Source organism: Haliotis cracherodii, unplaced genomic scaffold (assembly GCF_022045235.1).
Source record: "Haliotis cracherodii isolate W230 unplaced genomic scaffold, xgHalCrac1.p SCAF_3, whole genome shotgun sequence".
In the NCBI taxonomy this organism is placed as follows: Eukaryota; Metazoa; Mollusca; class Gastropoda; order Lepetellida; family Haliotidae; genus Haliotis; species Haliotis cracherodii.
Genome location: NW_027266286.1, coordinates 33895129 through 34039307, shown reverse-complemented (window position 1 = coordinate 34039307; position 144179 = coordinate 33895129). Strand labels below are relative to the sequence as shown.

The 144179-nt window shown below is 40.6% G+C and overlaps 4 protein-coding genes across 4 annotated transcripts in view; 3 read left to right on the top strand and 1 right to left on the bottom strand.

The window, feature by feature from the left end:
* The window catches only part of LOC139474053 (radial spoke head protein 3 homolog B-like), a 27896-nt gene extending 7128 nt beyond the window's left edge, over positions 1 to 20768 (top strand). The window contains exons 2-7 of the mRNA XM_071256914.1: positions 6829 to 6916; positions 7878 to 8165; positions 8484 to 8687; positions 10724 to 10886; positions 11156 to 11394; positions 19911 to 20768. Coding sequence (XP_071113015.1) covers positions 6829 to 6916; positions 7878 to 8165; positions 8484 to 8687; positions 10724 to 10886; positions 11156 to 11394; positions 19911 to 20042 — 1114 coding nt within the window. The 3' untranslated portion in view covers positions 20043 to 20768. The remainder of the gene's footprint in view (positions 1 to 6828; positions 6917 to 7877; positions 8166 to 8483; positions 8688 to 10723; positions 10887 to 11155; positions 11395 to 19910) is intronic.
* Positions 20769 to 39000: 18232 nt separating this feature from the next.
* LOC139473646 (PR domain zinc finger protein 13-like) lies at positions 39001 to 45675 on the top strand. Its single transcript, XM_071256326.1, has 3 exons — positions 39001 to 39060; positions 44089 to 44329; positions 44447 to 45675. Exons 1-3 carry the CDS (start codon positions 39001 to 39003, stop codon positions 45673 to 45675), a joined length of 1530 nt encoding a protein of 509 aa, XP_071112427.1.
* Positions 45676 to 72541: 26866 nt separating this feature from the next.
* On the top strand, positions 72542 to 131304 carry LOC139474134 (pyridine nucleotide-disulfide oxidoreductase domain-containing protein 1-like). Its single transcript, XM_071257010.1, has 14 exons — positions 72542 to 72631; positions 94262 to 94342; positions 94519 to 94638; positions 95883 to 95954; positions 96736 to 96792; positions 98188 to 98261; positions 98458 to 98627; positions 103152 to 103240; positions 110741 to 110864; positions 112877 to 112989; positions 115792 to 115914; positions 126669 to 126806; positions 127761 to 127833; positions 129218 to 131304. Exons 1-14 carry the CDS (start codon positions 72569 to 72571, stop codon positions 129391 to 129393), a joined length of 1473 nt encoding a protein of 490 aa, XP_071113111.1. The 5' UTR covers positions 72542 to 72568; the 3' UTR covers positions 129394 to 131304.
* Positions 74571 to 77824, bottom strand: LOC139473992 (uncharacterized). The gene is made up of 3 exons (XM_071256855.1): positions 76614 to 77824; positions 75733 to 76006; positions 74571 to 75386 (listed from the first exon to the last, which is right to left on the bottom strand). Exons 1-3 carry the CDS (start codon positions 77822 to 77824, stop codon positions 74571 to 74573), a joined length of 2301 nt encoding a protein of 766 aa, XP_071112956.1.
* Positions 131305 to 144179: the final 12875 nt, after the last annotated feature.

Genomic DNA, 144179 nt, shown 5'->3' with positions numbered 1-144179 from the left:
AACTGATCAGGATGCTAAGGTCGATCACGACAAGAAATTGATCGCCCTTTTTAATTGTTGTCGAGCGAAGGACATCAAACTGAATGAGTCTAAACTGAAGTTGAAACTGCCAAAAGTGCCCTACCTGGGTCATGTACTCACTGCTGATGGACTCCAAATTGATGAGACCAAGGTTGAGGCTATCAAGAAAATGCCTTCACCTACTGACAAACAAGGTGTGCAACGCATCTTGGGGATGGTCAACTATGTGCAAAAGTTTGTACCCAATCTCTCTGAAATCACCGCTCCACTGAGAGATCTGCTGAAAGGTGAAGTGAACTTTCGATGGGACAACACTGTACATGGACAGTGCTTGGAGAAGATTAAGCACATTCTGTCAGAACCTCCTGTTCTGAAATATTTTGATAATGAAGCTGTCACATATCTCCAATGTGATGCTTCACAAAGTGGCCTCGGAGCATGTCTTATGCAAGATGTACAACCAGTGGCATATGCATCCAGATCAATGACAAGCACAGAGCAACATTACGCTCAGATAGAAAAGGAAATGCTTGCAATAGTCTTTGGACTGGAACGTTTGGACCAGTATGTGTATGGACGCAAGGTGACCATAGAGACAGACCACAAACCTTTAGAGTCCATCATGGCTGACACATTAAGTCGTGCGTACTTACCACATGACAGACAATTGATCACTGACGAAGGCCAAGTGTTGATGATAGACATGAGGAGCCCAACAGCTATTGACATTGAGACAATTCAAATGGTCGAGCATTTATCCATAACTCAACAGAGTCTAGCTGAACTGAAACAAGCCACAAGTAAAGATACTTGTATGAGCAAGCTGATGCAGCTCATACAGCAAGGCTGGCCACCGTCAAAGGAAGATGTACCACACTCAGTACGTGAGTACTTTACCTTTCGGGACGAACTCTCTATGCAGAATGGCGTAGTATTCAAGGGCGAGCGTGTTGTTGTACCTGCAAGTATTCGTGGCAACATCTGATTACTGTGGACTATTATTCCGACTTCTTTGAAGTTGACAGACTCCACAGCAAGAAAGCTCCTGAAATCAACAAGAAGCTCAAGTCACATCTAGCTAGACATGGGATTCCAAATCAGATTATCTCCGATAACGGTCCACCGTTCAACTCTGAAGCTTTTCGTAAGTTCTCAGACAACTATGAATTTGAGCATGTTACGTCGTCACCTCGTTACCCACAATCCAACGGGAAAGTTGAAAGCGCGGTGAAGATAGCTAAGAAGCTGATGACAAAGTCACTACATGCCTAAACTGATCCTTACTTAGCTCTTCTGGACTGGCGAAATGTTCCGACAGAGGGAATAGGATTTTCTCCGGTACAGCGACTCTTTTGCAGGAGAACAAAGACCAAACTCCCAACAGCAAGTACACTTTTACAACCAAAGACCGTTGATGGTGTGTCAGACAAGATAGCTTGTAAAAAATCTAAACAAGCTTACTACTTCAATAGAGGCACCAACAAACTTCCTGCTCTGAAGGAGGGAGATGTGGTAAGAGTCAAGCCTACTAAGTTCGACAAACAGTGGAAGAAAGCTGTTATAGAACAACAGGTGGATGTGAGGTCGTATGAACTGCGTACAGAAGATGGCAGTAACTTGCGCAGAAACAGACGACATTTGAGAGAGTCTCATGAAGCTCCTCCATTGTTTGTGGATACAGATATGGCTGAAAGGAACCGGTTAGAACCAGATCTGTGTGTGGAAAGAACTTCCGCTGAAACTCCTATGAGGAACTGTACTGACAAGCCTGTAGACCAAACATCAAGCAAAACTACAGAGAGAGTTCAGATTCCTACACAGACAACTAGACAGTCAAGTGAGACAACTGAGAAGAGAACTTCTCGTGGTCGTGTGATCAAACAACTGTCTAGATTCAGAGGTTATCTTACAAATTAAGAACTTTAAAGTAAAGCTGTTTTGCAGTAAAATTGTGTTATGGACTGTAAGCCTTTTTGAAAGGACGAAGAACTGTTTAGTTTTTATGTTATGAACTGTGTGCCTTACTAAGGACGGAATCAATTCATAACTGTTATTGTGTTGAAAGTTTGGGAAGTGTTTCAAATATGCTTTCGGTTTTCAGCAACTAAGCTGTTAAGAACGAGACTTGTTTTACCATTAGTATTGCATTAATGTTTCAAGACTTTAAAGGTTACCCTTGAAAGGGGAGATGTTACGTATTGATGGCTTGAGAGTTACCTCCCTTACTGTTTGCATATATGCACACGTCACTGTGAGCGTTGTCTGATGGCGTTCTGGAAGCTGAGAAGTAAATCCAATGACCATCCACTTCTATCTGTTATAACTTGGTAGTTATGAAGTCTTGTAGCATCAAACACTTAACAGTAATCAAAGCAAAATTAAGATTTTAGCATTTTCCCCTATTTTGAGCTATCCATTCGTCTATTTGTTGAATACATTGGCTCAACAATTTCAGAATATACATGGGAATAGAATCATAGGAAGAATTAGGGAATTTAAAATAGATACATTGCAATGATTTGATATTTTCAACAGAAATTGTCATAGTTTCTGTCCTGTGTGATGCCATGACTGATGCCAAATCACGCATGACAATGGTATTTATCGAAATTTCTGACTATTTCCGTTAGTTTTTAATGAAAAATATAACAACAAATAACAGCACACTGATTGTCAGGATGTTTCTGATTACTTACATGTCACATTTATGTATATGCGATCCTTGAATCAACGTTAAATCAAGCGTACTGTTGACAGTGAACACGCCATTTTGTGTAAAAGACGGTCAAGGGTAGTGATGACACACATCAACATTGTTGTACATATTTGGTAATTTCTTTGAGGTGAAGGTCCTTGAATGAAAGCACACACGATCATTGTGTCATGCTGTTTACAGTTTCAATTATGATGTAGATTTTGCACATTTTTTCACACAATTAATTTCTCTTTGGATATTTGTCAAAGTTCAATATGATATCGTACATAGTTATAGGCCAAAACATGTATGAACCTTTGATAATCTCCTGTTTGTTTGAACATTGTTTACATAAAAAATTGATAAGTTTATAGTGTCGTATATGATATTACTTTAATTTGAACAAGTGTTACATGATGAAATGTAAATGTAACTGCAATATGTATATATTTCTGGGGAGTGTAATAGTCAATATTTTAAGTTCATATAAACAATGTCCATGAATTGATTTTAATTTCTAACTAAAACTGAATATATAACTTAAACAAAATGTATAATAATTTTCATTAAAATATATGCACAGATTTCTAGAAGAATTTTCTTAGTCTTGGAATTGTTTTTTATGTTGTTTGATATAGAGAACAGTGATATATATATAACAATTTCCCCTTGTGTGCATTAGTCACAAATAATTTACGAATTATTCCTCCCGTTTTGCATTATATAATCAGTGGGTTCATCCTTTTTTTTAAATATTGTGACCACAGGATATTAAACTGTTAACTTCATTTCTCCAAGAATTGTAAAAAGTATAAAAATATAACCCGTGCCATGTACCCCGTTGGTGGAACCTTATACGATTATCCGGATAATTCCACACCAATAGAGCTTCCTTCGCATCTTTTATTGTATAATTCTGAGACAAGATGAAGAGAAATAATCACATAATAGTGAACAAATACATGTCCAATATTGAATATAATTAAATTTTGTTTGTTTTGAAATATTCTTTTGAGTATTTGATTGCGTAAAATTAATACCAAACATGTGCGTGTCTTGTCCAGTTAAGATACACGGTAAACTATCTACTTGTTTATCTATTCCAGACATTATTTACATGGTAAAAGCATTCATATTATGTTGTGTCGAAAAGTGTCAAATTCCGTTTTACATCAACATTTTCCATACCGTGAACAAAAATTAGGGGATATGTATATTAATCAAAATACCAGTGTCATCCTTCTCCGACGTTGTCCAAGACATAAAATCAGCCATGACGTCAAATAGAATGGTGTCATTTTTTTTGTAATTCATAACATTTGATAAGGTTAGCACTCCATTAATAATGGTGCAACATTAGTCAAATTACACTTGCACATTCAGGAGAAAGTTGGAATGTAAGGACTAATTTATAGGTTAGATAGGGCCATCCATTTCGCTATTACTTCTTCTTTTTTTAATGAAGTATATCATTTCTTATGGTGTATTTTTTTATACCTAAACGTATATAGTTTTGAATATCAATATTTGTGTTGGAATAAGTTTAGTTCCTTGTGAACAAAACACCACAAAAATATATTGTTCTTACCCACAGCTAATTCTCACCAAGTGACCTGAGTAACAAACTAGCGCTAGGCATAGTAGAATTATGCCCCCTTTTCTTTGTACATGTGTAACCTCTAGGTCTGGGATGAGTCCAAATTTACTACCCTGTTACCCGCCCCCCTATGACCCTACCCTACCCGGGTACCCACTGTAGGTCTCAGGAGATGGTTATAACTCCATTTGATATATATTTATATCGTTCAGATATTAGGCAGTATTTTGTTCACTTAGAGTTTCCATAAAGCTGCTAAATAACTTTTATAAGTGTATGATGAAAAGCAGAGAAATTTTCTGTTTTTCAAAACAGAATAATTTCTCGGACAACACTTAGCATGAGACTTGCTCCAGTGATACTGTGTTGTTACAGTATATCTGTATATTCACATGAGACTTTCTCCAGTGATACTGTGTTGTTACAGCATATCTGTATATTCACATGAGACTTTCTCCAGTGATACTGTGTTGTTACAGCATATCTGTATGTTCACATGAGACTTGCTCCAGTGATACTGTGTTGTTACAGTATATCTGTATATTCACATGAGACTTGCTCCAGTGATACTGTGTTGTTACAGTATATATCTGTATATTCACATGAGACTTTCTCCAGTGATACTGTGTTGTTACAGTATATATCTGTATATTCACATGAGACATAGTTAGCTCGTGTCTTATTGTGTTGGTAATGCATTTTGTGGAATAGGACAAAGATGGCTACATAAAAAAATAAGAACTGCCTTTCACTTAGCGCACTCAAGTGTCCTGAACATAGTTTTCAATTTTGGTGATGGTATACACTGGCATGGAATGTCAAAATTTGTGAAAATCAGGAAAATGTCTGTATGACATTTGCTTGCAAAATCAGTGCTTTAGTAAGGCAGTGACAGTGCATCATGAAGGTTGAATTCAAGTACACAACACCGACTTAATCATAACCATGGGTGCCATGTCAATGATCGTATGACAAAGTACAGCCATTTTAGTGGGCATTCCTTCTTTTGTACTTCTGAGAAGCTGTACAAATCCAGCATCCCCAATCTATGGGCAATTTGATACATCCATGGTACTTTATGTTTGTTTGCATCATGCTTAAACCGCTGAAACTAGGACCCATATCTATATAATATTCATATCTATTTAAGACCAATTACTCTGCTGAAGACAATGTTGTCAGACTTGTATTTCAAAGTACCAGTGCAAGTTTCTTTAAGAATGCATGCATATATTGTTAAAAGTATCATGATATAACATTTATACTAAGTTGTCATACAATAATTAGATCCACATCAAGTGCTTTTATGAGTTATCATGGTGTAACATTTATACAACATTTCATGTAATTATGGTTTAGCAAGTAATACATATCATCAGGTAAAATGCATATACAAAATATCAGTAGTTTCAGTCATAGCTTTTTAGATAGATGCTAGTCTAAGGTAATGAGAACATATCCTAGACATACTATTCAATAAGACAAAAGTTATGTCTACATATTTAAATAGATTTAAAGCTTTCAGATAAATACTAGCCTAAGGTATCAAGATCCCATCTCCCAGACATAATATCCAATAAGACAAAAGTTACATCTACATAGTCTTATAGATTGCCTTGAACTATTTTATTAAAGAAAATCTGTCATCACCTATATTAGAATAACATTCAGCAATTTCTTCAATTGAGAATCATTAAGGATTAGCCCCCATACAAGCTTGTCTATAGTGATACCATAATGTCTTTCCAAGCACCCAGTAAATATATCAAGATTAGCGCCAGTCCAACAGGATTAACAGGATTAAGTATTCCCTTCTGTCTAGCCATTCATTAACCATAGGGCACACCCCATCGTATATCAACCAATCATATTCCTTTATATTGTTCTAAGTTTTGTTAAATACATACAGCAGCAAAATGTTAAGCAGAAGGGGTTTGACACTCATACCAAGCAGACCTCTCTCCCACAGCCCAGAGGGTTGTACTGACTCTCTGCAGCATCCACAGATATAGTTAAGAAATTGTTAGTTGTTCTTGAAAATAAAATTGTATTGTGATTATTCTCCTGTGACTCCGGCTCTTTGCTGACTAATTCCCCCAAGAAAACCAGCACACCATTTGGAAGGTTTTGTTCATCCGAACAGAACCATAATAAAAGTATGCATGGAATATGGACATCGGTTTCAGTTTCCGGAGATTCTGCCTAGTCTCACAAGCTAATGACTGGTATGCAATATAAAACAGTCGTCCCACCTAGCCTTTTACACAACCGCAGACCCACGTGCACACTGGCACTCTTCCTATTTACATGGTATTCTTGCTCTGAGTGTCATCTCTGGGCATCTCAACATCTCAGTTACTTGAAGTGTCTCAGCTTCACATTACTTTCTCAGAACCAGGGGATTGATGTTGTTCCATGTTTTATGTATGATGATTCCAAAAGTGTGTTAATGCCACTGCAAGCTGAAATTATTATCATACATGAAGTCTTGTACTGAATGACTATCTCTTTGCAGGAATGAGCAATCTGCACAATATGGCAACATTATGTATGACAGAAGGATTGTCCGTGGAAACACATATGCCCAACACACACTGCCTGCTGTGAGTATCATGTTTTAGTTTATGAGTCAAATTAGATGTTAATGCATTTTTGTTATCTGTTTTGAAATTGTCATTCTCTTCTTGTACACTGAAACATTGATCCCAAGACATCAGCAGTCTTCACCACAAACTTGTTTGAGTCTACAAGCCTAAACTTTTAAATGTAGTCCCAATTAAGCTGGGCTGAATAGATATGCTCCCAGGGAGTGGGAGGTCAGTGGTTCGATCCCATCGGCACTTGGCATTCAACAATGAAACAAGGACTGACCTGCTCAGAGTCAGTATAATGTATCTGAGTGGGGTATCACTGTGGGGTTATACCGTACATGGTATCTCAGTGGGCTAGCACTATGAAACTGGCCTAAGTCTCTACGAGTACTAGCAGCCAGCACATCACTATATGAGTGCAATAATCTTGCATGCGAGGTTATAACCTCGCCTCACCTCACCTCACCTCACCTCACCTCACCTCACCTCACCTCACTAGATATGCCAGTTGGAATTTTTTTACTGGACTAAGGCTTTGGATCAATGATCAGCGTTGATCATTTCAAATTTGTGATAATGTTTGAATCAGGACATTATTAATGATCAAGGAGTATTAGTGCTGGTTGATATGCTGGTAGATATACTAAATTGTTTCCAGTTTCCACTGTGACAGTTTTCATGTCACACCACTGTTTTGTCATGTGTTATGAAATAGCTAATTAAAGTATTTGTAAATAGCATCCTCTTTCATTTGTGAGCATGTAGAAATGTCTAAAGTCTTGGAGAATTTTAACAAAGTTATTAGGGACCGTTGCTAAATACAACCGATGTAGCTTGATTAGATTAAATTTACATTCCTGTATGTATACCTAGCATAGGTTTGAAAGAACTGGGGAAATAAATTCCACATATATTCATAGGACAGTAGAGAGGAAGGCTTGCCATATATATGTAATTCTGTTCACATATGCAGAGCGCACAGCCTGACCCAATTGAGATTCAAAGACAGCAAGAAAACAAGCGGCGGTTGATAGCCAGGAAAAGAGCGAAAGATCAACTGCGTCCACGATCTCCAGAGCCAGTGGAGGGTCGGAAACACATGGATGTCCAGACAGAGTTGTACCTGGAAGAGTTGAGTGATCGTGTGGAGGAGGCAGACGTGGAGTGCCAGACTGATGCCTTCCTAGACAGGCCTCCATCTCCTCTCTTCATACCAGCCAAGACAGGAGTTGATATAGCAACACAGATTCTGGAGGGAGATGTGAGCAGATAGAACAAATACTAAGCAGTTGTGACACCCATACTGATCATGTGATTTCATTACAATAATTCATTTACTTAAAGATTTTACGAGAATTTTCATGGGTCCCTGCCATGTGTGTCATTCAAGATAAAACTTCTTTTTTTTTCAAATGATCTATTTGATCTTTGATAGTCATTTATCACATACTAGCACTTATCAATCCCAAACTGTTAAGGACAGGAATATCCTGGATTAATTGGAGCTATGAAAAGAGTTTGATGAGCTCTATACGTAGTTGCATATTCGCTTGTTTAGTAACAGGCGTATGTGTTGCAGCTGTTTGACTTTGATGTGGAGGCAAGGCCAATCCTGGAGGTGCTGGTGGGGAAGACGGTGGAGCAGGCTCTGCTGGAGGTCATGGAGGAGGAGGAGCTTGCCAACCTTCGCATGCAGCAACGGGCCTTCGAGGAACTCCGTAATGCAGAGCTGGTGGAACAACAGCGACTGGAAGAACAGGAGAGGAGGCACAGAGAGGAGAAGGTTTGTCAATGTAGAAATCAAATGGAGAGAAAGACATCTGTTTACAGATGAGGTGTGGCACTGATTCCACAAGGGAAATGATGTGCTTGGTACGCAGGTTCATCATAACATTCATTACTTTACGTCAAGATCAGCCAAGGGCCTGAACATGAGCTTTTCCATTTACTGATGAACATGAAACCTTTTGCAAGGGAAAATTGGTGTGTAAAGACTTGGAATTTAAGTCAAAGTGTATGTGTGTGGAGAGAGTGTAAAGTAATTCCCATTCATATATCCCCTAGCCTGCATGTCCTAGTTAGTAAATAATCTCAATCATTTTCAATCATCTTCTATCAACTTGATTTTGTATGACGGCAGTTGAAACATAAAGCAGTTAATGTTTTGTACAAAGTGATGGAACCATGATATGTAATGATGCAGACTTGCTTGCCCTGGCTATATCTAGAGAGGTACACAATGTAGTAAGTCAAAGGATAACCTACAAGAAAAAAGAAATTATAGATTATCTGTCCCCTGTGAAATAATGTTAAAGGCAAAGGCTGGGAATGTACAACATTCATTCCCAAGGAACACATAATCGGTAAAATTCTTTTTGCTCATAGGTTATTCTTTACATCACCCATAGTCACTTTTCTGATTTTGGTTTGGTTTGTTGTTTAACACCGCACTCAGCAATATTCCAGCTATGTGACAGCGGTCGCGTAGAAAGAAACGTAAACTTTGTCTTTTCTTCAAAATTAATCATAACATGGCCCCTTCCTATCTAACAGATATTCTACCCTAAACCGTTGCTGCAAAAAACTCATACAGTCTCAGAAACTCTGAAAACATCAGTGTTCCTCTCACAAGACCAAGACATTTGTGTGAATCCTTTTACCCATCGTTTATCCAATTGTGGAACTCTATTCCATTATCAGATCGAAATTCTACGATTTCTTGTTTTAAAAATTCGTTACAAAAGCACCACCCCACGTCACCTGCGTACTTCGCTTATGGAAAAAGAAAATATAATATCTTAGACACAAAACTGAGATACATGTGCAGTCAATTGAATTATGATTTATATAGAATTGGTATAAAAGATCACCCGAACTGTACATGTTCGAATACATGTGAAAATGCATATCACTATCTCATGGAATGTACATTGTTTAGTCATTAGCGTGAAATTATGTTAAACAGCCTTAAAAATATTGTTCATAACATACCTGTTTATTGTACACTTACTGTTATACGGCAATGCAGATCACATTGTTACAGAAATTGAAGCTATATTTAAGGCATTACAACATTATATATGTATAACTAAAAGATTTGTGTAAAGAACTGTTCATTCAACAATGTATCTCGCTCTCACTCTCGCTCTCTCTCTCTCTCTCTTTCTCGCTCATCTATAAGTGTTGTATGCATATATATTGAATTTGAAATTTTTGTAAATACTAGGGAGAGGGCATTCCAAGTTGGAGGAACTTGTCCCCCAATCCCGTTCACTCCTTGTGAATAAGTATGTTTAAATCAATGCGGTCTGTAAATAATTAAGTCTGGACCAGACAATCCAGTGATTGACATCTTGAGATTGACGCAATTCGGATACAATAACATGCATCAACCAAGTCAGCGTGCCTGATCACCTGATCCCGTTGGTCACCTCAGAGTCTCTGGTCACCTCTTACGACAAGCATAGTCACCTTTTACAGCAAGCATGGGTTGCTGAAGACCAATTCTACCCCGGATCTTCACGGGTCTCTCTTTTCTGAGAAAATGTTGAAAAATGTGGGTTCCCTGCTCAGTTACTATATTGTTGTAACAACGTCACATAAAATTGCCAAGATGTCAGGAACTTACTAAGGAATGACGTAATGTTCAATTATTTCCAACAATACCTTCATATAACATCTCTTTGCTGTGGGTCTCTTCACAAACAATGAAAACTATGGAACAATTGTTTTTATGCTCTGGGAAAATTACTGAAAATATTTTCATACTGTAATACTGCCTGTTAGTGCACTAGTAAAGTGTGTGAATATTTGTTGTAGGAAAGGCGCATGAAGCAGCAGAGGGAAGTATTACGGAAGGAGAAGGAGACTGCAGAGAAGATTGCTGCACGTGTGTTTGCACAGAGCTACCTCGCAGACCTTGTACCCTCGGTGTTTGGAACACTCTCCGACAATGGATACTTCTATGATCCTGTAGAGAGAGGTAAAAGGAGTTCAAGCTTATCATTACTGTACCTGGACAGGTGAAACAGACAGTTTAGGAAGATATGATTTTGAGAGATTAAATTTCATTACAGTTATTTGGGTTTTGTCAATTAAATAGATATGCTATTGAAATTTCAGGTGATTACTTTCATCTAATCCTGTTTCTGTTTGTGGAGTAACTGTTTATTGATACTAACTGCTATCTAAACTATTTTGAACCATGTGTAGAGCACACCAGCAACATATCTATCCTTATATTTTTGTCAGATGTGGAGCAAGGATTCATGCCATGGTTGATGGAGAGAGTGTCAGAACAGCTGGAGAAGTCTGAGCTTGGCAGGATGGTACTCGATGGCATGCTCAGAGAGGTGGTGGTGAAACGCATGGATCTGTACAATCGCCTGGACACAGCCATGCAGTCCCAGCAGGCCACAGAGGTCCTGAATGCTGGATCTGATGAAGCAGGTGGAGCTGACCAGACAGCTGCCCCAGCCACAACCACCGAGGTAAGCCAGTCAGGCACTTGATATACTCACTGACAGTTGACCAACTGGCAATCAGCACCACCGAGGTAAGCCAGTCAGACACTTGATATACTCACTGACAGTTGACCAACTGGCAATCAGCACCACCGACATAAGCCAGTCAGGCACTTGATATACTCACTGACAGTTGACCAACTGGCAATCAGCACCACCGACATAAGCCAGTCAGGCACTTGATATACTCACTGACAGTTGACCAACTGGCAATCAGCACCACCGACATAAGCCAGTCAGGCACTTGATATACTCACTGACAGTTGACCAACTGGCAATCAGCACCACCGAGGTAAGCCAGTCGACACTTGATATACTCACTGACAGTTGACCAACTGGCAATCAGCACCACCGAGGTAAGCCAGTCGACACTTGATATACTCACTGACAGTTGACCAACTTGCAATCAGCACCACTGAGGTAAGCCAGTCGACACTTGATATACTCACTGACAGTTGACCAACTGGCAAACAGCATAGCCGAGTTAAGCCAGTCAGACACTTGATATACTCACTGACAGTTGACCAACTGAGGTAAGCCAGTCAGGCACTTGATATACTCACTGACAGTTGACCAACTGGTAATCAGCACCACCGAGGTAAGCCAGTCAGGCACTTGATATACTCACTGACAGTTGACCAACTTGCAATCAGCTCCACCGACGTAAGCCAGTCAGGCACTTGATATACTCACTGACAGTTGACCAACTGGCAATCAGCACCACTGAGGTAAGCTAGTCGACACTTGATATACTAACAGGAGAAGATTCTATCAAATTTTACAGTCAACACTGCCTGTTGTGTGTCAAAGTGAAAAGCAGTCAACACTGCCAGTTGTGTGTCATAGTGAAAAGCAGTCAACACTGCCATTTGTGTGTCATAGTGAAAAGCAGTCAACACTGCCAGTTGTGTGTCATAGTGAAAAGCAGTCAACAATGCCAGTTGTGTGTCATAGTGTACGGCAGTCAACACTGCCAGTTGTGTGTCATAGTGTACAGCACAGTCAACACTGCCAGTTGTGTGTCAGCGTACAGCACAGTCAACACTGCCAGTTGTGTGTCATAGTGTACAGCACAGTCAACACTGCCAGTTGTGTGTCATAGTGAAAAGCAGTCAACACTGCCAGTTGTGTGTCATAGTGTACGGCAGTCAACACTGCCAGTTGTGTGTCATAGTGTACAGCACAGTCAACACTGCCAGTTGTGTGTCATAGTGTACAGCACAGTCAACACTGCCAGTTGTGTGTCATAGTGTATGGCACAGTCAACACTGCCAGTTGTGTGTCACAGTGTGCAGCACAGTCAACACTGAGAGTTGTGTGTCATAGTGTACAGCACAGTCAACACTGCCAGTTGTGTGTGATAGTGTACGGCACAGTCAACACTGCCAGTTGTGTGTCATAGTGTACGTCACAGGCAACACTGCCAGTTGTGTGTCATAGTGTACGTCACAGTCAACACTGCCAGTTGTGTGTCATAGTGTACGTCAGTCAACACTGTCAGTTGTGTGTCATAGTGTACAGCACAGTCAACACTGCCAGTTGTGTGTCATAGTGTACGTCACAGTCAACACTGCCAGTTGTGTGTCACAGTGTGCAGCACAGTCAACACTGCCAGTTGTGTGTCACAGTGTACAGCACAGTCAACACTGCCAGTTGTGTGTCATAGTGTGCAGCACAGGCAACACTGCCAGTTGTGTGTCACAGTGTGCAGCACAGGCAACACTGCCAGTTGTGTGTCAGTGTACAGCACAGTCAACACTGCCAGTTGTGTGTCACAGTGTACGGCACAGTCAACACTGCCAGTTGTGTGTCATAGTGTACAGCACAGTCAACACTGCCAGTTGTGTGTCATAGTGTACAGCACAGGCGACACTGCGAGTTGTGTGTCACAGTGTACGGCACAGGCATCATGTAGTTAACTGAAACATTCATAAAATCTTTCCAGTTTGACACCAGTACTGGATGATGCATTGGTACACAGTTGATTCAGCAGTCATCTAAGCTATTGTTATTCTATCAGATGTCCTTCCATGCCGCCATTTGTTCATTATTTTTACATCTCTGCTGAAGTAATCGAACTGTTGAAACTGAACCTTTGCATGGATAATCAGTCCGTCAGTGGTGACTGTTAGGTTTCTCAAGTTGTCCCATTCTGATTTTCAGTGACTATTTGACAACTGCATTTTTGTGCATCTTTTGCTGACAATTTGGTATAAAGCGGTATCATATACTCTATTTTTTTAAATATTTTGATATTTGACCTTGCTTGGTAATATCATATGAAATACAGTTATCTAAGGTTGTAACAAACTCAAATGGATCACTAAGCATATACACAGCATATACACAGCAAATGGCCGGGAAAAGAAAACCCAGTTCATTATATCTGCCAGTTCGTTATAAGCATGTTCGTTCTAAACATAGTTTACTGTATGATAATAGGCCAAACATTTATTGGAGAAATGGATAAGATCAGTTTGCAGTCTTGTTGTGATTAACTTACCATCTCTACTTCTACCCAACTCACATCATGAAGAATTTAGACACCAGGATGTTTTTATGCTGCAGTAAACAAGTCATGTCTTTTGAAATAATTGTGAAGTGTGTGTTTATCATTGAGGATATGATCCCACACACGACATCATAGGCTACACATGATATCGACCCGCGAGGATCCGGGATAGAATAGGTCTTCTTCAACACATGCTATCATAAACTAGACATGATATCATAGACTACACAAGATATCATAAACTACACATGATAACATAGGCTACACATATCATATGCTACACATGATATCATAGGCTACACATGATATAGGCTATGTGATAGTTTGGTAATGGAACACTTTTGCTTACTAAATGAGTAGAACTGTTACTTAGAGATGACCACACACTAAGACCTATGTTGGTTGCTGTTCAGACTGTTCTCAACAGACTTACAGAGCAGTTTCAATGTTGCTTGTAATATCATGGTGCAGAAACACGCTGTAACTATTTACTGGAAGTGGAATGAACATAGGGGCCACTTCTTCACAGCATCATTGCCTCCCTGATTATGAAACAGTTTCAATCACTTTGTAAAGGAAATGGCCACTGTTTAGTATCACAGCACATTTCTGTTTTTTCATATGACAATGTGGTTACAGATTACTGGTTTAGGGGTGAAAGGTGAGTGGGGTTTTGTGAACTGAATGGGCAGTCCACGTGTGGCCAGTCCCTGGTCCATAATAGGCCCAAGGCAAATGACCCGTCTCAGATTCTCACCACTTAATTATGTACAAGAGGTGGAGTTCTCAGGCCTGTCATTCACACACCTAGCAGCTCTCTTTTACTGCAGATAAGATTGCTACTGGTAAGAGGAATTAGGGTTTATTGATGCTGGGTACATAATATCTTCTTTTATTCATATTCACATTCAGATTGAAATACAAACAACAAACAGTGGTGCTCTGTTTATCAGTGGGTATTGGTGTATGAGTGTATAAATGATGTTATCAATCACCATATATTTTTCTTATCTACAGCATATAAGATAATTACTTGCAAAATAAATATATCCTGTCTATTTGCTTCTTGTAACTACATTATGTACATGATTATATGTAAAATTCTTATTCCCACATTTTTTAACTGAACCTTATGAAGTTATGTTGACAGAAAACACACAGGTGTAATATGAAGTTTGCAATAACTGTGAAGATGGAAAAACGATCCTTAAAAAACAAATGTTGTTGATTACCATTGATTCACATTGTATTACTTTAGTCAGTACAATAAGTTCAAACATTCCCCCATACCCCTCACACCCCAACATACCCCTCCACACCCCAACCCAACACTGGCCCCTTCCTCTGAAAGCATGTATTTAAATATGGAGGTCAGAGTCAGAGGTAGTAAGCCCATGCTTATTGTCATGTTTTCAGCACTATAAGTCACATTAACATTCATACCGCACCCCACAGGCTTATTATTGACAGAGTTATTACTGTGCATGATACATTACGCTATTCCTTTCGTCAGTGTGTTTTATTGTTGTCCCAGCTTTAGCTGTTGTCCCAGTCCCAGCTTTGTCTGCACATTCTCAACAATACACCACAGATTTATTGGCCTGGCAAAAGTTACTTTTCTCTAATTTTCCTTGCTAGCAATCACCTGTTTTGTGGAGCCATCATAAGAGATGTTTAACGTCAGTAGGCCATAGTTTGGGTGTGTGCGTGAGGGTGGCCCCTGGTGTGGAGCCTGGGAACCCCTCAGCTGGCAGGGCTCAGAAACTGCTGCCTGATTCATTCCCCTCACAGCCCTTCGCAGCCCGCCGTCGCACGGGACGGGCTCTATTTAGCGTGTGACAGAGAGTGATTCGGACACACGCCTGCTAGTTAGTGTGGCCCAGCTCAGCTGGTTTGATCTCATTGTTTGCAAACAAAAACACAAATCGGCATATGTCACTCATTTTGATGATGGAAAGTCTCACTTTTGGTGTCTGCTCTGTGGGTCAGAGGATTGAAGAGGTTGTATTGGGAGGTTGTATTGGGAGGTTGTGGGGAGGGAAGTTAGAGGTTGTAGAACAAGTCAACAGGTCTGCGAAGCACATGATCAATGATGGAAACTGTGGATGCGGTCTTGTTAGATTCACCTTACAATCGACTATCCACACACTGCTTGATGTCAGATGAAGTGTGATATGGGTAAAGGGAACAGGGACTAGGGTTCTACAGTACAGAGCACAGATGAGAATGTAGGCTTCAAACAAACTGTATCTTTTAGTGTTGCACCATACAATAGCTACATTGCTGTTTGTTTGAGAACCAGCAAGTGTGAACAACCTCAACTAGACACAGCTCAAGCTACAGTTACATCCTTGTCATGGGGATTGTCTGACAGCACAATGTTGGCTTTCAACATAACCGTACCCTCGCAGTAGCTTTGAGGCTCAGTTGGGGTTGAGTCTGTACTTGAGACCTCATTAGCTCAGGAAGGTTTGGACAGTAGATGTAAACTGAGCGAAAATAGTCCCTGTCCTGCTTAAACTGAAGGGCCAAACACTCACTGAGATAATGTTTACAATCATTGTTTCAATTCTAAATGAACAAACAAACAAAATCATCACATCCTTTTTTGTGTATCAAGCAACTTTATAAGAATTACCTTGTCAACAATATAAGAAATGCTATTATTGCTAAAACAAAATAGGTTAAAGAATTAAGAATCGTGCACAGATTATCACTGAGTTCTTACAAGGCATCCACATATTTAAGTTTGACGTCTAGTCATACATTGATAATGTAGTTTGTACTGTCTTCTTTCAAAGATAATTTGGGACAATACATACAACGATAAATGATTGTCAGAACCTCTACATGACCTCTATAAATTGTGCTGGGTGAGATACAGTTAAACGGACCATGGAAATATTATAGTCCATACATATCTAATGTGTTGAGATTTAAATCAGTGGGTATTCATATTGGATATGAGGTGTTGTTATTCCTATCACCTGTGACACTTAACAATGAGGCTGTTTGTTGATTGCGGAATCAGATTGATGAGATTTCACTACCGACAATGGCGTCCACTTAACTGTGTTGGCTCAAATGTTCATTTCTTAAGAGCTCATTTAATAGTTTGGATACATAATATTTGACATGGGTCCTGATGTCTAGTAGCTGAGAAAGTGGCAATAAACGTAGAGCCCTTCAATGAATGAGACCAACTGGTTGTTCCCAAGTAGCCTGCCAAAATAGGCGTATTTTGTATAGCCATCTTGTTGACATTCATGGGCTGTTTGCTTCAGGATTGCTGTTTTGTTCCATAGTGTTGAGAGATATTAAACAACCATAACAATTGCAACAGTTGGACAAGGCTTTAGCGACAAAATTGCAGAATTTGTGAATGTCAGTCTTTAAAGTAGGATTACCATGAAAGGGATAAATACATAACTGTATTGCAATGTTGAAGGTCCATTTCAAGTTCATAACAAACTTTTATTTTCCCTTGAAATTTCCTTCTCAGAATATTCCACAACACATGTTCTGTATGGAGGTTGAAATATAAAAATAGTCACTTCAAGACAACAAGACAAAAAGTAAACATACTTATTACCCCAACAACCACCCCCAAACTCACCCACCTTGCCTACTCACTATCCACCACCCTAAACTCACCCACCTTACCTACTCACTATCCACCACCCCAAACTCACCCACCTTACCTACTCACTATCCACCACCCCAAACTCACCCACCTTACCTACTCACTATCCACCACCCCAAACTCACCCACCTTACCTACTCACTATCCACCACCCCAAACTCACCCACCTTACCTACTCACTATCTACCACCCCAAACTCACCCACTTTACCTACTCACTATCCACCATCCCAAACTCACCCACCTTACCTACTCACTATCCACCACCCCAAACTCACCCACCTTACCTACTCACTGTCCACCACCAAAAACTTACCCACCTTGCCTACTCACAATCCACCACCCCGAACTCGCCCACCTTACCTACTCACCGTCCACAACCCCAAACTCACCGACCTTACCTACTCACTATCCACCACCCCAAACTTAACCACCTTGCCTACTCACTGTCCACCACCCTAAACTGACCATCCACCACCCCAAACTGACCCACCTTACCTACTCCTTTCCACCACCCCAAACTCACCCACCTTACCTACTCACTGTCCACCACCCCAAACTCACCAACCTTACCTACTCACTATCCACCACCCCAAACTCACCCACCTAACCTACTCACTATCCACCATCCCAAACTCACCCACCTTACCTACTCACTTTCCACCACCCCTAACTCACCCACCTAACCTCACTATCCACCACCCCAAACTCACCCACCTTACCTACTCACTATCCACCACCCCAAACTCACCCACCTTACCTACTCACTATCCACAACCCCGAACTCACCCACCTTACTGAGTGATGGCAATGTGGTTGTTAACCTTCTAGCGGTTAACAGGCAGTTGGGGTTGTATACTCCCAAGGGAGCTGAGAATGATTCTTGAGTGCACATCCAGTTACCAGGGTTATAATAGTGCTTTGAGCATGGCCCTGAGTGGTGTGATAAGATGTGTAATAAAAATAGCCTATTTTTATTATTATTATTATTATTATTATTATTATTTACAAATTAAAATTAAAAATGCAGCAAAGAGGGTTTTGGGTGATCCTGGCACAGTCAGGCTGGTAAGTCTCATCATCAGCTCAGGGCCCTTGCCACCCCCTCTACACGCAGCCCAGACAGCGAATCAGACTTCTCCCAGGAAGCGCTGCCTAGTCAAACCCACCCAGAACTTTTTGGAGAATGTGAAGACTCCCCAACACTGCAGCCTCCTGCATTACCCAGATTGTCAGAAGGGCTGTATTCCTGGTAGCAAACCCGGGTACTCTCCCAGTGTCAGTCAACAGACTGGGAGGTACCAAACCTAATGCACCAAGAACAATGGGGTGTCGGACAAGTTGGTACTTGGGATGCAAGTGTGACATTTTGAAAGCGAGGTCCGCATATTTGCCATGTTTTTCCTCAATCTCGTCAATCACATTACTGTCAAAAGGGACAGAAAATTCAATGATATAAATGATTTCATTGGATTTAAAAAAGGACAAGATCAGGTTTGTCGGCCTGGATATGTCTGAGGCTGTATATGGACCTATTCCAAAGGATTTTGTATTTGTCATTGTCATTGAAGGACTCTACATATTCAGGGTCATACCATGGGTGGACCTCTGTTTCAAAATAATAATAATAATAATTATTAATATTATTATTATTATTATTATTATTATTATTTCATTAAGTGATCGGTTGGTTGGAACAATGTAGACAATGTTTGGCAACTCATTACTGAGATGGAGAGGTTTTATCCACCTTTCACAATTTCAATTGAAGCCGTGAAATGCGTATCAAGTATTGATTTATGTTAAGAGCTGGTAAAAGAACAAATGGTGACTGGTGAGGTGTATCAATGTACCTGTCCATGGGTCTTTGTTTTGGTGTTGTTCCCAGGACTTGTATTGCACATCAATGTCTACCATCATCTGACTACTTCCCAGTCCTACTCTCAGTGCAGTGGGCGGGGTTGTGGGCATGACAGCTGGTCACAGGCCACTGAAGTTCTTCCTTCAAGTCATTTTACCTGAAGCATTGTCTATCATCTCAAAAAACTCACTGAATGGCCAATCTCTTGGTCTGCTCCTGTGAACTTCATCCCAGTCACTGACAATTGTATGGTTTGGTCTGCAGCTCGTTGTATGCTGTTATCACATACAAGGTCAATATACCTATGCTTTTCCTGAAGTTAGACTCCCCAAATGGAAAGTGTTGACTGAATAATAAGTTATACAGTGGAATGGAAACAATATTATCCATATAAAGTGTTATTGTGTTTATTGTATGGGAGTTGAATGTTGAAGTACATGTTGGCAGATATAGGTATTCATGTTTCAGGGTGATGCTTTTGACCGCCCTTCAGAGCCTGCCCCGGAACCCAACCAGGAGCCCCCATCTCAGGACGAGGACACAAAGGAAGGGGGCGAGGAGGGGGGAGAGCAGGAAGAGGATCAGACCACAGAAGACTAAAAACACCCACAACATACTCAATACTAATCATGTCTAATTGCCCTTAAGCATTATGTAAATCAATTGATATAAGTTGACTGGTTATTTTCGATTTTTACATACATGCCATCCATCAACATATGTATTTATTTTTATTTTTCATTATAAATTTCACTATACCATTGTGAATGCCTTTCTGTGTGAATACACATGTTTGGAAGAAGAAAACAAGAAATGAGATGAAGATTCAAATTGGTAGTTTACTAAAACAGTGAACAATTGGGTTCTAAGGATTTTGAAATATTTATTGTAAAGTTTAATAGGGTACTATCTCATGTTCTGTAAGTTTAAAAACTTGTTATAATTGTTATATATTTACAATGTGTGAGTTTATGTTGTATTATAATTTCACCCAACAGGATCATTCATCAGCATCTCACTGTGTCCCTGTCTTCTATGTGGGGCATGCAAGTATGCTATTGTACAGAAGTATGCAAGTCTAGTGTCTGTCATAAGCTACATAGCGCATGTAAATACCAGTCTGTTCTCTGCCAGCTTAACTTATGTTGCATTCCGCTCCTCCCCTGTACCTGTGGCAGACTGGAGGTGATGTACAGGACTATAGCAGCGGTATCGCTCACTCTCTCTAGAACTGGACACTGGACATTATGTACATATTACCTTTCAAACTTCTTACCGTCATTGATTATGATGAATAATATATTTTTATCAATAAACTTCCTACTTTCTTTGAATCTAGGTATTTGTGGTTTTGTTGAAAGGCAGCATTTTCTTTTGAGCTCGAAGTGAAGGGCACTATAATCTGTGTGACAATAGTGCTGATTGATTACATGACCCATCCTGTTGTTGACCATAGTCAACTGTGTGATTATGATAGGTAAAGTAACTTCACATACCCCCCCCCCCCCCCCCAGTGCACATATCAGCCAACCAATGCCCCCCCCCTAGTGCACATACCAGCCAACAAATGCCCCCCTAGTGCACATACCAGACAACCAGTCCCACCTAGTACACATACCAGCCAACCAATATCCCCCCAGTGCACATACCAGACAACCAGTCCCACCTAGTGCACATACCAGACAACCAGTCCCCCCTAGTGCACATACCAGCCAACAAATGCCCCCCTAGTGCACATACCAGACAACCAGTCCCACCTAGTACACATACCAGCCAACCAATATCCCCCCAGTGCACATACCAGACAACCAGTCCCACCTAGTGCACATACCAGACAACCAATATCCCCCCAGTGCACATACCAGCCAACCAGTCCCCCCTAGTGCACATACCAGCCAACCAATATCCCCCCAGTGCACATACCAGCCAACCAGTCCCCCCTAGTACACATACCAGCCAACCAGTCCCCCCTAGTACACATACCAGCCAACCAGTCCCCCCTAGTGCACATACCAGCCAACCAATATCCCCCCAGTGCACATACCAGCCAACCAGTCCCCCCTAGTGCACATACCAGCCAACCAGTCCCCCCTAGTGCACATACCAGCCAACCAATATCCCCCCAGTGCACATACCAGCCAACCAATATCCCACTGTGCACATACCAGCCAACCAGTCCCCCCTAGTGCACATACCAGCCAACCAATATCCCCCCAGTGCACATACCAGCCAACCAATATCCCCCCAGTGCACATACCAGCCAACCAGTCCCCCCCTAGTGCACATACCAGCCAACCAATATCCCCCCAGTGCACATACCAGCCAACCAATATCCCCCCAGTACACATACCAGCCAACCAATATCCCCCCAGTGCACATACCAGCCAACCAGTCCCCCCTAGTACACATACCAGCCAACCAGTCCCCCCTAGTGCACATACCAGCCAACCAGTCCCCCCCCCCCCCAGTGCACATACCAGCCAACCAATATCCCCCCAGTGCACATACCAGCCAACCAATATCCCCCCAGTGAAAAATACCAGCCAACCAATATCCCCCCAGTGAAGAATACCAGCCAACCAGTCCCCCCCTAGTGCACATACCAGCCAACCAATATCTCCCCCCCCCCCCCCCCCCAGTGCACATACCAGCCAACCAGTCCCCCCTAGTGCACATACCAGCCAACCAATATCCCCCCAGTGCACATACCAGCCAACCAATATCCCCCCTAGTGCACATACTAGCCAACCAGTCTCCCCTAGTGCACATACCAGCCAACCAATATCCCCCCCCAGTGCACATACCAGCCAACCAATATCCCCCCTAGTGCACATACCAGACAACCAGTCTCCCCTAGTGCACATACCAGCCAACCAATATACCCCCAGTGCACATACCAGCCAACCAATATCCCCCCAGTGCACATACCAGCCAATCAGTCCCCCCAGTGCAATACCAGCCAACCAATATCCCCCTAGTGCACATACCAGCCAACCAATATCCCCCTAGTACACATACCTGACAACCAATATCCCCCTAGTGCACATACCAGCCAACCAATACCCCCTAGTGCACATACCAGCCAACCAGTCCCCCCTAGTGCACATACCAGCCAACCAGTTCTCACTCACTCACTCACACACACAGTGTCTTACATTAATGATTACTTCAATGTCTCCTTTCTTTCCAACACATGATGTCTCCTCATAGAATACACTCTCTCCTCACAACACACGATGTCTCTCCTCACAACTCAGGATGTCTCTCCTCAAAACACAATTTCTCTCCTCACAAAAGAAATTCTCTCCTCAAAGCACATAATGTCTCTTCTCACAACACAGAAAGTCTCTTTTCCTGAAAAAAGGATTTCTCTCCTGACAATACATGATGTATGATAAAATATGCTCTTTCCTCAACACACGATATCTCCTCACAACAAACAATGTCTCTGCTCACAACAGTCTATCCTCAACACAGACATTCTCTCCTCACAAGACATGATGTCTCTCTTCACAACACAGATGGTCTCTTTTCACGACACAATTTCTCTCCTCACAATACATGATGACACTCTTCACATCACAGAAATTCTCTTCTCACAACACAGGATGTCTCTCCTCAACACACGCTCTCCTTACAACACACAATGTCTCTCCCCTCAACACATGCTGTCTCTCCTCACAACACACGATGTCTCATAAAACACGCCGTCTCTCCTCACAACACGCTGTCTCTCCTCACAACACGCTGTCTCTCCTCACAACACACGATGTCTCTCCTCAACACACAATGTCTCTCCTCACAACACACGATGTCTCATAAAACACGCCGTCTCTCCTCACAACACGCTGTCTCTCCTCACAACACACAATGTCTCTCCACAAAACACATGCTGTCTCTCCTCAACCCACGCTCTTCTTACAACACACGATGTCTCTCCACAAAACACATGCTGTCTCTCCTCAACCCACGCTCTTCTTACAACACACGATGTCTCTCCACAAAACACATGCTGTCTCTCCTCAACCCACGCTCTTCTTACAACACATGATGTCTCTCCACAACAATTGTTGTCTCTCCTCACTAAACACACGATGTCTCTCCTTACAACACACGATGTCTCTTGTCACAACAACTGCTGTCTCTTCTCACAATACACACTGTCTCTCCTCACAACAAACAATGTCTCTCCTCACAACACGATGTCTCTCCTCATAACACTGTCACGCCTCACAACACCCGATGTCTCTCCTCACAAGATGGCGTCTCTCCTCACAACACGATGTCTCTCCTCATAACACTGTCACGCCTCACAACACCCGATGTCTCTCCTCACAAGATGGCGTCTCTCCTCAACACATGATGTCCCTTCTCACAATACACGATGTCTCTCCTCACAACACAATGTCTTTCCTCATAAATTTTTTTTATCTCCTCACAACACACGATGTCACTTCTCAAAACACAGAAAGACTCTTTTCCCAACAGGCTTTTTCTCACCTGACAACACATGATGTTTGCTAAAACACGAAGTCACTCTTTCTAACACTCAGAAAGACTCTTTTCCCAACAGGCTTTTTCTCTCCTTACAACACACATGTCGCTATATAAGTGCAATAATCTTGGACGCGACGTTAAACCCAATTTCACCTCACCTCACCTTACAACACACGATGTCTCTCTTCACAACACACGATGTCTCTCTTCACAACACACAATGTGTCTCTTTACAACACATGTTTCTTCTCACAACACAGGATTTCTCTCCTCACAACACATGTCTTTGCTATAACACACGTCACTCTTTCCTGCACATGTCTCCTCAAAACATACGATATATCTCCTCAAAACACAATGTCTCTCCTCACCAAAGACATTCTCTCCTCAAAACACGGTGTCACTTCATAACACACGCTGTCTCTCTTCACAACACAGAAAGTTTTTTCCAAAACACAATTTTTCTATTCTAAGAACGCACGATGTCTCTGCTAAAGCACACGGAACCACTCCTTTCAACACACGATGTCTCCTCATAACACACGCTGTCTCTCTTCACAACACAATGTCTCTTTACACGAAAGAGGATTATTGTCCTTATCTCCTTACACCACATGATGTATCTCCTCAAAACACACGACGTCCCTCCCTCCAACAAAGGGTCTCTCCTCATACACGTTTCTCATCACAACATACGCTGTCTCTCCTTACAACAAACGATACTAACTGACTAGGACATACACACGTATTACTGGCGGGATCTGCTAGATATTCAGTGTAAAGTTGCCAACCGACTGGGACATACACACGTATTACTGGCGGGATCTGCCAGATATTCAGTGTAAAGTTGCCAGCTGACTGGGACATACACACGTATTACTGGCGGGATCTGCTAGATATTCAGTGTAAAGTTGTCAGCTGACTGGGACATACACACGTATTACTGGCGGGATCTGCTAGATATTCAGTGTAAAGTTGTCAGCCGACTGGGACATACACACGTATTACTGGCGGGATCTGCCAGATATTCAGTGTAAAGTTGCCAGCTGACTGGGACATACACACGTATTACTGGCGGGATCTGCTAGATATTCAGTGTAAAGTTGTCAGCTGACTGGGACATACACACGTATTACTGGCGGGATCTGCCAGATATTCAGTGTAAAGATGCCAGCTGACTAGGACATACACACGTATTACTGGCGGGATCTGCCAGATATTCAGTGTAAAGATGCCAGCTGACTGGGACATACACACGTATTACTGGCGGGATCTGCCAGATATTCAGTGTAAAGATGCCAGTTGACTGGGACATACACACGTATTACTGGCGGGATCTGCCAGATATTCAGTGTAAAGATGCCAGTTGACTGGGACATACACACGTATTACTGGCGGGATCTGCCAGATATTCAGTGTAAAGATGCCAGCTGACTGGGACATACACACGTATTACTGGCGGGATCTGCCAGATATTCAGTGTAAAGATGCCAGCTGACAAAGTAGATATTTCCCTACATATGACAGTAAATTTAATTTCTTGTTCTGTTTTCTATTAGAAATGTCACACTTCACATTTCATGACTGTCAGATTTTGGCATCCCACTCAGTTCAGCCCCTGCTGCCGACGCGCTGGCGCATGCTCCTGTCGGTGGTTGATGGGAGGAACACAAGCACCAGGACACCCGTGTGATCCAGCATCTGCCATGCGCGGCGTGTAGTGGACAACCACGAAAAGTCACAACATGTTAGGTCACATTCGACTCTTGATATCCATAGACTGCATATCACATGTATACAAACGAGTGTTCTTCATAAGAAAAGGCTAGAACATCAAAAGAGTGTTGTCGGCAATTAATGAATTGCTATTTCTATCAATTATCAGGTGCGTGTACATAGTCAACTCCTCTGCCGTAAATAGGGGAATGCCTTCGCTCGTTGTGCCCGTATGAGGAAACAAGACATGGACCAGAGATCTACCAGGTGGTGATAATCAGTCTTACCTATATGTATGCTTAGTCTGCATCGCTTGACGTGCCCAAGGGGTAGGAGTAATAGAACGCGGCGTGTCAGTTTGGTGTGGGAGGAAAGCCCGAAGTGAAGCAGGTTTAAGACGATTTTCCACTTCCACGAGCCATGATCATATTAGTGCGCCATAGACGACGAGGTAGCCGTTTCCCAAAAAGAGAAGAAAAGAGAAGAGAAGGGAAGAGAAGAAAGGCAAGGCAAGGCAAGGCTCAATCGATAATGAGAAATTGTAACTTTTGCAGAGAAGACGTTTACAGAATCCACACTGTTTAAGAGCATGGCCAACAATATTTTGGAGCATGCCCTAAGTGTACGTGAACACATAAGGATTATATTTCTAAAATAAATGGGAGAGTAATGGCGATAAAGAAGTTTACTAAAATTCGGATTCCAACCTCTTGAACAAAATTAGGACTGATGTCATCATTGGTTGGAACAAGTATGTCAAGTTTCAGCTTCTTTGGTCCAGCGGTGTCTGATGAGATGATGTTCACATATGATGTTCACAGAACGCTGCCGACATCGATGGACAAACAAGCCATAAACTCACTTGACTTTCAGTGAGATGAACTGCGAGTAATCATTGAAAATATCTTTTATCAACAGTAATTCAGTACAACAGCAAGTGTTGTTTGTATTTAAATTACTGTCTTGTTCGCAGTATGTATCACTTCACCTTCCCTGTGTTTGAACGCCACCGTGCTGATAGTGCAGAGTAATAGGTTGACGTGGGGGGAGTGTCAACTGTTGGCATCAACACGTCCGCGTGGAATGAGACGCCGCCCGTCACACCCCTCCCCTCCCCTCGCCGGCGTATTGTGCTACCTCGCCCGACCTTGGTCACCGCCACTTGCCTTCACGACCAGGATACAAAACTATCAACACTCGCGTCTTTGTCCACGTTTAATGATCTGAGCGGGGTAGTTATGTTTTAATCTCCAAAGTCAATAGGCGCCCTGACGGGTTGTCTTGCAGCTCCTTTGCAGGAGTCAGAGGGGAACATCTCCTTCTCCTTCAACAATGAGACAACATGGACCATTTGACAAGTAGCCTCTGTCGGCACTGCACACGTGACTGCCACGTGTCCTATCAGTTGTGCCCAAGATAGTAGCCGACTGCACGTGTATCATTTGTGTATTTCTTGTTGACCACTGGCCACTGAAGTGGTGAACTGCTTGCCTCACACACATGCCATGCATCTGCTTCTGTGCACGAGGCTCACGGTCCTACCGAACTGCCATGACACATTATATAAAGAATCTCCCAGATCAACGGTAATTTACCTTCATAATGAAACATTCTCTCCACGAGCCTCCCTTTCCATCATGAATGAATAGTGGGCTCACCTTCGTTAAGTGTGGTACTTGCAATAGACGCAAGTGTTTGTGTGCACACATCGAGGGCCGGGTGGAGGAAGCAACACCCAGCACCCAGGGAATGTCACTCACATAAGTGGGACGGAGTGTATGTGTGACAACTTCAGGGCGTTTCATCTTCCCGACATGCGGAAGATGGGGGTACAGATTCCTGTAGATACGTGCATCAGTGTATTTGTCGTCACTCATTCACACCTTCCATATGTCTTTTCCTAATGATACAACGAGGGAACAATTATGTTTTATTGACACACACAGGTGCTACACGTGGCGCTAGAGAGAAATAAGCCCTGATTACAGTCACCTGCCGTAGTCGACGATGTGTGTACACGACCATCACGTCTTTCCTTCATCTAATGTCTTCCTAGAAAGGGTCTCCTTTAGCACAAGCTAGAGACTATGTCCCTCCTCTTGGTACCAGTGCCCTTTAGACTCAGTGTATATCCCCTCTGTGGGTGATCATATATGTACTTTCAATATATGTAGTATTTACATGTGCATGTGTACTATCAATACATACATACGTATAATTTATCAATACACGTGTCCTACGTTTATATGTCTATAACTTATCAAAACATGAATAAAGCATCAATACATGCATCAATGAAAGTATAATGTATCAAATAAAAGAATCGATACATGTACAATGTATCAATACATGCATCAATAGATGCATAATATATCAATACATGCATCAATACATGTATCATGTATCAATATGTTTAAATAAAATAAACACAAGGTACATGTCAAGCATGCTTCAGTAAACACTATGGAGATACAGCATGTCAAGCATGCTTCAGTAAACACAATGGAGATACAGAGTGTCAAGCATGTTTCAGTAAACACGATGGAGATCCAGCATGTCAAGCATACTTCAGTAAACACGATGGAGATACAGCATGTCAAGCATGCTTCAGTAAACACTATGGAGATACAGCATGTCAAGCATGCTTCAGTAAAAACGATGGAGATACAGAGTGTCAAGCATACTTCAGTAAACACGATGGAGATACAGCATGCCAAGCATGCTTCAGTAAACACAATGGAGATACTTCACGCCAAGCATTAAACACGATGGAGATACAGCATGTCAAGCATGCTTCAGTAAACACTATGGAGATACAGCATGTCAAGCATGCTTCAGTAAACACTATGGAGATACAGCATGTCAAGCATGCTTCAGTAAACACGATGGAGATACATCATGTCAAGCATACTTCAGTAAACACGATGGAGATACAGCATGCCAAGCATGCTTCAGTCAACACAATGGAGATACTTCACGCCAAGCATGCTTCTGCAAAAACACGATGGAGATACAGCATGTCAAGCATGCTTCAGTAAACACGATGGAGATACCGAGTGTGAAGCATGCTTCAGTAAATACGATTGAGATACAGCATGTCAAGCATGCTTCAGTAAACACTATGATATACAGCATGTTAAGCATGCTTCAGTTAACACGATGGAGATACAGCATGTCAAGCATGCTTCAGTAAACACTATGGAGATACAGCATGTCAAGCATACTTCAGTAAACACGATGGAGATACAGAGTGTCAAGCATGCTTCAGTAAACACGATGGAGATACAGAGTGTCAAGCATGCTTTTGTAAACACGATGGAGATACAGAGTGTCAAGCATGCTTCAGTAAACACTATGGAGATACAGCATATCAAGCATGCGTCAGTAAAAACCATGGAGATACAGAGTGTCAAGCATGCTTCAGTAAACACAATGGAGATACAGCATGCCAAGCACACTTCAGTAAACACCATGGAGATACTTCACGTCAAGCATGCTTCAGTAAACACGATGGAGATACAGCATGTCAAGCATGCTTCAGTAAACACTATGGAGATACAGCATGTCAAGCATGCTTCAGTAAACACGATGGAGATACAGCATGTCAAGCATGCTTCAGTAAACACGATGGAGATACAGCATGTCAAGCATACTTCAGTAAACACGATGGAGATACAGCATGTCAAGCATACTTCAGTAAACACGATGGAGATACAGCATGTCAAGCATGCCTCAGTAAACATGATGGAGATACATCATGTCAAGCATGCTTCAGTAAACACGATGGAGATACAGAGTGTCAAGCATGCTTTTGTAAACACGATGGAGATACAGAGTGTCAAGCATGCTTCAGTAAACACTATGGAGATACAGCATATCAAGCATGCGTCAGTAAAAACCATGGAGATACAGAGTGTCAAGCATGCTTCAGTAAACACAATGGAGATACAGCATGCCAAGCACACTTCAGTAAACACCATGGAGATACTTCACGTCAAGCATGCTTTTGTAAACACGATGGAGATACAGCATGTCAAGCATGCTTCAGTAAACACTATGGAGATACAGCATGTCAAGCATGCTTCAGTAAACACGATGGAGATACAGCATGTCAAGCATGCTTCAGTAAACACTATGGAGATACATCATGTCAAGCATACTTCAGTTAACACAATGGAGATACAGAGTGTCAAGCATACTTCAGTAAACACGATGGAGATACAGCATGTCAAGCATACTTCAGTAAACACTATGGAGATACAGCATGTCAAGCATGCTTCAGTAAACACGATGGAGATACAGCATATCAAGCATGCTTCAGTAAAAACCATGGAGATACAGAGTGTCAAGCATGCTTCAGTAAACACAATGGAGATACATCATGCCAAGCATACTTCAGTAAACACAATGGAGACACTTCACGTCAAGCATGCTTCAGTAAACACTATGGAGATACAGCATGTCAAGCATGCTTCAGTAAACATAATGGAGATACAGCATGTCAAGCATGCTTCAGTAAACACGATGGAGATACAGCATGTCAAGCATGCTTCAGTAAACACAATGGAGATACAGCATGTCAAGCATGCTTCAGTAAAAACCATGGAGATACAGCATGTCAAGCATGCTTCAGTAAACACGATGGAGATACAGCATGTCAAGCATGCTTCAGTAAACACTATGGAGATACACCTAAGAATTACAAATAGCTGCAGGTGTACCTCAACGATTTATTGCATAGCATCCTCTGGTCATAGTTTTACTGATATAAATAGTTTTGCCTTCATATAATATTGAGTGATTAATTTTAGACTTGCCACCATCTTCAATATGTAACACCCGGAACTATTGACGACATGCACCAAGAAGGAATTCACTTGCTATAAAAAATATTTTGGTTGGTTGGTTTGGTTTGTTGTTTAACGCCGCACTCAGCAATATTCCAGCTATATGACGGCGGTCTGTAAATAATCGAGTCTGGACCAGACAATCCAGTGATTTATATCATTAGCATCGATCCACACAATTTGGATCAATGACATGCTTCAACCAAGTCAGCGAGCCTGACCACCCGATCCCGTTAATCGCCTTTTACGACAAGCATAGTCACCTTTTACGGCAAGCATGGGTTGCTGAAGACCTATTCTAACCCGGAATCTTCACGGGTCGGAGTGATGCCTCAACACTGGTAACATATCAATAGTGATGCCTCAACACTGGTAACATAGTAACAGTGATGCCTCAACACTGGTAACATAGTAACAATGATGCCTCAACACTAGTAACATAGTAATAGTGATGCCTCGACACTGGTAACATAGTAATAGTGATGCCTCAACACTGGTAACATAGTAATAGTGATGCCTCAACACTGGTAACATAGTAACAGTGATACCTCAACACTATTAACATAGTAATAATGATGCCTCAACACTGGTAACATAGTAACAGTGATGCCTCAACACTGGTAACATAGTAACAATGATGCCTCAACACTATTAACATATGAATAGTGATGCCTCAACACTGGTAATATATGAATAGTGATGCCTCAACACTGGTAACATAGTAACAGTGATGCCTCAACACAGGTAACATATGAATAGTGATGCCTCAACACTGGCAACATAGTAACAGTGATGCCTCAACACTATTAACATATGAATAGTGATGCCTCAACACTGGTAACATAGTAACAGTGATGCCTCAACACTGGTAACATAGTAACAATGATGCCTCAACACTATTAACATATGAATAGTGATGCCTCAACACTGGTAACATAGTAACAGTGATGCCTCAACACTATTAACATATGAATAGTGATGCCTCAACACTGGTAACATAGTAACAGTGATGCCTCAACACTGGTAACATAGTAACAATGATGCCTCAACACTATTAACATATGAATAGTGATGCCTCAACACTGGTAACATAGTAACAATGATGCCTCAACACTATTAACATATGAATAGTGATGCCTCAACACTGGTCACATAGTAACAATGATGCCTCAACACTGGAAACATAGCAACAGTGATGCCTCAACACTGGTAACATAGTAACAGTGATGCCTCAACACTGGTAACATAGTAACAATGATGCCTCAACACTATTAACATATGAATAGTGATGCCTCAACACTGGTAACATAGTAACAGTGATGCCTCAACACTATTAACATATGAATAGTGATGCCTCAACACTGGTAACATAGTAACAGTGATGCCTCAACACTGGTAACATAGTAACAATGATGCCTCAACACTATTAACATATGAATAGTGATGCCTCAACACTGGTAACATAGTAACAATGATGCCTCAACACTATTAACATATGAATAGTGATGCCTCAACACTGGTCACATAGTAACAATGATGCCTCAACACTGGAAACATAGTAACAGTGATGCCTCAACACTGGTAACATAGTAACAGTGATGCCTCAACACTGGTAACATAGTAACAATGATGCCTCAACACTGGTAACATATGAAGAGTGATGCCTCAACACTGGTAACATAGAAATAGTGATGCCTCAACACTGGTGACATAGAAATAGTGATGCCTCAACACTGGTGACATATGAACAGTGATGCCTCAACACTGGTAACATAGTAACAATGATGCCTCAACACTATTAACATATGAATAGTGATGCCTCAACACTGGTAACATAGTAACAGTGATGCCTCAACACTGGAAACATAGTAACAGTGATGCCTCAACACTATTAACATAGTAACAGTGATGCCTCAACACTGGTAACATAGTAACAGTGATGCTTCAACACTGGTAACATAGTAACAGTGATGCCTCAACACTGGTAACATAGAAATAGTGATGCCTCAACGCTGGTAACATAGAAATAGTGATGCCTCAACACTGGTGACATATGAAGAGTGATGCCTCAACACTGGTAACATAGAAATAGTGATGCCTCAACACTGGTGACATATGAAGAGTGATGCCTCAACACTGGTAACATAGAAATAGTGATGCCTCAACACTGGTAACATAGTAACAGTGATGCCTCAACACTGGTAACATAGTAACAGTGATGCCTCAACACTGGTAACATAGAAATAGTGATGCCTCAACACTGGTGACATAGAAATAGTGATGCCTCAACACTGGTGACATATGAACAGTGATGCCTCAACACTGGTAACATAGTAACAGTTATGCTCCAACACTGGTAACATAGTAACAGTGATGTGTCAACACTGGTAACATATGAAGAGTGATGCCTCAACACTGGTAACATAGTAAGAGTGATGCCTCAACACTGGTAACATAGTAACAGTGATGCCTCAACACTGGTGACATATGAAGAGTGATGCCTCAACACTGGTGACATATGAAGAGTGATGCCTCGACACTGGTGACATATGAAGAGTGATGCCTCAACACTGGTAACATAGTAACAGTGATGCCTCAACACTGGTAACATAGTAACAGTGATGCCTCGACACTGGTAACATAGTAACAGTGATGCCTCAACACTGGTGACATGTGAAGAGTGATGCCTCAACACTGGTAACATAGAAATAGTGATGCCTCAACACTGGTGACATATGAACAGTGATGCCTCAACACTGGTGACATATGAACAGTGATGCCTCGACACTGGTAACATGGTAACAGTGATGCCTCAACACTGGTAACATATGAAGAGTGATGCCTCAACATTGGTGATATATGAACAGTGATGCCTCGACACTGGTAACATAGTAACAGTGATGCCTCAACACTGGTAACATAGAAATAGTGATGCCTCGACACTGGTGACATATGAACAGTGATGCCTCAACACTGGTGACATATGAACAGTGATGCCTCAACACTGGTAACATAGAAATAGTGATGCCTCAACACTGGTGACATAGAAATAGTGATGCCTCAACACTGGTGACATATGAACAGTGATGCCTCAACACTGGTAACATAGTAACAGTTATGCTCCAACACTGGTAACATAGTAACAGTGATGTGTCAACACTGGTAACATATGAACAGTGATGCCTCAACACTGGTAACATAGTAAGAGTGATGCCTCAACACTGGTAACATAGTAACAGTGATGCCTCAACACTGGTGACATATGAAGAGTGATGCCTCGACACTGGTGACATATGAAGAGTGATGCCTCAACACTGGTAACATAGTAACAGTGATGCCTCAACACTGGTAACATAGTAACAGTGATGCCTCGACACTGGTAACATAGTAACAGTGATGCCTCAACACTGGTGACATGTGAAGAGTGATGCCTCAACACTGGTAACATAGAAATAGTGATGCCTCAACACTGGTGACATATGAACAGTGATGCCTCAACACTGGTGACATATGAACAGTGATGCCTCGACACTGGTAACATGGTAACAGTGATGCCTCAACACTGGTAACATATGAAGAGTGATGCCTCAACATTGGTGATATATGAACAGTGATGCCTCGACACTGGTAACATAGTAACAGTGATGCCTCGACACTGGTAACATAGAAATAGTGATGCCTCGACACTGGTGACATAGAAATAGTGATGCCTCAACACTGGTAACATAGTAACAGTGATGCCTCGACACTGGTAACATAGAAATAGTGATGCCTCGACACTGGTGACATAGAAATAGTGATGCCTCGACACTGGTGACATAGAAATAGTGATTCCTCAACACTGGTAACATAGTAACAGTGATGCCTCGACACTGGTAACATAGTAATAGTGATGTCACCATTCTGGATTGAAACTTACTTTGGGTGGCAGGTGATCATGTCATATTAATCATAACAACTTGCGCAAATAACCTGAATGTTCTATGAGAAGCATAAATACTTCCATAAACCTTAAATATTTAAGTAGGAAACTATTAAGTCGTTTATTGACTCACTGTGGCGTGCATGAATCTCATACTGCATTTGGACGCAATAAAGATTATTACAGAGTAGCCGAAGCAGCAACTAAACTTCAAGATGCAACCTGGGATTAGTGTATCCCATTTCTCCTACTCCAGTGTTCTGTCGGTGGGCTTCCCTGACACACGATACTGGTCTACATGACCAGTACAAGAAGTTTAAGGTTTGAGAGCAGAAGTTCTGCAAACAAGAACACCAGCCGACATGTTGAACAGAATGTATGATGTGTGTATCAGCAATAACAAATAAGTTAGTCTCAAGGTATTACGCTTCGTTTCTTTTGTATGTTAAGGAATATGAACTTTGAATATTCTGGGGATGTAGAAAGTTTACTTTCAGTAGGAATTATTTACTTGCAGAGAAAAGTGTTGCCAAGCACAAGGGTATGTGTGGTGATAACTACACGTGTACGTATGTCTTGCTTACGAATCCTGTGTCAGAAAAGATGAATTTCCCATGTGAGTAGTGGAAAGTGTGTGTTTGTGAGAAGTATGTGTGTGTGTGTGTGTGTGTGTGTGTGTGTGTGTGTGTGTGTGTGTGTGTGTGTGTGTGTGTGTGTGTGTGTTATCTCTGGGAAAATCTAACTTGCGACATTTGTTGCATCAAATGCATAAACATTATCAGAATGGCAAGCACTCATGCGGGTTGTTCAGTGAAGACTATTCCCACAGTTATCCCTGGCAGATCCTGGTAGGCTACAGTGTAAAGTAGTTCACGAGAACGGGAGTTGTGCCAGGGAGACGGTAGGGGTTCTTTTATGGACTTTTTTCTGATAGGTTTCCCTTGTATCTACAAGTTTGTTCCGATTCACTGTATTTGTGGGGTCACGTGGTTAGAAGGCGTTACAGGTGCTCCCCAGTCCCGTCATATGGGCCTCTCCCTGCCCTGCCACACGCTACTCTGTGCTACATCAGGCTCACGTCACACGGAACGGTGCTTGCACGTGAACCGCACGCGACTCCATCTCATTCGTCCATTAACACGCAGTTTTACTTCTATTGGACACTCTCCTGCCTCACGCTTGCTTTTTCTTTGGTAGCCGACACGCTGCTACTTCTCCGGAGAAGATTCCCCCAAGTAACACCAGCCTGACGACACTGGCTGGGTGATCTTATCTAATGCGAACTCGTTCCACATAGTAGTTCAACCCCACCCCGTTTACTCAGGCGACCTCGGTTGCCATCAGCCCATTAATGCAGTGTAGCGGTAAAGGAGCGGAGGTGGACGGGGGGGTGAACGAGGGGCCAGCCAGGCAGCCAGCCGGGTAGAGTTAACATGTGGTGTATGGGCAGGCCCGTTCTCACACTGCCACACCCAGCGGCCTCGCTTCCTCGACCCCCTGCACGCGACACGAGCCACCCTCTATCATTTCGGCCTGAATTCATTCGCACTGACTATCAGATAACAAAAAAATTACCGGTTTCATTCTTTATTTCTTAAACCACTACCTTGGGCAAAACTTTTACAATAAACTGATTAGCAGGGCTTTCATTATAAGCCGTTTTTAGAGTTGAGGAAATCTGAGTTGTTGAGGGCTGAGTTGCACCTCCGAGAGCCGGCGGCGTGACAGCATGACCCGCATACAGAGTGTCCTCGGAGAGCCAGGAGTTAGGTCTTGTCTATCATCACCACACAGAGTATACACAGAGCTGAGAGCTGAGGAAGAGTCTGTTTCGGGCGGTGGGGTGTACCTTGGGGGGGGGGGGGGGGGGGCGTTAGGGGCGGAGTGCAGTGGGAAAACACAACCGTGGATGAAACACGCTGCCGCCCGTCTGTGCACCACGTGCGTTATGCATGTGGCCGGGCAACTAACCTTCGAAGTAGTTATGGTGCTTTCTGATAAAAAGAGATATTGTAACCTATCTAAGTTGGACTGTACACAATATTTTGCCATGACATCAACATTTTAGAATGTTAAATATCGGGAACTGATTAGGACTTTCGCAAAAGAAAGAGGCCTTCCGTGTATAACATACACACATAGTATACGTCCTCCGCATATAACATATCCACATGGCATCAGTCTTCCGTATATAACATATCCACATAGCATACGTCTTCCGTGTATAACATACACACATAGTATACGTCCTCCGCATATAACATATCCACATGGCATTAGTCTTCCGTATATAACATATCCACATAGCATACGTCTTCCGTGTATAACATACACACATAGTATACGTCCTCCGCATATAACATATCCACATGGCATTAGTCTTCCGTATATAACATATCCACATAGCATACGTCTTCCGTGTATAACATACACACATAGTATACGTCCTCCGCATATAACATATCCACATGGCATTAGTCTTCCGTATATAACATATCCACATAGCATACGTCTTCCGTGTATAACATACGCACAAATTCTTCCCACACAGCTTCCGCACATAAACAGTAAAGAGAAACCCTTATAAAACACATAAACAAAATCAATGCAAACACATAAAGTAAGTCCATGGAAACACATAAAGTAAGTCCTTGCAAACACAAAAAGTAAGTCCTTGCAAACACATAAAGTAAGTCCATGCAAACACATAAAGAAATTAATTATGATCTTAAAATTATTTTGTTCATGCCTTATAATTCTATTCAATCGTCGCAGTAGATAATTCGAAAGTTCGTTACGGGTCATTGGAATTCGTAGACATATATTTACATCCTATATGATGATTATGCACTCGTGTCACGCAATAATTACATAAAAACACGCGCTTTTTCATGATTTTCTCGCCACTCACTTGCCTTCGTCACTGGCCGTAAGGAATGGCAGATCTTATTGCCTACAGTGCAATCCACTTCAGGGCTTGTTGCTGCCAACATTCATTCAGTGTAGTGGTGGAGCAAACAATACAAACATATGCTGGTATTGTTTTGACATTTTTGGAATTGATACTCGGAATGGGTGTGAATAGGAATGCAATTTTCACGAATTTGGAGTTTTATAACACAAACGAAGTAAACATTTCTTTTCTCTTGGGTCGCAAAACAGAACTATTTATAAACAGGTAATGGCGCCACATACTTCTTTGCGTGGACTCGGATAATTGTAATTATGTCATAATAGTTATAAAGAACCAAATTTGCTGAGATATCCCGAGTTTCATGTTTGTTGATGGGAATCTTGGAGTCTAGATTAAATTACTAATTTCAAGTGTGATACACTGCTGCAGTGTTTGATGTATCCATGTCATACCTAGCATAAATGTTTCTTTCCCTGTGACTGTCACAGACTTGATACTCAAAGATATTTCACAATGATCCTTATATAACATTCATGGGGCTTTGTTTTAATGTGCCATGTTTTAGATATTGCAGATGATTAATGATAATAAACATAACAATATATACATACATGTTAAATCCCAATATTCTTTGCCACCAGAAAACTGTCGCACGGCGAACTGTACCAGAAACTAACTACATTAACTTCACTAAACACAATAGCTGAGGGCAGCGTTAAACAACAAACAAAAAAACAAAACAAAACAAACTAAAAACTAACGACATTGTAGGCGAACTGCACTAGATACTACCATACAGGGAGGTGAGCAGCACTGAAGGCAATAAGAGATGGAACCGTTTCAGAAATCATCATGATGGATTTACAGCCTTCTGTCTGTGTGAGTTTCCCTTTGGGTGATTGGTTGTTTCACTCCTCCCTATTGGCCGTGTAGCCACCACGAGTGTCACCACACCAGACACTGGTACGCTGGACTAGTTACCTGATCACCATTAAACCTGCTCAAGCTTAGCGATGTGTTCTGGCTGGTAACAAGTGTTCTTGTTCTCACATTATGTGGTAATTTATTCTAGACTAGCAAATGCCTGTTTGCTTTCTGACTTTTAAACATTCCCAATAATTTGCAATATTTGTGAAGCAAAAAGCATAAAGGAGATAAAAATCTATGAAAATTAATCACTTTACATCGTCAGCGAAGCGAGAAGTTGAAAGAGATTTTTGGCTAGGTAGCCACCTCATGTTGATCATATTGTGGAGGTGAACGATCACTATGATTAATTAATCACACCGCCCACTCTACGCTATTGGTTGGAGGGGCGGGCTCTTTGCCAACCGGCGCATGCGCGCACGAGTCGGTCGCGCGCGAGTCCCGAGGATCCGTTAAGCCCGACAAAAGTTAATATTATTAAAAGAATTCATGAGAAGATTCCCAGCTGTAGAACGCAAAACGTTTCACATACATGCATGTGCAGCCTGCGTATACCAGAGATTTAAAAACGGCACAGGCCCCGCTCTACACATCATTTGGAAATTGGCTGCAATGTCGTCAGACGAAGTTATAGTTCCCAGTTCCGTTCCTGTATGCGCCACCTCCTTCAGGGGCAATACCACCGTGGTTGCAGGGACAGACATCCCCACCCACAGCAACGTAGGCCCCTACCCTATGGACACGCTCATAGGGCTGCACACGATGGATTCTCAAACTATTGGACATGTTCTTGAGGTAAGGCCATTTTCATTATATTTGTGCCCCAATAAATCATAGTTATATGAATTCATTTAAAGAAGTGCAATCCAAACATATCAAATATCTTTCGTTATTTTTATTTCTGTTCAGAAAAAAATTGTTTAAGCATTTTCTCTTATGCATTTAGCTATATAAAATTTGATTTAGAACTAGTTAAGGGTTATGTTTAAAGTTAATGGTGCTGTGGTGTCATATAGATGATTACGTCCACATGTATCCAAATATTACTGTTTAAAAAAGATCTCCAAAGATTCATATTTATTTTGGATCCTGTTTTCCATAAAAGGACTTAATTTAGAGTCCACTCCTTTAGTCCTTTGTTCTTCATGAACAGGAATTCAGGGTTGTTGTTTCCTTCACAGATGGAGATAACAAATTCCAATGACACTGATTTATCTTGGAAATAATTTTGTGACACAAGCACATACGCATTCCATTATGTTAAAACTTGTTCACGTGATCACATGTATATTTTCATGCCATCTGAATCCAATCGGTTTTTTTACCGTGTTCAGCATTTTGAATAGCAAAGAAAGAAATGACATTCTAATGTATATAGAAAAAGATGAATGAAAATTATGTAAATAAGGAACAATAGTGAACGACCGTTCAAACCTGACAATAAAGCTTCACACGAAGACACAGGAGAAGCGGCCTCACGAATGAGCGACCATTCCTAATTGTGGTGGTCTGGCCTAGAGTTTTGTTTGAGATACAGCATGTATTTAGCCAGCATGTATTTAGCCAGCATGTATTTAGCCAGCTTTTAAAAACATACATTTCTTAACGTACTCAAAACATATTATTTTTCAGAACCTCCAAAATGTTCAGTGAACTATATTTTTTGTGTGTAAAACGTGAGGACAGTTTTTAAAGGATTTTCCAGCTTCGATATCTGTACACCTATTGCCGACATCCCTGCCTGTATATCACACATCGATGTATACATGTGCATCTATTGCCGACATCCCTGGCTGTATATCACACATCGATATATACATGTGCATCTATTGCCGACTTCCCTGCCTGTATATCACACATCGATATATACATGTGCATCTATTGCCGACTTCCCTGGCTGTATATCACACATCGATATATACATGTGCATCTATTGCCGACTTCCCTGGCTGTATATCACACATCAATATATACATGTGCATCTATTGCCGACTTCCCTGCCTGTATATCACACATCGATATATACATGTGCATCTATTGCCGACTTCCCTGGCTGTATATCACACATCAATATATACATGTGCATCTATTGCCGACTTCCCTGCCTGTATATCACACATCGATATATACATGTGCATCTATTGCCGACTTCCCTGGCTGTATATCACACATCGATATATACATGTGCATCTATTGCCGACTTCCCTGGCTGTATATCACACATCGATATATACATGTGCATCTATTGCCGACTTCCCTGGCTGTATATCACACATCGGTATATACATGTGCATCTATTGCCGACTTCCCTGGCTGTATATCACACATAAATTATGATTTAAGTAGAATTTCTATATAGGCGGGACCGCCTCCGTGGTGTAGTGGTAGAGCGTCCGCCCGGAGAGCGGAAGGTCCGCGGTTCGATCCCCGATCGCGTCATACCAAAAGACGTTAAAGATAGTACTTGATGTTACCCTGTCTGGCGCTCGGCATTAAGAGGCTAAAACAAGGACTGGTCGGCTCGGAGTCAGTATACTGTGTCTGAGTGGGATATTCATGTTAAACTGCGGCATGGTATCACTAGCTAGCACTATAAATCGGCATCAGTCCGGACTAGTACAAGCAGCCACCCCCACCCCCACGTGCATGCACGTCGCTATATAAGTGCAATAATCTTGGACGCGACGTTAAACCCCATTTCATCTCACCTCACCAAAATAGGCGGACAACTGACATGTTAAATTTAATCCAAACAAGACTGAATTTATCCAGTTCTCCCGAAAAATCTTAATTCTAAACTAGAACTTAAAACGAATGACAATATATTTAAGAAAGTTCAATCGTACAAACATTTTGGAATTATTCTCCAACACGTTTGCCCATGGAAATGCCATATCGGTGAATTAGTTCAAAAAGTTAGTCCTATGATTAACCGCCTCAGAGGTTTTAATATCGTTTAAACAGGAGAAAAAATAGAAACTACGTACATGTCATTTATGCTGCCGAATTTTCACTACTTCTGTCGTATCTGGGTGCAGTCACTGATTCTTTAAAAACTTAGCCTAAATGCGCTTAGGACTACACGTGGAGTTGTTCGTGGTACGCGTTACTGCCAGCTATATACTGAAACAATGTTAATGTCTCTTTGTCAAAGTAAACATAAAACCAAATTAACTCGTCTACTTTGTACAAAATATTCTATAACCTTGCACCTAGCTATCTCTGTGATCTCGTCCAACATTGAGTGGCAGAAACTGATGACTACAACCTAAGGATAGAGTTCTGAACAACATGCTCGAAAGTGTAGAACAACAAGCTATGCAATTTCCTCTCTCCCTGATACAAACTGTGGAATTCCTTGCCAACTGTGTATACTGAAGCTAGTACACTGAATGATTTTAAAACAATGATAAAAGGGGATGAAATGCAGTGCATCAAATTTTATTTAAATTATGGATCTGGAATTAACCATACTGTGCACTGTCGCCTGAGACTTGGTTGTAGTGACCTCTATGCTGACAGGCTTAAAATGTTTACATAAGCTAATCCAAACTGTTCCTTTGGCTACCACCATGAAGATGCACTTCACTATTTCTTTACCTGTACCAACTACTACAGCAGAAGAAAAAACATTTACTTTACAACAAACGTTACGATATAAACTATATTTTTAATGGAAATGTATATGTCACAGCAAATATTAATTTAGAAATAGTAAAATCCGTTCATAAATCAGCATCTGAGCGATTTCCTACTTGTATCTGAGTGTAAGCTATCGTTTAAAATCACTTCTATCTCATTTGTGCCAAAACGTTTTCTTCAGTCGACACCTGTGTTTTTGTGCAAAAAATGACTTTCTAACTTACCCGTGACTGTACACATAATGGAAGACCGTGACATCTGGAGCGGTATTTATATACGGTAATATAAGAATCGTTATCAAGCCCTCTTATAAAAGGTTTCTGATCCTGATACAAACTGATCTCCTATTTAAGCTATTATTGTATCAATTTGCAAGAGAACAGTTCGTTTGTGAACTAATATTCTGTCTGTTTTACTGAACAGCACATATTAAGGTGCGCTCATAATAACATTTGCGGCTTAATTTGAACATTCGTCTATCTTACTACAAGTCTTTATTTGTTTACTAATCCAGCTTCACACAGTTTGTGAAATAGATATGTGCCCCTATTGCCCACTTCCCTGGCAGTGTATCACACATCGGTAAGTGTGGGACCGTCTCCCTGTTTGGGGAATGTCTGTTATAGATTCCCAACCAATCAAAAGTCGGACATGACATGTTAGTTAAATAAATCAACGTAATAAATCAATATATCAGCGTTGTAGCGCATGTAACAGCACGCCGACGGACATATTTCTATCGTTGCCAATATGAGCGTTGACAATGTTGGTGGAGTCTGCTGTGGCAGATGGGCGCCCCACTCGGGGAACACCTACACAGGTAGCAAGCCCTCAACAAGTCCGCGGCTCATCGCACAACCATCACGACAATGGCCGCCGAGTACCTCCTTACTCTCACAATCAGGGTTGGGCATTGTTCACAAGTCGACAACTAGTAGGGCGACATACGACTTTAAAAGCATCAAGTTGTTTGAGTGTACTGAATTAGCTTGATTGCAAGATGGTCAAGTTTGAATCGGTTGGACAGAGGAACTGGACCACCTGTTGTCTAGGTGACGGGAGACGCTGGCCTTTGAGTGGCACGTGGTCATTCTAATGCCATGTACACTAGAAACGCACTTGTGTTCAGTTGAGTGGATGTGTGTAATCCTGCGCGTGTACACTCAGTTACACCTGTGCACAACACAGATACCGATATAAACGCCGACTTTACTTACATGTATCCATCGTAGTGGTCAGTAAACACACTACGCGTTCAGTTCATTTACTCAGCTGAGGAGGAAAGCACTTGACACAAACACACTGTTACAATGGCAGTGTTGTTAATGTCCTAGCTGACAGCGGCTGTCCAGGGACTCGGATTCAACTCCAGAGTATACCATCGTCACATACTGGCTATTGTCTTCTCAAGTTATACAACATCTCACGTTGTTTGATGTTTTCAACAGGCGCATAGTATTTGTGATACCGATCACGCTCGCTAAGTACAAAGGTGACAAATAATAGTCAGCTTAGATTTAACTTCGCAAAATGAGTTTGGTTAAATCATTCATAATAACCTCCCAAACTTACAATGGCGCTAGGTGCGCTAGTTTAATGAATGGGCTGTTTAGGGTTTTGTTTCTCTTTCGATATTGAAAGACTTCAACAAGGCTCAGTCTATATCTCGGGCAGCCGACATAACATAAGGTATCTCGAAGTAAGAGTAAAAACATTCATTTTTACAATTGCTGTACGAAATGCCTGTCTCTGCCAGGGAATAGCTGATGTAAGGGGTAACACCCAGTAAACTTGTGTGGGTACACTTACGTGGCACCGGTCCCATTAACGCAGACATAGACAAGCTTCAGTAGACCACAGGTCTAAATGAAAACTACTTACAGTGTTTGGTGTTGAGCTCAATCGCGGAGAGACCTGTCATGTGGTGACACTGCTATAGAAGTGCCTTGTAATGCTCACTTGTCCATCAACATATTTATATTTTGGAGTATTTACTCTTCAGATAGGCAGGTTGTGTCCAGTAATTAACTGTTTGAGTTTACAGAGCCACCAAAAGGCGTTCCTGTATCCAGCTGGGACAGCTTCAAATATATAGGTTGACATAAAGAAATAAGATATTACTGTACTGACAACAAATTCCGAAAGAAATAATCAGTAAGTTAATGTTTTCTTATGTTTCAGGTTGTATATAAAGGTGGCCGAGTGATGTTGCCCGACAATGTCACCGACACATGGTTGCTACACGTACAACCAGCACGTGACCGACACGAGCAGAACGTTGAAACGTACCGAGACGTTAAGGGTCGTCTATTCTTGCGCTTTCTTCGACATGTCAATAAAGGGGAGCAACTCTTGGTTTGGTACAGCGATGATTTGGCTCGGCAGAGCGGCATCCCAATCCTATCACCAGACAATATCAGAGGTGAGTTTCGGATGAGGCTCATCTCCGCTCTATTAGATCTTTCACGTGTATCCGATTAATAATCAATTATCCCTTTTCCATTATTTCAGCTTCATCTCTATAAGTATCTGTTGCCAGGTAACCAACAATACATGTGCACTGAATGCCAGAAGATATTCAAGTACCCAAACAGTCTTAAAGCTCACATCCGCTTCCGGTGCAGTGAAAAGAAGCCCGATGTTACAGACAGAATACATCCACCCCCCATGTTCACTGTCAGGTCCATGCTTAATCTGCCCCTGACTGGAGATGCACCACAATGTGCCTCACTCCCTTCAATGGGAGCTTTCCTTACAAGCAGCAGTAAATCTGGTGCTTCCAAAGATTCCCTAGAAAACTGGTTATTGACAAGGGCCACTGCACAGCTACAGTTGCCGACGGCTGAGCTGTCTGCCTTTAGGCCTCATTATAAGGCAGGGGACGTCAAGGCTGACCCAGACAGAGGCGAGGCCTCACACACTGACCAGGGTGTCCTCAATCTGTCTGTGAGGGAGGCACCAAAGCACCCACCACCACAGCAAACCCAGACTTCAATGTCTGGCGTGTCTCAGCCAATACAGATATTCAACCACATCCACCCGCCAGCTTTCCCGATTGCTATTGACCACAGTGCCCTTCGGCTCTACTACCCCTATCTGGACCCCATGCACGAACATACTAGACTATGCTGTGGCTCTCTACCATCTCACACATCCCTAACAGAGCAAAGGGGGGCGTGCATGTCTCAGTATGGTCGCCACCTTCTCAGGGCCACGTCTAATGCCAAGCACGCGGGGCAGGCTATAAGCTCACAGTGTTACCAAGGCAACATACCAGAACCTCTGACAGGGAAAGGCAGTGTCTCTTCCATGCCATTCCCTTTCCCAATGCCGTCAGAAACAGAAGGAGAACCTCTAGACCTGATCCCGAGATCTCTGTTCACAAGCAAATCAAGAAAAGGACACTTGTGTATTTACTGTGGGAAGCTCTACTCCAGGAAATACGGACTTAAAATTCATCTGCGCACACACACTGGTTACAAGCCATTGAAGTGTAAGGTGTGTCTAAGACCGTTTGGGGATCCAAGCAATCTCAATAAACACGTTCGACTTCACGCAGAGGGAGAGACACCATACCGATGCGAGTTCTGCGGCAAGGTACTGGTGAGACGGCGCGATCTAGAACGACACATAAGGTCTCGCCACCCAGACAAGGCGGAGAAACAACTAGAGGATAAGGTGCTTAGTGACGGGGAACACGCCGACACCACGACCGTGGACGCTGCCGATACCTGCGACGTCATGGACAGAGAGATTGTAGTCACATGAAAAGAAGACCGATATATAATTGATGAACGGCTGCTGAAGAGGTTAAGTCATAACGTCCGACTCTAGTCCACTTGTAGCCGCCCACGGCAATTTAAGAGATAGAGTCACACTGTGATACGAAAGTCCGATTTCTCCTCTTCATTTTTACTGTCGGGAAGTGATATGTTTCTTGATATTTCTGATCTTCAGTATTGAGAATAAAAGATTTTTTCTCATCTAATGTATACTGTCTATATTGACTGAAGTCACCAGATAGAAAACACTGTCACAGTGTCCACAACCAAAACGTGTACTCTCAATCTCCAACTCCACTACAGAAAACAATAACACAAACATGTACTCTCAATCTCCCACTCCGCCACAGAGTCAACAACACAAACGTGTACTCTCAATTTCCCAGTCAACCTGAGAGTCAACAACACAAACGTGTACTCTCAGTCTCCCACTCCACTACAGAAAACAATAACACAAACATGTACTCTCAATCTCCCACTCCGCCACAGAGTCAACAACACAAACGTGTACTCTCAATCTCAAACCCCACTACAGAGTCAACAACACAAACGTGTACTCTCAGTCTCCCAGTCAACCTGAGAGTCAACAACACAAACGTGTACTCTCAACCTTCCACTCCACCACAGTCAACAACACAAACGTGTACTCTCAATCTCACAGTCAACCACAGAGTCAACAACACAAACATGTACTCTCAATCTCCAACTCCACTACAGAGTCAACAACACAAACGTGTACTCCCAATCTTCCACTCCACCACAGAGTCAACAACACAAACGTGTACTCTCAGTCTCACAGTAAACAACAGGGTCAACAACACAAACGTGTATTCTCAATCCCCCACTTCATCAGGGAGACACCAACACAATGTCAATCTCCCAGTCAACCACAGGGTCAACCACACAAACGTGTACTCTCAATCTCCCAGTCAACCACAATGTCAAAAACAAAAACGTGTGTTCTAAATCTCCCAGTCAACCACAGAGAAAAAAAACAATGTCAAAAACACAAACGTTTAGTCTCAATCTTTCACTCCACCACAGAGTCAACAACACAAACGTGTACTCTCAACGTTCCGCTCCACCACAGAATCAACAACACAAACGTGTACTCTCAATCTCCCAGTCAACCACAGAGTCAACGCCACAAAAGTGTACTCTCAATATCCCTCTCCACCACAGGGTCAACAACACAAACGTGTACTCCCAATCTTCCACTCCACCACAGAGTCAACAACACAAACGTGTACTCTCAGTCTCACAGTAAACAACAGGGTCAACAACACAAACGTGTATTCTCAATCCCCCACTTCATCAGGGAGACACCAACACAATGTCAATCTCCCAGTCAACCACAGGGTCAACCACACAAACGTGTACTCTCAATCTCCCAGTCAACCACAATGTCAAAAACAAAAACGTGTGTTCTAAATCTCCCAGTCAACCACAGAGAAAAAAAACAATGTCAAAAACACAAACGTTTAGTCTCAATCTTTCACTCCACCACAGAGTCAACAACACAAACGTGTACTCTCAACGTTCCGCTCCACCACAGAATCAACAACACAAACGTGTACTCTCAATCTCCCAGTCAACCACAGAGTCAACGCCACAAAAGTGTACTCTCAATATCCCTCTCCACCACAGGGTCAAAAACACAAACGCGTACTCTCAATCTCCCACTCCACAACAGAAAACAACACAAACGTGTACTCTCAACCCCCCACTCAACCACAGAAAACAATTACACAAACATGTACTCTCAATCTCCCACTCCGCCACAGAGTCAACAAAACAAACGTGTACTCTCAATCACTCACTCCGCCACAGAGTCAACAACACAAACGTGTACTCTCAATCTCAAACCCCACTACAGAGTCAACAACACAAACGTGTACTCTCAGTCTCCCAGTCAACCTGAGAGTCAACAACACAAACGTGTACTCTCAACCTTCCACTCCACCACAGTCAACAACACAAACGTGTACTCTCAATCTCACAGTCAACCACAGAGTCAACAACACAAACATGTACTCTCAATCTCCAACTCCACTACAGAGTCAACATCACAAACGTGTACTCTCAATCTCCCACGTCACCACAGAGTCAACAACACAAACGTTTAGTCTCAACCTCCCTTTCCACCACAGAGTCAACAACACTAACGCGTACTCTCATCCTTCTACTCCACCGCAGATTCAACAACAAACGTGTAGTCTCAATCTCCCAGTCAACCACAGAGTCAACAACACAAACGCGTACTCTCAGCCTTCCACTCCACCATAGATTCAACAACACAAACGTGTAGTCACAATCTCCCACTGCACCACAGATTCAACAACACAAACGTGTAGTCTCAATCTCCCAGTCAACCACAGAATCAACAACACAAACGTGTACTCTCAATCTCCAAGTAAACCACAATGTCAAAAACACTAACGTGTATTCTCAATCTTCATCACTTCATCACTGAGACAACAACAGCACAACAGCAACACAAAAGTGTACTTTCAATCTTACACTCCACCACAGAGTCAACAACACAAACGTGTACTCTCATTCTCACAGTCAACCACAATGTCAAAAACACTAACGTGTACTCTCAATCTCCCAGTCAACCACAGAGTCAACAACACAAACGCGTACTCTCAATCTCCAAGTAAACCACAATGTCAAAAACACTAACGTGTATTCTCAATCTCCAAGTAAACCACAATGTCCTAAACACAAACGTGTATTCTCAATCTCCTACTTCATCATTGAGACAACAACAACAAAAAAGTGTACTTTCAATCTTACACTCCACCACAGAGTCAACAACACAAACGTGAACTCTCAATCTCAGTCTTTATTTCTGAGACAACAACAACATAAACGTGTACTATCAATCGCTCGCTTTATTCGAGTGTCAACAATACAAACGTGTACTCTCAATCTTCCACTCCGCCAAAGAGTCAACCATACAAACATGTACTCTCAATCTCCCAGTCAACCACAGAGTCAACAACACAATCTCAACACTCTCAATCTCCCACTTCATCATTGAGACAACAGCAACACAAACGTGTACTCTCAATCTCTAATTCCACCAAAGGGTAAAACACACAAAGGTGTACTCTCAATATTCCACTCCACCACATAGTCAAAGACACAAACGTGTACTCTCAATCCCCCACTTCATCAATGAGACAACAGCAACACAAACGTGTACTTTCAATCTCTAATTCCACCAAAGGGTAAAAAACACAAAGGTATACTCTCAATATTCCACTCCACCACATAGTCAAAGACACAAACGTGTACTCTCAATCTCCAAGTCAACCACAGGGTGAACTACACAAACATGTATTCTCATTCTCCCACTTGGTCACATTGTCAAGAACACAAACATGTACTCTCAATCTCCTATTCCACTATAGAGTCAACAACACAAACGTGTACTCCCAATATCCCACTCCACCATAGAGTCAACATCACAAACGTGTACTCTCATTCTCCCAGTCAACCACAGGGTGAACAACACAAACGTGTATTCTCAATCCCCCATTCCTCCATAGAGTCAACCACAAAAACGTGTACTCTCAATCTCCCACTCCACCACAGTGTCAACAAGAACACAAATGTGTACTCTCAATCTCCCTCTCCACCACAGTGTCAACAAGAACACAAACGTTTACTCTCAATCTCCCACTCCACCACAGAAAACAACACAAACGGGTTCTCGCAGTATCACTCTCCGCCACAGTAAACAACAACAAAACGTGTCCTCTCAATCTCCCACTCAACCAAAGGAAACAACAACACAAACTCCCACTCCACCACAGTGTCAACAAGAACACAAACGTGTTCTCTCAATCTCCCTCTCCATCACAGTGGCAACAAGAACACAAACGTGTACTCTCAATCTCCCATTCCACCACAGTGTCAACAAGAACACAAACGTTTACTCCCAATCTCCCACTCCACCATAGTGTCAACAAGAACACGAACATTTACTCCCAATCTCCCACTCCACCATAGTGTCAACAAGAACACAAACGTGTTCTCCCAATCTCCCACTCCACCATAGTGTCAACAAGAACACAAACGCGTTCTCCCAATCTCCTACTCCACGTAAGTGTCAACAAGAACACAAACGTGTTTTCTCAATCTCCCACTCCACCACAGTTTCAACAAAAACACGAACGTTTACTCCCAATCTCCCACTCCACCACAGTGTCAACAAGAACACAAATGTGTACTCTCAATCTCCCACTCCACCACAGTGTCAACAAGAACACAAACGCGTTCTCCCAATCTCCTACTCCACGTAAGTGTCAACAAGAACACAAACGTGTTTTCTCAATCTCCCACTCCACCACAGTTTCAACAAAAACACGAACGTTTACTCCCAATCTCCCACTCCACCACAGTGTCAACAAGAACACAAACGTGTACTCTCAATCTCCCGCTCCACCATAGCATCAACAACAACACAAACGTGTAGTCTCAATGTCCCGCACCACCACCACAGAGTTAACAAGAACACAAACTTGTACTCTCATTCCCCAACTCCGCCACAGTAAACAACATCACAAACGTGTCCTCTCAATGTCCCACTCCACCACAGTAAACAACACAAACGTGTACTCTCAATCTCCCTCTCAAACACAGAAAACAACACAAACGGGTACTCGCAATCTCACTCTCCGCCACAGTAAACAACACAAACGTTCACTCTCAATCTCCCGCTCCGCCACAGAAAACAACACAAACGGGTTCTCGCAATGTCACTCTCCGCCACAGTAAACAACAACAAAACGTGTCCTCTCAATCTCCCACTCAACCAAAGGAAACAACAACACAAACTCCCACTCCACCACAGTGTCAACAAGAACATAAACGTATACTCTCAATGTCCCTCTCCACCACAGTGTCAACAAGAACATAAACGTTTACTCTCAATCTCCCTCTCCATCACAGTGTCAACAAGAACACAAACGTGTACTCTCAATGTCCCACTCCACCATTGTGTCAACAAGAACACAAACGTGTTCTCTCAATCTCCCACTCCACCACAGTGTCAACAAGAACACAAACGTGTACTCTCAATCTCACGCTCCAACACAGAGTCAACCACACAAACGTGTACCGTAAATCTCCCACTCTACCAAAGAGTCAACCACACAAACGTTTACTCTCAATCTCCCAGTCAACCACAGAGTCAAGATCACAAACATGCATTGTCAATCTCCCATTCCACCACAGAGTCAACAACACTAACGTGTACTCTCAATACTCCATTCCGCCACAGATTCAAAAACACAAAAACGTGTACTGTCAATCTCCCACTCAACCACAGACCCCAAAAAACAAACGTTTACTCTCAATCTCCCACTCCACCACAGAGTCAACCACACAAACATATACTGTCAATCTCCCACTCCACCACAGGGTCAACCACACAAACATATACTGTCAATCTCCCACTCCGCCACAGAGTCAAAAACACAAACGTTTACTCTCAATCTCCACCTCCACCACAGAGTCAACAACACAAACGTGTTCTGTCAATCTCACACTCCGCCACAGAGTCAACATTAGAAACGTGTATTCTCAATCTCCCACTCCACCACAGAGTCAACCACACAAACGTGTACCGTAAATCTCCCACTCTACCAAAGAGTCAACCACACAAACGTTTACTCTCAATCTCCCAGTCAACCACAGAAAACAACACAAACGAGTACTGGCAATCTCACTCTCCGCCACAGTAAACAACATCACAAACGTGTCCTCTCAATCTCCCGCTCCACCACAGTGTCAACAAGAACACAAACGTGTACTTTCAATCTCCCTCTCCACCACAGTGTCAACAACGGCACAAACGTTTACTCTCAATCGCCCGCTCCACCACAGAAAACAACATAAACGGATACTCGCAATCTCACTCTCCGCCACAGTAAACAACAACAAAACGTTTACTTTCAATCTCCCACTCAACCAAAGCAAACAACAACACAAACGTGTACTCTCAATCTCACTCTCCGCCAAAGTAAACAACAACAAAACGTGTCCTCTCAATCTCCCACTCAACTACAGCAAACAACAACCCAAACGTGTACTCGCAATCACAATCACTGCCACAGTGTCAACAACGGCACAAACATTTACTCTCAATCTCCCACTCCACCACAGAAAACAACACAAACGGGTTCTCGCAATATCACTCTTCGCCACAGTAAACAACAACAAAACGTGTCCTCTCAATATCACTCTCCGCCACAGTAAACAACAACAAAACGTGTCCTCTCAATCTCCAACTCAACCAAAGGAAACAGCAAGACAAACTCCCACTCACCCACAGTGTCAACAAGAACATAAACGTTTACTCTCAATCTCCCTCTCCACCACAGTGTCAACAAGAACACAAACGTGTACTCTCAATCTACCACTCAACCACAGTGTCAACAAGAACACAAACGTGTTCTCTGAATCACCCACTCCACCATAGTGTCAACAAGAACACAAACGTGTTCTCTCAATCTCCCACTCCACCACAGTGTCAACAAGAACACAAACGTGTTCTCTCAATGTCCCACTCCACCACAGTGTCAAAAAGAACACAAACGTGAACTCTCAATCTCCCACTCCACCACAGTGTCAACAAGAACACAAACGTGTTCTCTTAATCTCCCACTCCACCACAGTGTCAACAAGAACACAAACGTGTTCTCTTAATCTCCCACTCCACCACAGTGTCAACAAGAACACAAACGTGTTCTCCCAATCTCCCACTCCACCACAGTGTCAACAAGAACACAAACGTGAACTCTCAATGTCCCACTCCACCACAGTGTCAACAAGAACACAAACGTGTACTCTCAATCTCCCACTCCACCACAGTGTCAACAAGAACACAAACGTGTTCTCCCAATCTCCCACTCCACCACAGTGTCAACAAGAACACAAACGTGAACTCTCAATGTCCCACTCCACCACAGTGTCAACAAGAACACAAACGTGTACTCTCAATCTCCCACTCCATCTCCCACTCATCGGTATTTCGGTGGTGCTCAGATGAAGCACAGTTGTGCACAATCTGAACAACTCATTTTCGTGTTGATCACTCGAGGCATACCATGGCGTTTCCCACACGACTTGAGACACAGGGGTCACTGGATCCATAACGTATATACACAGAGACATTAGACAACTACGGGACTAGACTAGTTGCCATTACCCGTTCTTTTCCTGCACGATATAGTACATGTATTCCGCACGGCTATAATCTACTGTTTAGTGACACATTTCATTACATATACATCATTACAAAAACAAACACAACTAACAGAACGACTAGTGTTAAAAGGCAAAGTTATTTCAAAGTAATATTGTAAAATTTAGAATAAACTTCAATACATTTCTTTCTTTATCATCTAACATCATCATTAACATATTGAATATCCAACAGTATTTAAGATGTACTGTACTTCTACAACGATGTGTACCTTGCTGTGAGCGGCTGTGGGACGACTTTCTCGGAGAATGTCTTGCACCTTGCAATAAGACCCCTGCAACAGTACACCTTATGATGAGGACAGGCATAAACCATAACATTGGTTCTTCTATTGGCGTGAGTGATTATGCTGTCTCAAGTCCTATAACGATCACGGACAAACGGTGCACACTTGTCCTGGTGATAATAAGATCGGAAAACATAGTTGCTTGCGAAAGTAGTTCTAGTTTGTAAGTATACTTACCATTGTGAAAGAAACCTGCTTCTGCAAATAAAACGCTTTGACAGAATTGAACTTCATTTCTGAGATTGTAAAAGGCCAAATAAATTCTTTGAGCTTTGGAGTTTCCAACATAGTATTAATGCCACTTGTCTGTGAACATGAAGTCCTTCCTTAAATTGTATTAAGGATTTTGGTCAAACTCTGAGACAGGGGTTTGGTGGTATATTGCTGGACTCCAACAGTATCCATACTGAATTTAAAGATCCCAGTTGGTAGGAGGAGGAGGCTGCTCACGATATTTTGGTTCATATTTGAATAACTGACGAAGGTTGTTATTGTGCACAATACAGAAGTCACCCGTGATTATATGACCTACAGGTCGGTAGCAGTAGGACGTGTGGAAGTTACGTAATGAGCTGCCAAGTCCAGGTTCTTCAACACGATGAAATGGTGTTCGTATGGGAAAGTTAAATTGTTGCTGATTCCTGAAATTTGAAATATAGTGAGACTTTGGGGAAATTGATTTTTGTCTGAGAATGTTACTTACATTTAAGGTATCAGTTCCCTTCTCAAGAACATACCGTCTTTATCTGGAGTTTGTTTCTGGTTTGGCCGAACGTGTCAAAGCAATATGAAGAACTATACTATCTTGTCGCTAATGTGCATGGGCTCTTACTGTTTGTAGATCAGCTAAAGATGCTGGAGTCATTTCATTCCTTCCAATGGGTATAGTCATGTTCTTACTTTGTGTCGTCCCAGTGGTTCCTCTTGGAGATGCAACGAATCCGAATGGTATCATTGGACTTCATTCTTTCTTGTGACCATGGTGTCGATGTCTTTGGGATATCGGAAACAGATTCAATACATTGACTTTGGCAGTTCGTTGATTAGCAAAACCGCCAATCCTTTGTTTTGTCATTACACCCATATGACATTGCTGTACACAACTGTCTAATCCAATGATTTTATCTGGACATTCAATAAAGTCGACTGCATTTAAGGCTATTAGATGGATGGTATTTTTTCTATCATATCCTCACCTTCGTCCACATGATGGAGTGATTTCAGAATTGAAATGTTGTAGACACAGTTGGAAACATTTCTGTTGATGCCCGATATATGCTGGCTGACTTGTGTCGATAATGTGTGTTGTGTCTCCAACACTAATCAATCCACAAATGGTAACCTAATGCCATATAGGACATTTTAAGTTTGGCATGATAGGCCTTCGAAAGGTTTTGTGCAGTATGTTTTAGTTATAAAGTTTGATTTGAATTCAGCATCAGTTATCAAAACAGGACAGATTTGCAATTTTTGTGCCACATAAAAAAATACTGCATTGAGATGGCTCAAAACGAAACATTACTGAACATTTTTTGTATGATGTTTGTAAATGAATCTACGTTTTTGAAAAAGGAATCCCGCTGGGTCAGCAACTATACTTCTTTGAACATGGGTGCCGTGTCTGTGTCATGGGGGAGATGTGTACAATTGATGGAGGAGTGTGTGTAGGACTTAGATCCAGTATTGCTTTGCATGCTGACTTTCTATGACTGGGATATTTGCAGCATGTCCACTGACAAATCTGCATGGCGGGGCCAGTCACCTGTGAACAACCATAGGTTCCATCCCTAGCTGCCAATCACTACACGTGCAACTTGCATGGACCTGGCTGGATGTGGTGTGTGGTAGAGTGCAGTATATTGCCCCTAGTGTGATGAGGTTGCATGAACCTGTGTGTGTGGTATTCTAACCAAAAGGGAAATACATCTTGCTGATTCGTAAGGAACCTTAGAAAACGATATAAGTAAATCAACATGCGTGTGCAGGATTTCGCATCTTCTGGTGTACCCAAAGTTTCATTTATCACCTGTGGGACTTCCATATTCGTGACATTTCGTGGAAGATGACGGAATGACAAAGAAGATACAATTTATAGATAACAACTTCTCTATTTATACTATTAAAGCGACGTTTCGGTCTTGCTTGACAACAGTATGGACAAGCACTTTTGTTAGCAACAGCTATACATTTTATGAACAATATCTGTATGAGTTTTACAAGTGTCCACCAACCAACAATTTGCTTTGTGAAGCTGGCAATGCAGGTATCCGTGCATGCGAGCTCCATGCGACGAGTGATGGAATGCTGTTCTCATTTGACCCAGTTTGGAGACTCTTAATGTCGGGTGATATTGAGTTAAACCCAGGACCAAGATCGGCAAGGAATACAGAACAGAGTCGCAAGAAAGAAGATTAGGATCTCGCCACTGTCTTATTGAAGGACTCTAATGAAGGACTATCCAACCACATGGTAACATTGACAATTACTATGAGGACATTGAGTGAAACACTGACAGCCCTGAAAGTAAATTGAAGAAAATAATGCACGTGTGACTACACAGCTAAGACGATATTCAGAAAAAAACCTGTGAACTTAGGTGGTGTCAAAACAATCCATTAAGATTGCGGCCTTAGAAGATAAATCAGATACAAGTGAGAGCTACTCCAGAAAAACAATCCATTAAGATTGCGGCCTTAGAAGATAAATCAGATACAAGTGAGAGCTACTCCAGAAAAACAATCCATTAAGATTGCGGCCTTAGAAGATAAATCAGATACAAGTGAGAGCTACTCCAGAAAAACAATCCATTAAGATTGCGGCCTTAGAAGATAAATCAGATACAAGTGAGAGCTACTCCAGAAAAACAATCCATTAAGATTGCGGCCTTAGAAGATAAATCAGATAGAAGTGAGAGCTACTCCAGAAAAACAATCCATTAAGATTGCGGCCTTAGAAGATAAATCAGATAGAAGTGAGAGCTACTCCAGAAAAACAATCCATTAAGACTGCGGCCTTAGAAGATAAATCAGATAGAAGTGAGAGCTACTCCAGAAAAACAATCCATTAAGATTGCGGCCTTAGAAGATAAATCAGATACAAGTGAGAGCTACTCCAGAAAAACAATCCATTAAGATTGCGGCCTTAGAAGATAAATCAGATACAAGTGAGAGCTACTCCAGAAAAACAATCCATTAAGATTGCGGCCTTAGAAGATAAATCAGATACAAGTGAGAGCTACTCCAGAAAAACAATCCATTAAGATTGCGGCCTTAGAAGATAAATCAGATACAAGTGAGAGCTACTCCAGTAAAACAATCCATTAAGATTGCGGCCTTAGAAGATAAATCAGATAGAAGTGAGAGCTACTCCAGAAAAACAATCCATTAAGATTGCGGCCTTAGAAGATAAATCAGATAGAAGTGAGAGCTACTCCAGAAAAACAATCCATTAAGATTGCGGCCTTAGAAGATAAATCAGATACAAGTGAGAGCTACTCCAGAAAAACAATCCATTAAGATTGCGGCCTTAGAAGATAAATCAGATAGAAGTGAGAGCTACTCCAGAAAAACAATCTACTTTTCTTCGACATCGAAATGGACGGGAAGGAAGATCCATATGAAACAACTAAAAAAAGTAAGAAATTTATTGAAAGAGAACTTGATAAGAGTAATTATGACACCATTCATTTTGATACGGTTCATAGACTGGGTGCTAAACGTGAAGAAGGATCGAACCCGCCTATAATTGTACCGTTTGTGTCAAAGGGATGATAAGGCACCTGTATACTTCAAGGCCAACGAGCAGTTATAGGGAACTACAGTACCGTCGGAAATGCTAGAAAACTGCTTTTCTGGCTTCATTTCATAAATACGACTCATAGGGCTATACAAACAGCATACATCAAAGTAACGCAAATTGACCTAATCTAGCCTACCTAGCTATGAAACGGGATTGGGGTATTGGAAGGTTGCGGTTTTGGAATCAAGATGTATTTGTTGTATTTGTCGATACTAACACCCAAAGGTATGATAACTGTTTCAACCAGGCTGATATCTCACTTTGACATGTGTGAATTTGAATGTTGTGTTATGTCTTGCCACGAACCATTTACAGTTAGCCAATATAGGCACAGTAGATTTGAGCTCACAATGTCTGACAATGTCGCCAGCACATATGTCTTGTACTTTACTGGTTTCTTATTAAGACCAATTTCCTCTCTGAGTTGAACTTTCGTTTCAGATGATCTGAAGTCGACAATGTCATGTATTCCTGCATGGTCGCCTTCAGTCTACTCATGGTCTTATTCCTGGACGTTGTATAAAGTAGCGTTATCCATGACAATGACACTGAGGTTGTTTAAAATGGGCTATACCATTTGTTCCAACACATTATCTCCTATAATTTCGCCTCGAAAACTAGCACACATCTATCAATAAGCCCCAGATCACGGGTTGCGGCGTGCAAAACAATGACACGATTACCTTTACCTGCATGATGGTACCATCTGCTGATACCCACATATAGTCAGTAAAATGATAAAAGTAAATGATCTGGAAGCCCTGACTGCGATGAATGGTGCTGAGATCATGTGACCTCACCGTCAGGATGGTGAGTGAGTGAGTGAGTGAGTTGGGCTTAACGCCGCTTTTAACAATATTCCAGGATTCGAACCGACAATCATAGGTTTCTGGCGTGCCCAAGGGACGCAACTCTGCACAGCGAATCGCGGCGCCTTAGACGACTGGGCCACCCGTGCCCCCTGGTCAGGATGGAATATTTTCCCCTGAAAACCGCTCGGTCGTCGCCACGCGAAGTGTATCGAAATCGGCAATATTAAGTGCAGTCCGGGAAACATTAATTGTATCTTTAATCTGCTCCCGGATTTTACAACAGGTCGGGGGTACATTCTGCTCATAAAGCTTGTATACTATATCCTTTAAGTCCCGGTTTCGTTTTTTGAGACCACCCTTAAACCTTTTTGTTGTATTTATCAATCGGTAGACTTGATGGTATAAATCGAAAACCCCATAGCTTGGACAGTTCGGTAATTCGCGCTATCTAAACTTATAAATGTTTTCCCTTTATCTCTCAAAAGTGTAAAGAACTTTTCTAATACAGACTCCATGTCGTGTACCATGGCTAGGGCTATGCAAGTGTAAAGTAACATGAATCATGGGAGCAATGTTGACAAAACAAACGCTGCGTCATTTTGTTATTTTAGAAGATGCAATCTAGAATTTTCTCCATATGATTTATTTTGTGTGGATTAGATGTTTTATGAAGACTACAATATTATCATTATAACGGAGTCACGTGCGCATATTTCTATAGTCCGTTTTAGACTGACATCATTGGACAAATGGATAAATGTGAACTTACTGTTTCGTTCGAATTTTTCTCCTGTAAACTTGTGACTGAAATACTTCCAACCACAGTTAAGTCGATCGGTAGTTACTCGATATTACAATAGCAACATCCTGTGAAAAATGTTATCATTGTCAAACGGGCAAAAATATTTTTTCTAGCATTTCCCACAGTACTTTACCACGTATCGCATGTCAGAGGACACTTCGTTTAAAACAAGGGAAGGGAGAAAGAAAGTTGTATATATGATAAATGCTAGAGAAAAAGGTGAAAAGTTCTATTTTGATGATCAGAGAGAAGACCTTACGAAAGTAACGACGGACAGAGATTATGTGAAGTCGCTGCCAAGTGATCTCTCATCTGACACCCGTTATGAAGCTTTATAACGAGGAGGCCCTGACCCTGAAACAACGTCAATGGATGACGTCAGCACGAAATGCACGTGCATTTCTCCAGCATAACAACTCACTTCTGTGTTGTGTTGGAATGTGAACTGTTTATACTCTAACATAAACAATAATGACTTCCATCACTTTGTGTGTAAGCAGAATATAATCTGTTTAACCGAAACGTCAGTTCGACCTAAAGAGAAGAAGGCATGTCGCTTCAGTGGAGGTGTCGCGGTATATGTTAGTGATAAACTTTCACCTTATTTTTCAAAGATACATGACGAATGGGTTCACTGTGTGTTTGTTGTATCCAATGATGTACGCATTACTGGTAGAAGGCTAATACTTGGATGTGTGTACTTGAAACCTGAAACACTGAGCTATAATGAGGGCATTGAAGTTTAGAAAACTTTCTTGCAGAGGTCATGGACGAATTCCCGGGAAGGGACTACATCTTGTGTCGAGACTTTAATAGTAGATCTGAAACCGTATAGTAGTAGATTATATTGGTTTGGATGCAGTTGATCATCTACCAATGGATGATATTGTGTACGATCAGTATGACAGTCCTGCAGAGCGAAAGAACAAGGACTAGGTTGTTACCAATTATGGAAAAAATTTCTTACACGTTTGCAAAACGTTTGGTTCATATTTACTAAATGTCGGGTTTTCTGATGAAGGGGATTATACCTATGTTGGAGCAACAGGTGGTAGCTCACCAGATTGTGTTTGTGTGTCAGCATCTATATACAAGTATGTAAAGGGCTTTAAAGTTATAAGTGGCACTGAGTCAGACTATCGTCCCTTATTTGCCCCTTTCTCATCATTGTTTAATGTAGCAGAAACTCTACAACAGGATTACAGCCTCGGCGAGGACAGATATATATGGAACACATATAAGAGTGAAGACTATAAGAATAATTTTGAAAGTGAATTAGTGCATGAAATGTTAATTGAATTCATTAACTGTGTGGAAATTGATATTGACAAAGCCGATAAAGAGAAGTTACAGCATATAATACTCTCTTCAAAAAAAAGAAACGCATAGTTAAAAAATAAGGATATTTATTAAGCGGATGTAAAAGTATCTACACAGAATATGCGTGAACACAATCAAATGAAATTAGACACAGTGGTCGACAAAAGCATTGTCGTCATTGTCAGCATTAATTCAGTTCAGTCATTGCGCATATGTAGCAACAAGGGGGCGTCATGGTCAGTACCTGGTCACACCACCTCTTGCAGCCGTCACTGCTCGACACCTCCTTGGCACAGATTGCACAAGTCGACGGATTTTTTCGTGGGGAATTCTTTGCCATTCCTCTTCTAAGGCGTTGACGAGTTGTGCCAGTGTGTGGGGACGCTGGTGACGTTGACGGACGCGTCGATCAAGTTCGTCCCACAAATGTTCAATCCGGTTGAAATCAGGCGATTTGGGCGGTCATGGAAGGACATTGATTTTTTTAATTTTTTTTTTATTTAAACATATTTTATTCAGATTGAAATGGATTGGGAACAAGTTATCCAACTTAGGACTCCCTCTCCATGGTATTTACAAATTGTGTACGGTAAATCATATACAAGAAAAACAGAAAAGAAGATGAGTGTAAAGATAACAAGAAATGTACAAAAGAGAGAGACTAGTATATGTACATTAAAGTGTTACCCAAATCTCTTTGTATGGCTTATAAACATTTGCACTGCTTTAAAGTTGTGTTGATTTTCGATAATGGACAAACATTCATTTCCGTTCAACATCATTTAAATCTAATTTAGCATTTTTGTTCACGGCGTTTTGTAAAATGTCCCGAATTATTATTAACATAGTTTTTCTTTGGTGGACGTACAATGGACACTTTAATAAATAATGATATGCGTTTTCACATGGATCACCACATTGACATATTGGATCACATTTTACCTCTATTCTGTATAAATCATAATTTAACTGGCTTTTCATGTATCTAAATCGAGTATGATAAATATTCAACTTTCTAACACCATAGGAAAAATACGGAGGTGCAATGAATTGCTCTTTTTGTATGTATGTCTTGAATTGGGATCTAGATGTACAATTTCTACCTGCTGCAGGAATAATGTTCCATAACCTTACAGTTGATGGAATAAAAGAACACGTTGAGTGTTTTAATCTAGTATATGGAATCTCAATATTGTCTGAATTTCTTAAATTATATGATATATTTCAACCTACAGTGGTTGGTACAATGTCTTTAAGGTAAGTTGGGGCAATATTACTTTGTATTTTGTAGACCAAATATGTTCTCATTAACAAGGAAATTAACTGTTGCACATGCTGTGTGGGGCCGAGCGTTGTCTTGTTGGAACAGCTCCCTCTGGCGGTCCAAAGTTGGGAGGAGGTGAGGACGCAGAATTTGGTCTATGTATCGGTTTGCTGTAAGATTGCCCTGGACAACCACTAACTGTGATCTACCTGTGTGGGATATGGCTGCCCACACCATGACACTCCCTCCACCAAATCGGTCCACCTGTCGAACGCAGTTCGGCGCAAAACGTTCATGTCGACTTCGGTATACACGTTGTCTTCTATCCCGTCGTTGAAGAAGAAAACGTGACTCATCGCCGAACCAAACGCGTCGCCAGTTCCTGAGATCCCATGCCTGTACTTTGTTGCACCACCGGACACGTAGTTGACGGTGTAGACGTCGCAAGACAGGTCCAACTTTTGGTCGTCTCGCTCGAATTCCCACTTCCCTCGATTCCTGATGGTCTGGTCAGAAATTCTTCGCATACCAGGCACTTGTCCTGCAGTGTCTGTTGCTGTAGCAAATCGATTCTGAAGGTGATGCAACCGGATTTACTGATCCCGAGCAGGGGTGGTCACTCTTGGTCTTCCACTTCTAGGATGATCTTGAGTCGAATTAGTGCGGGTATATCGATTCCATAGTCGAGATATGGTGCTTTGGTGAACGTTGAAGTGTCTTGCAACGGCAGACTGGGACTCCCCTGCTTCCAAACGTCCAATGGCTCTATTCGGTCAGCTGCAGTTAATCTTGGCATTTTTCGATCTCTGTTCACGTCAGAAAATTCGTAATGAACTGATGAATTTTGTACGGTCTTTTATATTCAGTGTCTCCACTCTTGTTTCCAACACTTAGCACGTGCATTGTGCTGAAAACTTTTTCTGAAAGCAATTTCCGTGCATCCTTTGCATTTTTGCTGATAAACGTTCACAAAAACATTTTGAGATGTGTTTGTGCGCAATGCACAACAAACATGACATGATTAACGGGAATCAAACATAAGAATTGTCTTTATGACGATTGCTGGGAAATAAAAATCTAATTGGAATTCTCAAAACACCTATGCGTTTCCTTTTTTTGAAGAGTGTACAATACTGTATAACCTTCATTGGCGATTCAGTTGATGACAGAGATAAAAACAATTATGTATTTGATGCTTTTGTGCATATGTATGGAATCCATACAAGTTAAACAGGATATTATGGAGTTGTAAATGCAGTCAAACAATTTTGTAAGGTAAAGGAATGCAATGTTTTCAATTCTATATCTCTTCGACCAACATGCCGCTCAATATATCACATCTGCTAAACCAAAATATAGGTAGTAAAGAATTTTACAAAACTTTATTAGCACAGGAGTTTGTTAAATTTCATGGCATTGAAAAATGGGAAAGCACACTAAATAAGACATTTAGTGTAACGGATTGACAAGAACATATATTGATGGCAAAAAGATGCACACGGGCTACAGAACTGCAAATGCAGTAGCCTATGGTGAATGTGGCAAGTATCCACTTCATACTTTTTTATAATGTAAAGTGCATTAAATATTGGCTGAAGAGAATGCAAATCAGTCCAAACAGATACCCATACAAGTGTTATGAAATGTTATTATCCATTGCTGATAGAAAACGTTCTAACTGGGCATCCAATATCAGACTTTTGCCATTTTTATTTGTACATATGTTCAGAGAAAAGGTTAAAGCTTGATCGTTTCAAGATCGGCATGCATTTCTAGGCAGCAAGACCCTCTCAATCTATAAACTGCATAAATATTATATCGTTTGCGAAAAATATTAGGCATCGTGAATGTAGAAGGCTAATAACCAAATTTAGATGTGGACAAAATACTCTTTGTATTCAACTTGTTCGTAGGGGTGTTGCCAATATTGAGGAAAATAGTCTATTATGTAAACACTTTCATGCAATTGAGGATGAACTTCATGTTATTTACAATTGTCCACTTTACACATGTTTATCCAAAAGACAGTTAATCATCATTATTTTTGTTTAGAAAGACTCTGTCAATTATCCAACAATGATACAATGATAAATCTTGTTTGTATTTTCAACAAAAGAAAGTATCAATTAGGTAACTGGTAGATAAAAATATATATTGTATTTTGTACCATGTGTCAATTGGCCTTTATACAAAGAAATCTTTCTGTCTGTCTGTCTGTACCGAAACGTCGCTGTAATAGTGTAATAAAGACATTCAGTCTGCGTACTTCAACGTCATAATTCAATTCTTCGGATATTTTGTCAGTTTGAAGATGAACATATTTTGGTCCTTCTCCGCCTCCCAGACCACTTACAACCATCGGGCCTACTGGGCCAGCGGATGTAGAGTCACAGTAACGTGGTGGCCAAAGGTACTATGGCTACAGTATTTGTTGGTGTAATGGGTACAGTGGTGTGTGGAGGGTGCTTCATTGTTATAATTCAGATTACATATAACACGAATTTCCAATTTTTATAACTATGTGCTTGATCCCAAATGAATTACGAATAGCTCTGAAATATTGACGATCGGTAATTGTTGCAAATTAAAAGTGTGTATTTTTAAGGTGCAATCTTGACACAGTTTTATTGTGAAATAGAATAAGTTTGATTCATTGATAGTACATGCATAATAGTGTAATTATCGCATTTCACCAAACATATCTACGTATTTTTTGCGTTCAGTGGACCACATGTAATTCATTCCAGGCGTACAGTGATCTCATGTCGTGACTTTCCTCCATGGAACTTATTGTGTAGAAACCTGTGACATGTTTTGACGAAGCGTTGGCAAGGGAGTTCTCCTGTCGTCAAGTTTGACTACGGTATGGGATCACTGTACGTCAGGAATGAATTACACGTAGTTCACTGTACGCATTACTAATAATATATGACTCTTCACAGGGGCATAAATGTTAGGTCGTAATAGTTCTGGGGAAGTGAAAAAGAAAATGAAAGTTTTGATACACTTACATGACATGAGTCTCACTCAATTAACAGATGGGTATGTTGTCCCGTATCTCCGTCTACATTTTAGCAAAGATCGAAATGACGAGATTCGGTGCTATAAATAGGCGGGGAATTTCAATTTCTTTGGACGTCAAGTCCTCATACACTGGTTTCAGTGCAAGCTTTAGTTACTAAGAGTTAGTTGGAAGCCCAGTCTTCAGTTGAGGGCCCCGTTGTATTACTCTCTGGGTGAAGAGACAGGTGGGGACAGTAAGTCACCCCTGTGGATACAAGGTGATTTCTTTATTCGTTTTGATTTGATATCTCTGATCCCACTAAGGTTACACATAAAAGGTCATGCTGCAACGGGTTTTTTTATTCGTAAACAATAACTAGACTTTTTCGATATTAACAGTTTATTAAACCTCACGCATCAGACAAATTCCAATCATTCTATACCTATGCTCATAGTTATTACCCCATTTCACCTTGCTTCCCCCATCTTCCCGAGGCAAGGGAGTTAATTGACTATAAAAGTCTATTTTCCACCCTTGCCGAACTAGACTGGAATTTCTGGGCTCAATCGTAGCGCTACCAGTGGCAATTACGTCCCTTCTAAGTCCCTCTTATTGACCAATCAGATTCAACCTCTCATATCACTTGCCATTGCTTCAAACAAAATGGCAGCGCCCAGTCAAGACGAACTGATTGATAATCAAAATCTATGTTGTAATAAAATGGGCCTTTCTTCGCGAAGTTCATCAAATCACGTGAGCACCTTGATTAAAACAACAGATTTGGAAAATATCTGTTCTGATTGGACTATGCATAGACTCGTTAGTCCAGCCAAAATAAAACTGCATAATTCCAGCCTAGTTCAGCAAAGGTGGAAACTGGACTTTTATAGTCAGTTAACTCCCTTGCCTCGGGAAGTTGCAGCTCACTCAACAACAGACATTACATTCGAGTTATATAGCCTAGCCATTTGCAATGTACGATTACAGACAGGTCGTTGTCCCCATGAGCGTGGTGTCACCTGACCACTTTTGATTCGAAAACACGAAACATAAACTTAGCTCCTCTTCATTTAACGACCTTTCATTGATTCGAAAACGCAAAGCATGAAATGGCAGACGACAAACTGATAAGAACAAGAACTGCTAAAACAAGATAACGACGGGGACTGGTACAGTTACTTAACGTGAAAGTTGTATTCCACAGTATGAAATGAGATTATTTTCCACGAAAAAATGAGTTATAGCAGAATGGCAAACTTTTATTCCGAATATTTCAGAAATTGAAATAACACAAAAAAATGGCGATATTAAACTGATCGGTAAATAATGTTTGTCAAAACTTTATTTTTTTAAACAAAATTATGGACTATGATTCTTTTCCTTAAAAGCTTATTTTCAAAGAATCACGCTAAAATGGCGCCACGCTGAAATGGCACCAAATTGTCCCAGGGAAACAGAACCACAATGTGAAGTAAGTGGAAACCTGAAGAGCGAGCGCCATGGCATATTTTGTATCACAAATTTGTAATTTGGCATCTAAGTAAAGAACAAAGGCATCTCGGACACCCAAATATTGGCACTGAAATAACATTTGGAAGAAAAAATGTGTTTTTTTTAAATGTCTTTAAATTGCATTTGTCCAAGCACTTCAAAACCTTACTGGTGCAACTTTAACAGGCATTAAAATACACAAGAACCATCTTTTTGTTGTGGATAGGCAAACAACGCTTCGGAGTATCGTTCACTTTCATTAACGAGATGACGAATACATTTGTGTGCGTGTGTGGTGGTAAACTGTGGTAACGACTGTTTTAGATGAAACAAAACAACATGTGCATCCATCTTATAGATCAGACCATTCTGCTCCTTTTGATGATTTGGATTTAAAACTGAATATACCTGATTCCCTATTCTTGGAAACCTTTTTAATGAATTCGCGAGGTAAAACAATTTCTTTTTCCCCATATTTGAAAAAGAAAAGAGGAAAGAAATTGGGCGATTTAGAAAAAGAAATAAACCAATATGAAAATAAAATTAGAGAGGATTTTCAAAATATTTCTGAAGAAGCTTTAAGTAAATTATTTGAATCAAAAAAGGATTATGAAAAAATTAAAGAAGAAGAAAGCAAGATAAATGCTTTTAATAAGAGATTACAATGGTATGAGGAGGGAGAGAAACCAACTAAATACTTTTGTGATCTTGAAAATAGAATTTTTAAAAATAATATCTCCTCTTTGATTAATAGTGAAGGTGAGGAACTGAATGATACAACTCTCATCATTAAAGAACAAGAATCATTTTATAGAAACTTGTACCAAAAAATAGTTCAGTAGATACTGACCCAAGCCTGATGTTAAACAATATTCCAATTCCAAAACTAGAGAATGATATGCAACAGGCCTTTGAACAGCCGTTATCCTTAAACGAAATTGGTAAAGCTACACTTGCAATGAAAAATAATAAGAGTCCAGGTCTTGATGGCTTCCCAATTGACTTCTTTAAATTTTTCTGGAAAGATTTAAGAGTCTGGATATGGAGATACTTTAATCACGCGTACCATTTTAATTCTTTGACTTCTACTATGAACTGGGGCGTGATTACTTGCATTCCAAAAGCAAATAAAGATAGAAAAAGATTAAAAAATTGGCGTCCCATTACTTTATTAAATGCTGTATATAAGATTTTAAGCTCTTGTATTACTAATAGAATCAAGCAATCTTTAAACAAATTAATTCATTGTAATCAATCAGGATTTATCCCTGGGAGATGTTTAAGTGAAAATACTAGATTACTTTACGATATCATATTTGAAACTGAGAGACTTGACAAAAAAGGTACGTTGATACTCATTGATTTTGAGAAAGTGTTTCACACCGTGAATAAAGATTTTATTTTCCTCGTTCTGGAAAAATTTGACTTTGGGCCAAATATGATCAAATGGATACATATACTCATATCTAATGCCTCTTCTTGTATTGTCCAAAATGGCTACCTCTCTAAATTTTTCATGAATGAAAGAGGTTGTAGACAGGGTGACCCAATTTCCCCCTATTTGTTTCTTTTCGTAGCTGAAATTCTCGGTATCATGATTCGTAATAATGAAGATATAAAAGGTATACTTCTACACGATATTGAACACACATTGGGCCAATATGCTGACGACACCCAACTTTTTTTAGATGGCTCGGAGAAATCATTAAAATGGATACACTTGAAACTTTTTACAAAATCTCAGGATTAAAAATGAATTTTGAAAAAACCAAAGCAATATGGATAGGCAGTATGGCTGGTAATAAAGTCCAATTTTGTCCTAACTTAAAGCTAGATTGGCATGATGGCAACTTTGAAGTTTTGGGCATATGTTTTAATGTTGACTTAAAAGACCTTTGGGTAATCAACACTAAAAAACGCCTTGATAATATCTATGGTATTATAAGCAAATGGAAAAACATAATTTGAATTTGATGGGTAAAATAACAGTTGTTAAGACTTTATTTCTCTCTACCCTTGTACATATGTTTTCCGCTCTCCCAAATCCATCAAAAGCTTTTATTGATTAATTGAATAGAATTCTTTTTAACTTTATTTGGGGTGGCAAAAGAGATACGATTAAGAGGGATTATTTGAAAAGGAATTACAGTCAAGGTGGATTGAAAATGACTGATTTACGCAAATTTATATCATCTTTAAAAATTTCATGTTTAAAAAGATATTGCGAAAAAAACATTAATTATGACCTTGCTAGTTTTCAGCTGGCTCATATCTACACTTTAGGTGCCAATTTGCACAAAAAATGGGAAATTGTAAATCCTTTCTGGAAAGATACCCTTATAGCCTGGAGTGACTTTATGCATTCATATGACTTTGAAGACTTAGAAAAAGCAGAAATTGCTTCCCAACCTATATGGTTAAACCATCATTTTAGAGAACCAGTATTAATTTTTAATGACTGGTTTAAAAAAGGTATAGTTATGATAAAAGACTTGCATGATGAAAACGGATGGATCCCTTTCCCACGTTTACAACAACTTTATGATCTTAAAGGAAATTTTCTCGACTATAACCGTATATTTTTTAATATTCCAAGAAGTTGGAGACAAAATATTGATAAAAATCTACATTCCTCTTCTAATCTCACAGTATCTCCTTGGATTTATGATCTTACACGTTCTATTAAAGGAACAAAAGTGTTTTATAATAAACTGATAGGGAATTCCCTCCCTCTCCCTAAATCTTGTTTGAAATGGGAAAATCAGCTGGGATGTTCTTTTCCATGGAATCAAATATTCAGTGAATATTGCCATGGGTTAAGGGACACAAAACTCAGGGATTTCCAGTTTAGATTTATTCATAAAGTAATATTTACTAAACGTGAGTTATTAAGAATGAAACTTATTGATAACGATGAGTGTTCTGTGTGTCATACTCACAAAGAAAATGTTTTTCATGTTTATATTGAATGTAATGTTGTTAAGAATTTCTGGTCAGATTTCTGTATTTACTTGACTCATATCTTGCATAGAAAAATCCTTATAACTGACAACTAGCTCCTCTTTGGTACCTCTGATGTACTAATTAACCATTTGATTGTAGCTGCTAAAAGATTTATCTTTGTCCAGTGTATTAAGAATGAAAAGGTTGACTTTGTTGCTTTTAAGAACACAATAAGAAGTATCTATGACGTTGAATATCATATTGCACGTAGGAATAACGACTTCTCTGCCTTTAATAGAAAATGGGCTTTGTTTACTCAAACTGTAAAATAACTTATTCACTTGATGTTTGCAACATAATTTGTTGTACCATAAATACCGCATCTTCTTAATTGTATACATAAATATGCCTTCATCTGTAACATGATGTGGACTATGCCTTCATCTGTACCATGATGTAGATTATGCCTGCATCTGTACCATGATGTGGATTATGCCTTCATCTGTACCATGATGTGGATTATGCCTTGGGCCTCCTCTGTACCATATCCTTTTGAGAAGTACCTGTATTCATAAAGCTGTATTGCTTTCTGAGTGCACATGTATCCTGTGTATATGACTGAATAAACATTTATAAAAAAAACAAAACAAACTGTGGTTATTATTCTAATCAGCGATGTCGCCTTTGTAAATCTGCCCCAGAGATCGAGTTGTATTTTCTTCTTATTAATTCCAGTGGCAAACGTATGTTTCTAATCAGATCCGAAGAACTAGTGAAACCATAGCTTTATATGTTTTAATAATGTTTATACGAAAAGGAAAAACAATGCTTAGTCCTTTCATCAATTATGGTATAATAGGTTAATTTATATGTTTATTAATAACTTATATTTTTTCTGAATGTGTACTAAAATAGTGCATTATCACTTTTATTTGTTTCAATTATATATTTTTTAGATATATTTTTAAAGGAAGTATTTCGATCATTTAATATTTTCCCAAAGCGCAGCAGTAATGTTTTTTCGTGTGCATGTTCGCTTTTTATTCAACTGGTGCAACCAATTGCCCCATGGCCAGAATCTTCATATGCTGATTGGCCAAGCTAACTCCTATTGATAAACTGCATGCTTTGATGACACTGCATACTCTCTCAGCACACGAACTGACAGAACTGATCAGACCTGCAAGGAATATAGTCGCGTATATCAGGTGAGTTAAACGAATACAATCTCTATTTTGTGTGGTATTGAAATAAAACAGTATGTTCAAAGTGTTATATTAAGTAAACTAAATGTACGTAATCCGTTATGTCTAATTATGTAAATCTGCATAAGGTGAGCTAAACAACCATTATTTATCACTAAAATAGTATATCACTTCAATGAAATATGTGTCGAAGTGTTTTACTTCTAGAATGTTTTAAAAAGCTTTGTAATGTACAGATTACCGTGTTCAGTAGATTATATGTTAAATAGTGTTTTAGTTTATATAGTAGTTATTCAGATCCATGACTTTGGTGTTGCCCTATGTGTGGCAGTGGGGAGTGACACCCTTGTGTCCACTGTGGTTGTGTCACCTACAGGGCATGCATTGCATTGTTTATATTTGTCTACGACTTAAGGTGTAATCTAAATGTTATGTATGTATGTATGTATGTATGTATGTATGTATGTATGTATGTATGTATGTATGTTATGTATGTATGTTATGTATGTATGTATGTGTGTATGTATGTATGTATATATATATATATATATATATATATATATATATAATAAAATAATAAAGTCCACGTTAGTCCATCATCTTCTCTATATCAGTTTCATATACATAGTACTTTCGCTGTCTCATGAAGAGCTGTCATGAGACAGCGAAAGTACTATGTATATGAAACTTATGTGTTACACGGTGTCTTAAATCTTAGATAATTGATCTTTGATCTCCTAAAATAACGGCAACGCATTAAAGACCTCAACCCTGTAGCGTTTATTCACTTTACGAAACGACATCCATTATATAGATAGATATAGATAGATAGTTAGATAGATAGATAGATAGATAGATAGATAGATATTCTGCGCATTGCTTCAGGGCGATTTGCACAAATGCCATAAAAGGGGGGGCTAAGCGCGATTGATACATGAGAATGCGTGCACACAAACTAGAGAATATGTTGTATCACATAGGGGACATGTCGCTCTAGAACTGGCAGTATCATCGTATGATCCTTGCAAGCAGACTCGGGGGTGGGGGTTGGGGGGGTTGACCTTAGACAGGTGTGGGGTAACCATGGCAGAATGTATCAGCCCCCGACATACCACCTCGGGTAATTCCCTATTCCAAACTATTAAATAACATTTTACACTAATCAGGTTAAAATGTGTGCTTCTAATGTTCTCTGGGAATGACACTTTTGTATTACATTAATGTCAATTAATTAAGATGTATTTTTATTTTCTAAACTATTTTCTAAATATAAAAGAAAGAGCGGACTGAAGTACTTGAATTGTGTGGGCGAAGTATTTTACGCGCGTTTCAGATGGATGATAATTGTCTCGACAATCTGAGAGGGGTTATGACCAATCTCATTAAAATCAGATCTTAGTTTTAGCTTTTGTTTAGCGATAGCGAGAACTAAGATCTGATTTTAATGAGATTGGGTTAGGACCGTTGTATTTATATAACATAATGTAACGGCCATTTACTACCTCTCATGTCAAAGATGTACTTTGGGTGCAGTTCGCAACACATTTGTACAACATATACAACGCCTTCTAGTTCTCAGTCAAGTGATCAAAACTAAATGAAGATGTTTATTGCAAGTAAAATGGATGTTTCTTGAAAAGCGCTGCCTGCAATTTGTGTCATTGCTGTAATGTCCCTTATCGGCGGAATGACTTGTTTTCACTTGATTAGTATTCGAATACATGCAGCTATCTTCGTTAATTAATCATCGCGATATTTCGTGATTGTGTTGCAAGTGGCGAGGACTATAGTGTATTATCGTGATGTCGGCAGACACACTCCCTCGGAGGTGACTAGTGTTCCATATTATTCACTGTTCTTTGCGATTTGTCGCGTAGCTATCTTATTTAAGAAAACACTGGAGAGAGAATAAACCACGAGGGGCGCACGTGGTCGTTCTTTGTCGTACATACAATAAAACACTGCAGGGAGACTAAACCAATCAGTGGATTGTCTGGTCCAGACTTTTTTTTTACAGACCGCCGTCATATACCAAAATACTGCTGAGTGCGGCGTAAACAAAGAAAAAAACCCAAAACAAAACAACAAAACCCCCCAAAACAACAACAAGAAAACAAAACAAAGCTAGTGCTAGCATGTGTCCTAACTATATATTAAGTGTCCATGGTGTCATCTGAGTGATAGCTGGCCCATAGTTCAAATTATATGGCACACTTGGCCTTCTGCACTATTCATTCCGATCGAGCTTGCCGTCGGCGATAAGATGGATATGAAGAGGCAACACGTGCGATTCTTTCTTCAGGAGCGGGTTTGATTATGCTGTAGGTTAAAGCTGTTACCTGTTACGCAAGTCATTTTCTGATAAGATAAGATTAAACAATAATGTAGATCTATATATTTCATTACACAGCAGTCGTTACCCGTAAACTGAGTTCTAACAGCAGACATAAATGATTTTCCAAATTATATTTCCGAACCAGTTAATAATTCACAAATTGTATATTGCGTTGTGTGAGACGGGGCCCAGGTTATGTGTACCTGCCCTCCCCAACCAGCCGAAAACCAAGACAATCTTCCTACATCGACAGCCAGTTTGGTGGGTGACGAAGGTGTCACGCGCTAGGAAGGCAAATGAAGGATTATCTCCCCTGAATGTTCGACTTGCGTTTGTGGATATGGAAACATATACTTTTGCAGTTGTTGGAGGAGGAATAGCTGGAATTTCCTGTGCCGAGACGGTGTGTATATGATATGATGGTAATTAAATGTAGAGTGGCTAGAGCCACTTTACCACATCACTGGCACCAACAATGATGGCCAATGTAGGCCTTCTCAAATTATAAGCGGATGGTGTATTGCGTATCCTAAATTCGTGAGTATTCTAAGTTCGTGATGTTAACAAACCACAAAACCCGCGTTTTGATTGCTTCGCTTTGGGAAGTAGGTCATGTACAGGTGAGGTTATGGAGTGGTACCTTACTTCCGTTTACCCTCATAAAATTCTTACACTTAATCAGGCCAAAATTGCTTGGAGAAAAGGGCACCAAATTGCTCTAGGTAACAGTGCAGTTGTCCGGGCGCAGCTTTAATGTAGCGCTAATCCCTTAGCCCTTGAATCCCCTGTTGTAGAGACAAAATAATAAAAACAAAAGAAACATGTTTTGTTTCCTGTAACATGAACATTTAGCATAAACGCCACATGCTTCGTGGAAATCAGATCGTGGCATTCGTTTCACGTGCAGAAAATGAATGCTGACACGTGATGCATTGCAATCGTCAGTGCAGATTTTTTATTCGTTGGAGCAAGACACACTTTACAGTCGTTGACCAATATTCTCGGTCTTTATAGGAACTAGATGTCGTTGGACCAATATTCGTTGTCTTGGTATAAACTAGATGGGACAATATACGTGGCCCTTAGAAACATAAGTGTGTACTTGCTCCTATAGTCAATTATTCATTCCTGCATTTGTGGTCATGGACCTTGCATAGTTTCTTTATTTTTCATTAAGAAGAGAATCACATTTAGTTCCCCACATGTCACAAAAAGGGAATCACGTTTAGTTCCCCATTATGTCATAGGAAGAGAATTGGGAATTTTATAAGCGTGCGGAGCATGTGCAATGAAATTGTAATTTTATGAGTAAACTGAAATAAGGTCTAAATGTGATTATCCCTGGCTTCCGGCGGAAGTCACAAGCCTTTCAAAGTCACGTGAGAAGTTTACTAATAAAATAACAATTTCATTGCGCGTGCTCCGCACGCTTATAAAATTCCCAATTTTATTTCGTAAACTGAAATAAGGTGTAAATGTGATTGTTTAAAGTTCTGATCCCTAATAATTCTGTATCCTAACAGTTTTGCATTGTAATATCATCTGATTCATTTAGTTTAGAATAATGTTTGCAAATTTCTCATTGGTGGTTTTTTGAATGCCTTTTTCATAATATCTATGAAAGGTTTTAGCTTTTGACCAGTCTGCACATTTGATAATTTCAGCAACTGACATCCCAAAGTTTCTGGCTTTGGAAGTAGCCGCTGATCTAGTTGAATGAGCCTGGAATTTCTTGGTATCAATCCCTGCCTGTTTCATCAGCTGTTTCAACCAATTAGAAACAGTTGATGTGACAACTGGTCTATGTGGCTTGGAACATCCCAAGAACAATTGATGTTCCTGCTCTGAAGATACTCTCCAGCACTTAGTTCTGTGTAGGTAAGCTCTAATTGCTGATGTGGGGTCAAGTTCAGGTATGTCAGATGAATAAACGGTCACTTTGCTTGGACAAGATCCCACTTTCCGTGTTTTTGTCAATCTAGTAATAACAAATTCGATGTGGTCTCCAAAATCTGAAACATTGTTAGGATCTAATTTGTGCAACTCAGAAGCCCTACTTGCGTTCGTCAGTGCTAACAACATCGCCGTCTTGTGTGTAAGAATCTTATCAGGTAAGTCACTGTTTGGGCCTAAACTTTTGATGTACTCTGTCACTGTGTCAACGTCCCAAGTTTCGGTATACTTAGGCTGGGTAGGCCTTTCATTGAATATTGCTCTCATTGTGTTCTTAATTTCCTTCGTTTGACCTACTGGTTCTCCCTGCACAGCTGAAATAGCCGATCTTATTGCATTGATTGTGCTGTAAGAATAGCCTGATTCATACAGATGAGTGAGAAAGTTGATCACATTTGCCACAGAGGCTTGAAATGGATCAATTTCTCACCCCATGCACCAACTACGCCATTTCTGCCAGGAGCTGTTGTAAGAGTTCCTGGTGCCTGGGCGCCTGGATTTGGAGAGAAACTCGGAAGCCGATTCAGAAATGCCTTCTGGCTGGTTACAACTCCCGAGATTCTCCAAGCTGCAAGGGTAAGAGACCCTTGTTCCATCAGGGGGTGGGTCTCCCCTGCTGGAGACGACAACATCTGTGGGTCTGGAGGAAGGAGGATTGGCTCCTCTGTTAACAAGCTCATCAGAATAGGGAACCACGGTTGGCTTTGCCATGTGGGAGCTATTAGTATGAGTTCTGATTTCTCCTTTTTTACCTTCATTAGGCAACGGCCTATTAATCTGAATGGGGGAAACGCATACGGTTTCATGTCCTTCCATTCAATTAGGAAGGCGTCCGTCTGCCATGCTGTCGGATCTGGCCGCCAGCTGACATACATGTCCACCTGTCTGTTCAGTCTGTCGGCAAACAGATCCACATTTATTGGTCCCCAAATTTTGTTTATTTGCTTGAAATAAACTGTTTTCAGTTTCCAGTTGCTGGAGTCTGAGTGGTGTCTCGACTCCCAATCTGCCTCCACATTGTCCTTCCCGGGAAGGTATTCGGCCGATATTATGTTCTTTCTCTCGAGGCAGAAATCCCAGATCATTTGGGCTACCGTCAACAAGTCCCTGGACTTCGTTCCCCCTTTCTTGTTGAGGTATGCCACTGCTGATCGGTTGTCCATCCTTAGATGGATGTGTACATCTGTTCTGCTCTTGGCAAATGTCTGAATGGATAACCAAGCAGCCATAAGCTCCAGAACATTGATGTGGTGTTTTCTCTCGGACTTTCCCATACACTGCTCCCCACCCCAATTTCGAGGCATCTGTAGTTATGACTACATCTTGCCCTGTCGAGAGAAAAGATTTGCCGTTCCAATCGGCGAGATGATGTATCCACCATCTCAGTTCCGGTTTGGACTCTACTGTCAAAGTCACTTTCGTCTCGTAGTTTTGTTTTGGTAGGAGAGCGTTCGTTCTCAACATTTGTAAATGTCGATAGTGTAGTGGTGCTGGTAGCACCGCCATCATTGAGGCAGTTAGTTTGCCTATCAATGTCGCTAGTTGTCGTACAGTTGTGTTGGAACGAGTCAACATCATTTCGCACTGTCGAAGAATGCCAGTCACTTTGTCCTGTGGCAGTGCCAACGTCATGTCTATCGAGTTGACAGTGAAACCCAAGTACTCTATTATCTGACATGGTTCTAGGACTGACTTCTTCCAATTCACCACAAAACCTAGTTTCTCTAGAATTTCTAGGGTCGAATCCCTGTCTATCATCAATGCATCTTTCTGGGGATTGGCCAAAATCAAGTCGTCTTGATAAATTTGGGCTCGGATTCCTATTCTGCGTAAGAAAGAAATCACTGGTTTCAAAAGCTTCGTGAATACCCTCGGTGCTGAAGCAAGTCCGAAGGGTAGGCACTGAAACTCGTAAAGTTTGTTTTGCCAGTGGAACCTTAGGTATTTCTTGTGCTCGTTGCACACTGAGACACAAAAAGAGGCATCTTTGAGATCTATTTTGATCATATAGTCCTGTTTGTTTACTAGTTCTGTCAGCGTCACTATTCCTTCCATCTGGAAGTGTTGGTAAGCAACACAACAGTTTAGTTTCTTTGCATTGAATACTGGTCTGTGACCTCCTGTTTTCTTTGGGGTCACAAACACTGTACTCACGAATTGGTTTCTTACTGGAGAAACCCACTGCACTGCCCCTTTCTCTAACATTTTTGTTACCTCTGCAGACAATATGTCCATTTCTGTTGGTTCTGATTTTTGCTGAGGAATTTGAACAATGTTTAGAATGTAATGATCCTTTGTCAACTTTTGCCAATTTTTTATGAAGTGTTTTAATCTCCCCCCTAGTTTGGGATCTGCCTGAATGACCTGAAAGTCTAGGTCCTGTAACTGACTGTGCAGTGTGTTTCCCTTTTGATATTGTGAAACATACATACCTTCCTCTGGGAAACTCTCTGCCTCTGCCACCTCCGTCTCGCTTTCTAGTCGAGTTGGTGAATTGCACCTTCAGTAAAGAGTTGGTACTGTACCGGCCCCCACCTCTGTAACCCTGGTAACTTGATGAGGGCCCTCTGTGAAAGGGTTGACTGTTTCCTCTGCTAAACCCTCTAGTAGAGCTCTTGAAGCCATAGTGGCTCTTGTTTTTGTAGTCTGAAAACTGTCTCTCAATGTCCAATCTCTTCTTTCTGTCCTTGGACAGCTTTGACAATTTCTTGTAAAAACCTTTGCCAAACAAGGCCTTCTTGTCACTGAACTTTTTCTCATTCTTTGAGAGAAATTTCTGGGCTTTCTTCTGACTTTTCATCAGCTTTGTTAGAATGTTCAGTCTTCTATAGAAAGTAGTGGCAACGTTAGCTTGTCCTAACAAACAAACAGTCTTTTCAACTAAATTCAAAAAGGCGTTCACATCAATCTCTTCACCACCTTTATCCCTGATTTTATCCACGGTCTGCCACACTTGACCGAGTGGTCCCATCACATTGAGTAGTCTTGATTGGATTTTTCCCAACCCTGCTTCAACAGATTTAGCCGCAGTAAATCTTTTTTCTTCGAACATATCTGACCGTTCTTCATCAAGCTCTAGTGGCACAAATCCTTTTGAGGTCAGACAGCCCTCTAATATATTCTTGGTGATAACTTCATCTTTAATGTAGTGGTTGAAATGCTCATGTGCATAATCTAGCAGTTCGTTAGACAGTTCTTGTTCAGCCCTATCATCCGTGGGCTTGAAACGCTTATACCGGTGATTATCAGTACTAACAGTACGATCGTTGGAGTCATAATCTTCCGAAACTGACGATTCTGATGAACTAGTGTCACTACTTGAGCTGGATGACGAGCTATCGGAATGAGAACTACTAGTGCTACTGTCATTTCTATTGCGATGACGATGGCGCGAAATGGCTTGGTCCCGTTTTGGAATTGTGAAGCCTTTCCAGTCCTTCCTATTTCGTTTCCTGCTTCGATTCTCCAAATCAATATCCTTAGGTCTGCCATTGTCACCGACTGCCTCATGGCTCTGGTTATTGTTTGCCTCGTGGCTGGTTCCAGCGGTTGTGGTTGCCTCATCAAGCACATGGCGTCCATGCTTTTGGCTAACAGGAATTCCATCCTCGCCATCCGAAGCCGAAGAATGATCCAATCTCATGACGGTTAAAAAAACGAAGAAAAGAGTAAGCCTAGAAGAAAAGTCACAAAAGAGCAAGACTGACGAAACACCATCGAGGATTGCTCACGATGATAAAAACACAAGACGAGCACGCAAATTTTCCACGTCTTGCGTCTTTGGAAGCCAGAGAATCAAGGACGAGTTCTCGTTTTTTCTCACGTGACTTTGAAAGGCTTGTGACTTCTGCCGGAAGCCAGGGATAATCACATTTAGACCTTATTTCAGTTTACGAAATAAAATTATGTTTAATTCCCCATTAATCGTATAATTTCCAGTGGAGTAGAAAAAACGAAAGGTAGACACGTGAACGTTCCTTCCACTGCGCAACAAACATTGGTAGCAGAACGTGGTTACAAACGTGGTTTTCTGCTTATTGAGTGTATATATTTCGTCTTTCTTACTTCACTTTGATGGTTCAGATGGTTTCTTTGTAAATCATTTTTCATTACATTACCTGTGAATATTAGGCTTTATAGGCCTACTTTTAAAACAGGATATTGTCACATAGTTCGGAATCAAAAGTGGATTCTAAAGGATCAGAATCCCCAGAGGACAGTGATAAAGTCCAAAAGTTCTAAATCGAAAGTGGATTCCAAAATGACTGAATCCACAGGTGATGATTTAGATGTCATAATAGCAGCTTTAAGGCAACAAAAGACAGTTGCTAAATCAGCGTTGACAAAAAATAAGAATAAATTGTTGGAGTTGCTTGAACAAGAACTTCCAACACGTAAAACAATAAGGGAAACAATTGATAAAGTATGTTCTCTTCACAGTCAAGCTGTTTGTATAATTGTAAAGTTCTTGAAGGCTTACAAAAAAGCTGGTAAAGTTGATAAGGCGAAGAAAACAAGCATTGAAATAGATGAAATTGAGGAAGTCATAGATTCAGCTATTGACAAAGCACAAGTGTATATTAGCAACATGTTGATTCTAGTTCATCTAAGTCTATGCTATCGGGAATACCTGATATATACTCTTCAAGAAAAGAAACTTGACACTGACTTTCAAAATGTAATATAATGCGATTGTTTCAAAATAGGACACAGAAACCATAATTGAAACACTGTTTGAAGATCAATGTACACAATATTCAGAACATTTAATCGTGTCACCTAGACAGACACACGTACACGATACAGTTAATCTCACAGGGGTACAGAAAATGTCAGTATCGGTTGTGCCCACCACGTGCATCAATCACCGCTTGACACCGACGACCCATAGATGCAATCAAGTTGTCAATAACACACTGTTGGATGTGCTGCCATTCATGCTGAAGTGCATCAAGAAGCGCAGGAAGTGTTTGGGGCGGTGGATTCCTTCTGCGAACACGTCGATCCAACTCGTTCCACAGATGCTCAATCGGAGACAAATCTGGTGACCGGGCTGGCCAAGGTAATGTCTGGATGTTGTTGTGCTGTAAGAAGTCCTGACAAACACATGCAATATGCGGTCGAGCTTTGTCCTGCTGGAACTGTCCGCCATGACGTGAGGAAGAATGTAAGGCTGTAGGCCGTGATGAATTCCTGCCCATACCAGACACTCCCGCCGCCATATGGGACAACCTGCTGCACAAAGTTGGGGGCGTAACGTTCACCCCGACGTCTGTAGACACGTGCACTCCCATCAGCACGTGTGAGTAGGAAACGGGACTCGTCAGTAAACAGTACATTTCTCCACCTTGCACGTGCCCATCTAACCCTCTGCTGGCACCAAAGCAGACGGTCCGCCAGATGACGTGGGGTCAATACATGACGTCGAACAGATCTTCGTGCAAAAAGTCCAGCCTCCCTCAGTCTGTTGCGTACTGTTTGATCTGATATTCTGCGTACCTCAGGGATCTGTGTGGTTGTAGACGTGGCTGTGGAAGTGCAGTCTCGGAGGTGTTGCAGACGGATGTATCGATCTTGTGCTTGGGTTGTCACCCTTGGTCTTCCTGACCTTGGTCTGTCGTCAACTCTGTTGGTGTTGTTGTATCGGGTCCACAGTGCGGAGATTGTCTGTCTGGATACGCCAAAGTGCCTGGCCACTTCTTGCTGAGTTGCTCCAGCTTGTAATCTCCCAATGGCGTTGTTCGGTTGAGCTGCATTCAGTCTTGGCATTCTATCACCGCCTCTACTGCTGTTATAAGGACTGTATGAACAGCCGTTGATGTGGATTTTTATACCCATTCAGCAAGGGGGCCTGAATGCCTAAATGCAGGATCCTGTGCTGCATGTTTTTTACAGGCGGTTGCGTTTGGATGAAGCTGTAAAATTGATAGAACAAAAGTCAGAATTGTCTTTGACGCGTCGGCAAAATGTAACGGTTTGTCCTTGAATGATACAATTCATCATGGTCCTAAGTTACAAAATGATTTGTTTTGAGATTTTGCTTCGCTTCAGAAAGCACCCAGTCACGATTATTTGTGTTATCGCTGAGATGTATCTCCAGATTGTAATCAGTGAAGGAGATCGTTCTCATTTCAGATTCCTTTGGAGAAGTATGGACCAGAACCAAACACCTGATGTTTACGAATTTACCAGAGTTGTGTTTGGAATGAATTGTTCTCCTTTCTTGGCACAATATATTTCACAAGAACATGCCAAACATCACGAAAGAGAATTCCCTTACATGGATGATAACATGGATTCAGTAGAAAGTGATGGTCAAGGCAATAGAACTCTATGAACAGCTAAATGCCTTATGGAGTTCAGCAGGTATGCATGCCAGAAAATGGGTGTCTAATTCAACACAGGTTCTAGACAACATTCCTCTTGAGGACAGATTGAAGGAGATCAATTTACATATGCAGGTGGTTGCCTTCAGTTAAGGCTGTTGGTCTGACATGGAATGCAGAAAGTGATGACTTTCGTTTCTGTTACGATGTTCAAGATAACAGTTTTAGCATGACAAAAAGAAACTTTTTGAGAGAAACTGCAAAACTCTTCGATCCCCTTGGTAATTTGGCACCTTTCATCATAAGGGCCAAAGTTATCCTCCAAGAAATATGGACAACAGGTGCAATTAGAACAGAAAGCATGGCAGTGGTATCATGAAATAGAACTTCTTAGATTCTTCGGGTACCAAGATGCATTCAAGTGGCTTGTGCTTTAGAAAATACAAAGCTGCACGTTTTTACAGATGCTTCACAAGAAGCATATGGGGCTGTTGTATATGTAGTCACTATGGACAAAGGTGAGGTGGTCTCAAGTAATCTCGTAGCTGCAAAGAGTCATGTGGCACCTCTTAAAGCAGTCAGTATTCCAAGAATGGAATTGCTTGCAGCTGTCATTGGAGTTAAACTTCTCAATGCCTTTGCAATAACACCTCAGTCTGCAACACTTTGGTCTGATAGCTTAAATGTGTTGTGGTGGGTGAAAAGTCCGAGTAGAAGTTTCAAGTCTTTTGTGGCAAATCGTGTTGGATACATCCATGAGAATACAAATCCTAGTCAGTGGAGGTATGTCCCCTCACAACTGAACGCCTCAGATATTGTCAGCAGAGGTGCTCAAGTTCTAACATTGGAGAACAGGAAATGGTCAAACGATCCTGAATCCCTGACTTCCAACAGAAAATGATTGGCCAAAACAAGTTGTTGACTTCAGTAACTGTGATAAACTTGAACGACGAATTCCTCAGATGTGTGAAACAGATGAAGAAACACCATGGCGTTCAGAACCTTCTAGGTTTTCAAACTGGAAACGACTTTGCAGAGTTCTTGCATGGATTTTCAAATTCTTCAACTGTATTCATATTAAAGGTGAGCTGGATCTTGAAGAAATTGAAGATGCTGAAATGAAACTGTTGACGAAAACACAGAAAGAGGCATTTTCTGAAGAATACAATGCCTTGGCTAAGGGTAAACCATTGCCCAAAACAAGTAGGATTCTATCTCTCAATCCAATGCTTGATGAAAATGGCCTCCTACGATCTGGTGGAATATTGAAATATGCAAAGGTGTTATCTGCAGATGCTAGATTTCCCATTATACTTCCAAGAGTGAGTGAGTGAGTATGGTTTTACGCCGCTTTTAGCAATATTCCAGCAATATCACGGCGGGGGACACCAGAAATGGGCTTCACACATTGTACCCATGTCGGGAATCGAACAAGGGTCTTCGGCGTGACGAGCGAACGCTTTAACCACTAGGCTACCCGACCGCCCTATACTTCCAAGACGAAATTGGGTTACAAAATTGATATTCAAAAATTACCATGAAGAAGGTAAGTACATGGGTACAAACAGTGTTTTGGCAGCACTATTGTCAAGATTCTGGATTATTTCATCCGGGGAAGAGATTCGTGAGTTGGAGAGAGAATGTTCTTGGTGTCGACGCCTGAAGACAAAACCCACAAATCTAATCATGGCAGATCTTCCGGCAATTAGAGTGAAATGTTCATTATGTGCATTTACTCAAATTGGTGTTTATCACCGTGCAAGGTAGAGGAAAACATCGACAAAAGCGATGCCTTTGTCTCTTGACGTGTCTCTCTACATGAGCTGTACACTTAGTGATGGCGTATGGACTTGACACAGAAGCCTTCTTGAACGCCTTTTTTAGAATGGCACATAGACGTGGAATGACAAAGGAAATAATTTCAGACAATGGCACAAATTTTGTTGGATCTGCAAAGGAGTTGAAGGTTCTTGTGTCAGAACTGGACTCAGATGCAGTAAAAACCACACTTACAAACAAAGGAGTTATCTGGACATTCAATCCTCTGCATGCTCCTCACTTTGGTGGTGTCTTTGAGTCCATGATTAAGTCGGCCAAACGCTTTGCAATATTGAGCGCTGGAGATGTTACTGATGAGGAGTTAATGACTGCCGTCACAGGTGCAGAAGCTCTTGTTAACTCTTGACCATTGACTTACCAGAGTGCCCATCCACAAGATGAGACACATTTGACACCAAACCATTTCCTTCATGGACAGATGGGAGGAGAATTCGCTCCAGAAATTGATTCATCGTTCACTCCAAGGAGGAGATGGAGATGAGTCCAAGAGTTTGTGAGACATGTATGGAGATGTTGGATGAGAGAATGGTTGCCAACTCTCAATGTCAGGAAAAATTGGTTCACTCCAACCAAAGACTTTAGAGTTAATGACGTTGTGATTGTCGTGTCGCCGAATACACCTCGTGGTTGGCCTCTTGGCAGGATAGTGAAGATATTTCCTGGACAGGATGGTCACGTTAGAGTTGTGGAGATTCAAGTTGGACAATCAAAACTTACGAGACCTGTGACAAAGATATCCATTGCGACCGACGAGTGAATGAGACTGCTTATCATTTGACTAACAGTGTTAGAATATTTGGTGCAGTTTTCAAATTTTGGTATGTTGACATGTGCCTTTCATATCTGTTTGAGGGCTTGATATTCCAAGAAAATAATGTGCATTTAGTTGAGTAAGGGAATGGAATGTTTTACAATGAGAAAGCTGTCAAAATGGATCCAATATTAAACAACCTAGATTTTTAATATTTTAGCTTCATCTATTAGAATCTTGAATGGTTCAATTTATAACATCAACAGTAAAAGTAATTAGATCTACTCACAATATATAGATAATCGATTTCTGAAAGACAAAATGTTTTCAGTGTAAATGTGATTTTGTTTTGATGTTTTATATAATGTTTTATATAATTCCATTACTTTCACTGACCTACGATCATTATCTATTTCAAACTGTTCCTTTAGTAGAATGGGATGAAATGGGAAACTACTGGAAATAAACTATCACGTATGTCCTTAAATGTACATGTATATATATATATATATACCTAGGTGTAAATACACTTCTAAAGTCGTATTTATAAAACAATATGAAAGAAAAAGTTGTATTTCATGGACTGGCCATACATGTATATTTTGAGCAAAGGTCTGAGTAAGGCAGCCAAGTGCGAAATACTAGCTGAGACGAGGATGTAGTTTTCTAGTGGTCATAGTGAAACAAATTTGTTTAGAGTTTTGAGCACATGAACTGTATATACATTGAACACTACTTTAATCGAAGTAATTCATATTTTTGTAATTTTCTCTTTCACTTAATCTAGATATTATTTATAATTGTACTGTAAAACAATAACATGCCTTCTTTCACCTGTACTGTGTAAGTTATCGTTTCCTTGTATTACCGATAAATATAGCCTACTCTACTCTTCTTGAGCTTTCAAATTCAAGTATTTAAATTGTCCAATTAAATCTCGTTTCAAGCATTATATGAGTTAGATTTAAACCATTAACAACACATCATGACACCTGAAGTATCAATAAGCGGACTGTGTGATTGCACAACGAAGCAAAGACACATGGCGCCTGAGTTGCGAGTGATTGAAAATAGGTTTGTTGAATAGATTTGCTGCCCATGAAAAGGTTTCTACGATTTTGATTGAATCTACATGTATTTATTCTTGGGTGGTACTACGTTAGCTTAATCTTGTTAATTATTAAGAAAAAATGATGATGTCCGGTATTAAGCGATGTCAATTTGAGTATTGTTAGGACTGTTTAGCGATCTTTCACATTTTGTCCTTTGAAAATGTACAATGTCAATTACCTCAAAGTTCTTTTTATCACTAATAAAAGAGCATGGTCACTGAAACACACATGGATGTAACCGGGATTTCCTACAAGGTACACATTCCAAACTGTCATTTGTATTGTGACATAATCTTTGAAACAGTCTGCATATGAATTAATCATGACCACTTCCGTCAATTTTGTTTTGTTGTCAAAAACACGCACATTTTCATCGGGATTTTTTATCGGTAAATATAACTCACGGAAAATCGTCAGTGAATGTGTACTTCAACATACATGTCATATGTCTATCACTGTTAGGACATGTACTTGCCAATGATATGAGTTATTGGACATTTAGATTTCAAACAAGGGCGCTTACTTGACTTTAGTTGCCATATTCGTGTGCTTCCATATTGCGATTAATGTAGAAAAGTAGGAAACTTATAATACCAGCACTTTTATCAATGGCTAAGCAGTGCATACATCTTTTGGATTTGGTGACTTTAGATGGAAAGACAATCAACTCGAATTGCATGTTATACAATTTGGTTACACTGTGTGAAGAAATAGAGACGTTGTAACACTTTTGATACAATGTATATGTTTTTGAAACCGCGACATCATCACAGTGCGGCACTGAGCGGTATGCAGGCTGACTGACGTCCATGCACCATGAGGGTTAAAAAAGAACCCACTCGTCTGATGGTAGATGCCCAGATGGTGGAAACACGAAGACATACATACACCCGAAACACAAGTGTCAGAATTTGTGGTGTCACCCTGGGCAAGTGACTTTGTTCAAATGTGCCTCTGTTCTTCCCCGGGGCACGGTTTACCCAGTTGTCTAAGGCGCCGCGAATCACTGTGCAGAGTTGTGTCCCTTGGGCACGCCCAAAACCTATGATTGTGGGTTTGAATCACGGTTCGCCCAACTTATGTTTCCAGGTTAAACCCAAGTCACTCACTCTGTTCAGCCTGCTGGGTGGGTACCTGATATGTGAGGTAGATGTAAAAACCTTCTAGTGCCTCTAGGCAGCTTGGGTTGTATACTCCCCAGGGAGTTGAGCATGATAACTCGAATGCGAACGGATCCACTGGTCGGGGAACAAATAAAACCACATTTGAACAGATTCCAGCACCTGGATACCTACATATAAATGTATAATACAGGGCTCAAAGTTCACTTTTTGACTAACCAATAGAGTGGAGGCGGGTATTACTTATGATGTGGCAAATCCCATTTCAAACATCTCAAATTTACCATCATAAATGTGCATGTCAATAGTTAGTATACTTTCTTTTCCGGATTGAACCTTCGATTGTCAAAAAGTACTTACTATCAATCCATAACAATCGATGTGCAACACGGCCTTCTTAAACTCAGTGCCAGATTGCCCATAAGCCAATCATATCTTGCTGAAGTTAGGTTTCCACCAGATATTTATAGACTAGCCAACCGTGGACTCGATGACATATTTCTGCCCAAACTGCAGTCGTCCCGCCCCACTGGCGGTCTTTATAGTCTGTATCAGTAAAGGCCTCCACTTGAAACGTGAGTGCAGCATTTACCAATAACTTAACCACCGATAGTCCTAGTTGTATATGCAAATATTTAGTGTATTGAAACAACTGATGTTTATGTTTCTTTTATCTAAAATTAACATATATGAGATTTATACATAATATATACAAAATTTGTCACTAAATAAAATTGCATGCAAAATACACAAGAAAGCCCTGCTCACTTGATTTACAGTTAGATGAAATTATTCACATACCTAAAGTAAAGCGCTAATGTGAATACATTTAGAAGACAAAATGAATATATGATATAATAATCTAGTTTGAATATATTTATCTGTATAAAACATATAATATATTTTGTAACATGTGAAGTATTTTCACCAAAAAGACAATGTAAATCGTTATATCACATTGATAAAAATTAACGAATAATGTTATAATTATAGCATTTAGTAGAGTAAATTTCTTTTTAAAAAAAAAGGCAATCTCCAAACAGTAATCTTATTTCTGGAAACAATGACTCGCCAAATCGGGTCTACCAAACAAAGACAAATATGCCTGTGTGTGTTATTAATACATGAATTTAAATAAAACGTAAAAAGAAAATGTGTCCAAAGAATATTTAGCGTTTCTGTTGTAATCTAAGAAATTTTGAAACAAGTTATAGTCCATCAACATCTTCTCATCACATTACCACATTGACATTATTTGGGGGCTTACACGGTTAGGATTTCATAAATATATCTTTAGCACTTCTCACAGGTACTAATTACTTAAAGGTGTGAGTTCAATTTAAATTATCTGTAATTACCGACAGCTGTCATCGGCAGACCCACCCTTGATTGGTAAATGCTGAACTTCTGGGTGTGTGTTTTCGTGCCGTGTTACGAACCCACTACACCATAAATACGGCCACACTGCATATTGTCGTAATAGAGTTGACTGAAAACACATCTGAGAGAACTTGTCACCCAAATGCACTATAATACCCGCCTCTGCTCTACTTTCTAAGTAAATATTTTTAATCAGGAGCCAAGATGAAACACTAGTGGCCATGCAACTTTACCTATTACAATCATGATAAAAAAAGATTAAGTTATATTTGAAGTTGTTTGTTATTTATTATAATTGATTACAGTAAAGGACATCAAATTTGAACACAATGTTGCAATTGTAACAATGTTAAATGTTTGAGCATTAATATATTGGCTGGCTTTCAAATAGATGTTTGTTTTGAGAACTGTCGAAAATGATATTACATGATCATGGGTAGTCAGTTTAAAAAGATACTTTACTTCAATCTCAATTAGGTACACAATGAAAGTTTGAAAAAATCAAAATGTCAGTGAAATTGACTTTTTTTTAACTTGTCACTGATTTGTTTAAATTGAAAGCTCCCAGAGACTCTTGTGTGATAGAGGAAGTCAACATTTATCAAGGAAAATATCTGCTTGTAAAACATCTTTACTACTACATGTTATACACCATTTGAAAGGTCTATTCCTACTGTTCATACACATGAAAGCTATGGTTATTACCTTATTTAAAAAATACATTTACAACTTAATTAAGTTTGTTTTAAATAAAGATGTAAGCTCACACATTCATAACGTCCAGATTATGGACCAAGGAAGGGAAAAATTGACTATTTGCAGCAAATATAAGATTTCATAAAATCCACTTACCTATTTTTTCTGTATTTTCATTGTTCACGTAATATGAAATTTTATTTTTTTTAAATAAAAAAATGATATGTCTTCACCCATTTCCCAATACAGTGGCTGTCCTCTAAGTAACATGAAGAAATACCTAAGGATTCGAAGCTTCGTATGAATAAAACATACGTCGAAGACTGCCATGTGACACACCATTAGAAAGCTTATTTTTTATCTACATGACAGTTACCTCTCCCAGAGTCTTTTTGTTGCTGTAACATACAAATTTATTGGATAAAAATTTATTTCTACTGACGCTTTCTTGCTGAAATCTGCTACAAGGTTCAAGATTGGTCAAATTTGAGCATGTAACCTAGGGCAGCCAATCAAATTACAGCAATGGTACTGTCCTTGTGTATGATGAATTTCAAGTTTTGACGAAAGTTTTTTTGATAATTCGTGTTATTCTGAACATTTTAAGCAGGAAATAACGATCTGTAATATATAACTGGAACTTCATGGATGTATTGTGCTAGGTTACAAGCTTTGACAAAAGTTTTTCATGCATATATTTAATTTTGGCAATAAACATCCGAGCGGAGATATCGAGAAGAAGAGATGTCATTTGACTTACGAAAAGATGGAAATAATAACCAAGCTGTAAGTTTCACAACTTTTACATATATTTTTGTTGATTATTTATATTACTTTGTATAGTATATTTAAAGAGTTGCTTAAAACATGTCATTGCTTTTTGACATGTCCGATGTGGACCGGTTGTCAAACTTCGAAGCGTGTTTTCAATATCATTGCGGGAAATTAGTGAATATTCTTTTTAATTTAGTGATGAAAAATGATCAAATGAAATGGAATACGTCTTTCGTACATTGTGAAATGCGAGAGATTTAAATAATGAATGATATGACAGGTAGGTTCTTAAAATTATATTCTATTTTGACGTGATTACGGTTTGGTTGGTCTACCGAGCTGCAGTGTCTGGGGACTGAGGCTTCTTGGCCAGTGTACCGGCCTACAGTGTTGAAAGAATCAAATTCATGATTTTTTGTCTGGACTCCCAAAGTGATAAGTGTTTTTAAATATTTGGTTGCATTTCTCAAACTTACGATCCAACTTATGGTAGGGTGGGCCTTTAGCGTGTGAGATAGGATAAGTATACAAATATACAATTTATTAGAAAATTTACAACAATAATATTAATAATAATAATAATAAATATCGCTGCAAAGCAGCAATGGCTGGCTCCAAGTTACACTGTGCACAAACATCCATGTTCGAATCTTCAAAGGGTTTCCTTGTACCAAATCCGTCACATGTAGGCACAACTTGCAGGGTATCGCCGCTACGAAACTGGCGTGTGCTGAGTCTGTTCTAAACCCATTTACAACATCGAGCATGTTCGAATCCTCAAAGGGTTTGTTTGTACCAACTCTGTCAAAAGATAGTCACCGTTTGCAGGACATCGCTGCGTGTTCCAGGGGTGTCCCAAATATTAATCAAATATTACCACCAAGTGGAGTTACTTTTTCCATGCACCCATGAACAGAAAATAAGATGCATATGACACACTAACTTCAACAAACTAACAAGATATGATCTTTAAAGTAAAATTTCGGTAATTTCATCAAAATCAAAATCTAATACAACCGCAACTAAAACAGATATCCAAAAACGGGTATTACAGTTTGTTGTGTTCTATATGGAGACAATTCTCAGAAAGTTTGGAAGCATTTCATGCAGTGGACTTGGAGTTGTTTGCATTTGAAGACAGGTGCCCAAAAGACACTGTGAAAACTTTGAATCCAATATGGCCGCAACTAAAAAAGATATCCAAAAACGGGTATAAACGTTCGATCTGTTATGTATGGAGACAATTCTCAGAAAGTTAGGAAGCATTTCAGACCGCCTGCGTGGTCTTGTGGTAGAGCGGAAGTTCCGTACTTCGATCCCCGGCCGCGTCTTACCAAAAGACGTTAAAATATGGTACTTGTTCAGTGTTTGCGTTGTGTTCCAAAATAACGGGTTCCCCTGTGACGCGTTAGCTGCGAGCACCGTAGGCGCGAAGCTATCTAAGGGGGTTTGGGAGCATGCCCCCACAAGAAATTTTGTTAAATGTGGACCTGAAATGGTGAACTTTAGGCCATTCTGAGCATAAATAAGTGTGTGGTTAAAATCTTTAAGTCTCAGTTTTTATGTGTGTACACTAAACGTCTTTGAAATCTTCATAGATTAGCCGCTTGACTCTTTCAACACCAGTCAACCAGGAGCTTTATCTGCTGTGACACCAAGTTCCCAGAGACTCTTGTGTGATAGATGAAGCCAACATTTATCAAGGAAAATATCTGTTAACATTAGTCCTGCACCATGACTGTGGAATATATATATTTTGTGAAAACAACACCAATCTAGAAATGAATAAAGCATTTACAACTTAAGTAAGTTGTAAATAAAAACAAATGTAAGCTAACACATTCAAACGTCCAGATTGAGGACCAAGGAAGGATAAATTTGACGATTTTTGTCAAATATAAACAAACATAAAATCCACTTATCTATTTCTTTTTTATTTTCATTGTTTACCTGATCGGAAAAGTATTTTATAAATAATTGTAAATAGTATCTGTCATCACCAATTTCTCTATACCTGCGGCTGTCAGTAACATGAAGAAATACGTCCGTTTTCGAAGCTTCGTATTAGAAAGTTTATTTTTTCATCTACACTAACCTCGCCAAGTCTTTTCGTCGCTGTAAGTTTGTCACGTGCTTTCTTGCCGATATCTGCTACGGGGGTGGTGATTGGTCAAACTAGAGTACATGACCTAAGGCTGTCAATCACATTACAGCAATGGCACGTGTGTAATCAAAGATTTTTTTACGAAGGTTTTTGGTTATTCTGAACATTTCAAGCAGGAAACTCGCGATCTATATTAAAAACATGGAACTTCGTGGATGTATCGTTCTAGGTTAAGAGCTGTGACAAAGGTTTTTCAGGCATATTGGAAACATCGTATCCGAGCCGAGAAATCGAGGCGACGAAAGCCGAGATGTCATTTGATTTACATTATACGCGATCGCTCGAAAAGATTGAAATAATAACTTAGCTGTAATTTCGACAACTTATAGATATATTTTGGTTGATGTTATTTATTACTTTGTATACTAGATTTAAAGATTTGCTTGAAACGTCTTTGTTTTGCTCTTTGACATGTTCGATGTGGACTGTTGTCGAAGTGTGTGTCTGAGAATTTTATTTTCAATAACATCGCGGGAAATAGTGAATCATTTAATCTTTCGATAAAAAATGATAAATTGAACTGGAATACGTATTTCAGACATTGTGAAATGTGATTGACTTAATAAATGAATGATATGACAGGTAGGTTCATAAAATTATATAGATCTACCCTTTATTTTGACGTGGCTGGTCTACCGGCCTACAGTGTTGAAAGAGTATATTGGCTCTTCAAGCTCACTTTCTTGAAACCTATTTTTCTTTTGACAAAGTTTAGGGGATGCTATTTGGACTTTAGTCCTTGACATTGACAAATTACTGTTAACAAGGTCTGCGATTGGCTTACGTTTCTATTTCCGTTTTGTAAACCAATCAGCGATGCCATTACGGACACGACATGGAAGAGAAACGTCATCGGATACCTCTCAGTTTCCCACATTCCCACCGAAATCTTGCTTGCACCGGAACCCAGCGAATATTGGATACACATTATCACATGGGTTTGGGGAGCGAGAGAAACACGAAACAAAACAACAATAAGTTATGCTTGAAGTGAACTTTTTTCAAAATAAAAAACGCATAAGGGGACGCGTGAAGGTTGGTTTTCTTGCGTCCTATTTTTTTTCAGTGCATATCTTTGTATATTGGACGCCGTAAACGCAAACACTGCTTGTTGTTACCCTGTCTGGCGCTCAGTATTAAGGGGCTAAAACAAGGACTGGTCGGTTTGGAGTCAGTATACTGTGTCTGAGTGGGGTATTCATGTTAAACTGCGGCATGGTATCTCAGTGGGCTAGCACTATAAATCGGCATCAGTCCAGACTAGTACAAGGAGCCACATGCACACGTGCATGCACGTCACTATATTAGTGCAATAATCTTGGACCAGCCTTAAACCCAATTTCACATGGAAGCATTTCATGCAGTGGACATGGATTTGTTTGCGTTTGAATACAGGTACCCAAAAGACACTGAAAACCTTTAATCCAATATGGCTGCCAAACCACGTGACCAATGACCAAAGACAAAGAACAAAAAATGTCAAGCGGCTCAAGCAGAAGATACATGCAAGGTTTCAAAGTAATCGGATAAGCGGTTGCGGAGCAATAGGGCGAAATACATCTTTAAAAAATTCTTGTATATAGTTATCTGCCCTTGGCCTTTGGGCCTACGGCTTTGGGATTTTGGAGGAATCTAGTACTCACAGTTTTTCACACACATACAAAATTTAAACAAAATCGAGCCAGTGCTTATTTTGCTAGCTTTGATGGAATAATAAATAATAAATAACAATAAATCCAATGATTACAATAGGGCTCTACAGCCTTTTGCCTTGGAGCCCTAATGATAACTGACTATAAAAGTCAAATTTCCATCCTTGCTGAACTAGGGTGCAATATTATGGAGCATTTTGTCTCGACTAACGAGTCTACGCATAGTCCAATCAAATTTGCGTAACAAACTAGACATCTGGTTCATAAACAACATGGATTTTAATGTGCAGATTTCTGTCAACTGCAGAATTTGCAAAGCATGTGTACCGCCAACTGGGCGTTGACAGATATTTTGCAAATGCTTTCATGGTTTTAATCAAGATGCTCATGTGATTTGATGTAGTTCGCAGGGTAAGACCCGTTTTACAATATAGATCTTGATTATCAAGCAGATGTCTTGACTGGGCACCGCCATTATGTTTGAAGCAAATGCATGTGATATGAGGTGGAATCAAATTGGTCAATAGGAGGAACATAACTTGAAATAGCCACTGGTGTTGCTACGATTTTGGCAAGGATGGAAACAGGACTTTATAGGCAGTTAACGCCCTTGCCTTGGGGGACAAATGCATTGACTGGGCACCGCCATTATGTTTGAAGCAAATGCATGTGATATGAGGTGGAATCAAATTGGTCAATAGGAGGAACATAACTTGAAATAGCCACTGGTGTTGCTACGATTTTGGCAAGGATGGAAACAGGACTTTATAGTCAGTTAACGCCCTTGCCTTGGGGGACAAATGCATAGGACAAGAGAAAACTATTTTACTTTTCTAAGATGAACAGTTCAGTCATTTCTTTGGTCAGTCAAAGTTCGTGAAAGGTCGTTGTTAGGTGACCTGTACAAGGACGCTCTCAGATCTTTGTGTGGAGATAGCATCACCATCAAATTCAAATACCAATACATGTATATCTAAACAATGTCTGCGGACAAGTAGGCCAAATGATAATTTTAAAGTGTGTATGGGTCAACCAAAGAATAAATGTACTTCTTTATCATTGTGTACTGGTAAAAAAAAATTGTGAATGCGCATGTGCAATAAAAGTTGTTAGCAAACTGCCACTGTCTCAGTATCTGTGGCAGAATGTAAACATGCCACTTCAAACTAAAGGTTTATGCCCATGACATCTGCGTAACTCTATCAACTACACCTCATCATGGAGACAACTTATTATTCTATTCACATCTGCATTCTGCATTCTCGTGTATGAGCCTCATACAGTGAGACACAGATCCTAATGAAATACAAGGACACAAGCCAGACCAGAATTTATTTTCAATGGTGGATAACGGTTCACGAAAGTGCTTCTCAAACTTGTAATGAAAATGGAAGCAAATACAATAGAAACTGCAGTCTCTGGAAAGAGCAAGAAAGTGTCAAGGGTTTTAATCTTAGATTCATCCTGGTAATGGTCCTTGGTTTGCCAGCACCATACCCATATTTCTGTGTTCCACCAAGGTGGTATCTGCATCACTGTGGGATCTCACATCACTCTACTCATTCTAATGACACTTTGTGTCAATAGCCCTTAGAAACATTGTTGAAAAGGAAACACTTCCATAATTCATTCTGTTATGACAAGGAAATATGTTGTTTTAATATCTTGATATTCTGTTGGGGGGCACGGGTGGCCCAGTCGTTTAAGGCACAGCAATTCCCTGGGCACGCCAGGTGTGATTGTGGGTTCGAATCCTAGCTGGTTCGACCTGATTATGTTTCTAGGTTTGTCAGCACCATACCCCTGCTCGTGGGTTTCACTGCAGTGGTAAACATCTAAGACCTGCATCACTTTGGGCTTTCCTCCCACATCAAGCTGACACGCCATGATATAATTGGAATACTGTTAAAAGCAGTGTTCAACCTCACTCACTCACTCACTGTATTTTGGCTGTTGTTCAGAAAACTAGTTCCATGCCTAATCATGATCAAGTTAAGTTCAAAATCACAAAGATGAGATGTACTAAGTTCTAATGGTGGTCCACTAATGCAAATAACTCTGCCTTTGAACTACAAAAAGTAATCATCAAACGATATTGTACACCAAGACTGTAGACTTGATATTTTAGAATTTAAGTGTCACTAAACATACAAGTCCTTATCAGGATAATATTGTGATAGTAAAGCACATAATAGGATTGCAATCTCTATGCACTGTTGATGTAATCTGACGGTGTGACTGAATTTAGTTACTGTTTCCTTGTAGTTGTCTGCATTGTGCCCAGATGAGAGAGTGTTGCTTGTTACTGCCAGTGATCTTGTCAAGGCTGTAACCAACTACCAGAAGGTAAGCCTAACAGATAATAGAAATATTATGTTTCTTTAAAAATTTATATAAGGTCTAAGCGAAAGATATATAGATAAGAGATGCTATTGTAACATCAGCAGACGTACTACTTAACACAGCTGAGTGACTTCAGTGTGTAAATATTGAGTTCAGCTGGAAAGTGTTACTTGTTGCAGCTATCTCGAACCTTGGAGACATTTGATGTAGAAGAGAAGCCCTCAAGCTCTGTTGAGGCTGACTGCCCCAATGTGCAGGTTCACAAGTCTACAGTCACATCGCTGGATGCTGTCACACATGTAAGAGTGAGTGAGTGAGTGAGTGAATGTTGTTGTAAGTCTCAGTCAGCAGTGTTCCAGTGAATATGAGCTATGTCTTCACAGCCTGTATACAAGGTATATTCTGCATATACTCTAAATCAGGACATAATGCCAGTGTACCTTGCTCATAAGACTATAAGAAGTCGGTGTGACAAGTCGATACTAGAATTGAAATGCAAAAAGTCATTTGATAGAAGTTAATTACAAACAAATAAACAGGTGCAAGCTGGGTAAGCATGGCCGAATCATACATTCTCAGGCTGGAGAATTGTCCTATAAACCCCATAAACAATCACATGGGATTAATTAAGGAGTATGTCAATGAGTCCATTATCTCTATGTTAAGGTCTCAACCTTCACAATCATATGATGAATGACATGACACAATTCGTTATTGCTCTCTGAGGTATTTTTTAAAAAGGTTTTCCATTTTCAGAGCAAATGAATTCCCGTCCTCATCACAATACTCACTTGTTGTTCTCTATGCCAATTTGCTATCACTATTTTCCCAGTCATCGTATACCTCAAATCAGCACATGCTATTATGTGCTATTGAACTCACCACTGGAACTCTTTGTTAGCTGAGACATGCATATATCCATTGTACTACTAGTCGCTGACCAACCACTTCCCCTTTCTAACCTACATCATTTGAATATGTGCTGTTGGAATCTCCTGCCTTCGAATTCGTGTCAAGCAGTTAAAGTAAGTTTGTAAGAAGATGGCAAATGATTTTATTCAATCGAACTGCTATCACTACGTATCATATCAAGTACACAGTCTTGGTGTACAATATCATTTGCTGATAAGTTTTTGTAGTTCAAAGGCAGGGTGACTTGCATTAATTTCACGACATATTGTGGGCTTTGGGTTGTCACTCGTTTTGATTTGGTGACATATATATTTCATGGGTTTGGGACATCCAATGATGTGCTGGTTATCTGTTACCGTTGTTGTCAATGTTAATCTGCTCTTATCACAACGTGTCATGCATATATACCTCTCATCACTTAGTAGTTGTCACTCCAGCTTGATAACGGGTAGAATCTACATCAAAACGTCGCTATATGCAATAAACCAGAAGTTGTTATCCACAAAGTTTCTTACTTATCTTGCCAACTTCTAGAATGCCAATCAAACAGTTATCGCTCCCCATTATGTCTTAAACCTGTCAGCCTAGCCTCCTGAATGCCTGTTATAAGAAATATATCTCTCTGAACCAGGAACTACGATGTGCTGATGGGCGGACTGTCCAGTATGACAAGCTGTGTATATGCTCTGGAGGAAAACCAAAGGTATATCCACTTAGCAAATTATTAGCTCAACACATTCAGTTACCATGGTTACCATCAGTTTAGTGGCAGACTCAACAACCCTGATTAATTACCAAACTTTGATTTCATCTTGGACACATCATGGATGGGATTGGTTATTTGGGGATATCCAATGAAGCTGGATAAAAATTTCATGTTTCCAGATTTGCAACTGGTACTTTGAGCTTATCTGTTTCTAGCATACAGATTCTATATGTGGGATTATTTGTCAGTCACAACTCCTTTTTAACAAAAAGAATGAAACGACCCTATTAGGTTACAAAATATCCCCCAATAAAAATAATACTGTACAAGCGGTCTTGAAACAATATCCAAACTGTACAAACCCTTCATGTCCGTTGTTCCTCCATAAGGAATGTGCCTTATTTTACTTTGTCTCTGGTCACTCATATCAGGAATTATAGAACAACATGGGAATCTGCTGTGAAAGGGAAATGGTTGAGCATAAAATATTGCTTTTGAAAGATGTTGTCATTTCGATATTGTCTGTTTATTATCTCTATATCATGTTTTACTAATTGCAAAATTGTTTATGTAGCATTAAGCAATACTCACTCACTCACTCACTCACTCACTCACTCACTCAAACTAACGAGTGACATTACCTAGTGCACTGACACTTTCTCCATTAGGTAGATGTCACAGCTCTGTAGCTGGTCATTTATGTCGACTTAAGAAAATTAATTTCTAACTGACCGGAAAGTTGATAATGTTAGCCTATGTTGTCATCTCTGTTTGTCAGGTGATCAGTAATGGCAACAAGCATGTCATTGGCATTAGGGATACAGAGAGCGTGAAGGTAGGAGTCATCACAACAGTCTTACATATTTAAGTGCTATCATACATCCACAAATTCCCAAATCTTCCATATCTATTCTGGGTGACAAAGTGGAAAAATGCTGTTTAATCACTGATCAGATGGCATAATATATATCTTAAAGTTCAAACTCTTCATGAAAGTCTGCTGTCTTCAGAATGGCATTACTTTATGCAGTTCCATGCAAGGAATGCTCTAAGTTCTTGTCCGAATCTGACCTCCACCACACCCCCTCTTCTTGTTATTGTAAGAATTATGCTTGGACATTTCACAGATATCATATTGAGTATACCTCCTTTATTGCCCCTTGGGATTTTGTGTGTGACATTGATCAGTCATGTCAAGAGTTCAAGTTATGCTCAAGGTCACAGCATGAAAGTTGTTGGCCGCCTAACCCAAGAGGCAGCTACTGTATGTCAGTGGGACTTGGTGAGGCCATCTTAGGGTAACCTTAGTAACCTACATATGGGCTCAAGGTCACAGTGAAGGTAATTTTCTTGTCTGTCATTTTTACTACAAAGCATTTTCCTGCAGATATTTTCAAGTACTATTCATGTAGTGGTTGAATGATATGAATACTTATATATGTGTCAGGTGACCAACTGAAGAAAATACTAGTAGGTCACAGTGATTTACTACCTGAAATCCAAGTATTAGTATATGGCTTATTCTGTGTGCTTGGTTTAATTCCATGTAGAGATATTACATTTGGTTGACATGCTATATAGCCCCTAAGAATGTTCCTATAACACTTGTAACTGATGTTGATGATCAAATTCACTGTCAAAATTGTTTACTCAGAAATGTATTTGAAATGATAACTCAAGAAGTATGTAATGTCATGGTTTGAGGATGATTTTTACATGTGGTCTTTAGGGTGTAGCATTGATGTGGTCAGGTTTTAGGTGACCTGTGATAGCTACTGGAATGATCATTCTGAAGGTAGTTCTGCTTCTGTGTGTAGTGAACCAAATCCTGTATTGGTATGGCATGCTTTATAACTTTATTTCTTAATTCATCAAAGAGGTATGGAACTTTCTGTTTTAAGTCATATTTCAGTTGACATTTTTCCATACCAGAAGTTGAACTGGACATGCAAATATGTTAGGTAAAACATTGTGCTGCATTTGAGATGCATGATGTCATAGATATCAGAATGGAAGTGAAATAGAAATTGATGTAACTTTTTTCATGTAAGGATTGAGATGAATGAGACTTTTTGATTTGGAAATTTGGCTGGAAATGGCTGTGAAAATGTTCTTCAAGAAACTGTCCATTAGGGCTGTGAAACTGCTGCCTGAAAACCCCTTGCTGTGATTACCCCTGATTGATGAACTGTGCTTTGTCCTCACTCAGTATATACTCTGTATATTTCAGGTGTTCCAACAAAGACTTACTGCTGCAAGACGGATTGTAGTGGTTGGCAATGGAGGCATCGCAACAGAACTGGTGTATGGAGTTAAATGCCTGTTACTTGTAGTTCAGTGTAGATCCATATAATGTCTTACAACAATGCTAATAACATTAGTATTACAATGGTACAACAGCAGATTAGATGTTAGATTTAGACTACCTACATATGATGTAAACAGTATGAAAATTCACGATTCTGTCTGAAAACCACAATTGTTTGTTTCCTGTGAGCAGCTATGAGATAGAGGGATGTGAGGTGGTATGGGCAATCAAGGACAAGTCCATAGCTTCAACATTCATAGATGCAGGTGCTGCTGAGTTCTTTCTACCGCAGCTCAACCAAGACAAGCCTGACAGCAGTGGCCCAGTGAAGAGACTCAAGTACATGCCAGAAGGGCACACAGGTCAGCATAAAGGCAGCAATGCCACTTGGTACCATTTCTAGTTTCTTGACAATAACTCCAGAAATATTGATGGATGATTATCAAGTTTTGTTTTTGAATTGTCCATTGTAACAATCAAGTAGAAACTGGTAATGATGAAGTAGGTTCATGTGACGTGGGATTTGTTCCTGGATGATAACAAATATTAATGGTTTTACACCAAATTAGGTACGTAAATAGATAGTCCCTCACATTTGACAGGGAAAGTCTTTCACAGTTTTGTATATTGATGTTCCCAGGTCAAGTCATTTTCCAAATTTGGTTTTGAGCAATTCCCGAAGCAAAGCTGTTAACATAAGGGCATCAATGGTCTCATGATGGTGCCATGCTAGATCAAAAATGTAATCAGAGAATATGTTCTATAACCATCCAAGTAAGTGGCCAAAGGTCACTGAATGACAAATATATAAGAAATCTAATTTTACAGAAAGTTTAAGGGTGCAGAAATCTTAATTTTGTGTGGATGGTTATGGCTATAAGATCCAAGTTTGTTCAAGGAAGCATGATTTGCACTCAACACAACTGATTCTTTTTCCTAGAGCCTTTTGCATCAGTTCTCCTTTAGCTTACTAAGTATGTTTGTTCACCCAAACTAGGATGAAATGTCATAATTTGTTTTTGTAAGTCAAGTGAGCTACAGAGCCTTGTGACTCTGTTTTGTTCAAAAGTGTAATGAAATTGAGTATTTGTTTGGATCATAGTGGGTCTCAACATACATGTACCTTTTTGTGTGTCATATTTAAAATGTTGACCTTGATTTCACCTTTATACATCAACCATACTGATAGCTGAAATTTCTTATGACCATTACTCAGCCATTTCTTTTTGAAAATATAATGAATTGTGGTATATTTTGTACTTATCCTGCATTACTCCTTGATGCATTTACTGCCGACCTTACGACAAAAGAGACACATCTTCCCAAGGCAAGGGAGTTAACTGACCAAAAAAGTCCAGTTTCCATCCTTGCCAAAGGATGGAAGGTATTATGGAGTTACATTTTGGCTGGACTAACGAGTCTATGCATAGTCCAATCAAAATCGTGCATCGAAATCAGTATCCGGTTTGTAAACTCTCCTGCAGATTTTGGTCGATTGCAGGATTTGCAAAGCATGTTCACCGCCAGCTGTTGTCAACAGATATTTTCCAAATCTTTTCATGTTTTTAATCAAGGTGCTCACGCATTGCGCGATGTAAGACCCGTTTTATCACAACATAGACCTTGATTATCGATCAGATCGTCTTGACTGGGCGCCACTGATTTGTTTCAGGCAAATGCAAGTGATACGAGAGTTGGAATCTGATTGGTCTAAAGGAGAGGCTCAGAAATGACATAACTCGTAATAGCCACTGGTGGCGCTACGATAGAGCCCAGGAATTCCAGCCAAGTTCGGCAAGGGTGGAAACTGGACTTTAAAAGTCAGTTAACTCTCTTGCCTCGGGGAGGTGAAAGAGACAGTGCCAAATGATGGTCCTGGGTGAAAGAGTAAAACCTCTTTCCATCTCAAGTCCTGCTTTTGTAGGACCGTCACCGCTGTCATTTGACCAGATGTGATGTCACATCAAATCTTATTATATACTTCAGTGTGAAAGACTGTTGACAAAAGTGATATTTTCATTGCAGTGAACATAACAATTGATATTTCATTGCAGTGAACATAACACTTGATATTTCACTGCTGTGAACATAACACTTTCAAGGAACTATCATACAAGAGTGACCTCTACTGAAATTGTCTCCCTTTATCGTAAGTGTCTGGCCCATTCACAAACTGTTGACTTCCTTTTTATGTTGGTTCCACATTGACAAGGCAAAAAAATGATAGATCGTCCTTTATGGGGTTAATATCGCTTCATGGCGTTTGTTATTCTCTTGAAAATGTTCAGTTATGAACTGTAAATTTCTCACTTAATTCGTCAAACGAGACTGTTCGTTTCACAAAGCGCCATATTTGTTACTTGACCAGCGTGTATTCTTTCGCTTCCAACAGTGGTCTTGAAGTTTTCAAGTATATTTTTTGTTAGTTTTGTTTATATTTTATATGATTTTGCAAACATGAAACTACTTTTTTAGTCAAATACAGGGGGTTGTGACCCATCCCTTTGTGGTAGGGAGAATTTACGTATCAAGGTTTTCCTTGTGTCTCATGAAATATCATGTTTCTCTCATCTAGTGACAGGTGAAAAGGAGATATTTTCACTCGTGTCTATGCCAGATTTGCTTAATTGAGACTGAAATCAGGCATGTACTAAAACCTTTATCCGCACTAGTGTCCACAACCCATGCAATGGAGCACTTTTTATCGGAGGTTAGACCATTTTTAGACAGTGGTTGACTTTCAACAATCTCAGATCGACCACATGAGGAACCATCTCCATGTAGCCCGAGCAGAGATCACTGTTACACGCAGCCTTATTACTTAGTACTCTCCAACTGGGATTCAGAGTTAAACCCACTTTCGACTCACCTCTTCCTCTTGTGGGGGTGGGGGGATTTGTAGGTTTCCCAGCTGGTCACCATCCCCAACTAAGAGGCTTTGACTCTTCCCAATGTTGGGAGTTGACCTTTCGACCACTCAGCTGCTTGTCACCCCAGACGAGAAGGTTCACATGCTACTTGCATTGGCTCAGTACGTCAGTCTCAGACTATAGCTTAAGCCTTTTTTCTGTTACTGTACTGTTACCTGGACATCCAGCATCCCTCACACTCTTGTCTCCTTCCGACGGGGTCAACCCCCCAGTCATCGCTAAGAAAGCTTTGCTGATTGTCTGGATCTTGTCGAGGGTTTTATTGGGGATCACATCTGAAGGTATGCCCTGCATCGTACCTCCGATAAAGATGCATTAATGAGCCATGCAGGATAAGTTAAAAAATGTTGTAAAATCCAGATATTTTTTATATTTGTATACTTATCCTGCATTACTATGTCTGAACTGACCCACCTGTCACAGAGCTACCTCACGGCAATGTCTTAAGATGTTCCGATCTACGGTAATATGTTGGTCCGTGACATCATCACTTCTGTGGTCACATGGGCGCTATGTGATGGGATGGGTTGCACAATTTGTTGGAACAACTTCTTCAGCTGGACCTCACACAGCTTCATCTTTCTGTCAAACAACAGGAGTAATGCAGGATAAGTATACAAATATAAAAAAATATCTAGATTTTACTAGTATTTTGGCCTTGTTTTGACCATGCTCTTAAATTCTCTCAAAATGCATATTTGGCTCTTCAAACTTCTTTGGAATTGCTAGCCTGAGGGAGCTGAGCTTTGCCTTGTATGTAACTCATTATGATGACATATTTGTTCAGGTCATTAGAGTTCAGTATTTATGCTGACATTTTTCTGAATATCAGCGTTTGCATGTGCTGTGTCAAGTGGCAGTCATAGTTGACATTTTAAACTGTTGACTACATATTTAGGTGAGCTACAGTGCTGTGGTACTATTTGCTGTGGTACTTCAGTAGATTTTTACTATAAATCATGGAATTAATGTGAGCATGAAATTAAAATGAAAAGTGTGAGTGTCCTGTGCGCTCTATAATAAGGTGACACATTTGTATCTGGACATATTGGTGTATATTGTCATGTCAGGTTCACTGCACATAGATGGAAACAATGACATACACAACAGAGCTCCCAATAAACAATGTAATGGAGTGCTTCAAGTTTTCCCACCGAGTTCAGTATCAAGTGTGGTTAGTTTGGTTACACAATCACCAATCTTTGTTCTTGGTAACATGTCAAATAATGTTATAATTTCAAGCAAAACACCACTCGCTCATGAAGGGAAAATGTCCAGTACAGGAGTGAGTGAGTATGGTTTTACGCCGCTTTTAGCAATATTCCAGCAATATCACATCGGGGACACCAGAAATGGGCTTCACACATTGTACCCATGTCGGGAATCGAACCCGGGTCTTCGGCGTGACGAGTGAACGCTTTAACCACCACTCTACCCGACCGCCCCCCAGTACAGGAACAGCAATCGTAGTGAATACATGACACTGCTCAATATGTTCATAGGATTGGGTAACAATCATTGATCTGACCTATCTCATTTGAATATGACACCTGGAATTTCCTGCTTTTCATTTCATTGTAATTAGATCACATGTCAAGCAGCTCAAGTTAAGTTTTTGTAATATATCAACCGAACTACTATCACCCCATCCTATATAATGGAATAATAATTCTAGTCTTGGTGTTATTGTTTGCCGATTAGGTTCAAAGGTTCAAAGCACTAATCAGATTGATTTCATGACACATTTTAGGCCTAGGGTTGATACTCACATTAGTTTCATGATTGACAGTATATGGATATAAAACAACTTCATCATGTGATTAGAATATTGGTCAGACACATGCCCACAACTGAGTACAAATCCACAAGAATTCCTGGTTGATGGATTGATCCTACTAATTAAGAGATGACAATCAGCGGCATGAAGTGATAATGCATCTGATTGATTGCTCACAGTTAGCAAGAAGACATCTGATGACAGACCACATGGTGGAGCTCTTGGTCCTGACTGGGCAAGCAGTAGAGAGATGGCTGGTGCAGGGCAGGTAGGCTACAGTTGGGATGTCTGCTGGGGTGTGTTTGTATATTAGCAGTAGAGAGATGGCTGGTGCAGGGCAGGTAGGTTACAGTTAGGATGTCTGCTGGGTGTGTTTGTATATAAGCAGTAGAGAGATGGCTGGTGCAGGGCAGGTAGGCTACAGTTGGGATGTCTGCTGGGTGTGTTTGTATATAAGCAGCAGACAGATGGCTGGTGCAGGGCAGGTAGGCTACAGTTGGGATGTCTCCTGGGGTGTGTTTGTATATAAGCAGCAGACAGATGGCTGGTGCAGGGCAGGTAGGCTACAGTTGGGATGTCTGCTGGGTGTGTTTGTATATAAGCAGTAGAGAGATGGGAGCCTTATGTTGTCGGTAGTCCATGTCGGTGTAGATGTGAGACTGTATGTTTAAGGTGTGTCGGTGTAGATGTGAGACTGTATGTTTATCTTTGTTGGTGTAGATGTGAGACTGTATGTTTAAGGTGTGTCGGTGTAGATGTGAGACTGTATGTTTCAGGTGTGTCGGTGTAGATGTGAGACTGTATGTTTATCTTTGTCGGTGTAGATGTGAGACTGTATGTTTAAGGTGTGTCGGTGTAGATGTGAGACTGTATGTTTATCTTTGTCGGTGTAGATGTGAGACTGTATGTTTAAGGTGTGTCGGTGTAGAAGTGAGACTGTATGTTTAAGGTGTGTCGATGTAGATGTGAGACTGTATGTTTATATTTGTCGGTGTAGATGTGAGACTGTATGTTTAAGGTGTGTCGATGTAGATGTGAGACTGTATGTTTATCTTTGTCGGTGTAGATGTGAGACTGTATGTTTAAGGTGTGTCGGTGTAGATGTGAGACTGTATGTTTATCTTTGTCGGTGTAGATGTGAGACTGTATGTTGTAGGTGTAGAAGTGAGCCTGTATGTTGTAGGTGTGAGACTATGTTGTAAGTGTGAGACTGTATGTTGTAGGTGTAGAAGTGAGACTGTATGTTGTAGGTGTAGAAGTGAGACTGTATGTTGTAGGTGTAGAAGTGAGGCTGTTTGTTGTAGGTGTGAGACTGTATGTTGTAGGTGTAGAAGTGAGACTGTATGTTGTAGGTGTAGAAGTGAGGCTGTTTGTTGTAGGTGTGAGACTGTATGTTGTAGGTGTAGAAGTGAGACTGTATGTTGTAGGTGTGAGACTATGTTGTAAGTGTGAGACTGTATGTTGTAGGTGTAGAAGTGAGACTGTATGTTGTAGGTGTAGAAGTGAGACTGTATGTTGTAGGTGTAGAAGTGAGGCTGTTTGTTGTAGGTGTGAGACTGTATGTTGTAGGTGTAGAAGTGAGACTGTATGTTGTAGGTGTGAGACTATGTTGTAAGTGTGAGACTGTATATTGTAGGTGTAGAAGTGAGACTGTATGTTGTAGGTGTAGAAGTGAGACTGTATGTTGTTGGTGTGAGACTGTATGTTGTAGGTGTAGAAGTGAGACTGTATGTTGTAGGTGTGAGACTGTATGTTGCAGGTGTAGAAGTGAGACTGTATGTTGTAGGTGTAGAAGTGAGACTGTATGTTGTAGGTGTAGAAGTGAGACTGTATGTTGTAGGTGAAGAAAGGGAGACTGTATGTTGTAGGTGTAGGTGTTAGACTGTATGTTGTAGGTGTAGAAGTGAGACTGTATGTTGTAGGTGTAGAAGTGAGGCTGTATGTTGTAGGTGTAGAAGTGAGGCTGTATGTTGTAGGTGTGAGACTGTATGTTGTAGGTGTAGGTGTTAGACTGTATGTTGTAGGTGAAGAAGTGAGACTGTATGTTGTAGGTGTAGAAGTGAGACTGTATGTTGTAGGTGTAGAAGTGAGGCTGTATGTTGTAGGTGTAGAAGTGAGACTGTATGTTGTAGGTGTGAGACTGTATGTTGTAGGTGTAGGTGTTAGACTGTATGTTGTAGGTGAAGAAGTGAGACTGTATGTTGTAGGTGTAGAAGTGAGACTGTATGTTGTAGGTGTTAGACTGTATGTTGTAGGTGAAGAAGTGAGACTGTATGTTGTAGGTGTAGAAGTGAGACTGTATGTTGTAGGTGTGAGACTGTATGTTGTAGGTGTAGAAGTGAGACTGTATGTTGTAGGTGTAGAAGTGAGACTGTATGTTGTAGGTGTAGAAGTGAGGCTGTATGTTGTAGGTGTAGAAGTGAGACTGTATGTTGTAGGTGTGAGACTGTATGTTGTAGGTGTAGGTGTTAGACTGTATGTTGTAGGTGAAGAAGTGAGACTGTATGTTGTAGGTGTAGAAGTGAGACTGTATTTTGTAGGTGTTAGACTGTAAGTTGTAGGTGAAGAAGTGAGACTGTATGTTGTAGGTGTAGGTGTTAGACTGTATGTTGTAGGTGTAGGTGTTAGACTGTATGTTGTAGGTGTAGAAGTGAGACTGTATGTTGTAGGTGAAGAAAGGGAGACTGTATGTTGTAGGTGTGAGACTGTATGTTGTAGGTGTAGGTGTTAGACTGTATGTTGTAGGTGTAGAAGTGAGACTGTATGTTGTAGGTGTAGAAGTGAGACTGTATGTTGTAGGTGTAGAAGTGAGACTGTATGTTGTAGGTGAAGAAGTGAGACTGTATGTTGTAGGTGTAGAAGTGAGACTGTATGTTGTAGGTGTAGAAGTGAGGCTGTATGTTGTAGGTGTAGAAGTGAGGCTGTATGTTGTAGGTGTGAGACTGTATGTTGTAGGTGTAGGTGTTAGACTGTATGTTGTAGGTGAAGAAGTGAGACTGTATGTTGTAGGTGTAGAAGTGAGACTGTATGTTGTAGGTGTAGAAGTGAGACTGTATGTTGTAGGTGTAGAAGTGAGGCTGTATGTTGTAGGTGTAGAAGTGAGACTGTATGTTGTAGGTGTGAGACTGTATGTTGTAGGTGTAGGTGTTAGACTGTATGTTGTAGGTGAAGAAGTGAGACTGTATGTTGTAGGTGTAGAAGTGAGACTGTATGTTGTAGGTGTTAGACTGTATGTTGTAGGTGAAGAAGTGAGACTGTATGTTGTAGGTGTAGAAGTGAGACTGTATGTTGTAGGTGTGAGACTGTATGTTGTAGGTGTAGAAGTGAGACTGTATGTTGTAGGTGTAGAAGTGAGACTGTATGTTGTAGGTGTAGAAGTGAGGCTGTATGTTGTAGGTGTAGAAGTGAGACTGTATGTTGTAGGTGTGAGACTGTATGTTGTAGGTGTAGGTGTTAGACTGTATGTTGTAGGTGAAGAAGTGAGACTGTATGTTGTAGGTGTAGAAGTGAGACTGTATTTTGTAGGTGTTAGACTGTAAGTTGTAGGTGAAGAAGTGAGACTGTATGTTGTAGGTGTAGGTGTTAGACTGTATGTTGTAGGTGTAGGTGTTAGACTGTATGTTGTAGGTGTAGAAGTGAGACTGTATGTTGTAGGTGAAGAAAGGGAGACTGTATGTTGTAGGTGTGAGACTGTATGTTGTAGGTGTAGGTGTTAGACTGTATGTTGTAGGTGTAGAAGTGAGACTGTATGTTGTAGGTGTAGAAGTGAGACTGTATGTTGTAGGTGTAGAAGTGAGACTGTATGTTGTAGGTGAAGAAGTGAGACTGTATGTTGTAGGTGTAGAAGTGAGACTGTATGTTGTAGGTGTAGAAGTGAGGCTGTATGTTGTAGGTGTAGAAGTGAGGCTGTATGTTGTAGGTGTGAGACTGTATGTTGTAGGTGTAGGTGTTAGACTGTATGTTGTAGGTGAAGAAGTGAGACTGTATGTTGTAGGTGTAGAAGTGAGACTGTATGTTGTAGGTGTAGAAGTGAGGCTGTATGTTGTAGGTGTAGAAGTGAGACTGTATGTTGTAGGTGTGAGACTGTATGTTGTAGGTGTAGGTGTTAGACTGTATGTTGTAGGTGAAGAAGTGAGACTGTATGTTGTAGGTGTAGAAGTGAGACTGTATGTTGTAGGTGTTAGACTGTATGTTGTAGGTGAAGAAGTGAGACTGTATGTTGTAGGTGTAGAAGTGAGACTGTATGTTGTAGGTGTGAGACTGTATGTTGTAGGTGTAGAAGTGAGACTGTATGTTGTAGGTGTAGAAGTGAGACTGTATGTTGTAGGTGTAGAAGTGAGGCTGTATGTTGTAGGTGTAGAAGTGAGACTGTATGTTGTAGGTGTGAGACTGTATGTTGTAGGTGTAGGTGTTAGACTGTATGTTGTAGGTGAAGAAGTGAGACTGTATGTTGTAGGTGTAGAAGTGAGACTGTATTTTGTAGGTGTTAGACTGTAAGTTGTAGGTGAAGAAGTGAGACTGTATGTTGTAGGTGTAGGTGTTAGACTGTATGTTGTAGGTGTAGGTGTTAGACTGTATGTTGTAGGTGTAGAAGTGAGACTGTATGTTGTAGGTGAAGAAAGGGAGACTGTATGTTGTAGGTGTGAGACTGTATGTTGTAGGTGTAGGTGTTAGACTGTATGTTGTAGGTGTAGAAGTGAGACTGTATGTTGTAGGTGTAGAAGTGAGACTGTATGTTGTAGGTGTAGAAGTGAGACTGTATGTTGTAGGTGTGAGACTGTATGTTGTAGGTGTAGGTGTTAGACTGTATGTTGTAGGTGAAGAAGTGAGACTGTATGTTGTAGGTGTAGAAGTGAGACTGTATGTTGTAGGTGTTAGACTGTATGTTGTAGGTGAAGAAGTGAGACTGTATGTTGTAGGTGTAGGTGTTAGACTGTATGTTGTAGGTGTAGGTGTTAGACTGTATGTTGTAGGTGTAGAAGTGAGACTGTATGTTGTAGGTGTAGAAGTGAGACTGTATGTTGTAGGTGTAGAAGTGAGACTGTATGTTGTAGGTGTAGGTGTTAGACTGTATGTTGTAGGTGTAGGTGTTAGACTGTATGTTGTAGGTGAAGAAGTGAGACTGTATGTTGTAGGTGTAGAAGTGAGACTGTATGTTGTAGGTGAAGAAAGGGAGACTGTATGTTGTAGGTGAAGAAAGGGAGACTGTATGTTGTAGGTGAAGAAAGGGAGACTGTATGTTGTAGGTGAAGAAAGGGAGACTGTATGTTGTAGGTGAAGAAAGGGAGACTGTATGTTGTAGGTGTAGGTGTTAGGCTGTTTGTTGTAGGTGAAGAAGTGAGACTGTATGTTGTAGGTGTAGAAGTGAGACTGTATGTTGTAGGTGAAGAAAGGGAGACTGTATGTTGTAGGTGTAGAAGTGAGACTGTATGTTGTAGGTGAAGAAGTGAGACTGTATGTTGTAGGTGTAGAAGTGAGACTGTATGTTGTAGGTGAAGAAGTTAGACTGTATGTTGTAGGTGTAGAAGTGAGACTGTATGTTGTAGGTGAAGAAGTTAGACTGTATGTTGTAGGTGTAGAAGTGAGACTGTATGTTGTAGGTGAAGAAAGGGAGACTGTATGTTGTAGGTGTAGAAGTGAGACTGTATGTTGTAGGTGAAGAAGTGAGACTGCATGTTGTAGGTGTAGAAGTGAGACTGTATGTTGTAGGTGTAGAAGTTAGACTGTATGTTGTAGGTGTGAGACTGTATGTTGTAGGTGTGAGACTGTATGTTGTAGGTGTAGGTGTTAGACTGTATGTTGTAGGTGAAGAAGTGAGACTGTATGTTGTAGGTGTAGAAGTGAGACTATATGTTGTAGGTGTAGAAGTGAGGCTGTTTGTTGTAAGTGTGAGACTGTATGTTGTAGGTGTAGAAGTGAGACTGTATGTTGTAGGTGTGAGACTATGTTGTAAGTGTGAGACTGTATGTTGTAGGTGTAGATGTGAGACTGTATGTTGTAGGTGTAGAAGTGAGACTGTATGTTGTAGGTGTAGAAGTGAGGCTGTTTGTTGTAGGTGTGAGACTGTATGTTGCAGGTGTAGAAGTGAGACTGTATGTTGTAGGTGTAGAGGTGAGACTGTATGTTGTAGGTGTGAGACTGTATGTTGTAGGTGTAGAAGTGAGGCTGTATGTTGTAGGTGTGAGACTGTATGTTGTAGGTGTAGAAGTGAGACTGTATGTTGTAGGTGTAGAAGTGAGGCTGTTTGTTGTAGGTGTAGAAGTGAGACTGTATGTTGTAGGTGTAGAAGTGAGACTGTATGTTGTAGGTGTAGAAGTGAGGCTGTTTGTTGTAGGTGTGAGACTGTATGTTGTAGGTGTAGAAGTGAGGCTGTTTGTTGTAGGTGTGAGACTGTATGTTGTAGGTGTAGAAGTGAGACTGTATGTTGTAGGTGTTAGACTGTATGTTGTAGGTGTAGAAGTGAGACTGTATGTTGTAGGTGTAGAAGTGAGACTGTATGTTGTAGGTGTAGAAGTGAGACTATGTTGTAGGTGTAGAAGTGAGACTGTATGTTGTAGGTGTAGAAGTGAGACTGTATGTTGTAGGTGTAGATGTGAGACTGTATGTTGTAGGTGTAGAAGTGAGACTGTATGTTGTAGGTGTAGAAGTGAGACTGTATGTTGTAGGTGAAGAAAGGGAGACTGTATGTTGTAGGTGTAGAAGTGAGGCTGTATGTTGTAGGTGTGAGGCTGTTTGTTGTAGGTGTGAGGCTGTATGTTGTAGGTGTAGAAGTGAGACTGTATGTTGTAGGTGTAGGTGTGAGACTGTATGTTGTAGGTGTAGAAGTGAGACTGTATGTTGTAGGTGTAGAAGTGAGACTGTATGTTGTAGGTGTAGAAGTGAGGCTGTATGTTGTAGGTGTGAGGCTGTATGTTGTAGATGTGAGGCTGTTTGTTGTAGGTGTGAGACTGTATGTTGTAGGTGTAGAAGTGAGACTGTATGTTGTAGGTGTAGAAGTGAGACTGTATGTTGTAGGTGTAGAAGTGAGGCTGTATGTTGTAGGTGTAGAAGTGAGGCTGTTTGTTGTAGGTGTGAGACTGTATGTTGTAGGTGTAGAAGTGAGACTGTATGTTGTAGGTGTGAGACTATGTTGTAAGTGTGAGACTGTATGTTGTAGGTGTAGAAGTGAGACTATATGTTGTAGGTGTAGAAGTGAGACTGTATGTTGTAGGTGTAGAAGTGAGGCTGTTTGTTGTAGGTGTGAGACTGTATGTTGTAGGTGTAGAAGTGAGACTGTATGTTGTAGGTGTAGAAGTGAGGCTGTTTGTTGTAGGTGTGAGACTGTATATTGTAGGTGTAGAAGTGAGACTGTATGTTGTAGGTGTAGAAGTGAGACTGTATGTTGTAGGTGTGAGACTGTATGTTGTAGGTGTAGAAGTGAGACTGTATGTTGTAGGTGTGAGACTGTATGTTGCAGAAGTAGAAGTGAGACTGTATGTTGTAGGTGTAGAAGTGAGACTGCATGTTGTAGGTGTAGAAGTGAGGCTGTTTGTTGTAGATGTGAGACTGTATGTTGCAGGTGTAGAAGTGAGACTGTATGTTGTAGGTGTAGAAGTGAGACTGTATGTTGTAGGTGTAGAAGTGAGACTGTATGTTGTAGGTGTGAGACTGTATGTTGTAGGTGTAGAAGTGAGACTGTATGTTGTAGGTGTAGAAGTGAGACTATATGTTGTAGGTGTAGAATTGAGACTGTATGTTGTAGGTGTAGAAGTGAGACTGTATGTTGTAGGTGTGTCACAGCATCCATGTGGAATATAATGTGGAGGTGCATCACGTGTTAGATGGAACAGAGATGACGACTTATGGATATTCAGCTTCAGAACCTTTCAAGGCTCCACAGTCACATGTTGCAGGTAATATACGTTACTTTAACTCATTGAATACAGTCTTTGGCTAAACACAACTATAGATTTAACCTGTATAACCTTGGACTCATTCTCATGTTCCAGAAAATAAAAAATGTATACGTAACTGATCAGATAACAGATGATATGTAGATATACAAAAGACGCAGGCCTATACTTTCACAAGGCAATCGTAGAGCTGCAATCATTGTAAATTCTTAATATCATTATCTCATCCACTTGCACAAAGTGATTCAAGGCTAAGGTCATTAGGTTGGATGAGATGGTGTTTTATTGTGTATAGTGGGAAGTTTAGGTTAATTGCTATTTTGTGTATTGTGCACAGCCAAAAACTACATCTTATGGCTTCAGGTGAACATGCAGGAGATAACAAACTCAGTCAATGAAAATGAGAAATTTGATGATTTACCATTTCAAATATATTTCTTGTTATGCGAGACATTGTTTTATATGCAGAGATTAAGATCACCGTGTGTATTTGTCTTATAAACTCGGACAGAAATTGCAATCAGCTGTACACACATTTTCCCCTAATCTACCGGTGTTAAAGTTAAAAAAGTACCCAATAATATTACTTAAAAGAACTTTGAGGCAATGATCGGAAGAAATACTATCTGAAACTATTATTTTATCAGGAATAATATATTCTGATATTGTGTTATTTTAGTTGAAGCTTTTGCTATATAGTTAAAATAATATAAAACCCAAGCTTAATATTTTGGTATACCGTATTTTCTTGAGTATAGTGCACAAACATGTATAATGCACACCCCCCTCTAGCGGGTTCAGTATTTAGGAAGAAAAGAAATTTGAATATTATGCGCAGAAAAAAATTACATCGTACCATTTCAGCGAAGTCCGTCAAACGAACGGGTGAAGAGAAACTTCGTCAGTACAAATTCGAAATTTGTGATAAAAAATCACCAGACATGTTTATTTACTGTTTAAATAGTATTTATTGTTCTGCTAGGCATTGTTTTATATCTAGGGATTAAGATTACCTTGTATATTTTCTCGTAAACTAAGCCGGAAACACCAATCAGCTGTACACACGTTTTCTTGGAATCAACCGGTGATTTGGTCAAGACACACCCAATGATATAACTTTATAGGATTTTTAATGCAAGGATCCGCAAAAATTGTATCTGGAACTATTTTATGTATCAGGAATAATATATTCCATTATTTTCTTAATTATATGCAGCCTTTACTAAACATATTTAAAATAATAATAACCCTAAGCGAAGCAGCTGATCGCTATTCCCGGGTAATATTTTTTACATGGAACCAGTCTGACCAGTCACCGCCAAGGCTCACGCGCACGTGATCGCGTGATTGCGAGAATTTCATGTTGACATAGAATCGTCAAACAAAACCAAATATGACTTTTAACCAGTCAAAGTATGTCATTTATGATATATGTGTCCATTCTCTGTCAACTAAAGTTCGTTTCAAGGCGTCAATAGCGGTAATCTGACCATGGTTGCTGTTAATCACGGTGAGTTGTGCGATCTTCCGATCGCTTCACACACGATTTCGCCGAAATTAATAAAAACAATATTAAAAGGAATTTTGAATATAATTAATGAAATAAGTTACAAACATAAGTCCAGATATACAAAGAACACTTTTTATAGCCAGACAGTGTAATTACATGATTATTTTGCGTACTTCAGTATGGATTTGTTGACATGGTATTTGCGGTGTTTCGTGCTCACAGTAATGTCTTTCCATGGGGGAAAAAAACATCCAAAGTCATTATTCGTGTATAATGCGCACCCCCTTCTACACAGCTGTGCTTTTTCGGGAAAAAGTGCTCACTATACTCAAGCAATACGGTATTCCATAATATCTAGGTATGGAACAATGTGAAGTTATTTCTCCATTTTTCCAGGTTTTCTGGCTAAACGTTGGAGTATGTCATTCTATACACTAAATTCCTGTGACTCCCTGTAATATTTAAAGTGAGATGAAATGAAGTGTCAAATGTTTTGTTGTAGACTGTTGGCCAGTGTATGTTCGTCTCAGCAATGGGAAAGTTTATGGTTGTGATTTCATCGTCAGTGCAACGGGCGTAGTCCCCAACACACAGCCATTTGTTGGTGACAATTTGGTACGTACCCCTTACACATGCAGTTGAGATGAGACACATCCTGAACCAATAGCAGACTTGCTGTACAATCAGAGTTAATTAACGTGATCAGATGATGCTTAATGTGTCTTTCAGTATGTACTTCTATGCTGAACAGTGTCATGTACCAAATATATTCACTTAAAATTGTTAGATTGTTGTATCAAAATTTCTAGGTGAGTGCCGAAGCAGTGTTTTTTGAATGTGAGTTTTGCCACATCGTCTGACCTGTTAGGTGAACAACTCAACATTAAGCTGGAGAACTGTACCATACATGTTAGGTGAACCAAGGGCTGCATCTCCACATTCAGCTGGAGAACTGGTACCATACATGTTAGGTGAACCAAGGGCTGCATCTCCACATTCAGCTGGAGAACTGTACCATACATGTTAGGTGAACCAAGGGCTGCATCTCCACATTCAGCTGGAGAACTGGTACCATACATGTTAGGTGAACCAAGGGCTGCATCTCCACATTCAGCTGGAGAACTGTACCATACATGTTAGGTGAACCAAGGGCTGCATCTCCACATTCAGCTGGAGAACTGGTACCATACATGTTAGGTGAACCAAGGGCTGCATCTCCACATTCAGCTGGAGCACTGGTACCATACATGTTAGGTGAACCAAGGGCTGCATCTCCACATTCAGCTGGAGAACTGTACCATACATGTTAGGTGACCCAAGGGCTGCATCTCCACATTCAGCTGAAGAACTGGTACCATACATGTTAGGTGAACCAAGGGCTGCATCTCCACATTCAGCTGGAGCACTGGTACCATACATGTTAGGTGAACCAAGGGCTGCATCTCCACATTCAGCTGGAGAACTGGTACCATACAGTTTACACATTCAGCTGGAGAACTGGTACCATACATGTTAGGTGAACCAAGGGCTGCATCTCCACATTCAGCTGGAGCACTGGTACCATACATGTTAGGTGAACCAAGGGCTGCATCTCCACATTCAGCTGGAGAACTTGTACCATACATGTTAGGTGAACCAAGGGCTGCTTCTCCACATTCAGCTGGAGAACTGGTACCATACATGTTAGGTGAACCAAGGGCTGCATCTCCACATTCAGCTGGAGAACTGGTACCATACATGTTAGGTGAACCAAGGGCTGCATCTCCACATTCAGCTGGAGAACTGGTACCATACATGTTAGGTGAACCAAGGGCTGCATCTCCACATTCAGCTAGAGTTCTGGTACCATACATGTTAGGTGAACCAAGGGCTGCATCTCCACATTCAGCTAGAATATATTCACTTAAAATTGTTAGATTGTTGTATCAAATTTCTAGGTGAGTGCCGAAGCAGTGTTTTTTGAATGTGAGTTTTGCCACATCGTCTGACCTGTTAGGTGAACAACTCAACATTAAGCTGGAGAACTGGTACCATACATGTTAGGTGAACCAAGGGCTGCATCTCCACATTCAGCTGGAGAACTGGTACCATACATGTTAGGTGAACCAAGGGCTGCATCTCCACATTCAGCTGGAGCACTGGCACCATACATGTTAGGTGAACCATGGGCTACATCTCCATTCAACTGGAGTACTGGTACCATACATGTTAGGTGAACCAAGGGCTGCATCTCCATTCAACTGGAGAACTGTACCATACATGTTAGGTGAACCAAGGGCTGCATCTCCACATTCAGCTAGAGTACTGGTACCATACATGTTAGGTGAACCAAGGTCTGCATCTCCACATTCAGCTGGAGAACTGGTACCATACATGTTAGGTGAACCAAGGGCTGCATCTCCACATTCAGCTGGAGAACTGGTACCATACATGTTAGGTGACCCAAGGGCTGCATCTCCACATTCAGCTGGAGCACTGGTACCATACATGTTAGGTGAACCAAGGGCTGCATCTCCACATTCAGCTGGAGAACTGGTACCATACATGTTAGGTGAACCAAGAGCTGCATCTCCACTTTCAGCTGGAGTACTGGTACCATGGTCAGCTGTGATGTGACCGACCTCTTCACCAACATCCCTTGACATCCTCCACAACAAAAATCAACGACCTAGACACCAAACTCACCACAGACAGCAGCATCAAACTAGCCTCCAACTGCTTTGACACCTCATATTTTACTGGCCACAGGGCATTGTGTGAATGTGATGAGCAAAAGAAGACTTTATTCAAGGCATCACAATGTTGTAAAAAAAGGGTTTTTTCTTTCCCCCCGACCATTTCTCTAACTAAACATTTTTGTACTTGAATATGGTGAAAGTGTCATAAAATTAGTACTTCATAAGCCAGGATAACTTGAAGCCTGGTGGCTCTATTTACTTCTTGGAACATGCTTCTCCTGTGAACATTCTGAAAAAGACAGGATGAGGAGCTGCTTCTTATGACACTATTGTGTTCAAATCATTAGATTTAGTGTTGATTACATATCCAGGTGAGCTGCAGTGCCATGTAACCACTTGTTTGCAGATATTTTTATAGTCTCATGCATGGAGTAGTGATAATATTATATAAATATTTGTGTATATGGTAAGTGATGACAGGTCAGAGTGACCTTCTTTCGCTGAGTTGCACAAGTTACATTTTGTAAATACTAATAAGTGATTTTTCACCCTAACTTGAGAAGTGTTTTGCTTAGAGGGATGAAATGTCACATATATATATCATCTTTAGGGTGGTGGTATTGAAGAGGTAAGGTTTTGAGTGACAGGTGTCGTTGACAGGTTGTTTAATAGGCATGTTCAACCGGGTTGTTGGACAAGGATGTGATGATGGGTTTATGACTGTATGTTCTGTTTGTAGCTATCAGTGTCCCCTGATGGAGGTATTGAAGTTAACAGTTGTATGGAAACTTCTGCTACAGATGTATATGCTGCTGGTGATGTGTGCACAGCATCATGGGAACACTCCAAGCACTGGCTCCAGGTACCTGGGAAATCCCCCTTTAATCACTCACTTCTTATTGTTGATTACGTTCAAGCTGTTAGCGCAATTGGCGCCTGCTCAAGAGAAAGACCACAGCAGTTGAAGCATGGTATGATGCAGACTCTTTGTATTCAGGGGAAGTGGAATATGTCAGATTAATGGTTTTGAATTTATGTAAGAAGATGACTAATTTACTAATGTTCTAGTATTGATGTGTGCAGATGAGGCTACAGTACTGTTGTTTGTTTCTGGAATATTGTAACGTTTTGTGAAACAAGATGGTGTCACTTCTTCTGTCACTTCTAAGATGTGCTCGGTTTGCCTCACTCACACAAGAGGTTTTCGCCAAGGTTGCGAAATTGTGGAAGTAGGCGAAGAGGAAGGCAGCAACCAAGACGACAGAGGCACTGACTGCAGTCACTGCTGTCAATGAAGAGCTATGTCCTGAGCTGCAGGAGGATATCCCAAGACCTTCCCCAGAGCCTCAGAGTCCACCCCAGGCACCATGCCTACACTGTCCATAAACATGTTAGAAGAATTTATAAAGACACCATACCTGCCATAATGGATCAGTGTCTGACAGCGATTTCTTACTTGGATGGCTGCCATCAGGCAAGATCAGCAATTACCCCTGCAGGACATGAGTGGTGGAACAAGTATCTTGGCTGAGTGAATTGGAGCAGAGAGACAACATTAAAGATTACGTCGCCATAGGCTTGAAACGGGAACTGTGGCCAGCAACTGTCAGCCCCACAGAAGAAAGCCTCAAAACTGTCAACATAAAGCTTGCTACACGATCATTGCTGATCTTCATCTTAGCCTATCATTTGACAAGCCAGGGAACCGGTCGGGCACCAGCAACAGCACAGTCTAGGATCTTGGCCCAGAGCTGGACACAGATGGATCAGGATTACCCCTGACCAAACAAATCTATTTCGCGCACGTATCACACAAAACCTCAAAATATGATCAAACCTGGAGGAAGAAGAGATTGACTTTTCTGACTGTCTGGCAACCAGATCTCTGAGAAGAAATCCTTTCCAACTGGCTATGTATATGGCTTAGATTTCAATCTGATGTGTTATATGGAAGTGTATGTAATTGTTTAACAGTGATTGTAGCTGTGTTGCATTGTTTCTTTGGGGATCTGGTATAAGCTCATTGCATTGTGTTTGGACAGTGATCAGTCGTCAGGAAGTTACTATATTTAAATGCTAGTGTGGTGTGTAAACTTCTGGTATGGTGTATATCGCGGATGGTGATAGTATGTTAAGGAAAATTCTTGATGGTACAGTGCTGATAGACTGGTGAGGACACTGTGTGGAACCTTACTGTGGCTGGGTAGGTTATAAGGGGACAATAGCGTGTTTACATTTCTCTCACGCATCACTTCACTTCAGAACCAGCTTTCATGTGAGGATCGTTGTTGCGCAATGGAAGGCGACGTTCACGTGTCTACCTTTCATCTTTTCTACTTCACTTGAAATTATAAGATTAATGGGGAACTAAACGTGATTCCCTTTATATGACCATGTGGGGAACTAAACATGATTCTCTTCTTAACACGTATGACGAACTAAACACGATTCTCTTTTTATGACATGTGGCGAACTAAATGTGAATCTTTTCTTATGAAAATGAAGAAACTATGGTAGGTCTATGACCACGAATGCAGGAAATGAATAGCTAACTATAGTACACACTTTACGTTTCTAAGGGCCACAAATATTGGCCCATCTAGTTTATACAAAGACCACGAATATTGGTCCAGCGACAACTAGTTGCTATAAAAAACACGAATATTGGTCACGAACGAAAACCCCAAAACTGACCATTGCAATGCATCACGTGTCAGCATTCATTTTCTGCACGAGAAGCGAATGCCACGATCTGATTTCCATGAAGCATGTGGCGTTTAGGCTAAATGTTCATGTTACATGAACCGAAACTATGTTTGTTTTGTTTTTATTATTTTGTCTCCTCAACAATTGCTCATCCTCTCTGATTCCCTGTCTAGCCCATTTCGGAAACTTGACCACTTGTGGTATCACGACTAATTTTATATTTGATACTGACCACTGCCATCATATTATTTTTTGCAATTGAATATTCTACAACCACTCTATTTTGTACTGCCTTTGTAATTTCTGTGCAATAATTTGTCTTATTTTTTACTTATCCTGCATTACTCCTGAAAGCATATTACTGCTTGTTCTTGACAGAGAAAAGAGCTGTGTGAAGGCTTGGAGAAGTTGTTCCAACTAGCTGAGAGGCCAACCCTATCACGCAGCTCCCGCGTGACCAAAGGAAGTGATGTCACGGATCCTCACATTACTCTTGTCACTTGCTGAGTGAAGACCTGTTTTTTTGCTGTAGCATAAACTGATTCAAACCCTTACGTGTTTGCTCTTTTGAGTTATAGTTTTTTGTCTTTGTGTTGTGCCTACAGTTTGCATTTTGTACATTCTGTGTTTGATAAACATGTGCATAACGTTATTAGATACTTACTGGCATTTTCTCAAAAGAAAACATAATGCTAGGTGTCTTGTTGTTTCAAGTAGGAATCTTGAATATTTTACGTGGCCAGTGAGTTAATGAACTGGCTTGTGTTCTAAATTCTTTTTGTTTGGTGCCCCACGATTGGCATATCCTTGCAAATATGTTTGTTTTCATTGTATGTTGTCTTACGTTTGTTGTAATAATTGTTTCATAAACCCACGCAGTGGGATAAACAAATTATAGCATACATAATCGGGCGGGGACGCATTGTGATTTTACACTGCCTCGTTGCATATATCATGTCATCCTGCTCAAAGTGCCGGCGTAATATGTCAGCGTGGGATCCCCACCCCCTGTGCCTTAATTGTACATCTCAATGCCTCCATGGTCACAGATGTAAAGACTGTCTACTGCTTTCACCCACAGCTTTCAGTCAGTATCTCCGTGTGTCTAAGAAACGTGGAACACAACAGGCCAGGAAACACTGGCGCAGGATGTCCGACCTCTCCGAGAATTCGCCTACCAGATTGTAAATCTCGGATGACTACCCTCCGACTTCAACTGCTACCTTAATGAAGGACCCCATGGTCTCGGTCGACCCTGAGCACTCTGACGACCACTACAACGTCTCTATTTTTACGGCGGCGGCCACCTTGACACCTGGCATGGTGCTCACTTACCAAATGACGCCTATACTTTCCTCCGGACAGACGCTTGGTCTCCCACAGGCGCCCCCACCTACGTCACAGACGCCCATGATAGACGCCTCTCTCCTTCAGTACATTCAGTACTTGCAGACCAGGCAGACGTCGACGCCAGCACCCTTACAGACGCCTCTACAAGCGCCTCCTATAGCGCCGCTGCAGACGCCTCTTCCAGCCCCTATCTTTCCTACAGCGCTCGTGCCTCTGCCTCTGCCTCGTCCGTCGACTATACAGACGCCATCTACCTCTCGTTACTCCGTGGACTCGGCTTCCCCAAGTACGTCTTTACGTCAGAGGCTACTGCGATCCCGGATCCAGACACAGGATTTTCTCATCAGCCGGGATATCAAGGACGCCTACCTACATGTCCCTATACATCCCGAAGACTGGAAATTCCTCCGCTTCATCATTGGCCGATTTGCCGATACTCGTACCTCCATCGCAGGGACATTCAGTTCGAGGCGTACTGAATCATTGCGACACTGTCACTCTACTCCGCCACAGGAACTTCAGCCTCTGGCTCCTGTACCAGCAGGACTTGACCTACAGAGGAAGGCTCCAACTGCGCCCAATACAGATGTTCCTGGCTCCTTACCAAGCCGATAGACTCGTACCTCTATTGCCCGGACATTCAGTTCGAGGCGTACTGAATCATTGGGACACTGTCACTCTACTCCGCCACAGGTACTTCACCCTCTGGCTCCTGTACCAGCAGGACTTGACCTACAGAGGAAGGCTCCAACTGCACCCAATACAAATGTTCCTGGCTCCTTACATCAGGCGCTAGGACCCCTCAGTATCCATCGTCCTCCCGGATCTCCGGTGGTGGAAGGTGGAATCGAATGTCTTCTGCAGCGTCCCCTTGACATGGCTTACGACCTCTCTGCGCCTATACGTAGACGCGTCCCTGCAGGAATTGGACGCACACCTGGAGGGACAGGTCTCCTATGGCACATCAACAACCTCAAACTTGAGGCGCTTATCTTGAACATCGCTCATTGGAAGCAGGCCCTCAGACACGCCCTGCTCCCCAATATCAACGGACAACTTAACCATCACATGGTGCCTACGGAACCAGGGAACGACTCATTCAACCTTGCTCCTTCAACAGACGTTCCGATCATCTGGGTGGATCCTGGTGGATCATCTGGGGATTCAGTTCCAGATTCAACACATTCCGGGCTGTCGAAACATCCTAGCGGATGCTCTATCTTGGCCAGGCAAAGTCGCACCCACAGAGTTGAAGCTTCACCCAGAGGCCTTCGCTCTTGTTTTTCGAGACCAACCATGGTCTCCCCAACATAGACCTATTCGCCACCAGCCAGAACTACCAGATCCCGACCTACATATCTCCGGTCCAGGATCCACTCAACTCTGCATCGCCTCAATTCCTGACCGGGTTCATGCTCCATCTGCATCACAAGTGTAAGGTCAAGGGCAGTACCATCATGACCTACCTTGTGGCACTCAACTCCATCCTGGCAGTTCCGAAAGATCGGCGCATGACAAAAATACTGGAACTCCAGGCTCTGTTCCACTCATTCAGTCTGGAAGACCAAAAGGCGAAATTCCGTCCTCCAGCTTGGGACTTCTCACCTTTCGAGCCACGACGTCATTCTACAATCTGACGAAAAAGACGGTCTTCCTACTGGCGCTCGCTACAGCAGCCCGTGTCAGTGAGCTACACGCCCTGGACGTCACGAGCATCTGCTTTGAGCATGGAACACACGGAGCCGTGCATCTGGGCCTGTGCTGGGACTTCATTCCAAAGAATCAGCTCCCAGGACAGCCTGAGAGATCGTTCCTCATCCCTCCCCTCTCATCGATTGTGAGCATGGAAGACGAACTAGAGCTCCGCCTATGTCCGGTTAGAGCGCTTTGTTGCTACATTAGACGATCCAAGGAATGCTGTAGACAAAGACGATGCCTCTTCATCCCGGTATCTGCGACCTCGCGAGCAGAAGTCAGCCGCAACACGATCACCCTTTGGCTACGAGCCATCATTCTCCAGGCCTACGAGGCCATGGGATTGGACCCTCCACGCTCCAACAACCCGCACGAGTTCCGGGTGGTTGCCTCCACCATGGCGCTACATAGCAACTGCTCTCTTGCGCCATCATGGAGAGATATTTCTGGCGATCCAACATGGTCTTTCGCCAGTCACTACCTGCAAGACGTCACATTGGAGGATGTGCAATGCACGCACAGCTTTGGTCCGTTAGTAGTGGCCCAACAGGTCACCACTACTACACGTCACTGACCTCGCCTCCAAGTCCAGAGCCGGCCTTTCGACCTCCCCTGGCGTATGCCCTGGACTAGAATTTCATGCCCACTTGAATACGGCTAGGTACTCCAGTGTAGACTTAACTGAGGACTATTGTCAGGCTGGGTAGTACCAGGACACAACACATACCTCACTCTTCCCTTCCATGTAATGGTCATCCTGGCCGACCATACAGCCAAAGATGGGTTGAGGGAAACATAGTTTTCCTATAATTGGAGTGGTCACCCGAAGCCAACCACACAGCCAAAGATTGGCATGGGAACAGAGTCTGGAAATAGTCTGGAAGAAGATGAAAGTCCACATCTGAAGGTATGCCTTCCACCATTTCCGTCCAATAAAGATGCATTAAGGAGTGATGCAGGATAAGTAAAAAATCTAGTAAAATCCTAGATATTTTTTATGTTTGTATACTTATCCTACATTACTGCGTCTGAAGGGACCCACCCATCGTAGAGCTACCTCCCCATGATGCCTTCCAATGTTTTGGACTCCAGAGTAATGTGAGGATCCGTGATGTCACTTCCTTTGGTCACTAGGCAGCTGCGTGATAGGGTTGGCCTCTTAGCTAGTTGGAACAACTTCTTCAAGCAAAGACCTTCACACAGCTCTTTTCTCTGTCAAGAACAAGCAAGTAATATGCATTCAGGAGTAATGCAGGATAAGTATACAAACATAAAAAATATCTAGGATTTTACTAGGATTTATAATTTATGTAATTCATTTATTGATTGTATACCGCTTGTTGGTTGTTTTTTGGTTACAAACTTGGTTCTTTTACGTACAGATTTCTGATTGCTTCAATTTGGGAATCAACATGTAAGATATGCCAACATCAGGACCAATGTGGGCAAAACTGGTAACATTCGCAGAAAATTGGTAGCACATCATGTCTGAGGATACAACAGCTGGACAATGTCCTCATCACTTGGGCGTTCAGTAACAAGGATGTCTCGGTCTGCGTCTACTCTTGGAGAGTCACTTCAGTTGGAATGTCAGTTTCTTAACTCAGTGGGGATATCCCTCAAGTCTGATAACGGAATGCCTTCAGGTTCGTCACTCTTGGATTCAGCCTCACCATCGGTCGACACGAAGCAACCTTTTCGGAAACAGTTCTTGATTCATGTTGCAGTGACTTGCCAGCCAAGCTCGGTGAACCGAATCTCAATTGCATTCAGTATGCTTATCACATGGTCTTGTTTTTTATCCAAACAGGATAGCATATTTGTCATCATCTCATGTTTGTAATGTTGTTCGAGACTAGTGATAATGCCCTGGGCCATCGGTTGGATCTTAGATGTTGTGTTTGGTGGCAGAAACACAAGCTTAATGTTTGTGAGATTAGACACAGTTTGGTGCACAGGGCAGTTTTCTGTGCCTGTCATATTGGATGATACTAACAGATTTATGGAAGTTAAGAGGTTGTTGGAAGTCGTTGATGATGTTTGTGTCAACTGCTGTGCATTCACCATGCTTAATGTTTGTTTTACAGACAAGATTAGTCTTGTCACAGGTAAGATTAACGTAAAGCAAGTTTTACATGGCTGAATTGTCACCGCTGATAGTGTTGATTGCGCATAGCAAAGTGTCAGTGACACTTGACACTGAGCGAGATTTCTCAGTTCGCTATACACATCACTAATTAGTGGTATTTGGGCTTGTCGGGGATCAGGTGTTAGTTTGCTATGTACATTAGTTCACTGTAGAGAGTTTGTTATATACGTACATTTTATATGATAATATAGAGGAGATAAATCTGGGGTTTTGTAACACTTCTTTTTATCCGTTTGTTCACTCTATCTATGTTCGTTAATTTTTTAACTTATTTTTCATTACTGCTTAATTCATTTACCTTGTACCCTGTCGTACGCTTGCGATATTATCGTTACTAAAGTGGTGTTTTTTCGTGTCCCTTGCGTAAACTTTTTCTTCATAAACCCACATGGCTGGGATAAAAGATAACATACATAATTGGGAATGCATTTTGATTACATACTGCTATCATTGCAGATACATTCCACGTTGTATCAAGTGCCACGGCAATAAGTCTGGGTGGGACTCTCATCCCTTGTGTCTCAGCACCACTGTCTGCTCCCAGGTTACTAAGAGTACCTTCAGGTATCTTGGAAACTACAGACACAGCAGGCCCGGAAACGTCGACCTGATTCGTCCAAACTACTATACCCCCACCAGCCACAAACATCTCTGTATCAGGCAGGATCCCTCTGGCGTCCATTACCCTAACTATGTCTTCTTCGGGGATTACATCAGCCATACAGACCATGTCCTCCTTTGTTGATACAATGCTCACACTGATGCCCATCCCTTCAGCGTTGATATACTTTTCTTCATCTTCTACTATGACGCCTGGCATGGTGCCGAGGACCCTGATCTCCTCTCTCTGTCATACCCGTTATCAATGGCGTGCCTCCACTTGACTTTGCCAAGCTATCCCTTACCCCCTCCTTCAAGGTGCCCAAGTACAGGAAGGACAACTTTCCTGGACATTGCGGACTGCACTCATACACTTCATGATGATTTGCACAGCATGAGGGGGTCCAACTGCTCCACAACCATCTGTGTCCCGGACACAAGATTCGCATACATTGAGACGGAGATACGTCAAGCCTCTATCCTTTATGGCATCCACCTCCAGAGCCATCATCCAAGACCTCTCGGAGGATAACCCACACCGTCTCGACCACCATGCCACTGTCATGGCCTACCATAGCATTAGATAGATCATATGAGGGCTCACATGTGTGCAGCATTTGTAGAGATCACCACTCCCAGACATTCGGCTACCTGGTGCTCACAGGAGTGGACTATTTACATGCTTCACCAAGCCGGCAGCCACCTACCTTCATCTGAGCAATGAACATCGAACACTGCCTTCTGTACCACCTCATCCACCAGGGATTTTACATAATGCCTCCTTCATCTGTTGGGATCGATCATCAATGTGTGGAAAACGGAGATCAAGGTCGTTCAATCTCCAGTTCATCGGCGGCCTCTTCCAGACTGACCAACCCTCCTCTCTGCACCCAGAGACAGGTGGCACAGAATCCAATACCACCTCCCCCCAGCACTTCAACAACCCCATATCCTTTGCCAGTGGCAGGCGCTTCTGGGTCTACTCACGTCAGCCCTTGACGGGACCTCCAGAGGAAGGCTTCAACTGCACCCAAGACAAATGTTCCTTGTTCCCTCCATCAGACGCCAGGACCAATCCGCCTCCATTATCCTCCCAGACCACCTCAAGCCAATGGTGGATAGTGGAGTCAAATGTCTAAGGAGGCATCTCCTTGACCGAGCCTGCAACCTCATTATGCCTCTTCGTCAACGCCTCTCTTCAAGGCTGGGGAGCACATCTAGAGGGCCAAGTCGCCTCGGGGCTGTGGTTCGCTGTTCAGCATCAGTGGCACATCAATAAACTAGAACTAGAGGCTCTCATCCTAGCTCTCTCTCACTGTAAAACAGATGCTTTGGCGCTTGGATCACCACATCCACGGACAACATCACCATCGTATGGTACCTGCACAATCAGGGGATGACCAAATCTGCCTCCCTGTTACGGCAGACGTTCCCTCTCCAAACCGGACGTGTTCGATCTTGTCTGTCGACACCTCGGCAACCATAACATCGACCTGTTTGCCACCAGCCAGAACTTGCAGGTCTTGATCTTCATAACTCCAGTGCTGGAGTGCCAGTGAGCCCTAAGCGCCAATGGTTACTCGGCAAGGTTGGCAAAGGCAATCACCTTGGTGCACAAAGCTTCTTCCAGGGACCTGTATGAAGACAAGTGACGCTCCTTTGACAGTTTCTGCAACCTCTGCATTGGCCCAATTCTTGGCTGAATTGCTACTGTTTTTGCACCACAAGCGTTGTCTGAAAGGCAGCACCATTAGGACCTACATTGTGGCCCTTAACTCCATCTTGACAGTTCTGGAACATCAAAAGATTACCAAGGTTCCTTTGAGCCATTCCACTCGCCGTCTTACTACAACCTCACCAAGAAGACAGTCTTCATTTTGGCTCTGGCAACAGTAGCACGGGTTAGCGAACTGCATGCAGAGCGCATGGAGCCATTCATCTTGGCCAAGAATCAACTCCGAGGACAGCTCTCTCTCTACCTTGGCGCTTCACAGCAGCTGCTCCATCCGTGCTGTTATGGAACAGTCTTTGCCAGCCACTACTTGCAAGATGTCGCCTTAGAAGATGTGGGAGGCGTCCACAGCTTTGGCCCTTTTGTGGTTGCCAAGCAGGTCACCGCCTCAAGGCACCACTGATGCTTCCACATGACCAGAGCCAACCTTCCTACCTCTCCAGTGTGTGTCACCCTAGACTAGGAGGTTACACGCTGCACGCATTGGCTCGGTACATGAGGTCTGGACTTTAACTATACCTGGACATCTCGCAAACCTCACTCTCTTGTTCCTTACCGACAGGAATGGTCACTCAAGGGCGTACATCGCTGTTGCTGATTGATAGGAATCTATGGAGAGTTTATTGAAGATCACATCTGAAGGTATGTCCTCCACCATTCCGTCCAATATAGACGCATTAAGGAGTAATGCAGGATAAGTTCAAAAATCAAGTAAAATTCTAGATACTTTTTATGTTTGTATACTTATCCTGTAGTACTTCGTCCAAAGTGGTCAACCAGTCGCAGAGCTGCCTCCCCATGATGTCTTCAGATGTTCCGGCTTTTAGCAGTAATGTGCTGATCTGTGATGTCACCCCTTCTGTGGTCACATGGGAGCTGTGTGATAGTGTTGGCCATTCAGCTAGTTGAAACAACTTCTTCTTCAGCAAGACCTCACAAAGATCTTTCTCTGTCAAGCAGTGAATGCAATATAAAAAATATCTAGGATTTTACAAGTGTCCTTGTTCTAGTGTACTTTCATTCTCAATGAAATTTATGACATTGTAGGCCAAATCTCAAGCCTGAGAATGTATGAATTCCTTCGCTGCCCCGCTACATGCATCCAGGTCCCCTGGATGGCTTTGTATTATTGACTGAGTAAACATCATGTTGTATCAGCACCTTGTTCTGTTCGATTTATGAACTTCATTGTATCAGATTGCTTCTGAATTAAAAATTTAAAATTGTACAATATGTTGTGATACATATCGCAATATGGCCTTGTGCATCGCAAAATATTGTGATACACTTTAAACTTCCAATATAGGACACTGTGATGTAGATGTGCTGGTGCACACTGAACACCTAAGATGAGCACTTTATGTTGCGTGGTTTTGTTGTATAGGTTCGACTGTGGTCCCAGGCCAGACAGATGGGGTGCTTTGCTGCTCAGAGCATGGCTGCAGCAGTGAGAGGAGAGAAGATTACACCAGACTTCTGCTTTGAGCTGTTTGCTCATGTCACAAGATTTTTCAATTATAAGGCAGGTATTTTTTTTCCCTTTTTCAAAGGCATATAATATATATTATAGTTAATACATTGAAATCCACTCTAGCATAATCATATTTGGTTGATATGCTGTGTAGCCTTTGGAAATGTTCTTAAATACTTCTATAGGATGTTGATATTCAAATTCACTGTCTAGGTTTATACCCTCCAAAATGCATTATGTTCCTAACTCCAAAAGTGTTTACTGTCACTGCTCTAGTATGATGTAATTTGAAGGAGTAAGGTTTGAAGTGACTTTAAAGAAGGTGAACTTCCCTGCAATGGAACATTTGCATCTTCATCACAAACAAGCCTGTGATTGACTAATTTAGTGTCAAGGTCATTAAACAAGAAGTGCAAATAACTTTGTTCATTGAGGTAATCAGATGCAAAGTACTCCTTTGTTTAGAATTATATTGCATTTGGCATGTTTTTAAAAAAACAGAAATGGTGTCATTAGACTGGAAATGATGTTTTTTTTAGCAGAGTTGCATGTAGTTTTCTCTTTTGAATAGGGAGAGGAATGGTTTTCTCAGACCATTCTGTAATGTCAAGAGACCAGAAATGTCTTTAGGTTCCCCATTATATTAGCAATAGGCAAGGTACTTTGATCTGGTTTGAAGTTGTAGTAGGCACATATTTTCCCTAACATAAGGTAATGGTATCAAACTAAGGTGCATGGTGGTATGTAATGATATCTGTAGTCTTACTAAATTGTCGTTGCAGGGGCTACTCATGTTTTGGCCAACACTTTTCCACAGTGTGAATATCAGGTCATACACCGGAGTCTGTGGCATGTGTCATTAAGGGATAAAAGTTGTCCTGAAGTTTGTTGGAAAATAACAGTTCCAAATGTTATATTAATTATAAATATGACATGAAACATAGGGAAAGAAATGATAGTCTATGAGAAGCATGAAAGAGTGTTCATGTGTTGCTTGTATTGCAGGTGGTACTACTTGGCAAGTTCAATGCACAAGGACTTGATGCAGGGCATGAGCTGCTTCTGAGGGTTACTGAAGGTAAAAATGCCTTTGCGATTTTGTAATATAATTTTCCTATCCACAATGAATATGAACCTTGAGGAAAAGGTGAAGCTAAGTATCTGTTCACATTCGTAACAACTTCCTGAGTTGGTCCAAGGTGTCATCAAGCTGACACTGAAGTAGGATGGATCTCAGCATGAGGGTCATTATGGTCATGTGGACGGTCTCAGGAGGCTGACCATGTGTGGCTTGGTAATTATCATGGAACTGTTCTAGGTGAACAATACCTTCCAAATGACGTGCTGGTTTTCTTGGAGAATTAGTCAGCAAAGAGCCAGAGTCACAGGAGACTAATCACAATTTTATTTACAAGAACAATTAACAATTTACAATATACTTAGAAAATATCTGAGGGTGCCACAGAGAGTCGGTACACACTCTGGGCTGTGGGAGAGAGGTCTGCTTGGTAAGAGAGTCAAACCCCTTCTCTGCTAGAACTTGGCTACAGTATGTATTTAATGAAAGTTTGAACAATAGAAAGGAATGTGATTGGTTGATACACGATTGGTTGTGTCCTATGCTAAATGGATGGCTGGACAGAGGGGAATACTAAATCCTGTTAATCCTGTTGGACTGGCACTAATCTTGTTGACATATTTACTGGATGCTTTGAAAGAGATTAGGGTGTCACTATAGATGAGCTTGTGTGGGGCTAATCCTTAATGCCCTATAGACGAGCTTGTATGGGGGCTAATCCTTAATGCACTATAGACGAGCTTATATGGGGCTAATCCTTAATGAGTCTTAATTGAAGTAATGTTATTCTAATATACCCCGGTAGGTGATGACAGATATACTTAAATAAATATCCTTTGTCTGGGAGATGGGATCTTGATACCTTAGGCTAGCAACCATCTAAAAAGCTATAACTGAAACTACTGATATTTTATATATGCATTTTACCTGATGATAATTATTACTTGCTAAACTATAATTATATGAAATGGTGTATAAATATTACACCATGATAACTCATAAAAGCACTTGATGTAGATCTAATTATTATAAGATAACTTAGTATAAATGTTAACCATGATATAATGATGGTAGGAGTAGACAATTTCGATGCATATTTTGTGCAATAAGGAGGAATGTGACATATATAATAAGCCAGGGCTGATAATCATAGCAATTTGGTCACAAGCAATGATATGGAAGATCACACACAGACCAGGCTGTAACTGCTGTCTGTGGTTTAACTTTGACATATGTTTATATCAATCCAATTCAACATGAAACATAGGCCAAATTCTGTCAATATTCATGAAACGGATGCAGTCCAAGCACCTGGAATGCCAATTTAGACACAAATCCCAAAGATTTCTCCTTTTTATATACTTCTGATATTATGTCATTTCAGGTAAGGAATATGTAAAGGTGATTATACAAGATGGCTTCATGAAAGGAGCTATCTTAATAGGTGAGACGGATCTGGAGGAGACCTTTGAGAACCTGATACTTAATGGGATGGACTTGACCCCATTTAAGGAACACCTTTTGGACCCCAACATTGATATAGATGACTTCTTTGATTGACTCTCTCCTGTGATGCTGTGATGCAACAAAATAACAATGTGACTGTATATACAGGTGTCAAGTCCGATGGAGACTGTATACACAGGTGTCAAGTGCGATGGAGACTGTATACACAGGTGTCAAATGCGATTGAGACTGTATACACAGGTGCCAGAAGTGATGGAGACTTTTTGTATACACAGGTGTCAAGTGTGATGGAGATTGTATACACAGGTGTCAAGTGTGATGGAGACTGTATACACAGGTGTCCAGTGTGATGGAGACTGTATACACAGGTGTCCAGTGTGATGGAGACTGTATACACAGGTGTCAAGTGTGATGGAGACTGTATACACAGGTGTCAAGTGTGATGGAGACTGTCTGTATACACAGGTGTCCAGTGTGATGGAGACTGTATACACAGGTGTCCAGTGTGATGGAGACTGTATACACAGGTGTCAAATGTGATGGAGACTGTATACACAGGTGTCAATGTGATGGAGACTGTATACACAGGTGTCAAATGCGATGGAAACTGTATACACAGGTGCCAGGTGTGATGGAGATTGTATACACAGGTGTCAAGTGTGATGGAGACTGTCTGTATACACAGGTGCCAGGTGCGATGGAGACTATACACAGGTGTCAAGTGTGATGGAGACTGTATACACAGGTGTCCAGTGTGATGGAGACTGTATACACAGGTGCCAGGTGTGATGGAGACTGTATACACAGGTGTCAAGTGTGATGGAAACTGTATACACAGGTGTCAAGTGTGATGGAGACTGTAAACACAGGTGTCAAGTGTGATGGAGACTTATTTCCATAAAGATAAGTTCGATGTTATACTCAAAATGAGGGTAGTGCTCGTTTCTGGAGCATAACTCCAAAACCATTGAATATTTCTGGATGAAACTTGCTATACAGATTAGTCCAGTGGTGAATTGGTGCCTTTTGATGGTTTGGGATATTTATTCTTTAATTTGTTTTATGTTTTCATGATGACAAGTTTGACGTTATTGAAAATGAGGGTAGTGCTTGTTTCTGGAGCACAACTCCAAAACCATTGAATATTTCTGGATGAAACTTGCTATACAGAATAGTCTAGTGGTGAATTGGTGCCTTTTGATGATTTGGGATTTTAAAACATACTGAAAAAGCATTATTATTTTCTTCACTGAACTGATCTAATGGCAATGACACAAAAGTAGGGTATGAATAGCCAAACTCCATTTCCGAATTGCACCAGACTGGGGGGGTATGTCATCTCCTGATGACTTTGTTAATAACAGGTCGAATCTACATGTAACGTTAAAAACCTATAATTTTTTTACTCTGTCAGAGGCAGTTGATCTTAACAGGAGACACAACTTTGTTATAATACCATTAATGGCATCGGTTAATCCAGTTACCGACCTCTCACTACTTAGTATATATACAGTGAGAGAAAAGATGGAAGAGAAACTTGGTCAGAAAAAAATCTACATTAGAGACTTGTCAAAAAATTCATAAATCAAGAATAAAAGCTTATTGGTGCAAAGAATTGCAAAACTCCTGGAAGAATGTATGACTTTTGTAAATTATTCAGCCCACACTTGGCTGGTGTAAACAGGGAAACTCAACCTAAATAAGATGATGTTTAAGTATGTAATGACTTTAATAATAAAAATATAAATTATGGAGTCCTTAACATACCTATTTCAAGGTTGGAAAGTCTTCAGTGCTGTCCAGGCCATGAAGCTGAATAACGCTGCAGGAATTGACCAGATACAGGCAGAAGTGTTGAAGAACAATTCGAGTGTTGATGTTTGGCAGCGAATGTTTAAACTGTTTTCAATAAGGGACCCCAAAACAAGGTGCATCCTTTAGGCCTGATTTGGCCTGAATTATATTTGTGACCATAGTGTATATAATTGTAAACACGACACTGTAATAAACTATATTATTATTAGGGCTCCAAGCCGAAAGGCTGTAGAGCCCTATTGTAATCGTTCGATTTATTATTATTATTATTATTATTATTTATTATTATTATTATTATTATTTATTATTCCGCCGATTTTTGTACCTGCCCTAGCAAAATAACCACTAGCTCGATTTTGTTCAAATTTTGTGCGTGTTTGTAGACTGTTGGGTACTAGTGCCCGCCAAACAGCCAAGCCCATAGGCCCAAAGGCCAAGGGCAGATAACTGAAAAACAAGTATTTTTTGACGATATATTTTGCCCTGTTGCTCCACAACCGTTTGTCCGTTTACTTTGAAACCTTGCATGTATCTGCTGCTTGAGCTGCTTGACATTTTTTGTTCTTTGACTTTGGTCATTGGACACGTGGTTAGGCAACCATATTGGATTCATGGTTTTCAAAGGGTGTTTGGGGTACCTGTCTTCAAATACTATCTCCTCTGAATCCACTGCATGAAAAGCTTTCAAACTTTCTGAGAATTGTCTCCATACAGAACACAACAAATCAGCATAGCCGTTTTTGGATATCTTTTGTAGTTGCGGCCATACTGGATTTTGATTTTTATCATTTTTTTCACCGAAATTTTACCTTTAAGATCATAGCTTGTAAGGTTCTTAACAGAAACTATTGAAAGATTGCATGAAGTTTTGAGACTATATGTAGCTCATTTTGTGCTGGGTTGCATACTGAAAGCACCACTGCTTGGTGTGGTATTATTTGATTTAAGTAAAAAAATCAGACTTGAGTACAAATACTGAAGGAAGCGCCTCATAAATCTACCATACACCCCCATTCACTGGCTTTGCAGATATCCAAGCGTTCTCCACAGCCTTGTTCAATATTGTGTGTACTACCCTTGACGACCAGGATCAGAATTGGCCTTTTTCAACCGATGCTTGTCTCAAGAGGCAACTATGCTTGTCACAGGAGGCGACAAATGCGATTGGGTGGTCAGACTCGCTGGCTTGATTCTTCATTTCTCAATTGCCAATTGCTAGGGTACCTTATTTTTGACGGCGTTGTTTAAAGCAAACCATTTGCGGATTAGAATATGGTCGAGGTCGGAAATTGGTTAAGTACACTCTGGGAAACTGTGGCACACGCCAATTTGGTAATGTCCTGCAAACGGTGACTATCTTTTGACGGAGTTGGTACAAGCAAACTATATGCGGATTCGAACATGGTCGAAGTCAAACATGAGTTAAGAACACACTGGGACACGTGTGGTGATGTCTCACAAGCGGTTCATTACATTTGATGGCGTTGGTACAAGCAAACCATATGCGGATTCGAACATGGTCGAAGTCAAACATGAGTTAAAAACACACTGGGACACATGTGGTGATGTCTCACAAGAGGTTCATTACATTTGATGGCGTTGGTACAAGCAAACCATATGCGGATTCGAACATGGTCGAAGTCAAACATGGGTTAAGAACACCCTGGACACGTGTGGTGATGTCTCACAAGCGGTTTACTACATTTGATGGCGTTGGTACAAGCAAACCATATGCGGATTCCAACATGGCCGAAGTCAAACATGGGTTAAGAAGACACTGGGACACATGTGGCGATGTCTTGCAAGTGGTTCCTTACATTTGATGGCGTTGGTACAAACAAACCATTTGAGGATTCGAACATGGTCGAAGTTGGAAATTGGTTAAAACATCCTGGGACACCCAGGTCAATTTAGTAGTGGTGATGTCTCACAAGAGGTTCTTTACATTTGATGGCGTTGGTACAAGCAAACCATTTGGGGATTCGAACATTGTCAATGTCAAACATGGGTTAAGAAAACACTGGGACACGTGTGGTGATGTCTCACAAGCGGTTCATTACATTTGATGGCGTTGGTACAAACAAACCATATGCGGATTCGAACATGGTCAAAGTCAAACATGGGTTAAGAACACACTGGGACACATGGGGTGATGTCTCACAAGCGGTTCATTACATTTGATGGCGTTTGTACGAACAAAACATTTCAGGATTCGAACATGGTCGAAGTTGGAAATTGGTTAAAACATCCTGGGACACCAGGTCAATTTAGTAGTGGTGATGTCACACAAGAGGTTCTTTACATTTGATGGCGTTGGTACAGGTAAACCCTTTGAGGATTCGAATATATGAACGAGGTGGGAAACAGATTTAGCACTTTATCTCAGCAATGCGACAGGAACCCGGGGCCCGGACGAACGCAGAACGCTAATCCATTTGACTGGAGCCCAAATGACAAAGAAGTTACGGCCTGTTAAAGAGTCACCAAGCCGAAAGGCTGAAGAGTCCCAGTGTTAGCGTTTGATTTAATATTATTATTATTCCGCTGATTTTTGTACCAGAGCTAGAAAAATAACCACTGGCTCGATTTTGTTCACATTTTGTGTGTGTATGTGGACCATTGGGTACTAGTGCCCGCCAAAAACCCAAGACCGTAGGCTCAAAAGCCAAGGGCAGATAACTAAAAGAACAGAATATTTTGAAGATGTATTTCGCCCTATTGCTTAGCAACCGCTTATCCGATTACTTTGAAACCTTGCATGTATCTGCTGCTTGAGCTGCTTGACATTTTTTGTTCCTTGACTTTGGTCATTGGTCTCGTGGTTTGGCAGCCATCATGGATTCAAGGTTTCCACAGTGTTTTTTGGGTACCTATCTTTAAACGCAAACAACTCCGAGTCCACAGCATGAAATGCTTTCAAACTTTTTGATAATTGTCTCCATACATAACACATCAAACTTTAGTAGCCGATTTTGGAATTCTTTTTTAGTTACGGCCGTATTGAATTTTGATTTTGATCATTTTTTTTCATTGAAATTTTACTTTAAAGATCATATCTTGTAAGGTTCTCCACAGAAACTATGGCAAGTTTACATGAAGTTAGTGTGCCATATGCATCTCATTTATTGTTATTGGTTGTATGCTAAAAGTAACACCGCTTGGTGGTAATATTTGATCAATACTTGGGACACCCCTGGAACACGCTAATTTCGTAGCGGCGATTTCCGGTGACATCTTTTGACAGAGTTGGTACAAGCAAACCCTTTATGGATTCGAACATGTTCGAGGTCGGGAATGGTTTTTAGAACAGACCTGGACACCCTGGTACACGCCAATTTCCTTGCGACGAGACCCTGCAAGTGGTGCCTACATTTGACGGAGTTGGTTCAAGGAAACCCTTTGAGGATTCGAACAGGGACGTTTGGGCACAGTGTTACTTGGAGCCCGCCATTGCTGCTTGCAGCTTTAATTATTATTATTATTATTATTATTATATACTGATCTTTTGTGAACAGACTGCCTCTGTAAGGTGTAGTGGTAGAGCGTCCGCCCGCATCACACCAAACGACATTAAAAGATGGTAATTGTTGTTACCCTGCATGGGGCTCGGCATTCAGGGACCGGTCCACTGAGTCAGTATACTGTGTCTGAGAGGGGCATTCATGCTAAACTGCTGCATGGTATCTCAGTGGGCAAGCACTATACAATCAGTGTTAGTCTGGACTAGTACAAGCAGACAAACACCACACAGGTGCATGCATGTGGGTGTATAAGTGCAATAATATAGGATGCAACGTTAAAACTCATTTCACCTCACCTTTGTAAACACAATCTGTGATCGCCTATATTTTCGTATTTTGTTGTATTGAAGGTATTGAGAGTCTCATTACCCAAGTCCAAGACCTAGTTTCCATTTTACCTGAACTGACTGTTACATGCAAACGGAACAGTATGACCTCAAGTTCTGTTGATGATATTGCTGCATCAATTATTCAGCAGGACACTGGCAGGATGCTGGAGACTCAGTGCACTGAAGGTGACAGCGGAAACAGGAGCGCTGTACAACACTGCTCAACGCTTTGGCATGTATATTCAACAATAAAAGTTCCTGTGACACCAATATTTTAGTGTATTTTTCAAACAAGTAATGTTGGTTTTCAGTATTGTAATACATGTATGGAATCAAGTCACCAAAACGCAACTGCTACAGAAAAGCATGCATTCCATGCAAAAGTTGACTTTTCTGCAAGCCCCATGCATTTCACTACCCAAGAATGGGTATAAAAACGTGCGTTAACGGGATTCCATTTGCATTGTTTAGCATCGTGCTGACAACAACCACTCAGAAAAACAAAAATATTACGCAATTATTCAACATTATGAAATGCCACGCCTGTCCGAAAATGAGCCTCTGCGAGCCATTGGTATGCTTGAAGCAGGATCGAGTCAACGTGATGTTGCAAGACAATTTAAGGTCCACAGAAACACCATTTGGTGTTTATGGCAACGTTGTCAACAGACGAATGCAGTCAGAGACCATCCTCGGAGTAGTAGAGTAGTTTGATAGTGGTAGAGGGAAATCTCAATGGACAGCGCTACCGCGAGATCATCAGACCTGTTGTTCTGCCGTTTTTTCTATAGTTATCTTTGATGTAAGGAGGTTTACTTTAAAAAATAGATTATGAAATATGGTCATAATGAATTGATATTTCAGCATATTTTATTTGGTAACTGTACTTTCCATCCTACAATAATTATAAGACATAATCATACCAAACACAATCGATGTTTGAAATGTTAGTCTAAGAACAAAACATGAACTAATTCTCAAGAACTCTGATGTATAAAGTTACCTTCATCTTTGTTTGACTGATGTATTTTCAATCTTTATTCAGCACTGAAGAGGCCTCAGGCCTATAGTACGAAGCATTAAGTATATGAATAATCAGCATTGATTTTGACTCCATAAACTGTCACAAAGTATTCATAAAGTATCAGGGGTCATTTCAACTTGCAAAATGGTTGACATAGTCCTTTATAGAGCGAGGATTGGGCTGTTTTCCCACCCGATTGACTGATATTACAAGATTCACATGGTTTAGAACGGTACAATGAATGGTAAAGCATTTCAACCTTTAATACATCACATGATTTGTAGCTAGACGACGGGAATCTACAGTCTTGACTGTGTGTTTTCTTGAGAATGTTTCTCACCGACCTTAGCGTGTAGGGGTGTGATGTCCTGGGCAGGAAATGACAGTGTTTTGACTATTCGTCTTTCATTAATTTACGTGTTGGGCATCCTTAATTAACCTTTACTAATTCATCTTAAACCAACACAGGATGTTTTCTGGAAGCGGACAATCGCGAAAGTCATATGGCTGACACGACACGTGTTAATAACTGTCCTAGAACTTCTAAAATTACTAGACATTCTTTATATCTAACGACTAGTATTATATCTGACTATATACCACTTTATTGTCTCATATTGCGGTAGTTAAAGAAAACACAGTGCTCAAAGTGAAGCCCTTTTCACTCCATACTCTCAACATAGTCTCTATCAGAAGTGTTTGGCAACTATTGAATGGCAAGTATTTATAAAACGACCGGGGGAGGAAATATTCTGGGGGGGGGGGGGGGAGATTTTATTTCGTAGGGTGGGGGAGAGTTTATTTTGAAAGGGGCGGAACTGTACCGGTATAAATTCGCCAGGGGGGGGGGGGGGGGAGATTTTATTCTGGGGGCGAATATATTTCGTGACACGGCTCGCTGCCCTGATCTCTCGCCAATCGAGCACATGTGGGATGAGATGGATTGGCGCCTTCGACGTCAACCACGTGTTTCACAGACACTCCAGGAACTTCGAAACATGCTTGTTACGACGTAAATTGTAATAAAAAGGTAAATTGTAACACTTGCTGGAAATTGTAATAATTTTGACGTAAATTGTAATAACAACGTAAATTGTAATAAAATTTGACGTAAATTGTAATACGCAAATCGTAATAAAAATTTATGTAAATTGTAATAATCTCAACTTGCGGTAAAATGTAATAACTTTTTACGTAAATTGTAAAAACCTTATAAGTTTTGTGTCAAATGCGTTAAATGACTAGAACCTATCCTTGTCAGGGTTGGTACAGGGTTTATCGTACAATCGTCATTAAAGTATGGGTGTGGGGGAGGATTGAGGTCGTTATCGTACATTGTTGTATAATTATATGTATATATAAACGCATTGGAATTTCATTTCTATGGTTGTCCAGACGAAGATTAATTACTAGAATGAACTTAGTTTTCTTATTTAATTGAGAAATATTCTGTGTGTTTTGTACTTAATTGTTATATATCCTATTGACGATTTTCATCAGAATTGTTCATATTTAACCTAATGGAATCATATTTCAATTGGTAAAGTAGGTAGTAATATACACAATGGAATAATTATAACGTAGCAAACTTACACAAATATATTGATGTGTAAATGTGGAAAGTCTGACTTTTACTGACTGAAGCAAATTTATTTATTTTGCAACTGTATATTTGTACATATTTTATGCGGAGAGGGGTTTACTAAGTTGCAAGACCTTGTCCCCAATACAATTCTCATTTTGTTCTGTGAATAAAATATTTTTAAACTAAACTAAACTAAACTAGCAAATGGATGACATGTCATTCTGCAGTAGTCTGTGTGCAAGCTGATTTATACATGTTCATATACATAATATCAATTTATTATTATTCAAGTTTCAATTTTTATAACGTTGCTCGGGGGATGTAGAGCAAATAAAGACAATGTCCTGGGCGATGTACATGTAGGTATGTGAACCCGCAAGGACTACCTTTATCAATTATTTTACGTGCAGCTTGTGTCATGTCTGTATTGTTAGAATGATACTCTAGCAACTGTACACATCGAAATTTATGACTGAAAGATCCGTCCTCGGGTTAAAAATGATGGATGACATTAGGTACGTCTATTCGACAAATAGCTTAATTGATTTATCATCCAATAGTAGCTTAGCTAGGAGTCCATTGCAATAACATTGAGTTACGAGTTGAGATAAGGAGCACATGACCCTTTCCTGGAACAAACGAGACAATTCCATCGTATTTATACATTATATTTTGGCGAAGAATTCAAATACAACAAATGAGTGACAGATCTCCTGTGCAATGTCAAAGGGAAAAAAACAGTCGTCAGCAAATGCAGCATAGATTTCCAATGCGTGTGAAAGGAGAATACTTAATACATAACATTATATACAATGTGTTTATTAATATCAAAAGAGGGGCGTGGATATTCTTTACCTACATTGCATATACTATTAGAAATTGTGTATTCTCGATCTCTGTGAACTTCTCACAGATAAAGAAAAAATAATAAATAAATGCAAACCATGTTAACTTATGTAGCAATGTATGATTAACAAATGGATCATTAATATAACATAAAATATTTCCTTTCATAGGAAGAAGTATATTTAATGAAATAAATGAATAAATGTAACTGTCTGGATTCCTTTCATATGTCATGAAGAACTAACAACAACTTACTGACAACCTTTGCTGGGATAATAACTCCTTGCCCCAACAACAAAAACAGAATCCATCATGATAATGGCACGAAATCGTAATTCAAAGCATACACAAATAATATACAGTATCTCGGGCATGTCTTGTTGAGTTTCAAAGAGCATCAGAATGTATAATAAATTTGTTGCAATCAATTATTGCTGAAATATATATGTTTTGATCAAAATTGAAAGGATGGAAAATCTATAATGAAAAGGTTTTTGTCACTAACGTACATATTCTCTTTGACCTTATACGAAGAGTATTCTAAGATCATTAAACTCGGCAACCGTTGGTGGATTGCGCCAAGCAACCTTGATACCAACGTAGGTACATCACGTATAATGCGGTACATAATTTTCGAAACAGATAATTACGTTTTTCATAAGTTATCACTAAAATGTATGTATGTATGTATGTATGTATGTATGTATGTATGTATGTATGTATGTATGTATGTATGTATGTATGTATGTATGTATGTATGTATGTATGTATGTATGTATGTATGTATGTATGTATGTAAATACGATAATGTTTTACTGTAAATGTTTTACTGTACTCCGAACAGTTGGAGTACATATATATACAAAGGTACCAAACTGTTTAGGGAAGTTTGGTACAGCATTTATCGTACAATCGTGATTAAATATGACTTAGTGTGGGGTGTGAGAACTTTTTGAAATTTGATACATCGAACATTGTTGTATATATATAAATAAACTCACTGGAGTGTTATTTCTGTAGGTTAAGTACGTGGTTATCAACACACTGTATTTATATATAAAAATATATGTTTGGGATGCTTTCCTTGCATTTAAAGTGTGTTAGCAGTTGTTGAAAAGAGCGATTCAGCATGAAATCAAATTTGAAATGGGTTAAAACAGTTGTTACATAGTGTATGAAATACCCTCTGAAGACATATATTGCAGTCTCAAATTTAGAAGTTTTAACATAATTTCAGAAAAAAAAGTGATAAGGGTAGGCAATTAGAACTAGGTAAATAAATCGGAGCAAAATATAATTTGACTTTTTGGTAAGTCACCAGTCATTTCATTGGAATTTTAAGAGAGTATGTTATTACAGTGCTTGATGTTAGCCCAAATTACTTTAAAAATAATCCTCTTAATCTTTCAGAGGAGGTTATGTTTTCAGGGGATTATTGTACGTATATATTTCGTATCAATTATTCTTGGCGCAATCCACCAACGATTGTCGAGTTTAATAATCTTCAAGTACGTTTCAAGGTCAAAGAGAAAATTTACTTTAGTGACAAACATATTTTCATTATAAATTTTCAATTCCTTTCTATTTGGATACAAGCAGGTATATTTCAGCAATTGATTGCAAGAAATTTATGATAATTCGTATACTCTTTGAAACTGTACAAGAGTTATCCGAAGATACCGGATGTTATTTGTGTATGCACGGGATCTGTCAACTCATTTGTTGTATTTGAATTCTTCGTCAAAATGAAATGAATTGTAGAAATATGATTAAATTCCCTCGTTTGATTCAAGAAAAGGATCATGTACTCCTTATCAACTCGTATAGCGTTTCCACTGCAAATCGACACACTGGTTGACCAGCCTGTGTTTGTACCCTTAGTCATCACTCGTTCAGTCGTGTCGAACTGGTCAACGTACTGTTGAAGCAAGTCATGCAAAAAACATCTTGAATAGCCTTATAAGAGTTTTGAACAATATGTCACTATTACGTTATTTGTCGAATATACGGTTGTGTAACCCATCATTTTGAACCCAAGGATGGATCTTTCAGTCATTTAAATTTATCGATGTTGACGAGTGTACGATAAAGCCTATACCAACCATCCCTAACTTAACAGTTTTGTACGTTTGTCATCATACACAGAATTTCTCGAATTGTACATGTGAAACGCAAGCTCAACTGACAAAGATCATTTCTAGTCAATTGGCGTCTTGGACACTACGGTAGTAAGGTTATTACAATTTACGTAAGAATTTATTACATTTTACCGCAAGTAGAGATTATTACAATTTACGTCAATTTTTATTACAATTTGCGTATTACAATTTACGTCAAATATTATTACAATTTACGTTGTTATTACAATTTACGTCAAAATTATTACAATTTGCTGCAAGTATTACAATTTACGTTGTTATTACAATTTACGTCAAAATTATTACAATTTGCTGCAAGTATTACAATTTACCCTTTTATTACAATTTACGTCGTAACAATGCTCAATGATTAACTTGTTTAGAATGTTGAATCTGTGTACCAAATACGACATTGTTTGCGTCCCGCGTGTCACGTATGCACATGAAGAGAAAGAAGTAAAAGAAGAATACTATTTTATTATAGTGTCACCCGCTGTACATATGAACAGACAAGGCAAGAATGTAAAAACTCAGCGGCCGGCCAAAATGGCCTACTGGCCTACGAGACTCTAAAAGACTCATAAAAACAAGATATATATACACCACATTTTATAATAATTATGAAAATAACATTCATGATATCACCCCTACAAGCATTTTGTATAGACACACAACCACATCCAGTCCTTCACTCACGGCAGCTTACTCAAACAACAAACACACCCGCTCAAACATATCCAAACCCTCATTGACAACTGCTCAATCACATCCGAACCCTCACCCACACCCTATTCCTCAAAGGGGCGGTCAGGTAACCTAGTGGTTAAAGCGTTCGCTCGTCACGACGAAGACCCGTGTTCTATTCCCGACATTGGTACAATGTGTGAAGCCCATTTCTGGTGTTCCCATACAAACCATACAACACAGCACAACAACAGTGAAACTGATAGGAATTATCTCATGTATACAACGCCCAATTTATGTTTTTATATTATATTTTCTTCTCTGAAACACTGAGAAGATAAATGCAGCAAGTGTTTTAACCAGATCGTCGCACTGCATTAAGACTACGGTTTGGTCTGCTGGAGATATGGTATTAAACGAGGGGTTAATAGGGGATACTTTCTGTCAAAGACTGAATCTCTGATCTCTATAACAATAACACGTTACCAAAAAGTGAACTTCATCTTCAACAGTTTGGCTATTACATAATTTGAAGTTGTATGTTTACTTATTTACGCATCCACTTCAAGAATGCCAAGCAAACAGTCAGCTGTCAGTATTGGCTGGCGCTTCAGATCAGCAGATACGATTTATTCATCAGAAAATAGCTGGACCCTCATGACTGTTGAATAGCACTAACTCCTATCTGTTAGAACTGAGTCAAATGGAACCGGAAGACCTCGTTTCCACAACTTTCCTGATTTCCGTTTTCACTGTTACGGGGGGGGGGGGGGGGGGGGGGGGGGGGGGCGGGGGGGGGGACGGGTGGCCCAGTCGTCTAAGGCGCCGCGATTCGCTGTGCAGAGTTGCGTCCCTTGGGCTCGCCAGAAACCTATGATTGTGGGTTCGAATCCCGGTTCGCCCCAATTATGTTTCTAGGTTTGTCAGCACCATACCCGTGCTCGTGGGTTTCACCGAAGTAGTAAACGTCTGAAACCTGCATCACTTCGGGCTTTCCTCCCACATTAAACTGACACGCCGCGGCGTTAAACACAACTCACTCACTCACTCTTACTGTTATGGTGCCAACCACGTCAAGAGTCTTCTTCAAAACTTCATTTATCCAAGATTCCTAATTGTTTCCATATATGTTTCCAAAGTACACCGAAGTTCTATCTCTTTTGTCTGTTTAATATATACAGCAAACATTCTGCGATCCACATCCGGCCAGGACCTTTAAACCCGAGCGCTATCTATAAATGTCAGTTAACACAGCGTTGCGTCGCCGGATCTTACTTATGCACATGTACGGGGGTCGCTGACCTCGCATCACATAGTGTAATTCCTCAACCATCGATAGTGTCCGCAGCAACAATGATCATGGCTGCTGTCCTCTAAAACTTCAACCAAGAGTTTTGTCGTCCCACTGAGCTGCATGCCATTTGAAGGGAAAGAGCGTTCGCCCTTGGGCATTACTTTTCTAAATCATCAAAACTATAAAAACTGACATTTTCCTACCTTTAACGTCATCACAGCCATGCAGATGGTTCTGTTTCATCGGAGTCATCACCGTTTCTCAAGTAATATCTTCTTTGAGCTGATGCCTGTTCTACAAAGTGCCCTATATTCACATGCCACACGATCCTTTTGGCATATGGATTATATTTACTTTTTCCTTATTCGGCTTTTTGTCTTTTGATATGTTGTGAAAGTCTAAATATTTGTCCAGGTCTCACACTAAAAATGTTTCTAATTTTCCTGAAATCAGTTGTTCACCCCACAGATAATCCTGATAGGTTTTGCTCCTCTGCTCTGCTCGCGCTTTACTGAGATCTCTAATCCTCGCCTGCTGATTAATCACTGTTATCTTGCACAGTGGATATGTCCACATGTCTAGGTTTACTAAAACAAAGGGAATACACGCATATCATGGCGTTAAGTGCCGATGTAAAAACACGTACTTCAAAGGGTTAACCGAAAATACGTTGATTTATTGCTCATTGTTATCTAACTCAATGGAGTTATTTAGGAACCGTGGACGTTATGAAAATAGTTGTCACGTGGCTTTCTCAGTCGACCTTTGAGACTTGACACCTATGTGAAACACTTGAAACAATCTAAGCGATCAGTTAAGAAACGAACACGGATTATAATATCCCGAAACGATATATATATTTTAAAATATTTGATTGTTACAGAGACACGTGACGTCGAATAAGTTTCTTTGTACAGCTGCAGATATGTGGGATATTGTTCGTTTGTGTGGATATTCACGGATACATTCCTCGAACAAGGAAGCTGCCTAAAATTATATACATAAATTTGGTAGGTTGTGATTATGATATTTGCATTTTGTTTTCCTTCATTTGCTGTAGCAATGGACAGATTCATTCTTGTTCCTCTACGTCTTGGTTGGGAAATTCTTCGATGCGCGATAGACGTTGTTTTCACAAGTCTTTTCCTTTGAAAGCGTGTATATATTACAGTCAATTTGTAAACTCTGATTCTCTTTGGCAATTTATAAAATGTGTAAATATTCCAGTTATTTTGACTGCAACATCTGTCCATTTCTTTAACAGATTGACTAAAATTGATTAAGACGATCAAAAGGGCCTAAAACCATCATAATAGATTATTATGTAGGATTAGAAGCCAAACAATATAGAAATGTACTTTTCATCGTAACATTTTCAGTCTCTTGGTGATGATATTAAACATAAACATGTTTTGAATTCGTTGTCATAATAATACAGATGGACATATTTTTTTCAGTCAATTTGTAAAATAACTGAATATTCAGGCGTTTAATAAATGTCTTAAGTGAAAATTTTGCACATTTTGACTGTAAAAATATAAACACGATAAAATAAGCAATGCTCAGGAGAAATATTCACTTTGTGTTGCAAGTCAAAATGGTGTAAACGTAAATCACACAATTACCAAGCAAGTGACTTATCA

Bases quoted from the DNA above. Each gene is read 5' to 3' on its own strand.
- LOC139473646 (XM_071256326.1), top strand. From the start codon at position 39,001: ATGGACACGCTCATAGGGCTGCACACGATGGATTCTCAAACTATTGGA. The intron at 39,061-44,088 runs GTAAGGCCATTT...CTTATGTTTCAG, and splicing joins CTATTGGACATGTTCTTGAG to GTTGTATATAAAGGTGGCCG. The intron at 44,330-44,446 runs GTGAGTTTCGGA...ATCTGTTGCCAG, and splicing joins ATCACCAGACAATATCAGAG to GTAACCAACAATACATGTGC.
- LOC139474134 (XM_071257010.1), top strand. From the start codon at position 72,569: ATGGAAACATATACTTTTGCAGTTGTTGGAGGAGGAATAGCTGGAATT. The intron at 103,241-110,740 runs GTAGGCTACAGT...TGTATGTTGTAG, and splicing joins AGATGGCTGGTGCAGGGCAG to GTGTGTCACAGCATCCATGT. The intron at 110,865-112,876 runs GTAATATACGTT...GTTTTGTTGTAG, and splicing joins TCCACAGTCACATGTTGCAG to ACTGTTGGCCAGTGTATGTT.
- LOC139473992 (XM_071256855.1), bottom strand. From the start codon at position 77,824: ATGAGATTGGATCATTCTTCGGCTTCGGATGGCGAGGATGGAATTCCT. The intron at 76,007-76,613 runs GTATGTATGTTT...TTTCTTACGCAG, and splicing joins AGAGAGTTTCCCAGAGGAAG to AATAGGAATCCGAGCCCAAA. The intron at 75,387-75,732 runs GTACGACAACTA...TTATCCATTCAG, and splicing joins TGACTCGTTCCAACACAACT to ACATTTGCCAAGAGCAGAAC.